We start from the raw sequence: 144,179 nt of genomic DNA, 5'->3' as shown, positions 1-144,179 counted from the left end.
TTTTTAAATCAAGGTCTTTAGAGAGTCAAGGTGTACATTCAATTGTATGACCATTTCTTTTGTGCTTTCTAAATCATTCTGTTCTGTGAAAATATTTTCTATTATCCCAAGCCTGAGAGATTTTTTGGACCTCTTACTTTAAAGAGGTACTATTAAGTCTGGAATGGCTGTTACCAAAACCACCTAAAATGTTAGTTGTGGATTTAGGTGGTCTACAAATCAGAATGCAGAATTAGGCTCATTACATGCTGCATAATCTAAGTCAAGCATGTTTTGATGAAACACTGAAATTTTATTGTTTTATTACGCTTTAATGCCAGAGATCCAAAGGTATTGAGGGGTACAGATGAGGATATCCCAGATTGTTGCATCTTGTGGATGCAGTAACTCAAGAAATAAGTCACCTGAGATTTTCAAATTGATAACATAGGTGCATCTACTAAAACATTTGAATGATTTTGAATCTCAGTTACCTGAATCTCAATGTCAGAGTAAGTTTTCTGAAAATCTTGTGAATGTGATAACTTGAGAACAAGGCAATGTAGGATTTTGAAATTGACACCATAGGTGTGTCTGTTAGGAGTTTGAGGGGCGCACTGGCAGTATTGTTTACATTGTTGTGGAGGAATTTTTGAGTCATTTCTAGCGTTGCTTCAGTTCTTTCAGGTTCACAGGTATTTGTTTATGCATAGCTATCTTAAGGTCCTGCCACAGCATTTCAATCATTTTGAGGTCTGGACTTTGACCACTATTGAATACCTCAATTCTTTTATTTATTCATTTTTTTTAGCTATTGTGCTTTAGATTTGCTGGTATTCTTTTAATCATTGACTTATTGCACAAGGACCAAGGCATCTCATGTTTGGATGTTATGCCTTCTTCTGTAGTAAGCAGGGAGCGAGGAACACTGTCACATGCCACAGAGTGCTGCAGCTATTAGCACTGTTATCTCACAGCAGAAAGGTTCTGGGTTGAACCTTTATGTGGCTTTTCCGATGGTGCTCCCTGTATCTGTGTGAGTTTATATGGGTGCTGTGATGTTTTTCTATAGTTCAAAGACATCAGTGCATATGTAGAAATTGATAAATGTGGCTTGTAGTGAAAAGAAAATATTATCTAGGCAAAGTAGAAAGGTTTGTTTACACCTTATGACCACTGAGACCCAGGTGACTAGGGGCAGATACATTTATTGCATCCAACTCCACTAGCACCCAGCAGGATTTGTCCCTGCAGGAGATAATTGTTTGAGCCTTCAGTTTGTTGGAAATCTTGTATAAAACTGTACAGCATGAATTCCACTGGGTTAAGTGGAGGCATGACTCTGAATAGATAATGCCCTGAAAAAATGTCCATGCCCAAGAAGTCAAGTCCAAAATAACACTGCATAAAATTCCCAGTAAAAGCGTGAGGCAAGCTTATAACCACAAGGCTAAAACAATCCTAACTAAGACAGGTATAGTTCAAAGTTTATTCATGAAATGTATAGTTCAAAAACCAAGCATGCAAATTTCATGTTTGTGCTGAAATTGGACAAATACTGATTTTCAACAGTGCTTTTCAGAGACACAGTCCATGCCAACACATCCTTACATATTGTGTAAAAACATAAGAGCATTAATAATGCAATTTAATAAATTATGAATAACTGATAATAGCAGTATTGCTTGCCCTACAATTGCTTTGCAGAGTCCTTAACAAGATATACAATTAATACTGCATTCACATTGTGGTTTGTTCTTTCTAATATACTTTATTTATTTATAACCTTCATAAACTAGTGTAAAGAAGAGCATGGTCCTGGCACTGAGCCTTCTGAAAAATGTAGTCCTTCATTAGCTGCTTTTTTGATATGAAAAGTCAAAAATGCTTTTAGGAAAAGGGGTCAGTACAGAAAGCTGATAAAATGTTATTTCAAAAACCATGTGTTCAGCCACATTTAATCCACTTGCCTCCAAAACAGTTCAGTTCACATGGGTTATAGGGTGGAAGGCAGGTCAATTTCATGTTTCTGAGGCTGTTCCAGAGGGGTCTTTTGGAGCACTGTGGAAGTGCCCGGGAAAGCTATTACCACCTACTGTTTGCCACCTACCTACATTTAAGAGTAAAATCTACATGAATGTCAGAACCTGGGGTAAAAATCTGTGTTGTAACAAGGTGATAAATATTACTTATATAGGGAGTGTTTTTAACATTATAGTTCTCTGTAATATCAATTCTTAACTAGAGCAGTGAGCTTGACAAAAGTTGCGATAATCAGATTCATGCAGTCTATCTTAAGTTCCACAGATATTTGGAGGACTAGCGAGTGATATTTTGGAAAAACACTCAACTCTGATAATGGTTTTGAGAGCCCACTGTGTATCATTAGTACTGATTTGCATCAAGAGTGCTCAAACACCAGAAGAAAAACACCCCATATTATTTATTTATTTATTTTGGTTCTGGTTTTCATCATGAACACATCCATTGAGCTAAAACATTAGCCCGTTCAGGCACTTGAGCAAAGAGAAGAATAAAGAATGGATGTCTGGACTCACTCACAAATTCCACGTGCTTTGCACAAGACAGGACAAACAGAGTGCAGCACTTCACCTTTGTCAGCATTTTCTTTTGTTGTGTGTTCAACCATTGTTTTATATGTACAAAAAACAGAGAGGCTGCCTATTGCTTTCTTTTAACTGCATGCTGACAGGGCTTTTGCATGTGCATCCTCTTGGGACAGAGCTCTCCAGCTAGGTGGTGTTTTACAGACTTTGCAACTGAACAGCTCTAAACCCCAGGGGCTCTCAAGCAGACACAAATCTCTCTGACATCGTTTGTTTCCTTTTTACATACAGTATAGGATACACGCATTTGGAAACTTGACCGATATCTCATAATGCATCTTGGATTTTAAGCAGTAATTATTTTGAAAATCACAACATTATTCTGCCTGTCATACTGATTTAAATGTTCAGATTGTTGGTTTCCGTTACACAAATTAGACACTGCTTGAAAATGACATGCTGCATTTGCACAGCTTTTGGCTCCCTTGGGTTTACATTAGTTCAGTTTGTATGTCACACAGTCTTCCAATTCCTGCTGCAAATCCAGCACAAAATACTTGATCACAGTGCAGCCAGCACAGTAATATGGGAATTTGTGTCATGATTTCAGCAGGAAAGAGAGAGAGATTAATGTGGAAAAAATCATGCTGGAAGCACGGGAGAGTACACCGCTGAGTGCTCTTTATGTACTCAGTGCCATGCTTAGTTCAGTGGCGTTCTTAATGTCACCACTAGCTTCCTGAAAGAGTTTTAACATAGACGTGCACAGGACTACTGAAACAGCGTTTCGTGAAATATTGTGTTTGAAATATTTCAAGCCCACTTGTAGGTAAAATTTCTCTCATGTTTTCTTTCAATCTCCTTATCTTGGATCGCTTTCCATATGCATGGCGTCGTATCATGCTGTTTGGCTGCCACTGTATAAACATAGCCTATGATCTGCAACACAGCTGTAATGCTTTAGAGGAAAACATGTTTTGGAAAATAGTGAATGCAAAGGTTTTATTTTACACTGAACACCAAATAGAAAACAGGCTTCAGACTTCCGCTTCCCGATAAAAGTATCTTGCAGGATGTATTAAATCATTCTTTCGTTAAATGGTTCACCAAAACATTTTATGAGGAAAAGTGAATGACATGCAGGTTTACAAGACAAGACTTGGAAAAAAAATCCATGACATTTTAAGTAAAACTGACATATCAGACGGGAACCCCGAGAATAACAAGCGCCACTGTTCCTTTTTAAAATCTACAGGTCAACAACTTAGAGTTAGAGTTATACATTAGAGCGATCCTGAATCTCTTTTTATTTTAAATTATGTTCAGTATTCCTTTTCTTCAACTGCTATATAGCAGCCTTTTAGCAAATACTATGAATAGTGCAGACAAATGTTTTACAGTTAATGCAAAAATTAAGAAGCCTTCATGGCAGCTATTCATAGCTGACAAATAAGCGTTCAATGATGATAATAATAACAGTACATATAAAATTAGTTTTAATGAATATAAATTTAACATATCAATACACACTGCTTGTAACCAGAAAAATAAAATATTCAAAAATATTGATCATAAGTTTAATTAAAAAGCTGATTTGTGTAATGTTGTGTAATGTGTCTACTACAATATGTGTGTACATATGTTATACTCACCATAATAATTACACATAGTTTTACAGCAATTTCATTACATTTGTTTAACATTAATTTAGTCCACTCCACAGTGGACAGCATTTAAAAAAAATACTTGAATAATAAATGAAATGAAATAGAAACAAATTTACCTTATTACCCTTACTAAATTTCCTTTCACATTGTACCATAAAGGTACAATGTGAAAGGAATTTTTTTTTTGACAATGGATTTCTTGACAATGAATACTAGAGATGCATCGATTGCCTAGCCAGTGCCCTGACTGGTAACTGGCCACTCAGCCTCACATACAGTGGGGCAAAAAAGTATTTAGTCAACCACCGATTGTGCAAGTTCCCCCACTTAAAATGATGACAGAGGTCAGTAATTTGCACCAGAGGTACACTTCAACTGTGAGAGACAGAATGTGAAAAACAAATCCATGAATCCACATGGTAGGATTTGTAAAGAATTTATTCGTAAATTAGGGTGGAAAATAAGTATTTGGTCTCCTCAAACATGGAAAATCTCTGGCTCTCACAGACCTGTAACGTCTTCTGTAAGAAGATTTCTGTCCCCCACTCGTTACCTGTATGAATGGCACCTGTTTGAACTCATCATCTGTATAAAAGACACCTGTCCACAGCCTCAAACAGTCAGACTCCAAACTCCGCCATGGCCAAGACCAAAGAGCTTTCGAAGGACACCAGGAAAAGTATTGTAGACCTGCACCAGACTGGGAAGAGTGAATCTACAATAGGCAAGCAGCTTGGTGTGAAGAAATCAACTGTGGGAGCAATCATCAGAAAATGGAAGACATACAAGACCACTGATAATCTCCCTCGATCTGGGGCTCCACGCAAGATCTCATCCCGTGGGGTCAAAATGATCATGAGAACGGTGAGCAAAGATCCCAGAACCACACGGGGGGACCTGGTGAATGACCTGCAGAGAGCTGGGACCAAAGTAACAAAGGTCACCATCAGTAACACACTACAACGGCAGGGAATCAAATCCCGCAGTGCCAGACGTGTTCCGCTGCTGAAGCCAGTGCATGTCCAGGCCCGTCTGAAGTTTGCCAGAGAGCACATGGATGATACAGCAGAGTATTGGGAGAATGTCATGTGGTCAGATGAAACCAAAGTAGAACTTTTTGGTATAAACTCAACTCGTCGTGTTTGGAGGAAGAAGAATACTGAGTTGCATCCCAAGAACACCATACCTACTGTGAAGCATGGGGGTGGAAACATCATGCTATGGGGCTGTTTTTCTGCCAAGGGGACAGGACGACTGATCCGTGTTAAGGACAGAATGAATGGGGCCATGTATCGTGAGATTTTGAGCCAAAACCTCCTTCCATCAGTGAGAACTTTGAAGATGAAACGAGGCTGGGTCTTCCAACATGACAATGATCCAAAACACACCGCCCGGGCAACAAAGGAGTGGCTCCGTAAGAAGCATTTGAAAGTCCTGGAGTGGCCTAGCCAGTCTCCAGACCTCAACCCCATAGAAAATCTGTGGCGGGAGTTGAAAGTCCGTGTTGCTCGGCGACAGCCCCAAAACATCACTGCTCTCGAGAAGATCTGCATGGAGGAATGGGCCAAAATACCAGCTACTGTGTGTGCAAACCTGGTAAAGACCTATAGTAAACGTTTGACCTCTGTTATTGCCAACAAAGGTTATGTTACAAAGTATTGAGTTGTATTTTTGTTATTGACCAAATACTTATTTTCCACCCTGATTTACCAATAAATTCTTTACAAATCCTACCATGTGGATTCATGGATTTTTTTTCCACATTCTGTCTCTCACAGTTGAAGTGTACCTCTGGTGCAAATTACTGACCTCTGTCATCATTTTAAGTGGGGGAACTTGCACAATCGGTGGCTGACTAAATACTTTTTTGCCCCACTGTATGATCCAGCTCTTTTCATTCATGTAACCAAATACCCAGTATCATTGCTACTATCAGACCAAGCAGCTGGAAAATGAGCTGATCAGAGGTAACCTATTATTAGATTAGCTCGGGTCAGCTCATTTTAATTTTTTGAAATATAATGCTAAAACTAAAAGCTATGGTAGACTTTTAGCTTTTTTTTTCTTTGCTTGTTTAGTTCCAATCATAAACAATGACAATGTTCCCGCACTAATTGTAACCATTATTTGTTTTTCAACCATATGGTAAAAAATGGTAAATGGCCTGTATTTGTAAAGCGCTTTTCTAGTCCCTAAGGACCCCAAAGCGCTTTACACAACCAGTCATCCACCCATTCACACACACATTCACACACTGGTGATGGCAAGCTATAGTGTAGCCACAGCCACCCTGGGGCGCACTGGCAGAGGCGAGGCTGCCGGACACTGGCGCCACCGGGCCCTCTGACCACCACCAGTAGGCAATGGCTCATTATCTCCATTATAGTCTGGAGATAATGAGCATCTCCAGACTATGCACAAATAATTTAGAAGTGAGAACTAAATGATCCATTAGATAATCTGGCCTGAACACCTGATCTACACACATCTAAAAAGGGAATTGCAGATGAGAAAAACAACAATGAAGTTTTTACCTGGGAATTCAAGACTACAAACTCGTCACATTTAGCAGATAATAAAGTCACTGATTGGTAAGGTTAACTAGCCCAATAGCTAGAGGTTACTTTGAACTGAGAATTGTCAGTTGCTAATTAGTGTACTGGAATTGTCTACTGACACAAGTGCATTGAATTCTTTTTCATGTGTTAATTGCCCTTTTGGTTTTAATAATAACAGCTTTCTCACGTTCTACTGTGCTTTAAGTGGTTAACAGATTTAAAGCATCAAGACGTCTTTCATAGACGGACTAAAACCCAGAGTTATTTATTTGGCTCACTGCATTTCTTTTTCCAAATTTGCCCGGAAAACATCCGATAAGTGACCTGTGAATGCATCTTTGCTAATTCACTATGAGTAGAATGTGTGGTCAAAGATGGACATTACAAAGATGCACACACCACTGCTCTTTTATTCTGCTTGATCTTTCACAATTTCCACCCTGGTTGCTAATTATGCAAAGTGACCCATTTCATCAATATGATTGTGTAGCACATATGACGTGAACTCAGTTATGTTGAAGAGAGAAATTGAAAGCAGTAACTATGACAGCTATAAAAACACCACTAACCAATATGTTTCAGCAATGGATGTGTCATTTTTATTTTAATATTGATGTTAACATTCTCTTATACTGCTCTTCAGTACATTTAAATGATCATCCAACCACAGTCCCTCATTTGCATACTGTGTGAGAGGCGTTTGAGTGGCTTTTCTTTGTCAGATGCTAAAATGCTGTTGCCTTCAGATCGATTTCATCATTAAGTCGTCCTGTATTAAGTGGACGACCTTGATGAAGTATGATGTTTCGTATACTAGAAAAGCAAAATGAATTACTTCTTCAATTTAGGCCTTTCCAACATTTCTCCATTATAAGATGCACAATAACAACACAGCAAATAAGCGCAGACGCGCTGTCAGAGCTTTCATTTTCTTGTCATCTCGGAACCCCTGCAGGGAGCTTCAGGAGGAGATGCAGCAATTAATGACTTTTTTGGTCATTTAGACGAGGATGCAGCTGAATTTATGTTGCTCGGTGGGATGACAAGTGTGTCTCCGTGTGCCATAGTTACTTTAGCCCATTACTTGTGATATGAGAAAATAAAGTGTAATACCACAGTGACAGCAAAGCCCAGTATTATATGTCACAGTCAGTTTAAATTTGGCTGCAGGCTGGGCTTTGACAGAGCGTTGTGTAAGTCGACTGTAACACTTTTGATCCAGGTGGTTGCAGCACAAGCAACTCAGCACATTTACTCAATTCCCACTGTAATAATCTACATGTACTGGTGCTTAACTTATATGTTTGTGCTTTGTGTCATCGTTTTTAATATTATTTGAAAGGGATATACAGCCCTAAAAAAATGAATGTTAGAACGGTTGCAAACATATCCAGCTGGTAAAAAGACAAATGACAATTGCTTTATAGATGTTTCTTGTTGCTTGATGCTCTTCCTAGTGAAAAGCATCCACCACCAAATAAAACTTAGTAGAGCTAGTAGCTAGCGTGTCAGTGCTAATCCTGATGTCAATGCTAGCTAGCTAGCTACTGAGAGTCTTTTCAAGCACTGCACATAAAACCACACTCTGCATATGTTTGGGGCATTGTTCTGTGCTTATGTGTTAAATTTTACATGACATATAAACTTACTACAGGTGTAACAACACTATGATATCCCCCAAGGGAGACATTTTTTGGGCCCTTAGCATCACTTTCTCTCTCCTTCTCTCTTGCTCTCATAGACAAACACACACACACACACACACACACACACACACACACACACACACACACACACACAGTGAGTGCAAAAAATAACAGCACATAGCAATAATCACATAACATAATTCCAGCTTTTGATCAGCACCATGGACAACAGCCACAGTCAGAGGTCTGGGAAATTGACACATTTATCTATGCTATAAATGGTTTGGGCTACCACAAGCCCAAACCATATTTAGCTTTGCTAAAGTAACATAAAGACAACTATAAGGTCTATAAGTATGGCACAAAAGAGAGAAGCCGGTTAACCACAGGTCCTAACATACTGACTGGACAGGGTCAGTGTTTAACAAGCACACTCATTTATAGAATTCATTATTCAACAGATGTTTCCAGTGGACCAGCTTCTATATATATCACACACCCATATTACACAACGAGTGCATATAAGTGGCAACAATGTTTCAATCCTAAAACCCTCAAGTTACCCACATGTCAGAACTTCATCACTGACCACACTGCTCAAATCTAAAGTCCTGGTTGTATCCTCATCCTCCTCTCCTCTTTGCTTCCTATTCTGTGCACCGCTTCTGACTTTGCTCACTAAACATAATTTAAAATGCTGACAACTACTCTATAAGACAGTCGCAGAAGAACAAATTGTTTCATAGGTGAGATTAACAAGACCCCGTGCATTTTGCACAGATGACACGGAGCAAGGTAATAAAGTTCAAATACAATATATTATCCAGCACGACGCTACACCATCAAAGGTTTTCAGGTAAGCAACATATTTTTAATCAATGGGGTGTAAAAACCACTAAGTAAATATTTGAAGCTAAAATTCAATTCATAAGGAAAATGAATATGGCCTAAAACATGATAGGCTTTGGTTCACTTAAACATATAGTGGTACTCTTACAATATGTCCGATACTATAACACTGTGAATATAGGCATCCAATGTAATGTAGAGGAGGGTCTCCTTTAATAATCACGTTGAATGGTCTCCACTTACCTCTGTGTCCCTGGCCCCGTTAGACATTACACCTTTGGAATTTACTATTATTAGTCACAAGTTGTAAACAGTAAAACAATTACAGTAAAATTTTAAAATGTCATCATATTCAATCAGTCCACAACTTACATTACACAACTAAGTATGCAGTTTGCATACTATGCCACAGGAAAGTTTATGGATGGAAGGATGTGAATTCTGATAGACACAATTAGTCAAGCAGCTAAAGGCCACGAGACACATTTATCTATGCTCACAACTTAAGAGTTTTTTCATGCATTAAACATTTTCAATTAACTTTGTTTTTTAAGAACACTTCTTATGTTAAGGCTACATTCACACATACATGGATATTTTTGAAATTGGAACACCCCACTTTTGTTTTGAAAAATGTCTTGGTCCACATGAAAATGGAAAAAAAACCCAAAAAACAAGGAGCATGCCAAGTTAAAAGGTACAGATATATAACCAATACAATATTGACCTTTAGCCTACGAAGATAAACCAAGGCATACACCTTTTACCTTGCAAGACAAACTCTTTATTTTCCTTATCCACATCTAAATATGGAAATAGTTTCAGAAAATCTTCATCCTTGGAGGACTTTTTCTAAAGCTCCGTTTTCAGTGACCTAAAAAACACAGTTTAAATGTGAACGAAAGACCAAGATGCACAGAAAAAGCTATGTATCCGTGCACATGTGGACAAGCCCTGAGTCACCATTATTACTAACTCTGAAGTGGCACCTTGTCAAGTGCATTTAAGCTGTGATACTGTATGTTCACATACTGAATGTTGAATAAATGTGCTCACTACCTACACATAGTGACTTGAATGTTTGAGTAGCTCAAATTGTTTTGCTAGTTTATTTAGAAAACGTTGGCAGGAGAGACAATGATTTAAGAAAAAAAAGTAAAGCATGACCATAAAATCAAAAATTAAGCTCATTACAGATAATTAGGTTTACAAAACCTGATGTACAGAATAATCAAATCAAATCAAATCACTTTTTATTGTCACATCACATGTGCAGGTACATTGGTACAGCACATGTGAGTGAAATTCTTGTGTGCGAGCTTCACAAGCAACAGAGTTGTGCAGAATATAAAATAAACCAGAATATCACTGAAGACTGGAGAGTTGATGTCTTTAAATTTAGAGCATTTAACTAAATCGTGATAATGAAGAATATCCCACCCTGACTGCTGCTCCTCCAATGTCCTGCCAGTAATGGCCAGCAACGTGTATACGAAAGCATCGAGAACACCTGAAGGAGCCAGCAAAGAGACATGAGCTGAGGAAGTAAGATGACAGATGTCTTTTTGATCAAGTAGGTAATCTGACAGCAATAGATAATTCAAGTACCATCTTGCTATTTGAGGAAAAAAGATGAGCTGAAGATGAGCGTGAAATAGTTCCAGTTTACACACTACAGATTAATCCTACCTACATGTAGAACTATTTAACATGGGTGCAGAAGAACTGTAGGTTGATCCAAAATAACCTTTAAATGTAATGTTGAGAAGTCGCCTGTTTTTCTGATGATTTTTTTTATGTTATTGAAATTATATGAGTTTTAATATAAGTGTTGGCTGTCAAACAGGGTATCAGACAAGTAAAATACCATTAGCAATACCATTTTTACAATTTGCTCTCTTGTGTCTTTTTTTCTTCTTCAAACCTATTCCCGTATTTGGTACTCTGAGTTAAACATGTACAGCACTTGAAAGTGGAAGATAAAACACAGTGTTGTGTGAAGGGGTCTCCTCTGCACCAGTTAAACATAACAGATCTATTGCTCCGGATTGTAAATAAAAGAAATACTCAGATGGGAATTTGCTCAGATACTGCAATTAGAGCAGTGTGAACTTCAAATCAGAAAATAAATGGAAAAGTGAGAGGTTTAAAACTACACATTTCAAAACACTACACTCTGTACAATAATTAGACCCCGGAGGACCAATTCTGAGGTTACACAAAGGCCTTGTTAATCTTTTTGTGCAAGGTAATCATAATAAAAATGATAAACTATTCTTACACATCACCTAATTAAAAATGTTGTACACTTTGTTTCATATGTATGTACTCTTGGTGATCAATAGCAGTATATCCATCAAGGTACAGTAGACCAGTACATCTTCTATATTACTGCTCATGCAGCACATATCCATCCATCCATCCATCCATCCATGTCAATCACCTACTCCACTCAAACCTCAGTTGTTAACAAGACCTCAAGATATTTGATCTAATCCCCATCTCCGTTCTCAGGGTGGCTACCTGGGCCTGGCCACAGTCTTTGTCCTATTCCTCCTCTTCCTTCATCTACATCCTCGCCTTTACACACAGCTGCAGACAACTCTGGTGAATGATGGAGGTCAAAAATTCACCACCCTTTGCCCCTTGGCTGCACCTAGAGAATCTGCCAATAAAAGTTGAAAACAGAATAGTGAGGGTTAGGCAAGTCACGTGTTCACCAGGAAAGAGTTATTTCTAAGTAAGCTCTCAGTATGACCTATGAACAGTGGACCTGATGCGCCATACTGCAACCCAGAAGGACAGAAGGATGTACACCCTTGAGATGATAAAGGTGGTCCAATGCTTCACAGCTAGGTGAAACACAAGACTGTTTTCTGGTCCTGCTGTTTTTAAAAAAGCAGACCAGAACCTCGGCCCCAGGGAACCTCGGCCCCAGGGAACCTCGGCCCCAGTTTGCCAAGTCAGAAGCACTGGACGGCTGGTTGACATATCTCTGTCAATCCGGATGCTAGTTGACAGATGCACATCAACCAAAATAGCTTCACAGAGCCCTGAGGAACTCTGAGAGAATCTCATAAATTTCCTGGACCCAGTAACACAACACAAATTAGAATGAAGGGTAAATTTAACTGGGAAAGAATAAGATAAAATATATAAATTAAAGTTGAAAATAAAATAACTGTACAACAAAATACACAATATAGAACTAAATAAGAATGTATGAAGAAATATAAATAAATATATACGCAATAACAGCAGCTGTACAAGTATTAACTGGAAATGAAGAATGTAGTGACCAGTGTTGTGTAATCCACATTATGTCTTGTGCAGTGCAAATATGCTTAAAGTGATTTAAGTGATGAAGTGAAAACAATGTCCAGAATGTCCAGTGTGTGTGTAAGAACTATATGTGTGGGTCAGTACTATGTGGTGGTGTGATTGAGAGACCGTATCGCCTGCAGGAAGAAGCTCCTCCTCAGTCTCTCTGTGTTGGTCTTCAGGGAGCGGAATCGCTTTCCTGACCTCAACAGAGAGAACAGTCTGTTGTTGGGATGGCTGAGGTCCTTCACGATCTTCCTGGCCTTGGTCCAGCACCGCCTGTTGTAGATTGAGTGCAGGTCAGGGAGCTCGGAGCGGATGGTGCGCTCAACTGACCGCACAACCCTCTGTAGAGTTCCTGAGCACCTTGGAGGGCAGTTGGAAGTCTCTCAAGCGTCTGAGGTGGTAGAGACGCTGACGGGCCTTTTTCACCACGGTGTTGATGTGACAGGACCATGACAGGTCCTGCGTGATGTGAACTCCGAGGTATTTGAAGCTGTCCACTCTCTCCACTGGGCACTCGTTGATGACAGGGGTCTGGTAGTTCCTCTCCTGCTTAGTGCTGAAGTCCACTATCAGCTCCTTTGTCTTACTGACGTTTAGAAGGAGGTTGTTCCTCTGGCACCAGTTCTCCAGATTCCTAATCTCCTTCAGGTAGGCCGTCTCGTTGTTATCAGAGATCAGGCCCACCACGACGGTGTCGTCAGCAAACTTGATGATGGTGGTGGAGCTGGTAGTGGCCACACAGTCATATGTGTACAAAGAGTACAGCAGGGGGCTCAGAACACACCCCTGGGGGGCTCCAGTGCTGAGAGTGGTGGAGGCTGAGACATGTCCGCCCATCCTTACTGCCTGTGGTCTGCCAGTTAGGAAGTTGGAGATCCACTGACACATAGATGAGCTGAGTCCCAGATGCTCCAGCTTGGTGGTGAGTGTGGAGGGAATTTTGGTATTAAATGCAGAGCTGTAGTCTATGAAGAGCATTTTAACATAATTCCCCCTTCTAGTGTCCAAGTGAGTGAGTGATGTGTGGAGGAGATGAGAGATGGCATCGTCTGTAGAACGATTTGGACGGTAAGCGAACTGTAGTGGGTCCAGTGTGTCTGGTAGTGAAGAAATGATGAAGTCTCTGACCAGGCGTTCAAAACACTTCATCACTACTGAGGTGAGGGCTACAGGGCGATAGTCATTGAGAGAAGCAGGGTGGGGTTTCTTCGGGACAGGAACAATGATGGACTCTTTGAAGCATGTGGGGCTCACCGACTGAGATAAAGAGATGTTGAATATCTCAGTGAACACAGGAGCTAGCTGGTATGCGCAGTCTCTGAGGATATGACCTGGGATGCCGTCTGGTCCTGCTGCTTTCCTGGTGTTCACTCTCTTGAAGGCTCTCCTTACTTCATGCTCGGAGATGACGAGGACGTTTCCGGTGCTGGCAGTATCTTCCTGTCTGCAGCCGTTAGCGCCGCTAGCACTAGCATTGTTGGAGTCCTTAGCTGCAGCCTCGAAGTGAGCATAGAAAGTATTCAGCTCATCTGCCAGAGTCACGGCCGCGTTTGTCATACCGGTTGTTGGTGCTTTATAGTCCGTTATTGTCCTTAGTCCCCGCCACAGGCTCCTAGAGTCACTTTGTTGGAGTTGTGACTCTAGTTTCCTCCCGTAGCGCTGCTTCGCCTCTTTCACCGCCCTCCGCACGTTATATGACGCGGCTTTGTACAGGTCCATGTCCCCCGTCGTGAGTCCCGTGTTGTAGGCAGCGGTGCGGGATCTCAGAGCGTCGCGGATGGTTTTATCCACCCAAGTTAAAATAAAAATAAACAAGTATGGGTATCCGAGTAAATGGAACTGTATGGGAGAATAACATTTTAAAGGCAGATTAAAAAGAGGTGTACCCATTTTAGTTATTCGACTGTGCTGCACCGTGCCCTAAGATAGCTGGGATAGGCTCCAGCAGGGGGCAATTTTAGCCCATTTTTGGGTTTGTTCCAGCTCGCCTCTCCCCTACTCTGGCTCTAGCGCCGTTGCTGCCAGAGCGCTGGTGGCTGAGACCCAGCGGAGCGGAGGTGTTAGTGCGTGGCTTAAAACAGGACATATTAACTGCATTTAACCTTCAGTTACTCTTTATATAGTTAGGTAGGAGTCAGACCATGTTTCTTTTTAGCTGATAAACATTACACCAGGTAACCTGCAGTATTGGAAACGTGTTTTCCAACGTTTGCTACCCTACAATCCGTCCTACTCTGTAGTAAAATCAGTGACATTTGACCGTCCAGTTGCTCCCATTGAAATTTATACAGCCTATTTAAAATCTAAAACTTAAAATTGTCCGTAGCCTAAAGTTGTTACCACTGTCCTGTTTGAAATGGAATGAGAGAAGCTGGTTATTTTGTCATATGTGCCGGAGCCAGGAGCCACATTCAGGCAAAAGTGTAAGAACAAATGATCCGTCAATAAAGGATAATGTTGGATCAGTGTTTCAATATTTATATCTTTTATTAGATGTACATGTGGTTTGGTTATTTACCTTTTGGTTGAAAATAGACTGAGAGAGTATTTCTTTTTATTAGTGATCTTAATAATATTTTTCTTCATATTAATGTAATTTTTTCATCTAATTGAATACAATCTATTTGTGTATGATTGTCAGTCCAAAGAGGGAGAGAAGAAAGAGGGGAACGTAAGGAGAAAGTGTAAGGTCAGGAAGAAACAGGTAAGAAAACAGGCAGGGAACAGTGACAGGCAAAACGAACTGTTAAACTGCTTGAGAGAGTTGACCACCAAAAAGTGATAGACAGATTTGCCAACTTCAAGGTGAGGCCACATAGGTTAAAATAAAAGAAATAAATCTGCAGAGCCATAGTAGTATCTGCAGTAAAGATAGTTTCATACATTGTACCACAGGCAAAGTTGCCTCCATTTTTATAATTTTATTATCAATATTTTGTACATTTCAATGACTCTCTTTTTAGAGTGTATGTTGTGTATTTTTTGTGTATTGAGTGTATTGTATTATACATACCCATTAAAAGTGAATCTCTGTCCAAAAAATGCACTCAGTTTACTTTTTACTCACTATGATCATCATTAATCATTTTCCCCCAGTAATTAAGGTTAGGATATGAATTTTTTTTTTTATTCCAATCCATTCTTCTTTTGCAGCATTTAAATAACCTTTATCTGATTTGATGGTTTTGTCAAAGACTTTTAAAAAAAGTGTTTTGCTTTTCTTTCACAAATGTGGGGATTAAATTGTGTTAAAATGTACAAAACAATGATGTCATGTTTTGTGACGAGGACCCAGGCACAGAGACACTTGATGAATTTAAGAATCTTTTGATTTAAAATAGAAATTTGCTGACCTGCATAGAGATGGTGAAATTTTGATGACTGATAATGGAGATGAAGACTACAGACGATGAGGACAGGGAGGAACAGGGGTTTAAATGCACCAAGGAGACAGTCAGAGGGAACTTGGGACAACTGGAGACATTTAAGGATGCAGGGACTGACAGAGACAGGGAAGAAGTCTCATCGTGACGAGTAAAGTTTATCTTGCCTGACTGGGCAACTCTCTGGGTGCTCAGCACCCCCAAAGATCTGATCGCCCCTGGGCTCCAGCACCCCCCGTGACTCTGAAAAGGATAAACGGAAGTGGATAGATGAATATTTAGAGAAAGTAGCAGCACACCAAGGACATGAGAAAAAAAACCCCTGAAATAAATGTTTTTAAACAGCTAAGATGTTTTTCCCACTAACTTCTTAAGATGTCACTGATCAATTGATATTATCCATCAGTTTCCATGACAACTAACAGAACATCTGCTTAAAAGAAACAACACATACAAGGTCACTCCAATTACAAATAGTTTGATCTGGCTAAGACAAATACAAATCATGTTAGATTATTATTATTATTATCAAAGTGATTTTTAGTTTTTGGTAGATGACCAGGCCCATCTGGTAAGAACTATATCTTTTGGTAAATGTTTAACAGACCCACGTTTTAACTATGCTGAAAATTATTCAAAGACAATAGCAGACAGTGTTGAAAACTTTATTTATACCTAACTCACCTCCCTCTGTCTCTTTCCGGCTCTTCTTTTATCACAGTCTAGTTTCTCTGTAACGCTGCTGGCTGTAATGTGAACTGTCAGTGAAAAATAGAAAATTGTTGAAGGCCATTACTTCCAAGTCATTAGTTAAAGGTGGGTGGGCTGTGCAGTCTTATGAAATAATATGCGCAGCTCTTCAAGTCATTCTCCTTGCCATGGAATGGGTCACTGCAGCACAATTGTGAGTGATGGCCTTACAAGACAACTGTACTCTAATCTGAATCAGTATGAATGGGAAAGAGAGAGGGCACTTGTAGTGGGTCCAAAATATTATAGTAAATTTTCATTTGTTGCATATAAAAAAAAAAAGAGTTTAAGTGCCTGTTATTCTTATTTTACAATAAGTTAGACCTCAGCGTGTGCCACAAAAAAAAAGTATATGAATCTGTGCTGCTGTATTGCTAAAAAATTCCAATCTTTTTCCATTTGTTCTTACTTTACTGGAACGTGGATTGTTAGCAGTGAAACATTTAGAAATTACTGACCAAATTATGATTATTTTTATTATTTTTTAACCAGAGCAGAAGAGCTGATTGCATCAAAAAATCTTTAGCATGCAAATTTTGCAGGTTTTTTTATTTTAAATCAAAGACCTGCATGTCGAGTTATTGTAATCTTATTGTGCTCTTGAAATGTTTATTCTCGTGGTGACTTGGCTCATTGTCCACAAGGTTGCATGCATTAGCATCAAGTTCACAGGTTTGATAACCACCAAATTAGTGTCACCTGAACTCTATTAACCCCATTCAGTGTGATAGCCTTGCTGGGTGACAGTTGGTATAGGAGTGCTGTTGATGGACCACAGTAAAACACTAAAATCTTAAATGTTTAATGTAAGCTGACCATGAAACTGTGAGGCTAAATAATATTCCTTCTGACTGTGTGCTCCTTTTCAGTTGTAGTTATTCATGCTGGAGGGCCAAGAGGTCCCATGATTGTATGAAATTATGAACCCTGAGGGTCAATTAAACTGTCATTTTGTTGATACTGTACTATAGCAGGAAACTGAACTGCAGTTTCATTTGTATAACACATCTTAAGGATACGCTCATTCATTTTATCCAAGTTTAATTTAATCCATTCAGAGTTTCATTTTATATATTTATGCTTTCTTTTTATGTGTTCATGTTTTACTTTATATTATACAACCTCTGCTTAAAGAAGTGTCTGCATGTTCAAGGATAGAAAAAAGCTGTGGTTATCAAGGTACCATAAGCAAAAAAAACAAAAAAAAACAAAAAAAAAACACGCAGCTGTAATTGATTGATGTCTAATCCACTAATGAGTTGTTTAACGTGACCTGTCAAGCGTGCTTCTGCTGTTGGTGTCTTTCACAATATTTTTGGTAGAGTTCTCTGATAAATATTATCATCACCTGTGTGATACAGAGCATCCAGGAAGTTTGTGCTGCAGTTTTAGTGGGTGACGTGACATATATGTGTGTTTGTGCACTGTGCACATGCAGTTTATAGATACAACTTGTTGACCAAGCCAAGCTTGCTAGTGTCCTAAGCCCCCCCCAAAACAAAAGAAAAATCTCACACCCATATGGGGACCAATCCCGTGGAGGGGAAAGCCAGGTGATCTAAAATCAGAGATGGAGATAAGGCTGGAGAAACAGATTACATTATGAGGTCCTTCTAAAATCATTCTAGTAGTTGATCACATGATCAGCTGCTAATAGCTCCCACTGTGGTTACATAATCTCAAAAAACAAGAAGTAGCTCAGCCATGCTTACACATATGCATGCCATTTATGCACTCTGGTACTTAAAAAAAAGCCCTCCGCTCCTGTTTTCAGTATTGGGTATAACACAGCGAAATACTGCAATTATTTATTTTTTGTGGCAGGTACCATAACCTGTTTTTTTGTGAAATTCAGGTTGTTTACTAATCTTTTATTATTAAAACGTTGCAGCATTTCCTTGTTCCTGTCAGAAATTGTGATGTTTCTGTTAAGACGGAGAGTTTTTCAGAGTTCATCCGATGCTAGTGCTCCAAAACTTTAATTGCTAGCTTTTTGTGTTATCAGTCCAAGGAAATATGAAAAAAAAGAAAGTGCAATAGTATGAGACTGGACAAAATGGGAGAGTTCTAAGGTGAAAACCACTACTGACCAAAAACAACACAAAGAGTCATTTCATATTTGCCAAGACTTATTGGGGGTCACAGAAAACATGATCCCCCTAATAAATTTGAAAATACAAACAAATGTTTTGAAAGGTCCTGTTACATCTGACATAAAACTAACATGAAAAGAACATCATACCAACAGTCAAACAGAGTGATTGTCAGTGGAAGCTTTGCTCCGTCAGGATCTGGATGATTTGCTGGAATTGATGGAACCTTGAATTCTACTGTCTATCAGAAAATCCTGAAGGAGAATATCCAACTAATTTGTACCCTGAAGCTCTAACCTTCTTGTGTTATTCAGCACAACAATACCAAAAATAAATACCAACAAGTCCTCCCTGAATGCTTTAAAAAGAACCATTCAGAGTGGAGTGGTAGAGTGGAAGTACAAAGAAGAGTGGGCCAAAATTCTTCCACAGCGATGTGAAAGACTCATGGCCAGTTATCACAAATGCTTGATTGCAGTTCTGGGTGCCAAAGGTGTCACAACCAGTTATTAGGTTTCAGAGCCAGGTAGGTTTTGTCAAGCATAAAAAAAAAAAATTGATGATTTGAAAATTGTATTTGTGAAAAAAATTCAAAGAAATCAAGAAGGGAGCATTTACCATTTCACAATGGTGTGCGTGTACAGCAAGCTATACAAACTCTGGAGAAGCAGTTTCCATCCAAACTCCTGGGTGCAGATAACCAACATGCACATGCTCAATATAATGTTTTAATTTCTGGTAACACAAAACTATTTGAATGTTGTATCTCTCCAGATAACATTTAAAATGTTTTAGATAAAGTAAAACTGTATGTAATAGGTTATGTTTAAAAGTGTGTTTCCACTGTGGCACTAACTATAGTTTAATAGATAAACATTTACACATCTTCTCACAACCCCCACCTTAACAACACCATGTTACATAAAGAGAAACTTAATATGAGTGCTCATCTAATGTGAATATGATTACATAATACAGACTGCAGTCAGAAACCCTGAGACAGCCAAAATGCACAACTACAATCAAAGGCTACGTAGAAGTTGTATACCACATTGAGCAACAAGAGACTGAATTGTTTGGACAATCTGAAGGAATATTGCTGCCTTTTGTAGAGTTATACATTGTGTGTTCCATAAAGTTTACACGACTCAACAAATTAAGAGAAATCATAAATATTCAGTGTCATCTTGTCTGAACAAATGCTAAACAAAAACACTTTAAGTCACCACAGCAGGATGCAAATCCTCCCCTCCCCAAAGTATTCATTTAAAGATCATAAATTCAGCATTTAGTCAGACGAAAGCAGCCAGCCAGTGGCTCACGCTGTGCATTGTGGTAGGGGGGTGAAGACTGCACAGCGACAGCTTGTCGTTGTTTTTTTCCTGCCTAATTGTGGTTTACTAACTGATATGTAGAACAGACATCTCTTGCTCAGCCCTGCTCTTGTTTTTCGAGGAGATAAAGCAGAGCTGTAAATGCAGCTCTATAAATCAATTGATGGTGGCAAAAAGCTGCTCAGTGTCTCTTAATGGGAAAAAGAAATAAGTGATTTTGAGGTAACGTAATATTAAGAGCCGTATGAAGAAACATGTTCACTTAAAGCAACCATTCTGTTCTCTATACAGCCATTTATAGTTTGGACAGCAGGCTGTGTGATCTGAAGACATGGCACCCAACCTCATGTGCTGTCAATATATTTCACTTGGGATTTCTGTGAAGGTTTTTATTATTATTAACAGCTAACAAGAATGCTATAAAATGTGGAAGGCTATAGAGCTCCAAGGCTTCAGATCTTCCTGGGTCCCCCTCAGGCAAAACAGAATGAAAGTCTGCATAGGCAAGCCAGTGTATGATCGCGGCAGTTTAAGGAACTGTCATCTATGTGATGATTAATCAGACAGGTTTAGCAGGTCTTTGAATATGATCGAGAAGGAGCAAAACACGGCGGTAACAAATGCCAGCCTGCCTTTCCCCATCAGGCAGTGTGTTAAACTGTTTACAGTGAAAAATGCTAAAGGTTTATTTGAGGATGTTTATCTGAGTATGAATTCAACGCTTTAATGAGGTTTATACCGAACCGTCATGTGACAGAGGAACAGAGAAGGATGCAGGCTTGGGCCCTGGGGTTTTACTTCCTTTTGTCATCTCTGTTCCTCTGATCTCTGAAGTCTGTGCCTGCAGAGCTTCCACCTTGTGTTTCGTCTTTGTGGCATTTTCAGCAAGAGGACTGATGGGTGAAGGATTGAATGTAATAATTGGAGCTTTTAGCTTATTTGCAGTAAAAACCTTCATACATGGCCCAATTCAAGACTGATTAGAATAAGTTGTTTCTAAGGCTCACACTTGAAGAAACAATTTCGTGCCTATTGTGAGGAGGTGAGGGGGGTGGGAGTGTGGGTGTGTGCGTGTGTGGGGGGCGGGGGTATTCTTCAAACGCTGTTGCTGAATATGTCAGTATTTGAAAGTTAGCACAGCAGTATTCACTTGGAGAGGGAAATAATTGGCTGCACTGTGCAAAAGCGTACATGTCAGTCTTCCTTGGTGCAGCCGTGGATTTGAAAATGCCTGTGAACTGTGCCTATTTCAACACGGACTTTGTTTAGATGCAGGTGTACTCAATATACAATGAATCTCTTAATGAAAATCTACAACCAGAGAGCAACTTTTCCATCGTTTTTCCTCAGTGGAACTTTCCTTTTAATCGTTACTTGATTTTGTTTATGCGTGCAACTGCTAATACTTGCCCAGCGCTGAGACTTCCATTAGTGCCATTTACATTTCTATGATGATAATTTGCCATGATTTAATGCCCATATGAGGACATTAAAGGATAATGTCAAAAGAGATGCTGATATGGGGAATGACAGGTTGCAGTATTTTGATCCCAGATGGTAAATCACCCTTTGCTGACTTGTCTCACTCACTTCCTCTGATGTTTTTTCACGCTTCCTTGGTGCTTCTCACTGTAGGGGAGAAAAGAAGGGGAATAGCTGATAACATTTTTTATTTATTTTTTTTGCTTTATGCAAAAGCAGAACGAAAACTGTATGAGAGTGAATGTGGACATTCTGTGTGAGCCGCTGGCTCCTGTTTTCCTTTAGAAGAGACAAAAGACAAATGCTTTTGAAGCATACATTAGTTTTGAAAAATGAAACTTTTCTCATTCTTATTATATCAACCTGAAATATGAATTCAACCAGCCTTTTCCTTCTCAGTGGCAAACTGTCAGCGGATACCGTTTTTAATATCCACCTACACATTAATAATACAAATTACAATCACCGCGGGTATTGAAGCATAAATGAAGATATGGCCCCCATAGGTTTCACTGAAAGCAGAATTTATTATTTTTCAACATAGTTCCAATTGCTCCTCAATGGCACTTTCTCACCTAAAAGTGCACGGTGACTTTCCACAGCTTGTCATACTGTCATATAGGGAAAGTACTCACAGCAGCAGCAGCAGGACAGGAAGACACTAATAAGGTGACAAAATACAGAGCCAAGCATTTTCTAGTGTGAAAATGCTGCCACCATGATTTCTTGTGGAAAAGAAAATTAATGTGCCGCACTACTCCAATCCTGAATCTTATCTGTCCCCTCAGAATTTTTCAATAGTTATTGCAAACTAAATTGTTGGATTTCTCCGGGCTTTTTAGCGACAACAACAACAAAAAAAAGTCAATGTGATATGCTCTCTATTTGCAGCTAATGCATAATGATTGGGAAAAAATGCAAGCGCAGTAATATTCATCTTGTTTTGACCAATGGCTTTTTCAGTGGTTTATTTCTGAGAAGCGAATGCTCAGCCGTACGGAAAACTGTGTGCTCATTGTGCTAATGAACCTGTTTTCAGTGGCACCCATAACTGTCACTTTGATTCACAGCTGTCTCTAGCTTGGCACAGAAAATAAACATTCTATACAAAGAAAGGCATAAGAGAGAACTTCTCTAAAGGGCTATATGAAACACCTGTGCAGCCCACTTCACCATCCATTAGATATAAACTACTCTCAGATGGCCTATTCTCAATTGGACAAGATCATTAGTTTTGCTTGAGCCCCTATCACTACATAGACTTAACCGTTACCTCACAAGGGACTCCCACCTGCAGTCGCGTACATTGCTTCTTGTTTCCCGTAGCCTCCTTCGCTTTTTACATTTCTTCCCCCTTTCATCAAACTTTCATCCTTTACCTCTCTTTTTAAAGCATTCTCTTCATTTCCACTATATATCCTGTCATCTCTTACCAAAAACCGACTAATTTGTCTTTCAGTTTCCTCATCCTCATCTTTGTTGTCCTATTTTTTTTCTATGTACAGCTTTCTGCTCTACTCAATCCCCTTTCTCCTCCCCTCATCCTGAATTCACTCTATTTGTTCCCCGCTCCATCATCTCTGCCTCACTGTTTCCTACCTCCCCCCTGTTCCCTTTTCAACCCATCCACTATTTTCTCCTGTCCTCTCCGCCTTGCTAAACAGAGTCCCACATTATCCCCCTCCTGCTTCTATCAGGGGTAGCTAGCCTGTCAGCCCCAAGCCTTAGTTAATCACTCAGGCAGTCGGGCAGCACGCTGCTAGCTCCCTGGACACTAATAGCAAGACAAGCAGAGAGCAAAAGAAGGGAGGGGGGTTGGGCAGACTCATTAGGAATACAGGTATTTAAGGAAATGGTCCATTTCGAATCAAAAGATAATTTGTCTTTTGCTCAAGCAAAGGCTTTTTTTTTGTCATACAGACTGGAGTTATATTAGGTTAGATACAAATGTGTTGTGCTGCTGGCTATGCTGAGTCTGGCTGTTGACATTATCAATTTTAGGCTTGATAAATACTTCCTGTGTTTAGATGGCATATTTTATTCCCAAAAGAGAGGCTGGGTTTGCTACCCGAAAGCGTTTTTTTTGTGCTGACTCCATGTTGCTGCCGGACCGACGGGGCAGGACTCGATAAAGTTGAAATATGACCTCCATTTGCACAATGACATTGCTTCAAATAGAAAAAGGTTGCTGTCAGGTCTCTGAGCTGATCAATGCCTTTCAACAAATCCCTCATCGCCCATTTTGTGTTTGCATGGCCAAATCAATATGAGTACAAATAAAAAATTCATACCCACCAGGCAAATGAAACTAAGAGGTGGATGATAATACTTTAAATGAAATAAGACGAGGTCTACACGATGATATCTCGTCTCACCTTTGATAGATATGTTCCTCAGTTTCAAAGTTTGAAGCCATAACAAAGGATGCATTAAATAAAATCTCGAAGTAAAACACAGCTAGAGTCTTTCTATCAAATTTGCAAGGCCATTTATTGGTCATCTTGCATAAATCTTATTCATTTAAAACTGTAATGTGTGCATGAGCTTTATTTCCATTAACTTTTAGCCATAAATTGATGCAAAGTACTCTGTGTTGCACCATTTGCATTTTAAATCACTGTGTCAAACACATGTCAATTAAGACAAGCAAAACACAGTAAAAATGAAGAGCCCAGCATGTGATGCGGAGCAGTGGAGGAAAAGCAATGTGTCATTTGGTGGTCTTAGTTCTAAAATCATGAAAAGAATTTATTCTGTACCAAAAAAGTAACTGCTAAATTGAAAAATAACAACGCCAATCTATTCGGTAAGGCCAAAGAAAAAGCCCTTGCTGAGATTAAGAATGAGAAAAAATGAAATTGTCAAACTACAAAAGACAAGTAAAAGGAAAACTAGTTCATACAAATAAAAGCCAACCATTATTCTCAATCCCACCTATGGCAATGCCACTAACAATAACACACACACACACACTCATACACACACACACAGAAATATATATTAAAAGGTGTGCTATGAGGGAGGGAGAGGAGGAGTGGACAGTGAAGGACAAAACTGCTGCTCTACTGCCACCCCAAATGCATAAAAAGTGAAGACGAAGGCTGTGAACTGTTCATTTCCCCAGCTTTTTTATATATATACACTTGCCATACACGCTACACCTGTTCAGCTGCTCATTAACACAAATATCTAAACATCCAAGGCAGCAACCTAATGTATTTAGAGATGTAGACATGGTCAAAAAGACCTGTGGAAGATAAGATAAGACAACCTTTATTAGTCCCATATGTGGAAAATTTGTGGGAAGTTCAAACTAAGCATCAGAATGGCCAGCAAAAAAAAATTTAGTGACTTTGAACCTGACGTGGTTGTTGGTGGCAGACGGTGAGGTCGGAGTATTTCAGAAACTGCTGATCTGTTGGCGTTTTCCCACACAACCATCTCTAGGGTCTATAGCAAATGGTCTGAAAAAGAGAAAATATCGAGTGAGCAGCAGTTTTGTGGGTGAAACTGCCGTGTTGATGTCAGAAGTCAGAGGAGAATGACGAGACAGCACTGAGCCCCATAGCAAGGCAACAGTAACTCAAATCACCACCTGTTACAGCCAAGATATACAGAAGAGCATCCGTGAATGTGCAACACATCAAACTCTGAAGCAGCTAAGCTGCAGTAGTAGAAGAGCAGTACTGGGTGCACCTTCTGACAGCCAAGAACAGGAAACCGAGGCTATAATTTTCACAGACTCGCCAAAATTGGACAATAAAAGATTGAATAAAATATTGCCTGGTCTGATGAGTCTTAATTTCTGCTGTGACATTCAGATTGCAGTGTCAGAATTTGGTGTAAACAACATGAAAGCATGAATCCATTTCCTGCCATTTATTATCAATTCAGGCTGCTGCTGGTGGTGATGGTGCAGTAGTGTGGGGGATGTTTTCTTGGCATAATTAAGGTTTCTTATTACTGACTGACTATCACTTAAATGCCACAGCCTACCTGGATATTGCTGCTGATCATGTCCATCCTTCTTCTGACGACTAATTGCGGCAGGACGACCCATCATGTCACAAAACTCTAATCATGTCACATGTGTTTATTGAATATGATAGCGAGTTCACTGTACTCGCATGACATCCACAGTCACCACATCTCAATTGATGCAAACTACTCTACATTTCACTATTTGCATTTTAAATCGCTGTTTGCAACACAAGTTATTATACATACAGCAATTAAGAGAAGCAAAAACAGCAGGAGTGAAGAACACAACATGTGATGCAGTGGAGGAAAGAAAGTCTGAGATCATGAACAGAAAGTGTATATAAATATAATGTATGCAATGCATAATTAGTGTAGTGTATATAGTATGATGTACATAACATATATAATGTTAATGTGAACCAAGCCAGTTTTGACCTCCAATTTCCTCATGACCCAAGAAAGTCAGGGTTTGTTACAATATACGCATTGTAGTAGGCCACTGGTAAGTTACTCAAAGTAAGTTTTTATATCATGACTTAATATTAAACTTTTATTTTTTTTTAAAACTGCCATAAAAATGAAAAACACCATGCAGAGCCATACCACAATATTATGTGTGCAATGTGGAGATCAGCAAGCTCACCCAGAAAAGGACTCTTCATATGCTAGAGCCCTGAAAGCATTGATGCCTGAAGAACTTTTTAAACACAAGGGTCCAGTGCATACCTGTCAGCAGATAGAAAGCAGAGTGTTATATTGGGACATGATGTCCTGTTGTGGTCCCCACTCCACACATGCATTGGTGACCTAATGATGACATCTTTACAGTAACTGACTCAATAAAATCATTGGAGACAAAGAGAATGTTTTGGCAGTATTCTGGTGGGCGCTGTCAGGCTGTATAGTCCCGCTCTCAGCGTGTATAAATTCACACACTGAATAAAAACACTTCTCAAAAATTAAAACTATACTTGTTGCTTTGCTCAGGTGTTCTTGTTATTATGTCCAGCCTATTTACTCTTAAATAGATTAGTCCATTGCAAATTAACAAACAAAGACTTGCTTTAAAAAAAACAAACAAACAAAAAAAACCCCACTGGTACAGTGAGTGCAGAGGAAGTGGACCTGTCACTGTGCTGACATCCTTGCTATTAGAGGAACATTCTCAGGTGCAGTGGCTGGCAGTCTCAAGTGTTTACTGGGGAGCATCATTAGCCTGGCATCTCACAGCCTTAAAATGTCATATATCCACAGTAATGAACTGTGAGAGCACGCACTATTCCCAAACTTCCCCCTCTACAGCACCCACATTAATCCAAATGCTCAAACTCTGTAACTTGAGTCCCTCCACTCATTAACAGTGGCAGATATCAAGATAGGAATAATGAGGAAGTGCCCGCAAGTCAGGACATATATTAAAGAAATAGAAAGTGCAGGAGAGAGAGACAGACAGAGAGAGGGAGAGAAAGAGAAGGAGAGAAAATCCTGTCACAAATGGGAAAATACCCTGGAGAAATGGCCCAGGCTTGGATGACAAACAGCATGTATTCATATTGTTTGGTGATGGTGACAGCGTCTTCTTCCAATACCAGAAACATAATCATAAGAATGTATACAACCCATGTGTACGTCTAGAAAAATGCACAGTTTTAACAATGTTCATAACATTCAGCTGTGGATACAGCAGCATTTCTCGCCCTGGTATTATAGAGAAAAACACATTTATTAAAAACAAATCTAGAAAAAAAGCATTTCCCATTTCCCAGTATGGTGTGGTAGAATAATACTGCTTATGCTATATGTGAGAATTAAGGAGAACAGATACACACATACAATAGATAGAATTTCACCACTGCAGTACTTCTACATTTGAGCTCATTTTTATTTATTTGTATTTATTTTATAAGTGCAGTTCTATTAAGAATGTAACTGTAGTTGCCAAGGACACAAAGCCAGTGCAGCAATGTGTGCACATGAATATAATTTCTAACGTCAAGACGAGAAACTGCAAATAGGTTTTGGGTCTATACCAGAGAATGAAATGTAATGTACATTTTAGCTATTTTCTTTAAGAGCTAATTGTGCTATTATGTGTATAGTTTAAACCTAAGATTCAGTAATTACAGAAATTTTACAGAAATGCAGTTTTATGTTCCTGATCATGAACTGTTGCTATTTTTGACCATTCACGTTTAGTTTAATGGAAGTAATATGATAATTTATTTCTCTTATCTTCTATCTAATTAAGAATTTCCTGTTTTATTTCACATCACTTCTGTTTTTTTGTTTCTGTAGGGGTTTTTTGCCACTCCTGCGTTGAGCCAATTAACCTTCCAGCACTGTGCAAACCTTGCTTACATTGTCTTCACATATCCAGTTGAGCAATCCAGTTCAACTCCACTCCAGCACTCTTTTGTCAGTGACACCTGCATTAAAACAAGGATTACAGACTTTTATCCCGATTTCTGTCTGATTTCTATATGTTACGTGTTGTCCAATTTCTAAATATGTATTCTGCATGTCATCATTGAAGAACGAGATTCTGAAATCAAATTTTTATTTTAGAAAATTCTGCAAATTAACAAAGAAGCTTAAACTTCTTCATGCGTAGACACCAAGTCATACAGCTATTTGTTGTAGTGTAATTTTAGCCATATTTTTCATCTATTGTATAAACATATTTTTTGTTGTCCAAGAACATCAGGACTAAGGTAAACAAAGCATGTTTTAAAATATTTATTTTTAGGATTTTAGCATAGTTCATCACCTTGTTTTACCAAAAAGTAAAAAAAAAAAACAAAAAAGAAAAACAATTTGTCCTTTTTCATGTTCTAGATATTCCCTTTTGATAATCCGGTCTTTAAGACTGACGTCATTAGCCAAATGCCAGGCCTAAACTGCGCTGCAGGTCCTTACATCAAACGAACACTGCAGCATCACTGAGAGTTAAAAACTGTCTAAATTCTTTCATCTGTAATAAAATGATCAGCGTTGCTGCTTTACCAGGTGTAACTATTAAGTTTAACATCCAGGCATCCATGAAAAGAGAATTTATGAAATTTAACAGAGTTAGAAGTTAGCAGCAGTTAGCTCGCTAGTTCCCACGTGTTCTGACAACAAATTAACATGTACAGCTCTGCTATCACTTCTGACATAAATGAAGACAGAAAATTAAACAGTAGTGACGTTTGTAGGGTTACTGAAGTTTGGCTAGCTGTTATATAATGATGTGCTACATGATCACTAGCAACACAGCTATGTTAGCATGACATAAACAGTGAAGCTGAAGGACGAACGCTTTTTCCATTCGATAAAAGTTAGCGTGAGGGTTCCCAGTGGTTAGGGACAAATGCAATCGCATGGCAGGATGCTTTAAATGGACCAAACTTCAGTCAGGAGAACAACTGAGATAATCCATCCTCAATACAAGATTAGTCATTAATATACTGCTGCATGGGCTGGGCTGTAGTTATGGTGTAAGGTTTTGAAAACTGAGCTTTAAAATGATTAGCAGTAATAAAAACCAAGAGAGGCCGGCAGTGATCACTGACTGTTTTTAGGGGCTTGTTGAGATTAAATAGAACAAGATACAAAGCATTAAAACGTGTTAAAAACACAACAGTCTTATTAACAGTAGCACCCCCAGGCTTCTACCTTTCTACCTTTAAAACCCGGAGAGCAGCCAAATGGCTGGTAGGCTTTTAGCTAAGCTTTAGCTTCAGCCAAGTGGAAGCTAAATTGGCTAGTCATTCATATGTATATTAGGTTGTTACCTGGGAATTCTGGAGGGAGGGGAGTGGGGGTTTGAGTGGATTGAGGAATTTCCCTGCGAATCTTGCCCAAAATAGTTTGGGCCCGGAGCGGGGTTCATTACGTCGTCACTTAAAGACCAGATACTGAAAAAATATGGTACTATGGTTGGTTGGTTGTTACCTGGAAGCATTTGTTTCTGTGTAGTGTACATGTAGTTTACAGGTGTGTAAACTACAGACCTCTGCTATATTCAATAGAGATTTTTTGGTAAACCCAAGAACTAAAGAAATATATATACGATATATATTTAATAACTGTGTTGTGTGAGTGTTGTGGCTCTTTTATTAACACTGACACCACTGGAATGTTTTAGATGGTTATATTTAATGGCTCCATACGCACTATGGACACATTCAAAAACTGTATAGCGAAGCAAAAGCAAAGTGTTACCATAGTCTAACATCTTTAACTGTAGCTTAGTTTCTTCTCTCTAATTCACATGTTTTGGATCTTATATTATAAGTCTTTCTAAATAAGGTCATTACTTATACTCTAGTAGTAAACTTCTAATGTGTTCACTCTAATACTAAAATAACTGTTTGCAAAATCATTTGTGGAATGCAGCTTTCAGTCAGTTAATATATGTAGGCTGTAGTTTATACACTTCAGAGCAAGAAAACTCCCAAAACAACTTGTGAATCCTTTTCATAGCATGAATTTCAAAGAACAGGGAATATTTCAATCTTACCCAAAACACACCTTTTTGGTAGCATGATATGGTACCAATTTGAATTTTTAGGAACTTTCATGTGAAATATGAAACTCATAAATATGACTGTATTTTCTTAATCACAATCAATGTTTAATAATTTCATCATCAGCACTTTATCATAATGTTACTTAAATTATTTTTGCCAAGTTCATATTATTATTTTATTTATTACCTTGTTACATGCACTAATATTTAATTAATATTAATCAAATGAACATTACTCTGGCAGACCACTAGGGGACTCAAGTCACACCCAGAGGGAAGGGAAGTGGGAGGAGTAATGTTTTATGGGTTCTAGGAGATGTTTTGGCCTTGTGAAACCAGTTGAGTGAAGCTGAGATTAAAGTTGGAGTAAAATGTGGTAAGCTCTCACGTCGTCCTTACATACCTCCACAATACTGACTTTTTGCATTTGTTATTAATTCTTTTTTTTAAATCTCTTTAACCAGTTTTTGATGATTGCTGTGTTATTTTTCCAAACTGTGATGTACAGTAAACAGCTTCCAGTTTCTCATTATTCAAAAGTGACATTTCCTACTTTCCCATCTTGTAATATAAAAGACATTGATGGAAAATTAATGATAATAAAAATACATTAGAATACAAAAAGTAGTAGAAAACAAAAATATGTTGCTTTATCTACAACATTTTTTTTCTCCAAGAGTCTAAATTTGTCTAAATGTAAAGAGTCCAAAAGAATCTAGGCAGCCAGTTCGACCACACATCAATGCCGATGTATTTAATGCCTTCATGAATAATTGTCTCTGAATTTCAAAGTGTCATCAGTTCCACGGGCTAGTTCTTATTACACATCCATCCATCACCGGAGGAGATTATATCAATATGAAAACTTATGAAACCAATTAATATGCAGGTATTGACTGAATATTGTTTTTAGTTTTGCAGCTTCACAGTATATTGCAGCTCACTACAGTTATCCAGATCACATTTCGTGCTGCTCATTGTTTGACAGACATGAACGTCAAATTGCAAATTGACTCAAACAATAATAATGTATACTTCATTGATCCCCGTGGGGAAATTCCTCTCTGCATTTAACCCATTCACTTAGTGAAGCAGTGGGCAGCCATTGGGCACCAGAGGAACAGTGTGTAGGGACGGTACTTTGAACAGGGGCACTTCAGGGTAGACGTTCAGTGGATTCGAACCTCCGACCTTCCGATCATGGAGCCGCCACTCTACCTGCTGAGCTACCCCCAAATAGTCTTCTATGTGAAATAAATGTAACAATACTGAGTTAAACTTCACTTGTTTTATTGTTACCTATTACAGAACTTTCAATCCTTTTTTGACTAATAACTGTACTCTAAGTTTGCCCTGTCTAGGTGTATCAGAATCATGAGAAGAAAAAGTAGCCTTTTTGAACAATCAGTTGAAGAATCTGAATAGTTTAAAAAAAAAAAGATTCATTAATTTTATGCATTAAGCCATTAATTGCATGTATCTAAATGATGGGAATTTGAGAACAGATGGCAAAACTAACAACAGACTACTGATTACAAGTTAAGGAAAAAAGTACTAATTGGTACATATAATTATACTGTCCAATTTTGAGTGACTGGAGGGAATAAATACAATGTATCGAGCATTACCCTGCCATCCTTACTATTACTTGCTGAATTTCAGTACTAAATCACAGACTTGTGTGAAACTTTGATGGTGAAACACTGTTTTGTTTATAGGAAGTGAAGTGCAAGTTATCCATGATTCAGCAGGAAATGAATGAGCTCTATTCAGGTATTACCAATGCATGAGAGAGCCCATTGTTCAGTAGAGTAACGATAAATGTAATTATACCTGTGAAATCAGTAAGTGCAACTTAGTTTGAATAGGAACAGTGGGACAAAGCAATTTGCATTATTTGGTTCATTTTGTGGGAGGTGTGCGTGTGTTGGGGGTGAGGGGCTAGGTCTAGTAAGTCAGGCTGGGTTTAGATCAAATATGGTCTGATCGTTCAGCATTTAAGTTAGAGCAGTCTTTAAATATGTGGGTTTGAGAATTGAGCTGGTACGAATCCAGGTAACTGGCACAATCCTACCCTGGGGCAAGATATTCATCCAACTGTTTCAGTGGTGATGTACTTCCAGGTTCCTGGAAATCAAGCTGGGAGGCTTGCCATCTGCTGGAAGAGTCGATGGTTGAACCTTCTTCGCTGGATCTTCTCCCGTTAAAATAAAAGACCTGACCTGCATTTAAAGATATAGCCCCCATTCTGCTTTGTCTTCTATTTGATCTCATCTTTCTCTTTTGTTGTGCTGTATTATATTCAATTGTAACATTAAAATCAGTTACTGCTCAGTGTAAATACAAATGCGGTACTTTTTAACTTAGCTACTAATTCCTCAAATTCCTTTATTGCATATTACATACTTGGCATATTGACAAAATAGACATGAGACATTAAAAACGATTTTTAATGAAGCACTTAAGGACATGCAAGATCTTCATATCCATCTCTTTTTGTTAGTAAATGCAAATGTGCTTCTTTAGCTGTTTCATCAGATAAACACAATAATTTTAAAATGATTAATTTGACATTACTTGACTATATTATACAATTTTATTAAATACTGCTTCAGAAAAAAAGAATCCCATCTTTAAAATAGAAAAAGGCCATTCGCCTCATGCAGTGCAACACATCGTCGCATGGAGTCTATCAGATTGTCAATTGTGGCCTGTGGAATGTTGGTCCACTCCACTTCAATGGCTGTGCGAGGTTGTTGGATATTCGTGGGAACTGGTACACGCTGTCGTATACGCCGGTCAAGCACATCCCGAACATGCTCAATGGGTGACATGTCCGGTGAGTATGCTGGCCATGCAAGAACTGGGACATTCTCAGCTGCCATCTGCCCTGAACAATGTGAACCATGATTCATCCGTGAAGCGCACACCTCTCCAACGTGCCAGACGCCATCGAATGTGAGCATTTGCCCACACAAGTCTGTTACGGCGACGAGCTGGAGTCAGGTCAAGACCCCGATGAGGACGACGGGCATGCAGTTGAGCGTCCCTGAGACGGTTTCTGACAGTTTGTGCAGAAATTGTTTGGTTGTGCAAACCAATTGTTCCAGCAGCTGTCTGGGTGGCTGGTCTCAGACGATCTTGGAGGTGAACCTTCTGGATGTGGAGGTCCTGGGCTGGTGTGGTTACACGAGGTCTGCGGTTGTGAGCCCGGTTGGATGTGCTGCCATATTCTCTGAAACGCCTGTGGAGACGGCTTATGGTTGAGAAATGAACATTCAATGCACGGGCGACAGATCTGGTTGACATTCCTGCTGTCAGCATGCCAATTGCACGCTCCCTCATTGCTTGTGGCATCTGTGGCATTTTGCTGTGAGACAAAACTGCACATTCCAGGGTGGCCTTTTGTTGTGGGCAGTCTGAGGTACACCTGTGCACTACTCATGATATCAGATCAGCATCCTGATGTGGCACACCTGTGAGGTGGGATGGATTATCTCAATATAGCAGATGTGCCCACTACCACACATTTGGACTGATTTGTGACCACTGTTTGGGAGGGATGGTTATATTGTGTATCTGGAATGAATTTTAGGTCTCTACGTCCATCCCATGGGGAATGGGAGCAGTAACAAAGGTGTTGCGTTTATATTTTTGTTGAGTGTACAATGTGTATGTTGATTTTTATGGGCATTAATCTGTGAAAGGGCATCTATTCATAGTCTGGACAGACCACACAGCCTTTGCCATCAATTAGTCAGGCAAATAGTTCAATAGCTCATTTTTGAGAAGATCCGGGTTCACAATTACTTGCCCAGAAATAAGAAAACCCAAAACCTGCTCTTTTTCCCAACAATTCTCTTCCACAGAGCACCAGACCCACACTCCCACCTACTTTCCTTACTTAGCAGACTTACATAGAAACTGAATGCCCTTCATCGTGCCCAGCTGGATGAGCCACTTTTTTAACCACTGTTCTCTGCTGTAATTATGTTTCAGCATTTTTAGGTTACATTCTATCCCATTTGATATAGTTTCAGACAAAGGCCCACAGTTCATCTCACAGGTATGGGAGGCTTTCACTTGGCCTTAGGGGCACAAGCAAGCTTGACATCTGATTTTCACCCTCAGCCCATTTGGGCAAACAGAATGTAACCATAAGGAGCTCTCCATCCCTGGACACGTAATGCACTGATTCATTTATCTGCCTTTGAGCCTTCTCTAGGCGATCAGCCTCCTCTTTTCCCTGAGGTGAAATAGCTGGTCCCTCCATGCAGCTACAGCACTGTAACATCTGGAGAACCACTAATGCTGTCCTCCTGAGAAAGACTGAGCAAAGTAAATGTTTGGCTGACTGTCACTGAATCCCAGCCAACCAGTTTACCTATTCTCTAAGGATGCTGCAGTAAAATCTAATCCTAAACAAATGTCCCCAAAATTATTGAGACTTTTGAGGTGGATAGTGCTGTTAACCCTATTTATGTTAATGTGAAGATCCTTAGAACTATGCAGATTCATGATACCGTCCACATGTCTCACTTCAAGCCAGTAACAAGCTTCTGCAAAAAATGTTTACATTTTTGACAGGATGTTTGCAGGGCACAAATATGCTATACACAGAGGCACATATTGTTAATGTAATACATCAGTAAACATAGGATAAGAATGTGGAGAACAGTATCTGCAAGACCACTGCTGTAGTTGACGACAATGGAAAATATAGGGTGTATTTCACCAACTTTCTGAGCCACTGTGGGAAGTGGGTAAATGTCAGAAGTGCATGAGGGCAAGCTTAAAAAAATGCCTTGTTTTATGCCCCCATGCTTATGCCAAGATCTTTGTCGTACACTATTGTCTGAGACAGAATTAATTTGTGGAGTGTTTTTCAAAACACCATAACTCCCATTTGTAACGAAAAAATGTGTCAGCGTGTGCAGCAGCGTGCCATGGTGATGTTTTCTTAATGATTTTTGGATAACAGTGGAGCAGAGAAATAGCTTTAATTAGACTTTAGACACAGCCAAAAGATAAATTCATTATTATCCTTTGTCTTTTCATGGGTTTTGTTGACAAATGTGAAAAAATATCCATGTTTTTTTAAAAGTGTGTGTGTATGTGTTTGTGAGGGAGATTTATCCCAGATTCATTAAAGTCAGTTTCTGATCATCATTATTGAATATGAACTAACTGCCAGTCTTAGAATATCTGTCCTTTGTGAAATCAGGATTAAAGATATTTAGAGGATAACAGATATTATTAAAATACAAAGTCAGTGGGATTTATGGAAGTTAAATCTGAAATGAACAAAATTTTAATTTGCTCGCCAAAGATAATGGTAATTATATTATTCATGCTTTAGTTAGCAAGACCTCTGGTCTGAAATGTGGCTGTCACAATTACATGTCATGCTAAAGGCCACAAGGCTTTCGTGTGTGTGTGTGTGGGGGGGATGGGGGACTTTTGGATCTCTGTTCATGAAGTTGAACTGATTGTAAATGACATGAGCTACTTATGCAGACCATTTTTACACCCTATCTAGACTACAATCAGTTTATCTCCCAGCCGCTCCTCACACTGACAACTTGTTCTCTTATCTCTCCAATACTCAATCTCCTGTGTCTCATGTGGCTGGAGCAAAAAAGACTAACATTAATTTACACCCAGGACATCATTCATCAGTTAACTTACTTCGATCACCAAGCGGCATTATTGTAATGAGCAACAAAACAAAATTAACAATAAGAAAAAAATCTGTGAAAGTGATTTTTTTTTTTTTTAGAATTGCTGGCACGTGTCTTTGATGATGGAAAAGGTACATTTTGATTGTGACACATTGCTTTTTTTTCCTCATCAAAGTATTTACATTCACCATACAGTGATTAACCAGCTGATTAAACCACATGTCATAAAAACATAAATATGTTAGAAATCTGCCAAAAACTTGCTTGTTGGTCAAATAATAAACAGAATTAATATTTTTTTTATATCCAAATTTGAACTGGCTCACCTTACTTCTCTGAGTAATCTAAAATTAATTATCTGTAACATTTAACCACTAAAACTAATTTTCTGTTCAGATATATAGATAAGGGTAACTTAAATTTTTAATTAAAAAAATATATGCTTTACTATTTTTCTGCTTTGGTCTTTGGTCTAATAAATTTGTACTGTATGTTGTCAGTGTAAGTTCCTCATCATCCAGCTAATGACATTCTCAAGTGCTTGAAAAGAAGACAAAAAGCATGTCCTGTGGTCTTGCATTACATCCAAGTGGCTTCATCAATTCTAAACCAACTGATAGAGAGTCAAAGGTTTTTACCCCTAATGGTGGCTGTCCCTTATGTGTTAGCAGCAGGTTTGCTGTCATCTTAAGTTTGTGTTCCATTGTTGGTGGGAGTCAAAGTGGAAGGACTCGTGTCTGGGTTTTTGGTGAAATTTAGTGCTGAGGCTTCTGTCTAGCATCACACAAATCTGATCAAGGATGAAGCCGGTGCAGCTCTATCCACAGCTTCATGCTGTAGTCATTTTCTAACAGTCTCCACTGCAACAGTTATTCAACTCTTAATCAGTTGAGCAGAGAAGAATGGTGCACTTTTCTTTACCAGCTGGTAATAAGATGATCCTTTGGTCAATACTAAGGGACGGATTAGCGTCCTTTTCCTGAATGGTGAGGTTGGAAGTAGGTATTTTTGCACCAGAGAAGAGCATTGATACTTTCATCCTACTTTGTTATACTTCAGACTGTGCCAATTTATTCATTCTTATTGCTGTCTCTGTGCCTGTGATGAGGTACACAATGGGTTGATGATACAAAGATATAGCATAGTTGGATCATTTGGCTAGAATATCCCTATTTGATAAGTTGATAAGTACACGTATTTATCCTGGTGGTCTGTAGTGATGTGTCTGTAATGTCCTTTTGCAGTGATCCAGATGGTATGGTTATTACGCTGAATAGAAAATCCTTGCTTGTGGCATGTTGAACTTGAAGTTTCTTTGCCTTATATATGATGTGCAAACTTTGCACTCTCCATGAAGACAGAAACTTCTTGTAATGGAAGAAGGTTGTCTGTTCGAGCAGGGTTTGGTTGATCTAGTCCTGGAGTACATCTGTAGTAAAAGAGACCTGTCTTCTCCTTTTACTTTTAGAGCTGATTTTGTGCTCATCATAAGATCTGCACAGCTCTATATCTCTTGACTGTGGACTCAAGGCACAAGCTCTTGGAAACCGGTGTGGACTGTCTGTACCTTAGTTTAAACAGAGCTGTTCCTATAGCCAGCTTTCCTGATACCTTTTCATACTTCTATGTGTTTCTCCCAAAGTACAACAGAATATGTCTGAGTAGGTTCTCAGTAATCCAGGGCGAGGTAGTCTTGAGAGCTTGAAAAATGGGCAAATTGACTTCATTTTGGTTCACAATTACATTTCATCTCTTTAAGCTGACATTATGGGATGCTCTGAGTGCACTACATACGGTACAGTAATGGTCCATTTAGAACATTCTAAATGGCAAATAAATAAATAAGATGACAAAGTGTTGAAGAATAAATAATTGAACAATTTTACTGTTGAAGTTTAAATTCATGTAACAATTTATATCTTACCTGTTCTCAATGTGACATTCAACCACATGATTTCATCATCAAACTCTGAGAATCTGAAGGAATGTGTGTACACAAGGTGCAAGGCATAAAATCTCAGATAAGTAGCAGGGTGAAGCAGCAGGTATCACAACAGTGCACGGCTTCCTTTTGTGTTGTTGCCTAGCCACATCAGGGGCGGCAATATTAGAAGCCGAGAGCTAACGGTGGGTTTCCAAGTAACAGAGTCCTCATTAGAAAGCTAGAGGAGTGACTGTGTCTTAAGTCAGTTTCTGATCTCAGGGGCTGAGTGGTTCATGTTTTTGAGTGCTTCATTTTTTCTCCCTCCTTGCTGATTAGTTTTGTTTTCACACTCTTTTTGCGTTCACTTTCACACTATGATTAGTTAGGTTTAGGCACTTAGACTACTTGCTTAGGTTGTTGCAGAAAACAGAGCTGACTTCTCAAGGACTGAGCTCATTTAAGTTGGTCTGAGGCAAAGTGGAAAACTGTCCAGTGGTCTGAGAAATCAAAGAAGCAAGCGTACATTTCAACTTCAAAAGTGCACTGCTTGGTCTCCTCAGCTCCCAAACACTTCCAGCGAGTTATTAAAAGAATAAGCGATGAAAGAAGAAAACAAAACAAAAATAATTTCATATTGGTGTCATCAAATGAAAAATTAGCATGTTTCTGAAAATGATACAATTTCTACATTTTATCGCTGAATCATTTTGGTTTTGACTTTGGAAAAGGGTTCATTTACTCAACAAGAGCTAAAAAGTTTCACCCTAGGTATGCTTTGAGTTTTACAATGTATCAAAATGATTTCCAGCTCATTGTCATTTTTTTTCTCCTAATCTTTCTTCCAAGACAGTGAATGAACTGAAATTGTGTTTTTCTTTGAGCAGTTTTGAGTTTCTCAGAGTTAAGCAGTAGTAGGGCATCAGCTTTGATTGCTTCTCAGCCTGGAGTGGAGCAGCAGATCCATACTCGAGCCTGCAGTGGGCAGGTGCAGGAAAAGGCCCTGATAATTGGCTGGCTAGTGTGGCTAGGCCTCCGGTGGGGCTGGGCTGTGACTCCTGAGGAAGACACACAAAATGAGCTACTGCATCAAAAATTGAGGTTGGCAACCTCCATGCACGTCCGGGCGATTTTTCAAATGAACATTTCTCAGCCCCAGAGGAAACCATGGCGCTCCTGCTATCATAAGCAATTTGAATAAAAATGGACACAAAATACTTTTTTTCCTGACATGCATTAGTAGGTTGGGCAAGAGGGCAAGCTGTGATATTCAAAGAGTTGTGGATAAGAGAGCAGGAACAAAAAGAGACGTGTTTTATTTTCTAAAGAAATGAGGTTAGCATATTTTGGTGACTGTAGTATCTCTTTTAAGCCTCACGTTTCCTTTTCCTCTTCTTTAAAGAATGAAAAGAGATCAGAGAAATGGGCTTTGAGTCCTAATAAGAACTATAAGGGCTGCGAGGAGCATTTTGCTGGCATTGACAAGGAGCTTTGAAAGCCCAGAGCAGAAATAGCTCAGTTTTCACATCAGAGGTTCTAAACCTCTTATTAAAGTTTGATAAATGTTGCACTAGACATGTGTGTTATCAGCTTTCTTTAATCCAAAGCAGCTATAATAACACAAAGGTCTGCATTGTTTTTCTACAGTTGCATATTTAAAAAACAGAGTGAAATGGTAATTTAAGATATGAATATATTTCAGGTGGGAATTCATCACATTCTTCAGAGATTTGATTTAATACCTCAATAGAGCGTGAGTTTTAGCTGACACGGAGTCTATGGAGAAGCACACTTTCACCAACACAACAGTGACACTAAAAAAGCAGGCCAAACAACAAATACTGTGTCTTAGAAATGATGTTTCTGTAGAACTAAATAGCAAAAGCAAAAAGGGAGAAAAAAAATAATTGTGGTCCATTTACAGTAGGGCAACTCAGAAATATATCGATGCATGAGTTATATAATCACTGTTATATGTTTGTATTCCACCAAAAAATATCTGAACTTTTAATACACTTGTATTTTGTATTGAATTGTACTGCTACTTTATTGTACTGTAGTAATGAAAGGATTATTATTCAAAATGTTGTGGCCAGCTTGTGACCTACGTTCATACAACCTGAACCTAAACCATAGATAAAAAGTCTAAATGTGAGCGCTAGCCTCTAGAACGAGAGCTTTCTGTGTCTGCAGTCTGAGTTACCCCTTGCCCACTTTGAATGTGATGCTTGTTGAGTAAACCAATATTTTGCCCACTGATGTGGCCTAACAAGTAATTCATATATTTAGACTCGGCAAGCTAGTATAGCAACCCCTCAGTGGAGTTAGCTGGATGCCACACATCCGCTTGACTTGATTGGCTTGTGTATTTCTTAAAATTTCATCTGAAATTACTGTATTACACATAGACTTCTTAGTAGACTTCTTTGCTCCATCAACTTTTATATGTCAGCTAGAAAATATTTTCCAAGCAAGCAACCCTGAGCAACCTAACAGACATTGGTGGGTGTAATGCATTCTAATGTATTGCATTGCTGTAATTACATTACATTTCTTTTCTTTCTGGAATGGAGTAATCTAAGACACAAGGGTACTTAATTCAGCAACCATACCAATTAAATTATGTATCCTTTAACCCTTGCATGGTGTTCGGGTCTGTGAGACCCGTTTTCAGTTTTTTTCAAAAGAAAAATTAAACAATGAATTATTTTTTCAACCTGAAATTCATTGGCTTTGGCTTATTTTCTGTGAAGAACATAAATCCGGACTAATTTTCAATGACCTCATACTGTACCTCCCCCCACGCATTTACATTACATACAAGGTGTTTGGGTCCACTGGACCCAGGTCTAATAAAAGTGTTGAAAGTGTAGGTCCTGTGTTCCCACACTCTGTCTTCCTCCTTTCTGGTGCTGCTGATAGTGTTTTCTTCCCCTCCTGCTCCCGCACAAAGTTGCAACATTGTTGAAAATTCAACTATCAACACCGTCTGCTCTTACATTCCCACACATTTTACCCTCTTTCTTGAGGGATCCAAATTTTATTTTCTCATACCCTGTCCCACCTGCAAATTAGGGGCATAATACTATAAATAAGACTTTGCCAGTGTGGTTCTTTATCACAACTGATCAAGATGGCAAAAGATTATCTGCTGCGAGGGCCATCCAATTGATTTTGGAAGAGAGAGGAGCTTCGGATGATGATGTTGACAAAGAGGGTTCAGAATATTTCACATTTCTGAAAATTCAGAGTCTGACAGTGACTTTGAAGAAGGGGATGAGGTTGAGCACCATCTAGTAACAAAACGAAGACGAGTACCCCATCTGCAGCCAGCTCCAGGACCAGAACAAGCCCACCAGACAGCAAGTGAAGAAATATGGATGTCAATAACTGGTGAAATTGAATGGTCTTCTTGCCCAAGAAATGAGCCACCCTGCAGAGCTGTTACTGGGATAAGCCAGGGCCAACACGGCTGACAGTTACTCATGTGCAGGACATCAAGTCTTCATTTGAGCTTTTCATCCCAGATTCCATCCAGAAAATTATTCTAGATTGCAGTAATCTAGAAGGAAGGTGTGTTTTTGGAGAGAGGTGGAAGGAGAAGGACCAAATTCATCTAAGAACCCCAAAGGCCTACTTTGGGGTTCTTATCCTTGCAGGAGTTTTCAGGTCCAAAGGGGAATCGACAGAATCCCTGTGGGATGCAGAAACCGGCAAGAACCTTTCCGTGCATCAGTGTCTCTGGAAAACTTCCACAAAATTTCCAGGATTATCCGTTTTGATAACCGAGACGACAGACCAGCTCGACGGCAGAGAGACAAGCTAGCTGGGCTAGTAACAGCTCGACGGCAGAGAGACAAGCTAGCTGCCATCAGGACAGTGTGGGATAAGTGTGTGCACCACCTCCCCCTGTTTTACAACCCTGGGCCTAATGTCACCATTGATGAGCAGCTGATCCCATTTAGTTGTGAAACATATTGCTTCACGTGTAAATGTGTTGTGTCTTTCCACTCACTCCACTTGATTATAACTGATTTATTTTTTTATAACATTTTATAAAAAAAAATAAAAAAAAACGAGAAGCACATTAATTCATAAATGTGATCTAACAAAGGTAAAGGGAAAAAATTAACCATGTTTGCTGTTCATATGGCTTGTAATTGGGATGACGTAAACATCTGTTGAGTAATTTAACATAAAATTGTTTGATAGTGTTAATTTGGAAAGCCAAAACTCTAGCGGGTCCACCAGACCCATGAACACTGGCTGAGCAACAAAAATATGAACACCACACAAGGGTTAAAAAAATGTGCATGCTAGGTGGACAGAATAAAAAAAAAACACCTAAGAAATCAAACATGGAAAAAAAAGTGATGGTCAGTGGCAGGAGGTGATAAATAGTAAAATGATCTACACCTTTTGTAAAGTGGAGTTCTGAACGTTAATTTTTATTGGAAAAAAAGCACAAAAATGTGGTGGTACAGTAGAAACTGCACCTCATTCAGAAACACCTGATTTCTCCTGCTAACTCATAGCATGTGCAAACAATCAACCCAAGGTTGATTTTCATATAAACATTTCTATCTACACCCATTTTTAAAAAAGAATTTTTTTGACTACAACATTTTCTCTGTGAAGTGTTCTTTGAGCTGGTTTTCAACTGTTCTGTCGGCCTTGTGTTGACACTTAATTCAATTCAATTTCATTTCATTTATACAGCGCCAAATCACAACAACAGCCGCCTCAAGGCGCTTTATATTTTAAGGTAGACCTGACAATAATACATACAGAGAAAAATCCAACAAACATATGACCCACTATGAACAAGCACATTGGCGACAGTGGGAAGGAAAAACTCCCTTTTAACAGGAAGAAACCTCCGGCAGAACCAGGCTCAGGAAGGGGCGGGGCCATCTGCCGCGACCGGTTGGGGTGAGAGAAGGAAGACAGGATAGAAGACATGCTGTGGAAGAGAACCAGAGACTTAAACACTAAAAGAAAGATATTGTGTGTTTCCTCAAAATGACTGAGATTTATGTCAGTGAGTGGGACTGTAGCCTAAAGTTTATATTGATAAATGATAAAAGACTGATTTCAACTGGATGATTTTTTTAAAATTGGAAGACAGTGGAAACAATGCAAATGAGAGGATCCTGGCAATAAACCAAACCGAAATAGTGACTTCACCTTTTAGCTAATTTGTTGCTGGATTTATTAAGACTTGTTAGCTCTAAAACCACTAGATTGCTGATATGAAAGCTTGTGAGACAAAACACAAACAGCATCAACAATATAAAGCAATGAGCCAAAAGGGCCAAACTTTTACATAGAAGAGGTGATTAACAATGCTCCGTGTGTCCATACAAGCAAACACTTGTACACATCACATTGATGCAGCTTCTGTGAGGCAGAACAAATACAACTACAGTTTCTCAAAGCTGAAAGTTGAATTTTTCTACCTCATTATCCAAAATATTCTATTCTCCTCCAGGCTACCCTCAAATCTGATGATTTGGGGGAAAAAGTTTGCCTCAGATCGAGTTTGCATGTCACGCCTGGACAGAACTTGGCAGAGCTGATTGAGGAACACATTTGCATTTGGCCGACCAAATCAGTATTTTTATAGACCTCTTTCACAATTACATATTCTCAGTGTTAATGTTACTTTCAGATGGAATTAGTTCTTTATGTGCTCTGATGCTTGTAGTCCATTAATTTAGTTTTATTGCCGCTAAATTAGATTCACTTACTCCCTCTGGCAAGGAAGTGGAATGTGCATAAAAATAACTTATACCCCTAAACATTTGTTCTCAAAATATTCAGCTCAAGTGCAGTGTAGGTAGGCCACCTGCATGTCAATAACCTTCAAAACTCCTTCGTGTTTTTGACGTTTATTATATGAACCGCATTGCCCGCGTTCTCTTTTTTCTTCTTTTTTTCCATTTGCATCTTTAAAGCAGTCACAAGCTGTCTCTTGCCAAGCTAGGACATCATGTCTCACCACCCACTCAACTTTCCGAGGGAATGTTTCCTCTAAGGATCTGGCATCCAGATAATGATAATATTGTCACCTTCACCCACCACAGTCGGTGCAGATGGTGCTCTTTCCTTTTCATCCTTTAACATTATGCTTTAGTGCCACTATTAAGGCATTATGAGTTTGCAGTAGTGTTTTCTTTCTGCTGGAGAAAGGTCTGTGACTCTCAGGGTCACTTTGGGAATTGTTACTGATTGCAGCTTGTGTGGTGAACTATGAAGTACATTTTCAAAGAGCAATGCAGATTATTCTGGAGCCAGAAGTATGCCGAGGAGAAACTACATGACAGCAAGCAACAAGCAAAGGAGAACAAGCTGCTGAGAATATTTTGAGTCTCAAAATCACAGAACACCTGCCTTTGGAGAAGAGAAATGCTGCTGTTTGAAAGTTGAAAGGGCATCATGTAAAGAATTTAATGTAAACCTTTGAGTTTGAATATGCAACAAACTTCATTTGATATGACAAAGAAGCTGTGGACCACAGTTTTGGGAAACAAAGGATGATTTGAATCTTGAAAGTATAATAATGAGTAATAATGTCAGTAATAATATGTAGATACTAGGCTACACTAACGCCAGATAACATCATCTTTGCATAGTCTAAAAGGATGAAAAAATTATAAATAAAATGCATTTTCTTTGTAAACCCCAAACTAAGTGCACTAAACGATGGTAGTGCACAGTATGTAATTCTGTTAATTAGACTATAAATATTAATGTTCAGGGTTTTTGCCAGAAGAGTTGTTAAGCCAGACGGCTACCCATCCACCTACTGTAACACAAACAGTGTTATGTATGTGCAACTCTTGCTACATTTGTAAAAATAAAAATAAACTAGAGACTTCATTTTCTACTCCTGGTTTGAAAACAATGTAGTGTAGTGTATTCCAGCAAAAGCACAGTCAATCCCAATTAACCTCCTTCACATACAGCAATTAATAATCTAATTAGTGGATATGCAGTAAATGAACAGCTATCATTAGTTACCATCACTGTTATATCTATGTATGGAAAAATAAGGATAATTAGGAAGGTTCCATAACCTTATTGGCCATACAATAAAAACCTTGATCTTTACCGTCAATCCTTTTCAAACTATACCACTGAATCGGTGGCTGTTTTTCATGCCAAATCCCTGGCTATTACAGTCTGTGTGTCAAAGTATATACTGAGCCCCAAGTTGGTCCTGATGCATCTGACTGAGTGTGTGTCAAAAAGATGTTGTATGAAAGTCCCAATCCATTTACCACATACTTGGAGGTATTGTAAAGTTGCTATAAGTGGTCAGACATTTGTGTCTAAAAGGCATATCATTAATGGTCTAGCAACGTTAAATAAGTACAAGACAGACAAGACATTGAGCGTGTTTTTCACTAACAAGCATAAACTTAATTTTATATAAGAAAAATGAAAGTGAGTCTTACTGTATTTCGCTAAACTGTTACTCAAGAAAAAAACCCAAGTCTATTTACATGGCATTTTAAACATTCCCCACATGCAGTTGCTTTTCATGAAAAGAATGCTCAGCTCTTTTTTTTTTTCCAACCTTCATTTAAGAAGGCTGGAAAGCTATTTTCTTTGAGGATCTTTACAATATAGCTTTCAGGGCTCTTAAGCTGTGAGTTCATTCAAATGGACAAATTCTGAAGAGCCTTGGAACACCATTGAGCTTCTATACTGGAACTTTTACAATTTTTTATAAAATATCACTGCAGCTCTGTTAGCCCCTCAGAGTTGAGCTGTGGTGGAGCATCAAGTTATTGCTCTCTGAGCCTAGAGGGGAGCACACCTTAATACTTCATACAGTCTGAACAGTTTTGTTCTGAAACAGTTGATTGTCTTATTTGATTATTCATTTCTTCTTTTTTTTAAGTTACAGTTTTTAAAATGATTATTCATTGTAATTGCAAGTTTTGTCATGTCAGTGCTTCCTTAAATATCTGTGGATATCCGTGATAATGGTGTTTGTTCGTGGTCCAAAACACATCACAGCAAAATCTTAATGATCATAATAAAAACATCTAAGTTTAATATAAGATACCAGAACACACTTGTTTACTGACCATCTGCCCTCAGCTCTCATGAACACTTGAAGTTCCTTAAAACTATTTTTTTCAACTGGTTTTACATTTCTCACACTTACACTGATGTGACTTTGTTTCTCTCATTTTTGATAGATTTGGAGATGTTCTGACACAGTCGTCTATCCGTCACAGTTAGGCTCTTTCAAACAAAATCCCTATACTTGCCAGTTTTTCCTGCTGCTAACACATCAACTTGAAGACAAAATCTTCTTAATACATCCCCTACTAGCAGGTGCCATGATGAAGAGATAATCAGTGTTATTCAGTTAACCTCTCAGTAGCCATTATGCCTAATCAGTGTAACTGCTTGAATTAGGTTAATTTACCAATAAAGAAGTTCAGCAAAAGTAATAATGAGTCTGGTGTGACTTATGGGTGTTCAAAGCCTGAGTTAAGGGTTTTATCCGCCTAGATTTGGATGCAGCCATAAATAAACAATAGGTTGGTTTCAGGAAGTAAGCATAACTAAATTTTAAACTGTTTACCAACAAATTAAACTTACATCAATGGTTTCTGTTATTCAAATCAAAAACTCAGTTTACAGCTTGTAAACTGTAAACCATATTTGTGAACAATTTATTTAAATGTATATCTCATTTTGGACTGATTCAATGGCCACTCATGCTACTTTAGAAAAGAAGTTAGATCTAATCATACATTCATGCAATGGTTGATTTTGAACACGTCAAACATTTTATCCGGGTCACATCTAGAGTACAGCCAGTTTAGAATCACCAGTTCATCTAAAATGCATATTTTTGAAATGCGGGAGCAAAACACATTACATTTATAATAAATGCTAAAGGCATTAAACTGTGGGCATGCAAAAGCTTTCCCTTTATTCTTTCTTAGAGATACAGTACAACATTTCCATTTCTTTTCTTTGTTTTTCTTGATAGAAGCATTATAATGATAGTCAGACGCATGAAAAAATTAGATTCATGCTTGGTTCCCTATTGTCTCTTGGAGCTGCTGTTTGTGGAAAACATCACTTTTATGTTAAATGAAATAGAAGTGGCTACATGGCGTAAGAGAACATTACACACAGGGGTTACTTTGATTACTGTAATGCATGGATAATTTCAAGCCAAATAACTATGCAGAAAAATAATGACAAAAGCAAAATACCAGACAGTCTGGTGCATGTTGTGGCTTACGCTATGTTCTATTAAATGTTGGAAAGCATAAATTCCCTGCTGCTATCGTATAATTACAGTATTAGTATGTTACAGGAGTTTAGCTCAGATATGAGAAAACAAATGAGTGAAGCATTTTCTGCTTGTGAGATTTCATCTAACTAGCAAATATGTATTCTTTCCATACAGTGTTACCTTGTGTCAGAGTGTTTTTGCAAGGTCCAATCATCTACTGATCTACTCTTTCTACCAGTGCAATCCATTATATAAGTAAAGCAATGCTAAGATTCATATATTGAGTAATTTATCACACATTATCGTTCGGTTGCATAGCTAAAAGTACTCCATTGTTAATTTTTTAAGCTGCCTTAAGCTTAAAAAGCTTTAAGTGGTGCAAAACATGTGGTTGAATAAAAGTATTTAGTTTTTATCCTTCTGCTGTTCTAGCAGAAAGAAGTAGCTGAGACTTCTAGCATAAAAGCATCACTGCCATCTAAACGTGGGGAAAACTCGTGCTTTCATCATGTGAAACACACAGAGGCATACTACAACGTGTTTGTGTGTTGGGGTCAGAGCTGCAAACTACACTAAGTACAAAGCACCTAAAGGATCTGGAGTTTGAGGCTTATATTTCAGGTTGGAGTAAGACATAAACCCTGCAAATTACAACAGACTACAAACCACGGGGAGAAACACCTGAGATATCAGGCTTTGATGCTGTGTCTTCCCCACTGCATCAAACATCAATGCATGAGAACAAATCTAAAGTCTAGAAGAGATCTTAAATCCAGAAACTTTCTTCTTATCACTACTGACTATTGCACATATTGCTGCATTTCTAAAATAAGTCAAACAATGGCTCATCCTCACAGGAAAAACAATGCTGGACACTGGTTGCTTTTTCACTTATTTTCAAACTAGTCAGTCAGTATCTGACCATTTTATTTGTTAAGCCACTTAACACTGACCTATCAATCATTTCAGCACAATAAAAGACACCTAACTCAAGGTCTTAACCAGTGTGATGTTTACACGTAACAGAAAACCCTCATATTGGCTAAATGAATATTCTGAATTCAGACTCAATACACTGAAGGAATTTTTTAAAAGGTTTAATGGGAAACAACAAGTTATTTACCGAGGACGGGAGCAGAGCTTGAGTTATGGTTAACTCAGTGATGGACTGCTGGAAGCCTCGTGGAAGGAAAGAGAGGGTAATATACAGGGAGTGCAGAATTATTAGGCAAATGAGTATTTTGTCCACATCATCCTCTTCATGCATGTTGTCTTACTCCAAGCTGTATAGGCTCGAAAGCCTACTACCAATTAAGCATATTAGGTGATGTGCATCTCTGTAATGAGAAGGGGTGTGGTCTAATGACATCAACACCCTATATCAGGTGTGCATAATTATTAGGCAACGTCCTTTCCTTTGGCAAAATGGGTCAAAAGAAGGACTTGACAGGCTCAGAAAAGTCAAAAATGGTGAGATATCTTGCAGAGGGATGCAGCAGTCTCAAAATTGCAAAGCTTCTGAAGCGTGATCATCGAACAATCAAGCGTTTCATTCAAAATAGTCAACAGGGTCGCAAGAAGCGTGTGGAAAAACCAAGGCGCAAAATAACTGCCCATGAACTGAGAAAAGTCAAGCGTGCAGCTGCCAAGATGCCACTTGCCACCAGTTTGGCCATATTTCAGAGCTGCAACATCACTGGAGTGCCCAAAAGCACAAGGTGTGCAATACTCAGAGACATGGCCAAGGTAAGAAAGGCTGAAAGACGACCACCACTGAACAAGACACACAAGCTGAAACGTCAAGACTGGGCCAAGAAATATCTCAAGACTGGTTTTTCTAAGGTTTTATGGACTGATGAAATGAGAGTGAGTCTTGATGGGCCAGATGGATGGGCCCGTGGCTGGATTGGTAAAGGGCAGAGAGCTCCAGTCCGACTCAGACGCCAGCAAGGTGGAGGTGGAGTACTGGTTTGGGCTGGTATCATCAAAGATGAGCTTGTGGGGCCTTTTCGGGTTGAGGATGGAGTCAAGCTCAACTCCCAGTCCTACTGCCAGTTTCTGGAAGACACCTTCTTCAAGCAGTGGTACAGGAAGAAGTCTGCATCCTTCAAGAAAAACATGATTTTCATGCAGGACAATGCTCCATCACACGCGTCCAAGTACTCCACAGCGTGGCTGGCAATAAAGGGTATAAAAGAAGAAAAACTAATGACATGGCCTCCTTGTTCACCTGATCTGAACCCCATTGAGAACCTGTGGTCCATCATCAAATGTGAGATTTACAAGGAGGGAAAACAGTACACCTCTCTGAACAGTGTCTGGGAGGCTGTGGTTGCTGCTGCACGCAATGTTGATGGTGAACAGATCAAAACACTGACAGAATCCATGGATGGCAGGCTTTTGAGTGTCCTTGCAAAGAAAGGTGGCTATATTGGTCGCTGATTTGTTTTTGTTTTGTTTTTGAATGTCAGAAATGTATATTTGTGAATGTGGAGATGTTATATTGGTTTCACTGGTAAAAATAAATAATTGAAATGGGTATATATTTGATTTTTGTTAAGTTGCCTAATAATTATGCACAGTAATAGTCACCTGCACACACAGATATCCCCCTAAAATAGCTAAAACTAAAAACAAACTAAAAACTACTTCCAAAAACATTCAGCTTTGATATTAATGAGTTTTTTGGGTTCATTGAGAACATGGTTGTTGTTCAATAATAAAATTATTCCTCAAAAATACAACTTGCCTAATAATTCTGCAATCCCTGTAAGGATGACATTAATGAGAACAATCTTACTTGTGAATGGGACTGGTTGGATCCAGGAAGGGGTTTACTGAAGGCAGGTGGAGTCCAGAGGCTAAGAGTGCCTGTGGTGAGTGTGTAGGTGGGTGAGTGTTCCAGGTGAGTCCTTCTCTTTCAGGTACCAACAGAATTGAAGCTGAAGGCAGTGCAGAAGTCCTCAGAGCAGCAAACAGAGGAGTGGAGTAGGAATCCAAATGAGGGAAGAAAACACTAAAACAGATGGAGCAACAATATTAATTCTCAGGGAATTCAAATTTTTGGTGCAGAGAACCTGATTGCTGCTGCTGAGGTGAAGACGATCTGGTGGAGATCTGCTGTCCATCCAACCTTAAAATACTGCATGGTTGATTGCATAACATAAATGTAAAAGAATGACTCAAGACTTTTGCATAGGATTGTATGTCATTATAAATCTCACAATATTGAAGTTCAGGGATGCAGTAGGTGTAAAAATGTATTTCTTACTCCTCTGATATGGAACTATTCCTGCAATGAGTGTTTCTCATCATGCAGTCATGTTAAAAATGTTGTTGTAATTTTGTTATTATATATTTGTATATATATTCATACAATAGAAATATTCCTAACTGGTAAATTGCAAACAATTTGTGTGTTTTTATTGATTATTTTTTCAATTGATTGAATATTATTATTATTACACGCCATCAAACTGTTTAACTCCTCTCTGGAGGGGAGAGGGAGGGGAAACAGGAGGACAAAGGAGGGGGGAACAACTAAGCTGTAGTGCCTCTTCACCTCACTGTACAATACCTTGTGCAATACTTTTTGTAAATAGTCAACAGTGCAATAGACTCAATACTTGAAATGTGCAATTCACTTGTATTTTTATTTTTTATTCCTATTTATTCTATTTATCCCCCTTGTATATTTTATTTATATTTGTCTCTGTATTTATATATGTGTGTGTGTGTGTGTGTGTATATATATATATATATATATATATATATATATATATATATATATATATATATATATATATATAACAATTCTGTAACTGTAACTTCGGTCGTTGCTGTGCTTTTGGAAGTCGAATTTCCCAGAGGAACCCACCCGAGGGATTAATAAAGTTCTATCTTATCTTATATATATATATATATATATATATATATATATGTATAATATTTCATATTTGATTAATTCTATGCTAAATGTTTTTCAATCCTGCGCTCACGAAGTTGTGAGGGCTTGAAAATACTGGAAAAATAACCCAATTAAATAGACTCAAAATTAATCAGAATTGTTATTAAATAAAAGTATTTGTGGGTGATTGCAGATCATTGTGAGCAGCTCAGGTGGGAGGCGTGGACTGATTTATTTCATGCAATGAAACTGTGGTTTTTGAAATTGGCAGTCAGTTCAATGGCAATAGTTTCTTCAAGTGTTCTCGCGTTATCACTATAGCTGTGTGAATTTAGTTCATTTGCCAGTAAAGAAGTGCTGCAAAAGTAGGAAGGAGACTGGTGTTGATTGTGGGTGTACCGAGTAAGGGTTTTGTCATAGGACAGATTTGGATTTAGACAAATAGATAAATTATTTAAAAAACTTCATAAAGTTAATACTGAGCAATAACTAAACAACAAATGAAACTAGTAATATTATGATTCTACTATTCAAATCAAAAATGTTTTCTTGATAGCAGCACCAAGAGTAGCTGTCAGCATCTTTAATGATATCACTGTCCTGTTTAGGTGACCTTTAAAATGAGTGATCATACATAAAATGAAGTAGTCATAGTGTAACAATATCTAGCTTTGTTTTGGAATGATTCTTTTAAAAAATGAATTGGAAATGTCGCATTTAAGCCCCTTTTCCATTAGTACCTACTTGGATCAACTCACCATGGTTCGCCACGGTTTTCCATTAGGTCCTGATACTACCTGGTATCAGGTACTTCTTTTAGCACCTGCTTGGCTGGGATTCGGAGCAATCTGAGCAGGTAATAAAATGTGACATCGTCACACTGCATGCCACTGACTGGCTGTTCAGTCGCGTCTCTTGAGAGCATCAAAATCAAAAGTGACATTTTTGAAACGTGACAACAGAATAAATAATGTTAGTAATCCCTATCATAAATCTGATAAACTCATTATAAATTTAGAAAAGCATCTATGTACACAAGAACACCATGTACAGACCACACATAAAAATGTATTTTATTTAGTGTATTAACAAATCGTATTATACATTTTATAGACAGTGTTTTTGTAACTTTTGCTTCACAAACAACAGCATTATAAAAATAAGAGCACATGTAACATATATTGTGAACATGATACATTGTTTGTCAGCAAATCTGGAGTAATACAGCATTTATTTATTCACTTTGTTTATGGCAATGACTATTTTCTTACAAAAATGTGAAGTAGAGCTTAAAAAAATGAGTGATTTTATCATGATATGAAAAGCAAAAAGAACACAGTGCCCATAATTTTCCAGCCAAAGAAGGAGGACTGTGATATTAAAACAATTACTTATGGTGGGCTTTTTTTTAGAAAGCAAATGTAGCGAGGAACATGCTGGTGTTGAAATGAAATGAGTGAGGTGACTACATTGCTTGGGTAATATTTTATCAGCAAAAGCCTTTTCTTTACGTATGTGAGCAATTCAGATTTGTGCAATCTACAAACATCAGCACGCTGGCAAAATATCAGTGATGGCAAATATTGAAATTCATATTAATAACTATTAAAGTTATTGTTTTCATCAGGAGAGAAAAAAAAAATCAAACAATGAGGCAAGTATGGTGAAATCCTCCTTATTTCTAAGACGTAATACAAATTTATACCAAAAGCTGACATAAGAATCTCAAATGCACTCTTGAGACCCATGACAACAAATAACATGTCCCCCAAATGTCCCTTGCACTGCTCCAGAATTGCTCTTAACTATCGTCAGAGTTGTGTGGTGACTGCTCTTCCATCTGTGCGCCTGGCCACCTGCCCACTTCTTAGCTACATAATTTGGTTGTTTCGTATTCCATCGAGTTTGGCTGCTTGGCACTGAAAGTCTGCAACGCTGCCTGGATCCTGGCAACATCTGTAGTGGACAGTTTGAGCCGGTGCCGCAGCAGACAGGAGAACAGGTCCAGTGGCTGAGCTCCTGGTGGGGAAAGCCTGTTGACCCGATCCCGGATCTCCAGCAGCTGCAGCAGGGCTGAGTCCTGCGATCCCTGAGTATATGGGTAGTCCAGCTGTAAAATCAAGTCCTGGATCGCTTCCGGGTCAAAGTGCATACTATAGCCGTACACCTGGATGCTGTTGATCTTCATGTAGCCTAGATTTCGTCCCGATTCCAGGTACTCCAAGGGTTCATAATATACAGTTCCATTCCCGTTACTTGAGGTGCCCCTGATCCGGCTCCGTAGATAAAAATGCACTGTCTCAAAAAATGTTTTCCACTTGTTGCCTAAAGTCAGAGTCCAATTATAACAGTCATAAGGAAGGTCTAATTTAGTCCTCTCCCAGTCTGGATAGTTCTTCTGCTCAATGGGCATGATCCAGCTCTCTGAGTGGCTCCCGCCAAACGGATTGATATAAACAGACAGCATGGGGTCCAGAGTAATGTTCTTGGTAAGGCAGATCTGTAGAGACATCCCCAGGAGCATGTGGACATGGTTTGACTTGTATTTGTTACTTTTCAGTGTCAGCAGCATTCTCTTCCTCCACGATGGGTCAAACCAATTATTCAGCCTGACGTCATTGCTTACAAAGATGCCGTGAATGCTGATGCGGTTGTCACGTTTCTGGAGAAGATAGCGCAGCTCCATGTCCTGCAGGTCAGTCTCAAAGCCTATGTAGTGGTCAGTGGAGTCTGGCACTTCGTTGCGGCACACACCCTGGCTCAGCATGTAACCCTGGTTGCAGGTGGCGCAGCGGGAGCGATTCTCATAGGAGCATGACGCACAGGAGGTGCCCTCCCCCACTGTGCATGGAATCAAGCCCTGGCAGGGAGGATGCTCATAAGGGCAGGAGCAGCTCCGGGTTTCCTCCAGGTAAGAGCCGATGTGATTGTTTTCACTGCAGTACATGATGGAGAGGATGTAGTTCAGCCAGTAGCTAAAGGGCCTGCGACAGAGATGGAGCAGTGGGTAAGATTCATTGTTGATGCAGAGTACATAACACAAGAATCACATGGCTTCAAACATTAATCTCATTGTTTCTAAACCAAACAACAAAAAAATCTATATTTTGATTACAAACTCAATGCTCCTCTGTATGGAGAAAACCTGTGAGCCACTTAGTTTGATAGTGATCATCACGTATGCTTTTCATCAATGTGAAGTCTCACAATCCCATTTACTGTCTTCGCTCACATCTCTTTTCCCTTTCGGGTCATTATGCTTACATCAGGTGCTTTCTCTTTTGTTGGGTGTTGAGTTTCTACTTTATTGTCAAATATAATATTTATAAAATGCTCCTGATTGTTCACATTAGGTAAGCTGAGTAATTATTAGATGGTCATATAACTTTGAGTAATTTCAAATTTCATTAAGAATAAACACTGTATTTTAATTTTTAAGAATTATAGTGCATACTTTCTTTCTTTGTGGAAGCTGTTACATTGTAAAATCTATAAACAAAAACAGAGATGACTCAGCATAGAAAAAGCGTTTTTCCTCACACATACTTAAAAAATATAAACAATAAAAAAACACTTGCATGTATTTCTTTTCAGATTTTTGCCTATAAATAAGAGATGCAGTGGATATAGATGGGAAGTTGAACAATAAATATGTGGGCATGAAATGAAAATATGGCTATGGATATAGCAGTTATGCGGCACTTCACAATTATGAAGCCATGAAATGTAAATGTCAAAGTCCCTCTGTCTTCTCCTGCTCTATATGATTCGTTAATGACACATGAAAATATGTTAAATGTAATTTAGAGCAACCAACTCTTGCACTGTAAGGAGTAAAACTGAGTCATTACTTTAACTAACAGATTGAAACTATGAGTTTCATATGCATGGTTAAGTGCTTTCTGAAGAAACACAGCTAAGTTAAATTTTGCCTGCTTCCTGACTAGACCCTGTAGGGGAGGGAAGGTGCATTATGGGGGAGATCAACAGTCATTGCTTGTTCTGTATCACATCATAATCTCAAGAGACCAATGCCTGCTACGCAAGTCCCACATTTAAGCGATTCATTCAAATCCTTCAATGTTTTCATGAAATCCCTGTAGAAAAGATTTCCTGTCCACTTATCCAGTCTAAAACGCATCCTAATATAGATGGATCACTTGTCGTTTCACTACAAATATGCAAGGTCAAAAAAGATGATGAGTTAGAAATACACCCATTTTATATTTAGTGCTAAGAAAACGAGCTAATTGGGTAATTGGAAAGTCTCCCTCTGTAAAATAAGCTAATGCTAATTACGTTACAATTTTTATGTTGTTTACTTTGGGCAGAGCTGAAAATACTAAAAAGATACACTCTTGTTAAAAGCATAAACAACCAAAGCAACCACAAATGGTAATCAAAACATAGCTTCGGCTTTGGCATCACACAAAATTTCCTATAAAACAATATTAGGTTTAATAAGAGGCTGATAAAGATCACATTAGGAAAATACATCATTTATTTAAGTTGGAAACGTGCAGAGTCTAGTCTAGCCCTATGTACATGTAGAACCATACATATAGTATATGATTAGCAAAATGCTCTATTTATTCCAAGCCACAAACTATATCGGTGAAGCAATATACCGAAATTGTTTCTGAATGAAAGAGCAGATGGAATGCATGACAGGAACATAATGTGGTAAATTAGTCTGTCGCTTGCTATGTTCCACATCTGTCAGATTTTTTAATCCACTTTTGTTCTTTAGCAGAGTGGCTGTTCTGTTGCTGTAGCCGTGTGCAGCTGGTAAATTAGTTTAAGGGAAACAAAAGTGCATGTATAAGTAATTTACATCTAAAAAACATAATTTTGAAGGGAAAAGTACCATTTGTTCAAACAGTTGTTAGACTAAAGAAATTAAACTGCACTGTGTGTGTGCTGGTGAGTGTGTGTATCACTGGGAATTTGATCCCATGATAAACAGTAGCGTTAGCCCTGCATCAGACTGGCCAGGGTGTAGCCCGCCTCTCGCCCTGGGATAGCTGGGATAGGCTCTAGACCCCTGCGACAATGATAAGGATAAGCAGAAGAGGATGGACAGATAGATGAATAAATGTTAGATGTAATTCTTAAATCAGGCTTTTTTACCCTTTTCCACAAATTATTTTAGCTTCTCAATGTTTAATACATTGACTGGAAAAGCATTTGATATATTCCTATATCGACACAAATACTATGAAAGTATAGTATTTGTGTCATATATTTACTGCAACAAATAAATGCAGTAAATATATGCAAAACATTTTTGAAGAACATTTTGATATTTTGGATATGAAGCAATTGATTATAAAGAAGATGCTATAATACATGTAATATTCTACTGAGTCAATTTTTAAACCAGCTATCAAACTGGATACGATCGAGTTGTGTTTGAACTTACACAACATATTTAAATGGATTTCGTCTACACAGTCCTGCGTCTCTAGATTCTAGTTGGGCTGGAAAAATACACACAAATGGTGAAGCTAAGCAAAGTGATGATAAGGGTGAAACTGTGTACTAAACAGCTGGATAAACTAACATACTGCTGCTGCAGACTTCACAGTTACAGGAAAAAAATGGAAATAAATGATTGTGAGTTCACTTGTATTGTCAGTTCTGTGCAAAAAGCAATATATTCAAATGTGTTTTTTCCACTTTAATTGAGAAAACAATTATTTAAAAAGAAACATGGCTTAGAACACCTTCCAGTGGTAAAAATAACTAAATATATAAACTTGTGATTGCGTTTTCTTTTCTTTTCCTTTCTTTTTGTTTTCCAGCTCTATAATTTGTTCCCTCCAGTGTACTGTACTTTTACTCACTAATGATGCATATCTTAGGAAAAAATAATTATCATGCAGAGCTAAAGTCTATAGAAGGCTTCTGGTGTTTCGAGACCATTTTTTTGTTCTTCTTTTATAAGTGCTTTGAACCGGCAAGCCCCCTCTAGTATTCCAGCATCACAGTGAGTGCAGTCAGTGTGATGTGGAGAAAAACAGAAAGGAGCAAAAGACTTTTTCTTTTTCCTCAAATCAAATTTTAAATCTGGTGACATTTTGTCAAAAGATAGTCGATGTAATGCGTTAACAGTGTTAACGGCACCCAGCTTGTCTGAAACTCATCAGCGAGAGTCAGTTGTGCATATCTCACCTCCAGAGTGGAGACTGTGCACAGCAAGAGAGAGGAAGCTGTCTCGCCATCATAAGCACATTTTGTCAGCAGGACATGTAAACTGTCATGGAGACGCAGTGTGCAGTATGGGCAAAAGAGAAGCCGGGTGTTCACTCTGCAATCTGTTCATTGTCTGTCAGTTCATTTCACACAGATCAATGCCACAAACGAACTTTCTCCTTCTGCCACAGCGTACATTTTGACTAGTGAAGAAAACTTCTCCTCTGCACTAGATACACTTCATTTTTTCCATTACAAGCCACATTTATTTACTTTGGAAGAAGAGAAAAAGCCGCCTATCAGTTGTTTTTGTGCAGCTCCATCACGGCTGCCCTGACACCTCTTGTATTCATGGAAAAAAATAAAAGGAAAAAAAATACTGTACATAGTTCCAAAGACTGCACTAGAAAGTTACAAAAGAAACTCCAAATGGATTTACAATGTAACAGCCTACATTTTTTTTTTTATGTTTGCGTTGTCTTCATCTCACAAAGACTGTGAAGCTTTGGAACATGAATAATGGCTACAGAGATGTACAAATATTCCATATGAAAAACAAATCCTCTGTGAGCTGGGCCATTATGTACAGGGCGGTATGATATGTAAGGTAAATGAGGATAAAATCTTTGTATATTCTTGCTATATATATATATATATATATATATATGTATATATATATATATATATATATGTAACTATTCACTATTACATTGACAAAGGGCAGTACATTCTTCTGCTGTCTGAAGATTCATCTCAGCTCAAAACACTGCAAGTCGCCTATTTCATCATTGTAATTTAGCTGTTTGCAAGCTTTTATACACAGATGGGAACATTTACTAAACCTGTCACCATTTTCCATCAGGGATGAACATTTTGCATCTTTTTAATTTTTTTGCACAGCACAGATATTACTAAGAATATAGCTGTAAATGACCTCGGTCGCACCTAATTTGCATAAATTGCTACTAAGGAACATCTGATTCTGCAGCATTATGATGCTATATGAGGAAACGGTGCTTAGGACTGGAGCTGAAAGCCATTAAGAATCAAGTTAATATGATATGAGGGACCATCTGGAAACAGAAATGCAAAATCATGCGAAAAAATAACCATTTGTCGTTGTATTGAATCTTTTGTAGTATGACTAGTGCAGGACTGAGAGCTCAGCCACAATGATTTTGACCAATCTTTTAATCTGCCTTTATCGCTCTTATACATTTCCCCTTAAATATCAGAAATACACTTTTCCCTGTGGTCAATCTATAATGGTAATAACCTGAATACATTTCTATTCCCTTATAAGATCTTTGCAAATAAGTGTCAGTATAGCTCATTTGGTTGTATAGAAAACCCATATACTAAAGTGGTGCAGTACCTTGAGTTTGAGTCTGCAAATAAAAATTTGGATTCCCTAAATATACTACTTCAGGTGAACTAAACAATTTTTGTGTTCTATTTTTAGGAAATAAAACCTTTTCTTTACCTTGCTTAAAAATGTAAGCAAACACAACTGTGCTTGCAGCAACTCCGAATTTAACACTGCATATATGTACAGTGCTGTGAAAAGGTATTTGCCCTCTTCTTGATCTCTTAGTTTTTTGCATATTTGTTACACTTCAATGTAAAATAGTAATTGCCCCCTAAACCTAATAGCTGCTTGCGTCACCCTTTGTAGCAAGAACTATATCCAAGCTTTTGCAATAACTGGCAATGAGTCTTTCACATCACCACTTTGCTTTGTAGAATTGCTTTAATTCAGGCTCATTGGAGAGCTGAATTAAACAGCCTGTCTAAGGTGATGCTAAAGCAGCTCAATCTGATTTAAGCACAGACCTTAACAGGCCACTGCAAAATATTCATTTGGGGTTTTTTTAACCATCCAGGTGGAGTTGCTGGAGTCTTTCGGCTCATTGTCCATAACCCAAGTGTCCCTGAGCTTAAGGTCATGAACTGACAGACGGGCATTCTTTTTTTAGATTTTTCTAGTAGAATTCATGGTTGCATCCATTTCAGCCATCAAGCCATCCATTTCAAGTTGTCCAGCTGCTGAAACCGCAAAGCAGCCCAGACCATCATACTACCACAACCATGTTTGACTGATGGTGTGATCTTTCTATGATGCTATGTTTGTTTTGCCAGATGTAACAGGACTCAAACCTTGCAAAGTTTCACTCTTGCCTTGTCACTCCATAGAATATTGTCCTAAAACTCTTGGGGATCATTGATATGGTTTTTGACAAATGTGAGATGAGCCTTTGTGTCCTTTAAGGTCAGCAGTGGTCTTTGGAAATCTCCCATGGTTGCACTCCTGGAGTAATTTTAGTAGCCACTCCTGGGAATGTTCACCAATTTTCAGTTTTCTCCATTTTCTCAATGGCTCTCCATTGTGGTTCACTGGAATCTCAAAACCTTAGAAATGGTTTTGTAACCCTATTCGTAGATGTCAATGACTTTGTTTTTCATCTGTTCTTGAGCTTCTTCAGACGCCAGTATAACGTATTTCTACAGGTTGATTTTTTAGGGATTTCTTGATTTAGTGTGTCTGGCAGTAATCAGGTCTGCATGTGGCTAATAAAATAGAACCCAGCTTTCCAAAAAATGTGATTAATTCAGGTGGGTTTGGAAAGCATTTTCTCCTTAATAAATGAAATCTCCATTTAAAAAAACTGCAAGTAAGAAATCAGGTATGAGCCAAATACATGACTTACAACACTGTATGTTCCCATAGATTTTATAGGTAAATATGTACAGTTTGAATGAACAGAGATATATTCCCTCATTATAGAGGAAATGAAGGTGGGGGCAATTGGAGATTCGAGCTCTATATTTATTTTAAAAAAAAATCACATTGCAGAGGATGAATATTTGGTTTCTCACCTGAAATAGCTCCTAAAATAAACCTGGATACTTCAGCTACACTGACATAATTACATTTCTTTTTCATAAGCTTTTGTTGCAGACTATAGCTAAACTTTGTGGAGAAAAACACAAAAATAGATGGAATGATCAACAGAAGATCCACGGCAGATTTTCTTTAGTATATGATTTCATTGCAGTCAAGTTAACCAACAGGAAAAATGGCCCAAACTTTGCATATTCCTTTGAAACACTGCAAACTTTAATTTCACAGGAGGATAACTTTGATTTCCTGAATGTAAAGGAGACCCGGACTGGGAGTGCAGCCAAGTCATCAGGTGTGACACTATAGCTCACTTCAGTGAGACCTCGGTTGAATATCAAAGTGCTAATGTATTGTGTGTATTATTAGCATAATGCCTAGTTCAGGGGATAACAAAGCACTGCGCACAGAGCGGGCTGAGGAAAATAAATGAGCACTGCCGTTTGCAACGTGCTTGAAAGGACTTGCAATGTGGCTGCAGGCTTTGGAATTTTTGCTTATTTTTTCACACTCATGCGCGCAAACACACGGCCTAACACATCTGTATCCACAGAAAGGTCAGCAGGAATACTTATATTTCTCACCTCTCTCTCAGCATAATAATTTTGGGCTGAGTTTGACACCTTTTGCTGAGGGTGAAGAGCTTGTTGATAATGCGTCGTGCTTTGCTCAGGAGCTGCTGGGTGCTGAGCTCCAGCTGTTTGTAGCGCTGGAGAATAGTCGGCTCCGTTTTCCAGAAATATTGAATAGCCGATGCGTTCATAGCATAGAATGTAGGAAGCCTTCGAACAAAGTTCTGGAACTCATCTGAAAGACAGAGGACAGGCAAGATAGTTTAGTCTGTGTTGGAAAGAAGTGGATTGTTCCTGTCTGACTTTGCCTAACTGACCTGAATGCTTTCTCACTATATTTGGCTAATTTAGTCAAGCCAAAATGAGAAAATCAGTTTGCAGAGTCCATGTAGACTGAAGAGCTGTGGGGCAAACTGGAAGTGATATTGTTTGAAGCATAGGCTAATAGAAAAAGGCAGAGCTAAATACGGTGATGGGGTAAGATTCATTAATGAATAGCATACAGATTTTCTGCAGCAAGTCTGTCAGGGGGAAATCAGGATGGGCCTGGAGCACAGAGGATAACATCTGTCAGCCCTTCAGAAATGCTGTTTGCCTCGTGTGCTAACAGATTACATTTCAATAACAATATCATCACAATCATGATTGGATGTATGGAAAATCGAAAACATGCTCACTTCTGATTAGAAAAAGACCGTGCTGTTTGTCTGGATAATAAAGCATCAATTTGGGAAAGCAATTAAGCCCCAACGCCTTCCCTGCTGATTATGCAAAAAGCTTTACATGTTCCTGTGAAATTCATAAGCTGAGTGTTTTCTATGACCTGTATTTTGAAAACTAAAGAAAAATCACATGGTGCTGCCGCCACCACTATTTTTTTTCTTTCTTCTAATCACAGATTTAGCAGATTGTGTGATATATTAATTTGTCTTAACTAAAATTAGTTTAAAAGATAAGACTATTACTGGCGTCCAATGAGATGGCATAATCCAAGAACGAGTCTGTCTTTTAAAACATCCCATCCGTGTCTTCATCGTAATAACCATCACTGTGATTTACATTTTGAATAACAACAGGATTATGCGTCAAAGAAGAATAAGAATATATCTCAGCTTATATAAATATTTTAGCATTGCGCTTAACTTATTGAAACATTAAAACATCAGTCATGCAAACCTGCAATAAAAACAAGCTTAGTAGCAAAATGCAAATCTGACAAGACAAAGCAAGTTTAAGTGACACTGGCTGTTAAAGGATATTGTCAGATCATTGTCCAGTTATAGAAAAAAAGGAGAAAAAAAACCATAATCCATAAAAGTAGCATAAGAAAATAATTTTTCATTCAGGAGAATATTGTTTGTTACATGTTTCAGTATGTGTGAAATATATACAACAGTGCTGTCAGCGTTAACGCGGCAAATCTCCGTTAGCGAGTTAACACGGATCGCCCCGTGCATGGGGCTGCACGGCACTAACGCTTTAACGAGCTAACCGCGCTAACACATTGACACATTGTGCAGCCCCACGCACAGGTCGATCCGCGTTAATTCTCTAACAGAGATTTGCTGCGTTATTGCGGTTATGGTGTTAACATCATTTTAACTAGATTAACGCTGACAGCACTAATATATAATATTAATGTAGACTGGCTATGCACACACTGTATAGAAGGATTACTATAAATATTATATTTCCCAATAAATTTAAATTTCCCAACTATTTTAACTAGTACGATTTATTATTCTGGAAGACAAAAGGGGTTTAAGTGGTTGACTATGAAAATTAAAAACCAGGGTAATATAAATGTGTTCAGTCTGAAAAAAATAACTGTGGGAGTGGCTCAATAGCCACGTGTTTAGCTATTACATTGATACAAATGCCTCTAGCATTGAGTGGCTGGTTCTTTACTGCATCTGATTCCCCCTCCTCACATTTCCTGCCTCCTTCCACTGTCTAATAAAATGCCCAAAAGTGATTTTAAAAAAAGGAGCAGTAAATTTCTGATCCTTCAGCCACATTATCAAGATTACACATCGTGCAGCTGGAATCTTTTTTGTCTCTAGCATCCAACTAAAGTCTAACCTTTCCAATAAAGAGTTAATATTACTCACTTTTATTAAGGCCTACAAGTACCTGTGTTATAGATATATTGTGAGGATACAATAAGTAATCAATACTCAGACTATCATTCTTGCTTTTATTTTCTCTTCGTTCCAATATTGCAATGGCATTTTATGGGAACCGAGAAAAGTGAACCTATTACTCCATTTTATAGAGTTCATGACCCTATACAGGTTGCCCATTACCCATAGAGCTGATTTTAACATTTTACTTATTAGTTTTTAAGTCCTTCATGCCCTGGCCCCATAATAAACAGTACTATAAGTATTGAGCCATTCCTCCTTTCTCTATTTCTTGCTAGAAATGTAGTGAAATGTGCAACCATACATGAAGATACAATATATCCGGTAAAAAAATATTATTTCTTTAAGTAGTCCTCAGAGATAGCTGTAGAGGATTCTTGAAGAACATTCCAAAGCTCTTCTCTGAATGTTGGCTTCCTCCTGCTCACATGATAACAACAGTTTGAACCAAAGACTTCAAACTTGGATTCAAGTTTGAAATCTTTTTCAAGATACTCTGCAAGACTTGGCCACTGATTCTCAGTCCATGTTCTTGTGTAATCTGGGATACCTCAGACCCCTTTTCCCCATTTCCCTTCCTTCAAAATGGCTTCTTGTGAAATCATCTAAGTTGCCCAACAAGAAAACTGAAGGGGAGGCTGGAATGGCACCAAAACCTCTGAACAGGTGGATGTAATTGTCAGGTATATTGCCCTGACAGTGTGAGCAGCTGTTAGACAGCACAAAACCCAACGTGAACATCCGTTGACCCATTTGGTGCACTCTATGCAGGATTGTATTAATTGTAGATTGGGGTTTCTAGTCATTTTAACAGAGAGTTTTCCTGCATATTTTAGTTTGCAGTATTCAGTAATTTGGGGGGTTTGAGATTGAGGAATTGTACCACACTTAATGGTGTTTGTAATTTGACTTGATAAGGCTTGAATTTCTTTTTTTATTATAGATTTAATTTGTTGATATTCTAAAAATCTATTCTCGTTAATCCCATGTTGTAAAACTAATCTGTCAAATAGAATAGTCTAGTCTTTCAAATAGATGTACCAAGTATTTAATTGCTTTGAAGTTTATCATATTGTTGTTTTGTAGGATATTAGGGTTGTTCCAGATGGGTGTACATTTACATGGGATTAGTGAAGACTCATTTTTAGAAATTCTTGACAGCCATCCTTCCATTGATGGAAACAATTTATGGTACCTAATGTACCTGATGATGTAGTTTTAAAATTTGTTCTCTATCTTGCATCTATCTGTTGGCACAACATTGGTTTATCCCTTGAGTTAAATTTTTAAATGATTAATCGGTCTGTGTCATGTGAGTTAATAATTTAAAAAAACAAAATGGTCAGGTACAAGGACTAGTCTTGAAAATGAGTGAAAAAGCAGCAAATATCCAAAGAAAAACTTTGAAAGACCTTCAGAAAGCTTGAAGAACTATGTCTCACTATGTCAAAATTAAAAGAAGTCCTTGGAAGCAAATGATAGGCCGTGAGCTCACAGTACTACACACTGTACTACTTGCACAGTAATAGCTCAGCCTCAAATCCTCAGGCAGAAACCTGTTAAAAATTTCTATGTCAGTCTTAAACACAAAATGCAATCGAGCATTTGCTCTAAGGACTCCTTGTTAGTGGAATGGTCTGGCTCGCTTTGTCAGTGTCTTCTTTTAAATCACAGATCAAGACTCACTTCTGTTGCAGTGCTTTTTGTATTTTTTTTTTATTTTTGACATTACTAGCATACTTCCATCTTATTTCTATTCATGTTCATTCCTTACAATGGATTCACATTGTATCTTGTTCTTATTTTGACATTGAACGTTGAGTTTTGAGCTGTTTCAGTGGATATGTAAATTGTTTTTGTATTTTCTTTCCAGTAAGTTTGCTGACCCTGTGTTTCTGGGAGGAGTAGCAGATTTGACTTCAAAATGGGCAAAACAATAGGTACATTCACTTCTTCTTATTATTATTGATTATTTTATACTGTCATTTGGCTCATTAAGTAGGAAACATATAGAATATAGGTGTACTTTCAGGCTAAAAAACAATACTGATTAATTTAATATAGTTAACATCATGGCAAAATCATAATGTTGAATAACCATGAGAAGGTGGGAATGGCAAGTAACTTCTTAACTAAACTATTATTTTATCACCAAGACAACAATACCTCATCCCTGGAAACTTGCGCTCTAATGACCATTATTATCTTGTCAGCTGCTGAACCCAGGAAGGTAACGGCATTTTCCTTTTGTACAATTTTAAAAATAGAAAACACTGTCAGATTTTCAGGAACACAAGTACAGACACAGCGTGGGTCTTATCAAAAATAACACAAGGAGGCTGAAGGGTAACGACGCGTGTAAGGAGGCTTATTTGGAAGGGTTTTCTTAAATTACTTAATTATGAGGTTATAATTAATAACTTATGCGTCTTAGTAGTCCGGCAACTTTAAGCATGTATTTGACTTACTGCAACATATTGCAGTTTATTTAGACTAAAGCCTCTTGGATCTCTCTTGGATATGAAGTGCACTCTCTTATTTATGCTCCCCTGAGTCTAGTTTTTCACACTGTTTCAATGCTCTGTTATGACTATGGTTTGTCTTAGCCAAACACTGAGATAGGATACTGATCCAGGTATAAAAAATATGATGTCTTAATTATTAAACAGTTACCACTCAGTGGGTGGTGGGACTTAAAACAAATCATGTCCACCATCCTCTGATGGTAGGAAGCTCATTTAACAATAAGAGTTATGATTATTAATCTCTCTGCTGCTGGTGCGAGTTGTCCTCTATTAGATTGACTATACAAGTAGATCCTCAGGGGTTTCAAGGAAACTTATTTTTCATTATTTAATACAGCAGTGTAACTGCAGTTCTCTGGGCACCTTGCTGCTTAAGTCATTGCCAACTGCGCACTAATCAAGTTGCCCTTAGTACAGAAGCATGTAGCCGGTAATAACACACAGCCAGCTAGGTGCACTGAAAACAGCTTAAGGCAGAGCTGGAAATGAGTGAAACAGCAAGATGCCCTTAGAGCCTGTGGATGCAGCACAGTTTTAATAATGACAGGGGAACATGGATGCAGAGCTATGCTGCAAGATACAGTAAAATTCAAGACTGAGGAAGAAGAGTTTGACATAACGGTCAACGGGTACATTAGTGGAAAAAAATGCAAAAGCTAATGAGACATTGGTTAAAACAACTGCAACATCATTGCTAGTGCTATTACAAAGCTATTAAATTGTATTCTGCAAACAGATTAGAGCAACTGTATTGTGTTTCAAAAGGCATGAAAGCTCCTACCGCAGTGAAGAGCTTACTTCTGACTGAATCACTGTTGACCCAGTAATACTGCTGTAATTGCTCCTCTTTCATGTACTGGACTTTGTAAATCATCCATGCATTTTTTTCCTAAAGACGGGTTCAAAGGTCACAAAAGTGTTATTAATCTGAATGCTCGAAAAGTGGTTCGATTTTCACCAGAGAAATTTTATTAATTTCATTATTTTGCTGTTTCTACTACGTCAGCTATTTACTTAATACCTCTTGCTGTATTAGGCCACTAAGACAAGTGTTACTGATCAATAATCAGTGCTGCTTTACGGCAGGATTGGATTTATAAGATTTTTACATCAACACAATGAAGTAAGGTACCTTCATTTCATTCATTTGTTAAGAGCCTTAACGTAGCTGATATTTAATTGTTTTAGAATACCTCCTCAAAACATCCTTTGTTTTACAGAAATCACACATCTTTTAATATTAATGATCCTCATACTTTGTAAGTCACAGAAAATTGAACATATCATTAAATCATCGAGGCCATGAAGTCAAGCTCAACCGCAATCCAGGAAGATCAGCTGCTCTAATAGAAGTCCACATCAGCTGATGAATGGATAGCTTTTACTCTTTTACACATCCATCTCGCAAATCTTATACAGTGATTGCCATTTGTGTACCCATGTTCATCCATAGAAAGGCAGGGAGGTTCCACCCATGCTGCTAGATAGATATTACTGCAGACAATAGTTATCTGCAGATAATGCAAATAATCTTCTTACTGAATGTAAATCAAAGACAATTAATGTAAGCTGTTGCATGCAAGAATTCCAAATAATACTAAATAAAAGGTGTGTGCTGATATGTACAACTGACAATTTGTTATGATCAGGAAATGGTTTAATAGTTTATTTCCCTCAAAAACCCTGAAAACAGATAAAAACAATAAAATTAAAACATGTGCAGAACAGGGAAAAAATCTGTTGTGTCTAAGTAAGTTAAATGAACAGGGCTTCTTAGTTGTTTTCATAACCATGTGTGTTTGCAAGAAGCTGCAAACACATGGGTCCAAAAAGTATTACACTGTGTAATGTTGAATTGCTATTGCATAGATTGGATGTAATAGTCCCTTTTTCAAAGATCGTCAGTTTGATTTTTCCATCAGTGCCTCCAACAACAGGGTGCTATTTGCAGTCAGTGAGAGGGTCATTTAAAATGGCATAAATAAATAAATAAATACAAATAATAAAACACTGACCTGACTCTTCAAATTCTTGGTTAGCCATGTTCCAGGAATCTCGGATTTGCAGAAAACTAGCTTCCATAGCCCTCAGATCCACCTCGGGGCAATTACACTGTGGATAGTCGACGGCACACTGGCACCAGCAGTCGTTGTTTCGGCACACAAACTGGCCCTCTTCATTACAGCCAATGTAGCTAAGAGCTGCTTGCACAAACCTGGCCCTCAGATACTCTGGCAGAATGGCCTGGAGGCCTAAGGCAAGGACAAAAACAGGGCACAAACATGGAAATGTCACATGGATGAATGAAGTGGGAGCTGTAAGCACTTTAGCTACTGCAAAAATTGTGTTTAGATAGCTTTTCTATGGTAGATCTGTAAATCACCGAAGACCAGCTCTCATTTTCTTTCTTTTTTTTGTCTCCTATGCTTGACATACACTTGGCGTCAGATGCAATATGCTGTGATTCACTTTAAGTTTTAGTTTTACTGTGTAGTTCTGCTACTTTTGTTCTGAATCATTACTGCCCAGGATTCACTTCAGAAGTCTGCAAGCAATGCATGGCTAAAAAAGAAAAAAAAAAAAAGCAAAAGAGTGATTGAAGCTAAATTCATTCTGACACTCTCGTGTTGCAGTTATAGGCCTGCCAGAGAACAGACACTGTGACAATTCCATCAGAAATTGGGGGAGTTCAATTATGGATGGCCAACCTTGCAAATGAATCTTGTTTTCAGGGCTCTGAACCAAAACGGAGCTGACAGAGTCGAGGTTGTCATAGTTACTGCATCCAAGAGGACCCGTCCTTGTTTCGGTCACCTAAAGGGAGGAAAACAGAGGGGCATAACAGCAATTCATACTGTGAAAGTAACTCTCTAATGGCATTAAATATACAAACACATACAGAGAGTGAGCTATGACAAAGGAGGATGGAAGCGAACGCAGATCATGCAGAATAAGATTAACAGTCATTCCCTCTACATCTCCTCTTCTGAGAAACACTAAATATATTACAGATTATTTAGACTTCTCCATTGAGCAAATCATATTTAGGATAATGACTCTGTGAGCCAGTGAGCTGGAAATTGAGTTGTGATCGGGTCCGCAGCGTAAGGCGTAATGAGTAAGTTGGGGTGTCATCTGTCAAATTCATCTCTACATTATGTTTACCCAGTATAATACCCACTGACACCAATAACATGCTAAAATGCATTGTAAGCCCGTGTAAGCATGTCATCTTCAATTATACACCTGAGGGTTTGTGTAATTGCTTTGTTCAAACTTTTACAGGAGGCATGCAATATTGTTCCAAGACTACGTAGGTTGAAATATGATGAGAGGATTGGCAGCATACTCATCGCGGTAAACAGTGAAGCCATTTTTCAGACTCGATGATGACAGATTCATCTTTACATGTTAATGTTTTACTGCAAAATGACGGATACAAATACACATTAGATCAGATGCAGTCGGAGGAATGATTTGGTAATCCCATAAATCCTCACAACAGTTCTATTTCTGACGAAACTAAGCAGCACACCAGAGGCTCTGTGCGACTGCAGGAACACAGGAGCACCTTGAAGTGAATCAGCTTCCTCGCATGTTCGTGCTAACACGCTTGCCAGGTATAATGTTCAACCGTTTCATTTTTGCATGCTAACAGTTGCTAATTAGCGCTAAAAACAAAAGATCATTAGCTTTCCAGATATATGATTCATGGTGTAGTCACATAATAACATCCTGTGGTGTACCTCACCATAGAACAGACAGTATTTAACATAGACAAACACACAATAAATAAATATAAGCAACAGAGCATTTTTTTATACAATAAGATATGTAACAGGCAAACAATTTTAAAAAAATGTTGTAAAGTGCAGTTGTCTGCGGCATGTCCGCAGCTCTTTTAAGGCATGACTGGTGGTTTTTGTTTTTAAACTCCTTTACCTTCTTCCAGATGGCAGAGAGACAAACGGAGCCCCGCAAGAGACATGGGAGAAAAAAAATTACAATGAACTTTTGCGACATCCCGAGTTTGTTTTGCGAGATCTCGCAAAACAAACTCGAGATCTCGCAAAACAAACTCCAGATCTCGCAAAACTAACTCCAGATCTCGCAAAACTAACTCGGGATCTCGCAAAACTTTTGCGAGGTCTCACAAAAGTTGAATTCCAACAATGGCGGCAGCTACTTAGTTGTAATATTACTCTTTCTGGGTCACAAAATAAACTTGTAAGATATTTTGAGGCGTGAATGTAGTGGTGTAAATGTCAAATATCTGCTCGGTTTACAAGACATCACATATTTGCAAAAGTGCTGCGACGTTTTTGGAGATCTGACACCCACCATCTCGAAGCTAACAGGAGGTCGAGACCTACTACAGGAGGAGGAACACCGCTCTCCCGGCACATCGTGCCTCGACCCCCTGGTCGGCTTCGAGCTGGCGGCCTCCGAAGAATGCGGCTAAAAGTTTTGCGAGATCCCAAGTTTGTTTTGCGAGATCTCGCAAAAGTCCGTCTTAATTTTTTTTCCTCCCATGTCCCTTCCGGGGCTCCGTAACAAACAGTTAATTTACTGGAAGGGTTAAGTCTGCAGCAATGCAGCTGGCCTTCTCCTGAACACGGTCAGTCTAGGTTTAAGAGAGAACTACCCACAATCCCATGTGCTGTTTTTCACTCCCTGGTCCAAGTCCTTCTTGTCCTATTTTGTGTAGCTGTCATTTGCTTAGTGTCATAATGGTGGTAAATTAATACATATCTGGGATCAAAATATATTTACTTTGTATGTGTATTTCATCATCAACATGAACATTAAAATGGCGTGACAAAATGATGAGGCAATTAGAACTAAGAGCAAGTGTGACTGACTGAATATAAACGCATAGTATAAAGCCATATTGGACTGGCTTCATTTTACACTGGCTCTTATGGTAGGCTCTTAGTCTAAATGATGTTCTATATGACTGTTTGTCATTATGTCCCAGAAGGTGATGGAATTATAGTTCTAAAGAAATCTCATTTGTGACAGGCACATCTGTGACATACATTTTAAAGATACAGTTAAGGAACTGACTAACTACCGTACAACCTGGGAAAAAGCACTGAATTTGTACAAAATCTGCACAATTTTGGAAAACTAACCAGGGTGAGAGCCATAATCTTTTCCAAAGATATTGCTGCTTGCTTGTTTGGCTGAACCATCTAGATTTTCCACTAATTTAGCATTTGTCTATATCTAAAATCATTAATTATTTTAGTCATTAGTGCTCAAAACCCAGTGGCATGTCACGGCAAATCCCTTGTTTTCGATGTTTTCTGTGGTGACAAACAGCTTTCGAGCTGTGTGGTGTTTCTAAATTTTCTGTCTTTGAGGCAAACAGATAACACAAAGAAGAAACAGAAACATGGAAACCGTAAACCACTGAAACGTTAATCAAACTAGTTATTCTTATTTAGGTTTCTTTTAAAATCAGTGACACACAAGACAATACTTGGTCATAGGTATATAATGTGAGATTAACACAGTGTAACAAGCTTATTTTTGGCAACTTTTAGTCCACCTGTGGAGGTGCAGAAAACATAACTATACTTCTGGCAGTGAGTGTGTTTGCTTCAATCATGAGCAATCAAGCACCCCATTTTTCAGTCGCTCGAAACAAGCGCAGTTGGCTGTGATGGTAGTCTGACAATTTGGTGACTGAGAGAAGAGAGTGGGGCAGGCTTCACAACGAAAAACTTTACCCAGAGGAAATTGATGTGGCTGTGTGGGAGGTGTAAAGTCTTGATGAAAGAATAAATTACAACTCGAGCAGGCTACTGACAGTTTGAGGAGATTACATTACTGCAGCTTGAGGGAAGTAACAGACTCGGTTTGCACAAGTTTCTCTTTCCCTGAGAGAACTCTTAGATAAGTCATGGAAACAGTTCAGTGACATGAAGCGAGACGCCAAACAAGTTGGCAGAAGTTGTTGATTTGGCACGGACAGCAGGTCATTTACCAGCTCGTTTATAGAGGAAACGGCAGCCTTACCCACATGCCATGCTTCATTATGCGATTATTATTTCTGTACATCTGACAATCTGTTATGTTATTTTCGCATATCTGACAATGTCCCACAGTTATAAAGATTACAAAAAGCTAGTGCAAGAAATTCAAGTGAAGTTAATATTAAAAAGCTACGGCAGACAAACATCACTGGAAACAAGATATGTTCATGAATTGTGAGCGTGGGAAGCGCCAGCTGGAGGAGTTTGTTTTACACACCTGCTCCAAGTCAGGTTAATTGACTCAACAGAAAAGGTCCAAGCAAGTGGGAGTAGGAAAGGAAAAAGCTATGAAAATTCACTAACATATAGACAAGTATGTGCAGGCTTTTCCTCGAAAATCGAGCGTCTATTGGAGAAGAGATGTGTGCATGACAAATGTGCTGCATGCAGTCACTATTGGTTTTCACACAATGTTAAACAGTGAGTCCTGTGTGTAAGTATTGTCCAGATTTTCTGAAATCTCCTGTTTGTTTGAATAAACAGTATGTGTTGTAATCATCACCGCATGCTTTTGTCCGAGCTGCAGACCCAACTCAAGTGATCTTACAGTTTCCTTGGTAAATTCACAAAAACAGCACCTGTTATTTGTACTCGAAGCTTTTCGCTTATCGCATCAAATCGGCGGTATAGGGGGAAAAAAAAGAAAAAGCAAAGCTGATTCTATAACAGATGTGAAACTGATGAATGTGCGATGCTAATGCAGCATTTAGGAAAACTAGAACCAAGAAATAAATGACAACAAATCTAACAGAGTGTAGAAGATTAGATAATGTTTCTTGCGCTGCATCTGTTGCTTGCTTGTATGAACAAGTCGGGTGAACCTGTCTTTGCCCTGTTTCTTCATTAATCTCCTCCTGTGTGTCAGGAGGAAATGACTCTCTGGGACAAATGAAGCTTTTGAAGTCATTTAGGCAGATAACTGATCCACAGCTCCACTCGAGCTGAATGTGTTTATTTCTATTACCGGTTGGGTGATCTATTAAAACTCTGCTTATTCTCTACTTTACAACAAATTCTCCATTTCTTTGTCACTCTAAATTAAAATGTTGTAATTTAATGAATGCTTCACTGAATATCATAAGAAAAAGAGAGCAAGACAAAAAGCAAACAATTTATACAGCGACTGCTTCAATTTTCTAGCACCATTAGGCCATTCCTTGCTGTTAATCATAAATTGATGCATTAAGGTGCGTTGAAGAGAAATTGGTTTTAAAATACAGTGACTGAGTGCAAGAATGTGTGGCAGAGTGATTACACTAATAGTATTCCTCTTTTTTTTTTTTTTTTTTTTTTTTTTTTTTTTTTTTAAATGACATCAGAAACAGCAGTATGCGACATTACGTGATGGCAGAGCTTCAGTTCATCCTTTGTCATTTATTTTTTTATTTTATTTTATTTTTTTTTAATAAATAGGACAGGGGGAATGAATGAGAGAAAGAGGGGGAGAGAAAGAAAGAAAAGGGGAGAAGAGACGGTGAGAAGGGGGGGGGGGAAGAGAGAGAAAAAAAAAAAAAAAAAAACTCCTGGGTCACCTGTATGGAGAAAAAAAAAACAAACAAAAAAAAAACAAACAAACAGAGGAGACAGCAAACAACAAAGAGCAACATAATAATAGAGAAAACAAAGCACCATCACAATAAACTAGCTAGTCATAGATATCAATATTTACTAAATAATAAACGATATTGTGCAGCACGCAAGATAGACAGCGCACAGTGTGCTTTGAGGCAGCAGCCAAGAAAGCTTTAGTCCGCGTCTGTGAATACCCATGTGTGCATACCTGTGTGGATCAGCATGCTTGCATTCCAAAGGTTTCTCCATGTAATGATCTGCTAGGGAGTGTGGGGGGGCCACAGCCCCGTCCTCCAGGGTGTGAAGTGGGTATGGAGGAGATCAAAACTCCAGACATCCAGAGGGCCCCAGAACACAAGAGACCATGGAAGACCAACAGAGGGGCAGCCGCGCCACTGTTCCAGTAAGAGCTGAGGAGAGTCCCAGATGAGGGCTCGCCCAGCAGCCGCGGAGCAGAAGTCAGGGGGAGTTGCAGTGACGCGCCCGTGAGCTCCGCCGGCCCCCAGCTGTGCCTGAGTGACCGAGCCCCAGGCCGAGAGGCCGGGGGCACCCCACCTCCAAAGGGGCCCGAGCGAGCCCCAGGCCCCAGGCCCCGACAAGCGGCCGCCAAGGAGTGAGCCGGTGTGTACCCGGACGCCCACCCCCAGACACAAAGAACCACCAACGCACCGACACCTGAGGGAGTCCGCCACCGGCAGGGGAAGTGGTGGTGGGTGGAGATAGGCCTCCAAACCTTGGAGGGCCTGAGGTGTCCCCAGAGAGGTGGCGTCTGATACCCAACCTGACATATAGACACAGACATACAGGCACACACAGACACAAACATCCATTCCCACCCTCATGCTCTCATATGCACTCACTCCACACTCAACCAACGTGGAGACAGACATAAAGAGACGCTGTACACACAATCACACTCCCCAAGCGTACTCTACAAACCGGGTCTAGGTACCCTTGCCCCTGGAGGGGGGAATTGCACCCAGACCCAGGTGGTGTTACCCTTTTCCCTGCGGTGGGGAGAGGCAGACCACCCCGACTCCGCAGCAGCAGGGAGGCCCCACACCCCAGACCGCAGTCGGACGGCCAACTCCTCCTACTAGCCCCCCCCGCTCCAGCAGGCCGCAGAGAATGGGGGTGGGAGAAGACTCCAAACCTCCCTCCACCCGCTCATTGTAGTGTTGATGCATATGTGTTCTAAGGTGCAATTAAAACCCAGGAGGGCATGGAGCTACCTGCCAAGGAGCAGCAGGTAAGCGCATAGTCCCTCCTGCTAGCCCTCAATGACTAAGTGTATTTAAAATTGAGAGGTGGGCAACGATAGTATTCCTCTTTGTGCACTGAACAGGGTGACCATCCAAAGCGAGTGTAGTCACTGCTGGCTTTCTCACCGTCCATTTGAAGAAGGTTGTCTTGACATTTTGGCTTAAAACCTTTTCTGTCCTTTGGAAATAAAAGGTTATTTTTAAAAATGGGTTTTGACTCAATTAATCATTTGCACTGTAACGCACCACTCCACAGTTGGAATGTAAATCTTTTCAGAGGCTTTCTTCTTATGTGCTCAGTCCATTATAATGAAAATTGCAATACAAATTGGTGAAAACAGGGAGAAGCTGTTGCTATTCAGCGTAAAAAGCCAGAAAATGGCATAGGTCAGCATGCAGCGAAAGCAAACTTACATGACCTACAACCTTACATTTGACTCAAAAGAGTCAAGTACACAACTTAATAAATGTCTCAAGCCAGCTAAATTAAGCACAAAATCTGAACAAACTGAGAGGTGTTACAGTTCAGAGATTTTTACACAAGATGTGATCCAATGTGGAACTCTGCATAAATAGAACATCACTTCAGGCACATGTCAATGCTTTTTAAGGTTATAGTATGTCCTTTCAGGCAGTAAAATGACACATGGAAAGGTTAGGTTCTACGTCAGGGTTAGGGCATCATTCTTGGAGGTGAAATAACAACATTATAAAAATGTGCAGTAAAAAGCCACAAAACGGCTTGCAGTGTTATTCATAATACTAGGTTGTGTGGTGATAAAGACACGCTGAACTCTAAACAGATTCTTTCTCGAAAAGCCCATTTTTATGGAGTGAATGTTAAATCTGCTGAAGAAGATGTGTTAAAAATTGGGCGTGAGAAAAGTTGGGGAACGAGAGAACAACTTTTGATAGGGGTGTAAAAAAAACTATTCCAAGGAGCCTTGAAACATGCAAACTATATCCAAGTCCCTCCAAAACACCAGATTTGTGCTGACAAAACAGTCACCCATTTCTCCTGTCCTTTTGAGCTTATATAGTTTGTGAGCAATCTCAGCTCAATCATTGTTGACAAAAGCTTAATTTAGCGCATGTGTATATGCATGCAGGATCCACAGGCACCAAAGATAAGCTGACAACCTGAAGGGAAATCCATCTCTGTCGCTGTCACTCGTGAATTATTGCCAAAAACCATGACGCTGTCTTCTTTTAATAATTTCCCAAGAGTCCAATAAAAGTAACTCCATCTCCTTGCCAGATTAATGACGGCAACTGTGGTATCCAGCCAGGAGGAAAAGGAAGACTTTTGCCGCTGTGGGCAGAAAAGTTGTCTCTTTTGACATCTGCTTTTGACAACTACAAGGTCAATGAATAACACAGAGTGCAAAGAGACGTGCAGAGGAATAATGGCTGGGAGCTCTATATCTGCTGTATGCATGCACACATTGTATCAATACCCCATAAAATAAAAACCTTACTGAGCAAGTATTTTTCAATTTACAAAAAATATAGTCTATTGCTTATTAAAAAAATCACAATTTTCATTGTGACAGGACAGGGAGACAGCAGTAAAGCATTGGAGAGAGATGGACTTCCATTCTTCTTTTTGTTATGGATGCCTTAATGCTATTAATTAAAATCCAAGCAGCCTATATAGTGACATACAAATTAATTTCTAACACAGACAGATGTCCAACTTAAAGTGGAAAATTGACCAAATGCAAATCTAAAGATGGCTTTTCTATGCATAGCAATGAGGCCATCTGCAAAAGGAACCCAGTGGAGCAGAGCATGTGTGCACAGTCAGCCTTCCCTATTAGAAAGCAACCCAAAAATGAAAAAAAAAAAGTTTTTTGCTAAAGGAGTCAAGACTTTTTTTTTTAAACTGTGATCAGTAAAAGCCACGGATCCGTTGGCGGGGGAATTATTAATGCACCATAATTGTATACAAGATAACTGTGCTGACTATGTTTGAATAACTAACAGCTGCATTTAATGGAACATTTAATTGCGCTTAAAGGCTTTTGTAGAATAAGCGCTTTGTGACGCTCATACATGCTGTGGACGTGACACTTTTCACTATACCCTCCAGGCTTACCTTTTGATTAACTTATTACAAGCCTAGTACTCATTTAGAATTCACTAAACCTAAAACCATATTTAAAAAAATATTGGTTCATAAGACAAGTATTTTTAATCACAATTTTTAAAAGATCAAGATCTAAACTTTGCTGAAACAGGCATCACCATAACACGATCATTGTAACAAAGTCCCATAGATTTCCGATAAAGATTTGATAACTGAAATGAAAGCCTTTTGTATTCTCTGGATGGCAACAATGAACAATACAAATATAATGAGCATGAAAATTAAAAAACAAACAAAAAAAACCCCACAAAAATGCCTTCTATAATAAAACCTGAAAAAATATATTGGCTAAAATAATCAACCTACTGTTAAAGCAAATATGGCACATGAAAATATTCCACTCTAGAATTAATAGATAAATCCTGTTAAAATGATCCATTAAGTTGTTATTACTGAATATTTAAATTACTGTCTCCCTCCCACATTACATTCCTCTTTCTACCGCTTTGCACATAGTACATGAACTATCAACCTTTTTTGAGCTGGTTGGTGAAAAACAATGGTCCAATTTTTGCTGAATACGAATCTACAAAAAGGGGTTTAAAAGCTAGGAATACCATGACGATAACCTCAGCATAATTTACCATGAACAATTAACTGACCTCAAGCTAAAACTCTGCCAGTGAACCTGACACTTCCCCATGCCAACGTCAAGATTGCTCTGCCTATTTCCTTTTGAGTTAACCTACAAGCAAATATAAGTGGGCTACTTAAAATACTTTAGCCAGCAGACAGTCTTGTTGCTACACACCACTCTGCAACCCTCTTCCAGTCTAAGTTTCCACCATTCATTTTTGTTTCTTTCTCCCCTTGACTTTACTGGCTTTAAAAAAAAATATTTCATGTTCTTTGACATGGAAGAGCAGGGTTGTGTTCTCCAATCATAGGCTATACAAGTGGCTGGCAGGTGTGGGAACAGAAACATTCTGGCAAATATGAATTAGTAGAGATGAAATAACAATCCTACTTTGACTAAAGAGGTTCTAAAAGAAGTGTTACTAGTACAGTGCTATGTGGCTACTATAAGCTGCATCTATGCAGAGGTGCTCTTATTTCCACCCACAGTCCAGCTGGGTATATGTTGGGTTAATTTTGGCTTCTAATTTAGCTTTAGGTGTTGATTGAACATGAACGGTTGTCTGTCTTTCTGAGTTGGTCATGTAATAGACTCTAGTTTAACGCTGAAACCTAGCTGGATGAGCGACTGAGAAAAATTGAGTGCTCTGGAAGTCTACTAAAAGAATGAATACCTCTTTTTCCAAAGATAATCTCATATTTAGAGTCTCTAAAATTTCCAACAGGCATTTAACAAAACTGAGATCTGAAATGCTGTTTTTAACTCATTTTATTTTTATCATTCAGTGAGCTTTTTTACCCACACATTTGTTGTGGTACCTCACTTGTTTGTTTGCGTTTTTCCTTTAATTTGTCTCTATAGTCAAGCAAAGCAGGCATTCCCCAGTGACCCCTGAAGGCATCCTCCTCAGCTTCTTCTTACACTCTTGTCTGTAAAATATGTAGGTCTGCTGCTGCCACACACATTCGTTCAGGGGAAACACTGCTGCTTGTAAAGTTAACATTGCTCCCCTCTGAGATGGCACAGTGGCCCAACACACAAGTGTGCCATTTTGACTTTTGGAGCAGGTGAGAGCCAGAGCCAGGATTTGGCATCGTAACTGGACTAAGCACAGCACAGCTGCTTGTTTTCCTCAGTTTTCACAGTGGAAGAAGATAGATGGTGAATCTCACGTCTCCCACTGGAAAGGTTGTGTACACACAGAGTAAAGGACACCTCAATTTCTCCCTCTAGTTCAAATCTGTTTTATTTGGTAGAGCAGCAGTGAAGCTGTTTCACTGCAACCAGATAAACATGATAACAGAAAAGAAGAAAACAGAGCAAATTCAATAAGATTATTCAACAGGAAGCACATGAAATCAAACAAATCTGACCAACCTCAAAATCAGCTCTCTTTTTTGTTAACGTAAAAAAACATAAAAGTATAATCAATAAAGGCACTCAAAATGTTACCACAATAAAATGAATATAATCCTTATCACCTTTTGTGACGCTGACCCTGCAAGCATCACAAATGGAAGCTGTTTGATTAGTGTGATACTTTCAAAGTATTATCTAAAATGTGTGAACATCAGTATTATCTCTCTATTTCACACTCTCTGACAAGTAAAATGGAAACTTATTGACTGAGAATAATGACTATAAAAGCCTGGGACTAAAATACTAATAATCAGAACACTGAAGGGCACCAATGCTTATTTCTATTATGCTCCATCACAGATATTAAACTGATGCAGTTTCCAATAATAAATATGCTCAAAATCAGTTATAGAAAACCAAATGCATAGAACAAATTTACATTTTGTTTTTTTGCAACACCTCGAGTGGAATTAAATTTTTAGCTCCAGGTATTTTTTTTGCAGCACTTTATTGATTTAAACACAAACTCACAGTCTTATGTAGATATTTGATGCACTTACATTACTTACGCTTTTATTTTAATATTCTGGAAAAACACTTTTTAACCCACCCATATGTTCATACATACGGAGCCCCGCAAGGGACATGGGAGGAAAAAAAATTAAGACGACTTAATTTTTTTAAATATTTTAATATTTTTTTTATATTTATATATATATATATATATATATATATATATATATATATATATATATATATATATATATATATATATATATATATATATAGTTAAAAAAAACAGTTCATCCTAACTGGAATGCACTTGATTTTTCACAGACTTACTAAGAAATATTTTCTTTCTGACAACTGACTGACAAGAAATCATTAGAGATACAGTTTTGTTTGATTTAATTGTAGATGAACTGAAGCTAACAAATTAAATAAAATTTAATTTGTAATTACCTTGATAAAAGGTAATTACGCCACAAGCTGGCTGTTAAGATACCTGTCTTCTCTGAATCAGATTATGAAGTGTCTTGCCAGGCAAGTAAATGGATGATAGCCTGTGTGTTACTAGTGTGAAGCCTTGGCAGGGCAAAATATCACTTAGCCCTTTAACATGTTCCACTGATACAGATGGCTCTGAGGCACATTCATTATTTAAAAATGTGGCTTTAATATTATTATAATACAAGTTAGGAGCATTTTACTGATGAACATTCATCACTGCTGCAAATCTCTCATATGAATAATTCCACAAAACAGCATAAAATGTCACTTAGTGAGCTTGTGTTGTCAGATGTTTGAGCAACAATGGACTTTGAATGGCTGCACTTTCTGCTTGATGGAGAAAAAAAGTACAAGATGACATTAATGTTTCATGTTTAAAAAAAAATTCATCGCTCGTCTCAAAATTGCCTCATTCTCTGCACCTTCAAGAATTGCTGTTCCCTTAATCACCACGGCGTAGTGGATGTGCAAATCCACATTTGCATCTGAGATACGTTTCCGCCTGTTTATTCAGTCTTTGAGGATTTCCGTGCATGTTTAAGACCACTTTGTTGCACTGGCTTACACTCTAATGTCAACCAAAGGGGGGGATAAGCTTATAAAGTATAAGCAAGAAAAAAGAGGAGGAGGAAGCAAATAGCATCAGAATGTGATTATTGTGTGGCTTTTGGAATGGGGGGAAAAAGGCACGGGGGGACAGAGGGGGACCTCTGGTAGCAGAAAGTGCAATTTAATACTCAATGTGCTTTTATGTTCACTAAGGGAAACTAAGCTATGCTTTTTTACTGCAAGTAGTGGAAGAGGGGCGAGGGAGCGAATTTGACTCTGTGTTGTTTTAGCTCCTCGGGCCTCACCTCTGTTAACCTACAGCACATGAAAAAGAGGAAGCTGGGAGAAGAGATCTCCCAGCTTCTTCTTGACATCTAAAGTCAGATTTCAGCTTTGCCATAATCAGCTTCTTTGTCTACAACATATCAAGGAAGGGAACTTGTGTTAAAATTTGGTGAAGAACATGGTTAAGAGCTAAAAAGAAGAGCATTTATCTTCCTTTCTGAATAATGGCCATGAAAAAAAAGATCTGTCCATAATGAATTATTCATCCATGCTCACGATGACAAAGTACTTTGTCTTTTTTCATTTGGTTTTCTTTATCATCGCATCAAAACAGCCTCAAACTTTGGAAGCCCTGTGCTCTGAAATTGTTGCTCAGCAGCAGTTATCTGCTAATCTTCAGATGCTCAAACTTTATTTGTGCGCTCCTTAACTTGGACAAACTGAGTGTAATGGCTGAACAGCTAAGGCAGGCACAGCAGATTGGGTCAAGCAATTCTTATCACTTCTCCTTCCTGTCAGTGATATTCCCCTCACAAGCTTAGTTTAATGAATCTTCAATGTGGACGAGCTGGTGCAGCAAATAAAAGGTAAGTAGGATGACTATTGCAACTTTTCCTGTGTACTTGGATCCTGGGCTAAAAGGCCCTCTAAATAAGGCTTTTCTGTCCTCGTCTCATCTCTTCCACTCACCCGCATATGACACCTTAACTCGTACCGCAAAATGTTTGACAAATGACGGCAGCTCTCAAAGGAAATTACTGAAATGGAAGGGCTGATTCATCACACTATGTAACAGCAGAGCCATTTTTTTCTTTTTTGCACTCCTATCTCATTTTTCCCGTCTTTGATTATTTTCCAGAGCTGCTTCGCTCAGTCCTACAGGCCTTCAGGCCAAGCGTTTCCACCATTTAAATATGTTATCTCTTAAAACCAGGGGACCAATGCTCTTCTTAAAGGCAGCTTTGTTTTGGCATTCGTCTTCATTTGGGTGAGGTAAAAATCCATGTTTGAAATTAAAGGCTGGTGATGCTGTGAATATTTTACATCAGTCACCTGAAAATGCCTCACAAACAAACGTACCCTAGAGGGCTTTTTCTCTATTCATCTCAGTCAGAGGGGTTTTTAGCAGCACTTTGGTTCAGTGGTGGCTGCCAAATCAGCTCAACGTCCTCTTGCCAATTCACTTTAGAGAATGTACAGTTTTATCTCTGATGGACTGCGTAGTGGGGCATCACTAAGGACAAGTCAATGAAGAATAGGCTGCATCTGAGGAAAAAAAGCAGGCAGTTTGGCTTTTTTTTTTCTTTGTTACTGCAGCTACACAAGGAAACAGACCGGACAGTCAAGTTCTATTTTTTTTTTTTTCCAAAGTGAACAAAGCCCTGACCATGTTTGCTCAAACCTGTTTAATATTAGTTTATAGATGCTGTTTATTTGTGATTTGGACGGTATTCAGTTTTCAATGTAGGAATTTAGATAATAATTTGATGTTTAATATGAAAAATTTCAGCAATTTCAACTGGGGCACAATACATCTTGCTCACGCTCAGCAGTGATCATTACGCTTCCGTTCACCTCATTGTTGTGCTAATTAGCAACTTTGTCTTCCAGAATTATCTCTTTCATACTCAGTGAAAAATCTATAGCTGATGTAGCTTCTGCTCTCTCTTTCTCTCTCACAGCAGCTGCACCCACACAGAGGCTGTGAACTGTTTGAGAGAACAAAGTAAGACAACTGCTGTTGCTTCTTTCTCTCTCAGTGATAACTTTCAATGTAAAGACACAGCACACCCATTAACATTTGTATATGGTGATCTTTTCAGACATGTCACAGTTCTAAAATCACCCATCCACCAAGGGTTTTTATTCACACTAACTACATGCTTATCCACTTCACCTAACATTCCTTTTATAAGAGGGTTAATAATGGTTTGGTTTTTCCTACAAACACTGTTGCCTCATTTAGCAATGCATGTGGATGACTTCGTAACTTTGTGAAGTTACAGTTAAAAAAAAACAAACTTGCACACATAATTACTACTTATTTTTTCGAACAGGCCCTGTTTACCCTGTCTAGTAATTTTGGATTGTTCATGCTTGGCTTCTTCAAAAAGGGCTGTCTTTATCATAATAGATTATTTCAGTAGGTAAAAAAGTGGGCTGCAATGATTCAGATTCCACCACAATCGGTTCATAAATTTTTTTTTAAAAAGGCAGTTTAATACAAAATACTGTGAAGTGACATCGTTTTTTATATGTTGCAGTCTGGCAGTCCTTTCCATTGAAGACATGGACATAGTTAAATTACCACATAATTACCACCTGCACATTCTGTAAATCTTTTTTCCTACTGATCCCTAACATGTGTCCATGCTGTAAATGCCAATAAAGTTGTGGTCAGAGGACGTTAGTATCTAAAAAGCTCTTATGAAGGCAAACGACCACAGATAGGGTAACACTTTCTAAGATTATGAAATTCATTATTAATTACCAAACAAATAAGCTAGTACTAACTCTGGAACCTTCAGTGTGTAGGGTTGGGGAACTCCAGGCCTCAAGTGCTGGTGTCCTGCAGGTTTTAGATCTCACCCTGGGACAACCAGTGTTGGGACTAACGCGTTATTAAGTAACGCGTTACAGTAACTACGTTATTATTGTGGTAACGAGCACGGTAACTAGTTATTATGCCAAAACCGGGAACGCGTTATTCGTTACTGGGATTTAGATAGGCTCGTTATTCGTTACTTCGTGAGGTGGCTATCGCGGAGCTTCCACAGATTCAATAACATTAGCAAGTGGTGGAAGTCAGCAGGTGGATGAAGGAAAAGGGAGGCAAGAGGAGAGACCCGAAGCGGCCGCTGGTCCGAGAGTGTCAGGTGAACTGATCTTCAGGTAAGTTATAACCTGCAGTCCATCTGGGTCAGATATGAACCAAGTTTAGGTGGAGTTTATTTTTGTTATGCTGACTTTTTCGTACTGCGTGCTAGCTAGCATGACGGAGTTTCTATACAGCTGGGTGGGTGCTATGTTACTGATGTTGAACTTTATTTTGTTCATAAGGTTAATTATTAGAGTTGCCAACCGTCCCGTAAAAAACTGAATCGTCTCGTATTCAGAGAAAATATCACGCGTTTCGTATTGAGGTGAAAAGGAACACAGTTTGTCCCAGACTTCAGCTACAATGAAAAAGACACAAAGTTATTCTGTGTCTTTGCTGCACAGCTGCCTCTTCTTCTCTCATCCTCTCACCCTCCCTCTCCTGTTTCTACTTCAATCATGAAACTGATCAATGATCAGCTGATCGGCTTTTCTCTCTTGTTTATTTATCGCCCACTTTGCGCCAGAAAGAGGAAACCAGCAGATGTCACGGTAAACAACAGCAGCACGTTTACGCTTGATCAGCTGCTGTTAGAATTTATTTAATATTAATTTCTAGTATCAGCTGATGTTGGCTGGAGCCACAGCTGTAAACCTGCTGGTCATGATATGGTTTGGTTGTGTGGTGAGAGGGAAACATGAAGATGAAACCAGGAGATGTCCTTACTGGATCATCAGAGCTGTGATGGAGAAACAGGTTTACCTTTTAGGTGACATGAATGAGTTGAAGGGAAGTTATGAACTGTTTCTGAGAGACAAATAACACCAGGACAGCTGGTAACTGTGCAGGGGCGGATCTAGCAAAGTGTTGCCAAGGGTCCATGTAGGGCATTAAAAGGGAAAGGGGGGCACAAGGAAATACTTTCTTATTCTCATTTAAAATGTCTCACTTTTAAAAAAAATAATTATCTGAGTCTTGCAACAAACAATTGATAGATTGATACATATATACCATCAGAACAGTGTACATCACTGTCACAACAGTGTTTATTTTCATTCAAAGGCTTTATGATTTTTCCTATAATGGTGGGCCGGTCTCTAGTCAAAACGCCCGGGATGATTTTTTTGTCCCAGTCCAGCCCTGTAAGCAGCTCATCTGCAGTCTGGTGTTACCTACATCTTCCTGTTCAGAAGGCAGAATTTCCGAGTTCTGAGTACAATCGAAAGCACCACGACTGCAGTTTTTGTGTTGGATGTAAAAAGCAGGCTAGGATAGAAGAGATTTCTCTCGTGGAAATGTGCACATTATTTTTTCCTTACTATTGGTAGGTGGCACAGTGCACTTGTGGCAAGTAAGCAAGCTAGAAGACTGGCAATCTTGCTGGGTATCCAGTTACGGAAGCAACACATTAACAAGAGAATTCTGGGTAAAACCAAAGTTACTTTCCCTAGTAACTAGTTACTCTGAAACTAACGAGTAACTTGAAGTAACTGAGTTACTTTTGATAGAAGTATCTAGTAATGTAACTAAGTTACTAATTTAAAGTAACTTACCCAACACTGGGGACAACACACCTGAATCAAACGATTAGTTCATTACCAGGCCTCTGGAGAACTTCAAGACATATGGAAGAAGTTATTTAGCCATTTAAATCAGCTGTGTTGATTCAAAGACACATCCAAAACCTGCAAGACACCAGCTCTCACTTCGGTCTTAGACAGTAGTTACAAAGACACCAATTCGGACACATCACAACCCAATATTGTGCCAAAATGTGTAATGGACACACATGCAGAAGCTGCATTACCATAAAATATTTAAAGGCAAGTGAACAAGAAAACCTATAGGATACATTTCAGTCATTTCACATTCAGCCCTTAATCGTCAGAAATGATGTATGTAAACGTGTTAATAATGTCTGTTTAAATGCTTTTCTGCTGTTACTGCAGCTTCTGCATGTGTCTTTTCACACTTTGGAGGAGTGAAGTGTGACATAGATACGGTGAACAGGCGTGCCTTTTACATGTTTTGTCGTGATACTGGGTTGCACATCAGGCTTGTATGTATTCTTAAATTAAACAGAATTTTTATAACAACTACATTTCCACATGTTTTTGTAAAACTGGTACTTTTTCAGTAGGTTTGTAATGCGCTCTTATATTTTATGACACCACAATCAGATCCATTTACTGATGAATATCATTTTGTAAAGTTACCTTGCAATAGTTTTTACTATTTATTTTGATTCACATATTTTACTGTGTACTAATTCTCAATTTGGCGTCGTTCCTTATATGTCCTCTGTTATCTAATGTGATCTCATTTTAAATAATATCAGGTAATTTTAGATTGCCTCCTCATTTTCAGCTCAACACATCTTCAAAACATTCAATACATGCTCTCACATAAAGCTCATTTCTTAGTCAGTGGCACTGCAGGAAAACATCAAAGATCTATAAGCGGCAAACACTGATTTGTTAGTCAGGTCAGGTATCTCTGTTTTTTAGCAGATCCAATCTCAAAACTATCACTGCAGAAGCAGGTGTAATCACATGACAAACAGAATGAAGAAGCTGACCGTGTCTCAGACTGGTGTTTTTACACATTGTTATTGTTACCCACATTCTTAGATGCTAATCTGTGGTTTACCAAAGGTAGGCGTAAACACATTAAAGCCACGTGAAGTAACAGATTCCTCTGAAAACAGAGAATTTTAAGTGAAGGACAAACCCAGCCTATTCAATTCATTCTGCTTGATAACAACTGACAGAGTGATGTATGAACACACCCTGGAGGTATTAAGCTGTAAAAGATGTAGGTTGATAAGCCTACATAAGCCTATCTAGATATGCTCAGAATGCCGCCTCATATGTAAGCTTGTGAATACACACATTAAAGTGAGAAGGGAAGTAAACAGTATTGCTCGCTTCATGTCTTCTCTTGGTTGCTCATTGAATGTGCATGTTTACTCAAATGTCACATCAAAGCCAACACAACAATGCAATACTTGCAAGGAAACTGATATTTTTTTTCTAATTTCTCAGCTAAATAATATTAAGAAGATTATTCAGTTTGTCAGCTTTCAAACATTATAGTTTCTTTTAATAAAATAAATATTGTGTTTGATGTTTCAGAGTTATTTTTTTCTACAAACAACTTTTTAAATACCAGAGACTATATATAAAAGATGTAATCACATAACACAACATTCAGTGCTACAGATGCCACATTGGCTTTGTGGAGCCCAATGTAACATGTTTGGAAGAGAAGGTGGAGTACTGAGTTCTCAGCTAGCACCACCTAGCTTAGTAAACAAGTTGCCTATAAATGCGTATAGGTGTATTACAGACTTAATTGCTAATTAGTGATAATAAGTAACATATGAAAATAGTAGAAGTTTGAAGACCAAAACTTGAGTATTAAAAATGCCTATATCCAGAAGCTACAGCTACATGCGTCAGTAATTAGCTACCATTATAAGTATGAGACAAACTATCATTTTTTATACCAATTTTTCAATTCAATTTTATTTATATAGCGCCAAATCACAACAACAGTTGCCTCAAGGCGCTTTATATTGTAAGGTAGACCCTACAATAATACATACAGAGAAAAACCCACCAATCATATGACCCACTATGAGCAAGCACTTTGGCAACAGTGAGAAGGAAAAACTCCCTTTTAACAGGAAGAAACTTCCAGCAGAACCAGGCTCAGGGAGGGGCGGGGCCATCTGCTGTGACCAGTTGGGGTGAGAGAAGGAAGACGGGATCTCAAATTAGGGTTATAAACTTTAACAGACTGTAAACATTTTTTTCCTCTTGTAAAGCCATTTTAATATGGACGTCCACGGGGATTGACTCACTTTTGAAAGTAGCCTCAAGTGATTATTTAAGGAATTACAGTATTTGAATCTTTATAGTGGCTTCATTTTCAGCCCCAGGTCGTTGGGTTTTTAATTACATTTTTACAAGCCATTCAAGATTTAACATGTATTATCATTGGTGTGACACAGGGTTGTAGGAATAGTCTCCTACATTACTAAATAAAAAATAAAATCATTTATAAGAATTAAAGATTATTCTTTAATTATTTAACGACGGTAAGCCAATATAATTTGTGCTTGGCTTACAATCACAAAAAATGAATACTTCAAGGAAAAAAAGGCAAATGGAAAAAAAAAGTATCTAAAATATTCTGGTACAATTGTGCCTTCTATAGAGAAGAAGAAAAATAAATATATTAAATACACTCAACCTGACATAATAGAGCAGGTCTATTATGGCTTATATATAATAATTATACTTATAAGCCCTGAGGAAGCTTATGTTAGTATACAAAATAATAATTATAAAATGAATTCCATAAAATAAAATGAAAGCTTGGCAACCACTGTTATAATACACATTTTGCCCAACAGTTTTGTAAGTAAAACTATTAAGCAATAAAGAGGTTGCCTCACTAATGGCTGCCGGTGGATTTTTGGCAAGAACATTAGGTAAGGTCTTAAGTGCATTTAGTCCTAATGGTTCATTAATTAAAAATGGTAAGAAAAATAGCTGTCATTTAACACGGAGGTTCCCTGTCCTTACATAGTTCTAATTCCCTCAACTAAGGGCTTAAAAATATTTTAATATTTCTATTTTGCATTTGAAGCAGTGCACAGTTGCTCATCAAGGTCCTTTCACAGACTGTAAACTGCATAAAGTAAGTGGTAGTAAGTGGTTAGGACTTGGCAAGTACTGACTACTGGATGGGCTTTTCTTGATTTAGTCCAATAGCTACTCTCTAAAAGGAGAGCAAGAATAATTATGCTTGCAACATCATGAGTACACACACAGCCAAATCAGTGACGCTATCTTTTAATAAGAAAGTAACGTTTGGAAATAAAAACCTTTTTTGTAATAATGTGTATTATTAAAGAAAACATATACAGCATTTGATGGGGTAGTTGGACTCCCTTTATAGTTCACCTGAATGAATAAATGTAAAAAGGTAACAATCCCACGATGACCTCTTATCAATTTGCGTACTATTCAACCAGTGGAAAGCATATCAATGGGCTCTTAATATGCAGGTACAAATATAGTTGTTGAACGTGTGCATACTAAATAAATTTGGAGAATAAAATAAAACAATAAAAAAAGCAAAAGCAATCACTGATTGTTGACACAAGCTCCACTTGTTAAAATTAGCCAAATCTGCTGATTGTATGGTTACCACTGAAATACACCATACTGGCTGTGATTGAATTAATTCTTTAGTGAGGGGGCTAATCAAGACCACTTTGCTATGTTTTGAAAAATACAATAATTATGTTTATCCAGTGAAGCAGCATCCAAGCAAATTGGAACAATGACTCAATGAATGGCTGCGTTCATAGATAGAATGCTATAACAATGGGAGCCATTTAAACGATTGGCAAATAATGTGATTCCGTTATTATGTGTGACTCAAGCCCAAAGAGAAGCTGACTTTACCTTGATGGCGGTGGAGGCGATCTGGATGTGGTGCAGCTTGTGCAGGGTGCTCTCCCTGTCAATGAAGTAGGAGGCGGCCAGCTGGTGCAGAGCTTCCAGCGTCACAGCTGTGCCATTCGATTCACTCGCTTCTGATGTTCGACTCAACTTTCGCTTGTCCACAAATATCATTAATGACTCTTCCCCTGCAAAAACGCAGACGCAGTGACACATACAGATTGATTATTTATGACTCCTCCGTGCGAACATCATCATACTCTTTACATTAAACTCATAAAGATGGAAACCTGCTAAGAGAACAAACAGCCCTTGTTACTACACCCTAATTTAGTGATGACTCTATTGCTGTGTTGCACAAATTGAGATTTGTAGAAGTCTTATTAGTTATTATTTTTTCAGATAAAAGCTACATAAGTTTTCCACAATTGATCCTGCTAAAAAAAATTCCCCACCATTGCGCTGATCTAAAAGTGGTGGGAATGTGCCAGGAAACAAACAAACAGGGAAATTAAGAAGACTTCGATGCAATAAAAACTGGACATAGGCACTGAAGGACGTGCAGTTCAAAAATCAGCATTGCAAATTTTTTTGTACAGAGGTTGCAAAACACAATACTTTTTGTTAGCCAGCATAACTTTATATATTACAATATTTTTACAGAGCACTACTAGCACAGGCTAAAGGTAATGCTGCGTGTTATCTTTGGCGTGCAGCTGTATTTTCTTTCCTTTTGTTTGCAACCAATAATGTGCAAGATTGTCTCTCCGATCTATTTGAATACTGTTGGTATTCAGAGTTTATGCACAAGAGACAAAAGATGAAAAGAGCCAAACAGAGCAGCTGGGAGGTGATTGAACACCAGATAGCTGGGGGCTTTGCTGCACATTACAGCACTCAGGCTAACTTAGATCTATTGTTATGGAAACAGATGATCTACTGACATTTTCAAAGACAGATTTTACATGTTGAGTCAGAAAATCTGCGTTTAAAAAACATACAAATGATTCCACATTCTTGGCCAAAATTAACTTAAATATTTAGAGTAGTTGAACGTGTGCAAAACAAAAAGCTTTTGAGCATTAAACATGTTTAACTGACAGACTCCCTGCTGCTAGAGGTTTACTCTTATTCTGAAGATTACCCTTGATGGCAATTTACTTATTTGACAGACTAAAGTCAAAAGCAACAAGAATAGGCAGACAGAGACACTGTGCCTGCATATGTACTTGGTTCTTTTCAATAGAATAGTAGTTGGAACACAAGTTACAGCAATAAAACTGTGAAACTAAATTAAAAAATGAAAGTCCCTTTAGCATTTTTTATTTGGGTTTTGAAGTAGAGAAGAGAATTTTAAAGATGAAAGGGAAGTGAAAACGCTCCAAAGTCTCAACAGACAAGCAAAACATGAGGCTTTTTTCCCACTCTGTCAAATTCACTCTGGGTCTCAAGCTGAAATACTTGTAAAGATCCTGAAAAAGTTTCTTTAACTCTCTGTGGTCCAAGTCATCACCAGTGGTGACTGGGCTAAGATTAGTGTTAGGGTAGGGACAGAATTATGGTTGACACCTGTGATGACTTTGACATCAGAGGGTTAAAATTTCTTGTTGTGTAAAAAAGGCTGTGTTCATCTGGCTTCCTAAAACATCACCTTGTTATTCACGTTTTAAGACAAGTCAGTAAAAGCAAAGATAACCACAAGCTGTGTTCTTTATTTACCTCCCAGTGTAGCAGAGAGCAGGAAGTGGGTCCCGTATTTCCTGATAATGTTGTCTGTGATGGCGCTAAGACTGGGCCTCCTGCCCAGCTGCCTAATGGTCTGGAGGAACTCGGGGTCCAGAGGCAAGGAAAAGCCATTGTTCTCTTGTCTCTCCAGGGCCAAGCTGTTCACCTTCCATCGGCCAAACTCCCTGCAATTTCACACAAACACATGCTCACTGTAAGCAAAGGAAAACAACAACATGAATGTTGCATTCAAGCTCGCTTGAAAACAGTCCAGCTGAAGCCAAATGTTATATGGACTCCTCCATAATAAGGTCTTGATTAGTCTTTCCTTTGCCTTCAATATGTGAGAAGAATCTCTGTTTTGGCTGTTTTGGGACATTTCCTCTAGACACACAATGCAAAGACTAAATCTACCACATTGATCTGAACAGTAGTTGCAAAGAAATGAAAATAGGGTCCCTTGCCGTTTTAAAGCAGGCAGGACACAGCTTACTCCTCACAATGAGGCCCATATTCAGAACTGTTCCTTGCTGGGCATAAAATGTGATGTATGCATAACCTCTAAGTGAATCATGTGTGCCACTCTTTAAAAGATGAATGATCTCATGCTGTTCCTACCTCCGGCTCACAGAATTGCTTTGCACCATGGTGTAAAAAATATTGTGTTTTTCCACCAATTTTAAATAATAGAGCAATCTTTTCACATCTCCAGTCACTGTTTGAGGAGCTGTCGCTGGACAGTCTGTAATCATGCGTGGAGTCTTGCTGCTTTTAGGACCTCTTTTGGAGAGAACAGGCTTCATCTGTAGCCGATTGATATTCAGCCTCGCCTTGGAGTATGCCAGCTGCCTTTATCTACCAAGTGCAGACTGAGTGCTGCGGCTTGATGCATAGATTAGTGCTATTCAAATACAGCTGGTAATAAATAAGGTTCTTCCCGCAAACTAGCAGGGGAGAAATCTAAGACCTTTCAGTCATATTGGGTAGTTGACTTGGCTTTTGGGAAATTTGCTCGAGGCGTTAGGGTAAAATATAACCTGTTATATCAAAGAATGGCTGCAACACAAGCATAACATGTCTCCTCAAAGATGTATTACAAAACCAAATGAACTTTAACCTTCTGAGATCTGATTTCTCCATTTGCAACAACCCCAACCTAAACCCTTGCTTTAATCGTAGGCAATCAGAATATGAATATATTGTTTTATTGAATATATCTCCAAAGTGTTAGCAATCAGGGAACAAAAACATTAAATGTTCTCACTGGAAGACATCAAAAACTATCTAAATGTTTCCAGATAGGTCTTTTTTGCCTTTTTCCAAAACATATGTTTAGGGATTCGTTTATTACTTACGAGGAGTTGATTAAAGTAAATCAAGTTCTGGGAAATAATTTTAAAACAATGAACCTTTATTGCTTGTCCTTCTTTTATGCATAAACTGTTACAATTGTTATTACTCATAATGTCCAAAGTTTCAAAAAGTAAGTCAGCATAGGCTTTGCGAGGCAAAAGTCCACACCATCGGTTACACACCATCGGTTACACACCATCGGTTACACACCATCGGTTACACACCATCGGTTGCACACCATCGGTTCAAAAAACTGAGCATTTTGTTTTTGTTTTCATTTTAAATTTGAACTTTTAAATTCACTGCAGAGCCTGGTCAACTTTTACACCTATAAATATGTATGTATAGATATATATTACATGAAACCCAGACAGATCATCTAAGATTTAAATCGTCAACAAATATTACCAGAAATTTTGATTTTGATTTGATTTGATTTTTTATTGATTAGCATTCAAATATCTCAGTGAAAACAGAACAAAGATCTACCACAAAGCAAGAAAGCATGAGACAAGGCTAATCAAAAGGTATTGGCTGAAGCATTTGCTTATTATCCCAACCCTTTTCACAAAATATATTTTTGTATGCAGCTCCTGTACACAGGGCTCGAAGCAAATAATAAAACAAAGCAAAAACCAAACAAACAAACAAACAAACAAACAAGAAAAAAACCCAAAAAACTTTCCACCTTAGATAAGTAACTACATCAAAGCAAAAGAATCAAGAGGGTTTTTTTTTTTTTTTTTTTTGGGGGGGGGGGGGGGGGGGGTTGCTCTTTTCATTCTTGGTTTATATATTTTTCTAATACTCTATTTTTAAACATATTTTTAAATACCAGAATGATGAGAAAAAGCTAACTATTTATTTTCATTTGTTGCTGTTACTCAGCAGAGAATACTGAAAAACATCTCTACAGTATTTAATTGTGTCCAACATTATCCCTTTTTATAAATTGATTGTGTAATGGTTCACTGTGCAAGATGCTCTAACACAGCAGCACCTCATGTCAGTTCTTTCGCATTATATATTATTTTAAATTACAATTTCCACAAAACCTTAACCACTGAAAAGGTGCCCACCAGTTTCCATGCTTACCTTCAATTAAGTGGGGACCATAATTGCATACTATATTGCATTTTAAGTCTTTATCAATATGACAATATCTGAAAACCTAAATGCTGTAGGTCACCAGACTAATATACCACTGTCATTAAACAAACACTCATAAACTCCAGAAGATTTTTAATTAGTAAATGAACAAATAAGTATATGAATAAACAAACAAACAAATAAATGCAGTCTACCAGTGGTGACCTAACTTATAAAGCTTCATATTGTTTTACTACTATTCTGAGATGCAGAAGCCTTCTTTATTGCCCACAATATTAAAGCCAATGTTGAGATGTAGGTCATGTACTGCAGTCTTTTTTTGTTACAAACTCTACTTCATATGTTTCCCTAACTGTCATTTTCACAAATGTGTCCATGCCCTGGTTTGTGTGTTGATTAGATCCAATATTCACAAAACTGTACATGCACTTAATAACAAAATAATGTACTTCGATGTACCTGTTCACTGATCTGCACACTGTTGATTTTCACACCTTTTTAATTTTGATTTATTTTATACTTGTATCTGGTCGGAAATTGCACAGCGTTAAGCATTTCACTGCATGTTGTACTCTGTATGATTGTGTATGTGGCAAATAAAAGTTGAATTTGAGATTTGAATATTCCTGAAAACTGAAAACAATATTCCTGTATCTTTATCATTTTCTTCTTTTCAGGCACATAAAACATAAACATATGTAGTTATTTTTTTACTCAGCTCTGCTGGGATTAGCTGATTGTCGTCTTTGTAGCTTGCCAGTACGTGTGTTGCCAACAGGAAAGTTGTAGCGTGCCCTCTGATTGGGAAACTATGCACCACTCACATGGTTGAAGGTTGAAGGGTGTTTCTCCCATCTCTTCCTTATCTGCCTTTATAAATGTGGATACTGACAGAATGACAAATAGCTAATAATAAATGATAATACTGACCTGCTGATAAATCTGTCGGGCTCTAGTGTCTGTTCTTTGTAGGTCTCTGTTGAAGGTTAAATAGCATTCTGTTGTTATACACTGCTTTGCTAGGTATTTCTTTCAGGAAGATGTAATCTGTGTTGTAACTGAAGCTTTAGTATCTTTCAGAGGATTTCACAAGAGATAAAAGATAACAGGATAATACTGACAACTTCCACATGCCTGAGCTACCATCTTATGTGATATATATAAGAAGTAATCTATCAATCATTCAAAAAACTATTTTTGCTGTAGATTTCTTCACAGCTTGAAATGTCCTTACAAAGAACCCAGTGAAAACTGGGATTTATCACCTCCCTCTCGAGTACTCGAGTACATACTCCCTACATTCCACAGACACATGCCAGCTTCAAAATGCAAAGATAAATGCACGTGCATTCACACACCCTGCAGCTTCAAACATCTGAACAAAGCTGCCCTTGCTGCAACAACTTTGCTATCGCCCAGAACATCGCATAGTCCCCATGGGTGCGGGCTTGCTGCCAATCAATTTTCCACCAATAACAATGACCCCCTGAGAAAAATACAAAACAGAAAACAGCTCATTAAGTCCTGTTTCATGTTGGTGTTTCTCTATAACGAGCGGCCATTAGTGTTTCTTTCCATCCGCTGGGGCCATCTGAAGGAGGGAGCAATGGAGAGAGAAAGAAGGAGAGCGGTGCCGTGATCGGCACACTGCCTCGCTATCCTGCTCGCTGATGGACATTTTCGAACGGTGTCACAGCTAAGCTGCAGAATAACAGTGTCTGCACACACATGCACACGTTTGTTGACGAAGACTGCAAATCAATCTCACCGTTTTGCACGTAGACGCACAAAGAGATCTTGCATTTCATGGAAGAGTGCAAGTTTATTTCACCCCTTACTCTTCTCAGTGAGACTGGAGTTGAGTAACTGGAATACCCTATCACACACACACACACACACACACACACACATAATAGGTAGGCTTATTTTACCCACAGCTCTGTGCAGCAGGGGCTTCCTGCGCTTCTACCTGTCACACCCCCCTCTGAGCAAGCTGGAGTGCTGTGTGAACCAATAGGTGGAGAGCGACACAGGTCATGATCAGAGCCATCACCAGATGTCTCAGATACATCACTCAGTATGGACTGCCTGAGGGCGTCTTATTGTCCAATAGAACAAACCACAGAATGAATCGAGCGTGCTGATACAGTTGAAATATGGCAACAAGCAAAGCAATGCACACTTCAGTCGGTTCACTATGTCACTGAGCACACCAAGGGAGTGTCTGCTTCTTCTGATCTTCCCCCAATGTGGGAATTACTGCAAGGAAATTAAATATTTTAAAATATTCATTAAAAAATATGCAGTTTAAAAACATGAAAGTGTACTTTGTTGTGAATCAGTTTAAAGCAGCAGTAGGATTGGAGGATTTTCCTTTTTTCGATCTCTTTGTTGTTTTTATTCAATCTGAAAATTACTGGCCCTCAAGATATCTATCTGTCCTTTTCATGTGCCAAAAATGCTACATCTATATATGAAATGTATATGTATATATAATCACACCATCTGCTTCAGATTTTAAGCTGCGGTATCAGGAGACAGTCTATGTTTAGAAATATTTTTTAAAAATAGTAAAATGTTAATTATATTCTTAGATTTTTAAGGTTTTTCTGCTTCTTTTAAGTGAATTTAAATGCATCTAAGTCATTTTTGGCTTCAGGTTTCATTCTGTATTTGTCGTGTAAATCTCAAGCAAGGTGGTGCAATGTTAGCACAATCACCTCACAGCACGAAAGTTCTGGGTTTAAACCTGCTGATGTTCTACTTGTGCCTAGGTGCAGATGTGAGATAAGCAAAGCTCTAAGTAGCCAGTAGTAGAGTAGTAGATGAGAGAAGAACCATATTACTGCCAGGCCGTTTCTAAGTGTATGACTGAAGAAGATGTAGAAACAACAACATACACACAAGTTTTTCTTTTTATATTAAGGTACAAATTTGTTCCCAGAGATTCTGGTCTTTGTAAAAACCAGTACAGCCTGTTTAGAATAAAACTGTAGTAAAAGGCACGTCCCTAAAGACAGGTAGAAAAGACTACATCATTTAAAAATGTATTACGTTAAGGATTCAGACCTCGAGTCAAAATCCTCATACACATTTTATTTAAAAAAATGCATAAGAAATATATCATGGTGATGATACATCAGTAATCATACAAAACCAAGTCGGAATAATGCACATCAGCTGATGTTGATCAATTAGGCTGAACGTGTCTTTGGCTCATTTACAAACTGCAACACAGTCACACTTGATCAGCATTGTGTGAATGCATCATGTAATTGATTAATAACACAAACCTCTGCCCTTGATCTGTATACAGTACTGAGACTAATGACACTTGAATCTGAACCACTGCCATTTACGCACATGTGCACATTTTGCAAAAACAGATTTATTATACAGGGGTTTATTTTTTCCTTTGGCTGTTTGTTTTTATAATATAATTTATTTAAAATTATTCTGTGTCTGTAAGTTAGGTTGGCATGAATAATCCTCACAGCTTCTACAGGTCTACGGCTCTTTTGGTGTCTCTTTCAAGTTAATTCTAGTGCGCTATAGTGCATTTTCATTTCCACCCACCAGAAGAACAATTAAATGTCACAAAGAAAGAAAAATAAGCTTGACTTGTCTTTGCAGGTGTTCTGCTTGTATTCGTACACTCTTTCCGGCAGCGAGGCAATTACTGTTAAAGACAGTTTTCCTCCATCTCTCATTTCTTTGCTGTTTTACTCAGATACTCTGTAATGACTTTACAGCAGTTAGGTCCTCATCATTGCGCTACGAAACTCTGGATTCAAACTGTGATTCATGAAGAAAAAAAATAAGAAAAGAAATTCCAATATTTAAACACTGGAGAAAACTTTGACCTACATGATAATTAATGCACATTTGCCAGTGGAATAAAGGGGATGACATTAATTAAATACTTTTCTTTCCCGATTGCTTCAGAAAAGTCTAATTTCACCTTTGACATCAGGCAGTACTGTACCTTTCTTTAATGATATACTTGTCTTTCCTTTCACATATGATTTTCCTCTCATACAGCTTATGTTTACTGTTTATATGATGGTGTATTCCAAATGCCAATTAGATCCTGTTCACACTGGTAAATGAGAGCCTGTCTTGCACAATTTTGTCATTGGTTAAGTTTGTTACTTTTTTCACTCTTGCTAAAATAATCAAATTGCTGCAAGAAATGAAACTGAAATTCTTGACTGAGCTTGAGCAAATGGCCCTCACATGGCAGGTGTGTTGCAAGAGGAAGCAATAACTGATTCATTATGTAGAGCCTGTGTTCACTATTGGCATTTTATGGATGAACATGAAAATTTCGTAGATATCTTCACTTTATTTGTTATATCTGTGCAGCAGTACAATCCATTAATAAGGTAAAGCTCTGTGCAAAAGTCTTGAGCCACACCTCATTTCTTGATCTTTTGCTTCCAAAGAACCAGATTTGTATTGTTTTAAAAGTATTCTTGTGCAACAGTATTGACCTACGAATGAATCAAACATGAATAACACACCTAAATTAAGAGGTGTGTTTAATACACAACTTAGGAAAGAATCAGTTTTAAATTACTATCCTTGAGAGCTTTATTACCGGCAGCCAGTGGCAAAAACACATAATTTGTGCCCATTTCTTTAGTTGAATCTATAAAATTCCAAAAATAATGCAGTATGACAGCCATAAATATATCTATATTTGCACCAAAAGTGATTCCAAAAGAGCTATTAGCCGAAAACGCGGCATATCTCAGCATGGGGCATAGGGTGTCCTTAAAATATCAGAGGAAACTACACAACTGGAGGACAAAACAAGAAGTGACAGGTCTAAAAACTATCAACCGCGGATGAACTGTATCTGAGAGTCAAGGCCTTATGAAACATAAAAAAATCCAGTAAAGACCTCACACAGGACATGATAGATGCATCGTGGTTCATCTATTGTTCACTGTTCAGAAATTGTACCCATATCCCAAATGGTCTCAGTGGGAGAATGGTTGTTCCTGTGTTCCTTCCTTCAGGGAAACAAAGAGAAAGGGCTGAGGGAGGCCAAACTCCTCCACGACGATTGCCTGGAGAACTACTCCTGAAGGTTACTTAAAGAAATTAAAGAAAGCCTGCCTAACAGCATTCAGGATATGTTGAAGAATAAAGGGGGTCATACTAAATATTGACTTTCGAACTCGTTAGAAATGTGCAAACTCTGTTTTTACCTCATGTGCTGTATTTCTATGTACAGGATCTTTGCTGCTTTCAATAAATTGCTGCAATGAATCCCAGCAAAACCACAAATAAATAAGGAGAGGCTTAAGACTTTTGCACAGTTCTGTATTTGTGACCTGGAACATAGCCATGACAACATTAATCTGTAATTTCTTTTAAAAAAGACATAAAAAGGACCTTTAATTCATAGTGATTAAAGCCACTACAGGAATGTATTCAATTAAAAGAAAACAGGGCAAGACACAAATAGTACTGCTAATAAATTTTGATGAATAGTAAATTGAAAACACATTTTCATTTCACTATTTAAAACATTACTTAAAGAAGAAGTAAAAACTTGCTAGCAGCACTTCATCATTATTATTTTATCATGATTTACAAACACATGCATCTCATCAATAAAGGCTAAGTAAGAACATATTGTTGTGTTTTGTAGCTGGGTTACCCCAGATACCAAAATAACCCACTGTGCAAAACAGTTGCTTGATGTAGACTCAAAGTTATTTCAAGGACCTCCCTAAAGAGAATAGAGCAAAATGAGAGAAATGTCCTTCATGCTCCGTTCAGTAAGATAAACCAAATGTACATGCATTTAGAAAACCTTGCGAGCAAACCGCGGACACTCCGCCGCTTTCGATGTCACATTTTCTTTTCCTTTACTGCGGTTTGCTTCTCCCTCCTCATTTAATCTGATGTGACGTTGATCCTTCTCAATATGCATGCATCATTAGCAACAGGGAAATGGTTTTTAGAAATTAAGAATTACAAACAAAGAGGCTTTTCTTTTGAGTGACATCAAAAGAAATTCTACTCGTGCCAGTTGCGTAATGAGCATATCCCAGAAAGACACCTTCATAGTGGCTCCCATCAACTTTGTTAATTGAGCTACTTATGATGCCGTCTTTAAAAAATGAGTTGGAGAGTGAAATGAGAGTGGGAGTGGGATGGGAGAGGAGAAAACAGACTCTCACCCTCCCCGTTTCTTTTCGTCATTGACGCGCCAGATAAACAAACTAGGGAAGAAAGGAAGATCAAGACGGGGAAAGTGAGTGTAATGATGTAGTTAATAGCTGCTGGTTGTGAACGCTTTGCAGAATTGCCACCAACAGTTTGTCCAACAACATCAAACAAACATTAGACCATTAATTTGTGAGAATCCTATTAAACCCGCTGAGAGGTCCTATAAACAAGGCAACATACTGCTTCCTGTTCATTCGGATTTTTCATGCCTTTGATATAACTAAGTGATACTCGAGTACACGTTCCCAACACTCGACTACCACCTAAGAGTGTGACCTGTGTCGGTGGGAATCTAAAACTCCTGTAGACCAAATATATGAATTGTGAATGCAAAATTATGCAGTGTAAGCTATAATAATACTGCATGTATAATACTTTAATACTGTTTTGTCTAATTATGGAATAATGATGAAACATTTTATACACAAACACTAAATACTAAAAACAATTAGAATAAAATTATGACAAACTTAAAAAGATGAATGACATTAAAAAAACAAGGAAATTATTTCCCTGTTGTTTTTCTTCCCACCTTCGGATTGTCAGGCAGTAATAAAAGAAATGAGCTGTCGTGCTGATGTGTATCATTACTGTGTTATTAAAATTATTGCTAGTGACACTGCACCAGCTGCTGGACGCTAGTAGGGATATTTTCCAATATTGTGCACCCTTGAAATCGAGAGTTCACATTACATACTTTTAAAGGCATTTAGCTGTATAATGTATTCAGTTAGGTAGACTTGTTCAAGTTGGATACCCTTTAGTCAAAACATGGCTTTAAATATAATGTTAACCAAAGTGAGTTCAGATTTTTGCACCAGTTTTACTCTTCTCTTTCTTTTCTCTTTTTTCCAGGACCATCAACAAAGGACCAAGTGAGGGCACATCTTTCCCTCCATCAGTTAGGCTTTAAAAATCCTATCAATCCACTGAGTTAACTAATGATGTGGCGTGACATGAAAACATTCTCTTGGTTATACCAAAAAAACCACACTTTCTAATGAGGAGGACAAATGATTCACCAGAGGAAAGAGCAGAAGGAGAAAATAAACCCCTCACAAAAATCATGTAAGTCGACTGCAATGAGTTGACAGTTTTTTCTGATTTTAGACAATTTCTACAATAGTTTTCAAAAAAAAAAACTTGCAGAATCCATGCAAAGCTGTGCATATAGCATCTCAGCTCGTTACCAAGACACTTTCTGTTGTTATTTCCTTTAATTTGACGCTTGTCTGTACTTTTGTTTTGTGGCTTCTCAGAGACAGCTGTCACTTCTAGCACACAAACAGGCCTAAAAGCAGAGCTGTAACCCATACTGGCAATCCTCATTTTCGCAGCCTTCATCAGAAAACAACCAATTGCTGTCTTTTTTTTTTCTCGGTTTTCTTCTAAAAGAATGTGTTATGGCCTTAGTGCCGAATGTTGTGCTTTGTTTCGCTCGTTCTGTCTCCTGTGTCTCAGGTACCGCCTTTCCCCCGTGGAGCAGGTAATTGCGCACGGCTGTCTCCATTCGGCTGTCGGGGACAGAGTACAAAGGCTGGGAGAAAAGGTGCAGCGTGGTGCCTGTGGACTCATTCTGTGGAATCGTGTTGCGCTTACACCTTAGGAGAGTCTTTAGCTTACTTTTTTGTTCAGCTTTTATCCCAGTTCATTGCTTGTTTTGGTGGAAGCTACTTTTCTTTTCCCTTTTAAAAATTAGTAACTTGTGATGAATGGTTAATTTCATCACTCACGTTTCAACTTCCCTGATTATTTATGCCCAGAAAACTTTTAAACTTTTAAAATTTGTCAGAAAACCTGACAGCAGAATGAAACAAATATTTGTATAGCTTTAAAAGAGCGGCCTACCTTTTTGTTTAAAAATCAAAGCATTTATTAAGGGCAGTAATAAAACATTGTGTTAGAACAGTTTGGGCAGAGCATGAAAAAATTACCTTCGGCTCATTTTAAAGTTTCACAGCAAACAGCTGAATAGTAATAACCGGTGTTGGTCAAGTTACTTGAAAAAAGTAATCAGTAACTAATTACTGATTACTTCCCCAAAAAAGTAATCCCGTTACTTTACTGATTACTTATTTTCAAAAGTAATTAATTACTTAGTTAAAAACACGATTTACAACCTGAATAGGTGATAAAGAAATAGATCTTTAAACCCAATTGTACTTTTTCTGCATAATCCATCATACAAAATGTAATCAAATGGAAAAGTCCCTTTTTAAAACTTGTTTTATTAGTTTTAATCTTTTAACTTTATGCATCAAGCAAAAATTTAATTATATGCAACATTCTCTGACTGGAAGGAACTTGTTTAATATTTAAACCTATTTTCTGCACATTCCAGCACATAAAATATTTTTTTTGTGTGTGTTTACACTCAGTCTTTCAAATAGATGCAAGTAAAACACAGCAGAAAATAAATAAAGTCAAAGACTACACTGTAATCCCTAACAGTTGTCCTAGCTCATAACTAATAAGCTCATAACACTCAAATGTCGTTTTGTAGTTGAGCAAACTATAAAGTATTGAGCTCTGTTGGCTTTTATGCAGCTTTAATTGAATAGGGCTCAATATTTTTTAGCTAATTTTTTTTGGAACGCTCAGAAAGTTTAAGAAGCATATATTAGTGACGTTCTGGTGGGTGGAGTCTTGTCGCTCCCTCAGGAAAGCTGAGTCAGCCATCTTGAATTTACCTTGATGCAGGGAAGATTTGGCCAGCCCTGTGGATTAAGAGTCCCCAACTTCAACCCACCACGACCACCACCTTATTTTTTTTCATCAACTGCCCTAAATTTGGTAAGTCTAACGTGTTTTTGTTTTGTTTAAATTTAATTTCGATAAACATTCTTTTTTTATTTTTTACTGGAAATATATTCGTACTTTGTGCACAGTGAATGTTTGTTATAAATGAATTCGAATCCAAGTAATTGTAATTTTTGAAGTTTTCGAATGTGACAAATACGTAATGTTATTTCAAATTAGAATGGTGTAACGTTTTGGCGGTTTTCCGTGGGGGACAACATTTCCCATAATGCATTGTATTCTTGCCCGGGAGGTTGACGGTGGCAGTTCTAGCTCCATGCGTTTGAACTTTCTACTAAAACGTTCTACTGTCCGTTTTTACCGGTTGTCGTATTCGCCGGTAATGCACGTGCGTATTGTGAGTATACTTATTTCAATAATTGTCCGTGTTACACAGTCAGTAGTTTACGCTGTTGAGCTGTGTGTGTGTGTGTGTGTGTGTGTGTGTGTGTGTGTGTGTGTGTGCTAGCATGAAGCGAACAATAATAAACAACATGAGTGTGTTATCATTATGGTAATTAGACACATGTTTGTATTTTTTCGTAGTCTCAAATGTGTGGTTGTGAGATAATCTCGAAATCCTTTTAACAGTTTAGAGGGGTATTCCACTAAGCGAGCTCTACAAGTCAAGGCTTGCGGAAAAATGCATCGCCTGATTCAGCCTAACATTATACACTGGTCGAACTCTGTGCTACGAACGAAGTTCAGCTAAATTGTTCGCGCTAATTCGACAAGGCTCAACCAGCCAGACTGAGGCGCCTCCTTGACACCTTTAAGCCAGACCCTATCGATCTTTGATAGATAAATTGAAATGAAATGAAAATAAAGAGCCACGTTCTGCTCCCAGGCTAAGAAAGAATCATTGATGCAGACTGTGCGGATCACAAATACTCCCTAACCTGTAAGGCTGGGGTGTCCAAACTTTTTTCACTGAGGGCCACTTACTAGAAATTAGGTAAATAACCTTAACTTTAGTGTATTAAAGATCACAAAATCACTTAAAAGTGGTCGAATATGTTATATTGTTGAATATAATTAAAGACAAAACTGCCTTCATCACAGCTTTCCATAAATGGATCTTTATTGATTCAGTCAGAAAAAGCTTTGGTAGCTTATTTTCAGAACAGCAGCCTCAGATTTCTTCTTAGACAGAAGATTTACAGCACAGAGAAAAAACAATAAAGGGGAAAATAGGACGGGTAAATTTCAAGTTTGATATTTAAGTTATTAAGCTTAGCAACACACCTATCAACATTAGTTTGAAACAGTTAACATTAACAGACTGAACTGGACTTAATAACAGGAGTGCATATAATCTTAGTAAATTATTGTGGTGAGTATCAGCTGCGCTGGGTATGTAAATCGGGCCATCCAGCTGCGGTGCTGATTTGACGTCACACAAATGTCACTTGATCAAGGAGCAGATCTGCATCAGATGAGATCAGCTGACTACGTGTGTGTGTGCTGTGCAAAAAATGTTTTTGAATATTAATAAGTCGTCTTTGTGCACATATTGTTTACAGATATCAGACTGCAAAGAGTACTACAGAGAGTCAACATTTCACCAGTTGTCAGTGGGTGAGTTTTATAATTTGTCCTAATTTAAATAAAAAATAAATACAAAGAAACTAGAGAATTTTGCCCTGAATTATTCAAAATTTTTAGATTTTTTTGGGTTACCCTTCTAGATTGACAAGTTTAGCCCGTTACACAAAAAGTTTGGACACCCCTGATCTGTAACAATGACAATCAGAACATGGCTATCCAACACTTTGTTTTTACTCTGCATTTGTGTAAATACTATTCTAATAGATATTGTATGTTCATCTAGGAACAGCATGATGTAAATACAAGACGGGCCCTCGTCCTTCGTGCACTTCCTGTGTACACCTGCGTGAAGATGCCTCCACGTTATTCAGGACTTGTGATGTAAGTGTACTGGCCTCAGCATCAACCATATGACATCACTCAGAACTCAAGGAGAACCAGGGTGTATATCAGGAAGGAGGTTCAACACAGTCCTCATCTGACTTGTTTTCTCCCATATATCAACTATTGTTGAATAAGATTGCAAGAAGATTGTTACGCATAAACCAGAAAACATGAAAATAGTTTTAAAGATTATTAAACAAAAACAAATCCACAGATAAAAACTCTCCCTTTTAAAATTCAAGTGTTCTATTTTTTTGGAGGTGCCATGTTGTGGTCAGAGAAATGTTTGGTAAATAACAAAAACAAATATCTTGGCATATATTTATTATTGAAAACATTTATTTAAACATATGTTTTGAAACCAAACCCAAATTAAGATTATTGTAATGCATCATGATGTATCGCAATATCAAATTAAATCGTTGACATTATAATCCTAAAAGAAACGTGTGACTTATGAAGATTCACACCTCTAATCAGTAGCATGATTTGTGTCCTTGTGGGGCTGAACTCATTCTTGTATAATTTTTGTTTTGCAGTCAGCAGATGGTCCAGACCTCACTGACACTCCTGTGGCTCTGCTGACAGTTGTCACGGATGACACTACTGATTCGGCCCTCTTCAGTCCCGAAAGCATCTGCATTGTCGTTGAGGATGAAATACTTGTGAATGGTCCCACAAATCTGGCTGAGTCATTTCTCCTGCTCTTTGGGTACATCTATGCACTAGACCTACAATACCCAAAGAAACTTGAGCTTACATTCACATTTATCCAGAAGGTTGTGATGTGCCTTGAGGACAACAAACCACTGAAAGGGCGTCTACTGATGCTGAAGAATGATTTGTTCAATGAGTGAATCACTCAGAATGGACTACTTGTTGAGCTGAGTATTGAGGAAGCTTTTTTTTGTTTGTTTTTTTCCTAATCATTTGCCTCTCCTACCTCACATTTAAGATGAATGACTGTTCAGTTCATGCACTATTCATGTTTAATGTTCTGTTGCCTAATACGTAAATGCACTGCCTTGATGTTTGTTCCCTATAAGTACAGCAGTGGAAACAGTACTGTTTTTTTTATGTATTTTTAAAAAAAGAAAGTGAGCTGCAGCTGTCAAGGTACAGTAAGTGTTAAATGCCTCAATGTTCTAATAGCTGCAATTGCTGTTAATACTGAAAATGTTATTGAATTTTAGAATTGAGATGGAGACCCTTGGAGTCTTTTTCTCTTGTTTTATTTATTAAGCACTTTTTTATGAGTGAGCTCTGTTGTTTGTGCCTTTTTAAAAGCACATTGTGTTTAATAAAAAGTTGTTAAATTGTTAGTGTTGTTACTTTCATGTTTTCTAACACTTTTAGCTGATTATAATTTACTGGGCAAACAGTTTAGAATTATTTGTAAGTGTATTTCCCACAGTATTTTAAAAATATTGAAGATTTTAAGTGTTATTTCCCATATTATAAGTGAGAAAATATGAAAAAGTTTGAGTTTATTTCCCACATCGTATGAGTTGCAATATGTAAAATATTTTGAGTGTATTTCCCACCTTAATTAAGTTGAAAAATATTGAACATTTTGAGTTTATTACTCCCTAATTATAAGTTGAGGAATATCAACATTTATGAGTTAACATTGAGGTAATTTAAGGCAACTGCAACTATAATTTTTATTGTAGTTAAACTTAAAACTTTTAAAAACATCACTAAAAAATTGTTGTGTAATCTGTTACACAACAATTTTTGAGTTCTGTGAACTTATTAGGTTTTACAGTGTAGCGGTCCTTTTGCTCTATTTTCACCTGTAAAGCAGGAGTAGGGCAGGCGGAGGTTTACCCTGGTGCAGGTGTGCTGAAGCGGTCAGTGGAAGAATCCGCGGGTTTCTCTGTGAATTTCCCATTACGTCGTAGCGCACTCGGTGCTTGCTTGGAAGTTTAGGGGGTTTACCGTTAATTACCATTTTTGCAATAGTAATCCCTTACTCCCTTACTCGTTACTTGAAAAAAGTAATCAGATTACAGTAACGCGTTACTGCCCATCTCTGGTAATAACCAACAGTGAATCCCACTCAGGGCGGCTGCATCGTAATAGATTGCACCCACTCAAGCAATTGCTTATCGTTCCTCCACAGCACGTTTCAGAAGAATCCCATAGGATGCTCAAAATTATGCACTGAGTCTATTTTTGTAGGAAGTCATTTGAAGCTGCACAGAGCTTGTGAGGAAGTCAGGAAGTCAAGCACGGGAATGGCATAAAGCATCCGATCAAATTCTAAAATAGCAGATGCTGAGCAGAGAAAAAGCTCCACTTCTTAAAAGCTGTTAGTTTGATTTGAAACCACGTAGGACAGAAAAGACACAGTAACGCAAATGTGCACCTTGTGTACTTCTGGAGTCACTAGTACATTGATGCCATGTCAGTTTGCATTTACAGTCCACAAATGTGCATATGTGTGCATGCATGCGCGTGAAGGTGTGTCTGTGTGTTCTTGTTGCTCTGATTCCTTGAGAAGTCCCTAAAAGAACCAGAGAACAATATTTGAAAAAATGGTCACGTCCTTGACGTAAATGTATCTGACTAAACTTATTACTTGCTTTTATTACCAAAGAAAAACCATTTTTACAGCTCCACACAATTTTAAATGAACAATTTGGATAAAATAGGCACTGTCAGTTTCATTTTTCATGTTCCCTTTTTAGCAAGGCTTTAACACTTAAAGTTTTCTTGGAAGAAAGAGGAAGCATTCATTTTAACTTTTAATTTTTTAAAGACCAGTTTTGAGAAACTGTGAAATACTGCATATTGTAAGAAGCAAAAGCTTTCCCAAATAGGCAGCTGCCATTAATGATTTGTGGCTTCCATGAATACAACTACACCTCTGATAATAGAAAGCAAGGGCAGCTCGAGAGAGCAAGATCATGACTGGCAGCAGGGTTTGCTGATATGGAAGCTGCTTATCCCTTTTGTGCTGCAGTTTGTCATAACATTGTTGACAAGGGACTACATGTCTCTCTCTCTCTCTCCCTCTCGCTCTCTCTCTCACACACAAAGACGCACACACACAAAATGCGGACTCACAGAGGAATGTCTGGACTCACACTGTCTACATAATGAGGTATGCACATACTGTTAATAGGCCAATACACTGTGTATACACACTTAACCTCACAAATTCATACACAAATAAATCAAAGAGCTCGTTGAAGAGCGACCAGCTACAGTAAATCCTGCTCTTTGTGACAGTTTTGTCCACAGCATGCACGCAGCAGCTTTTACAAAGTATGACATACTGTAGCTCTGCACAATACATCTTCAGAACACAAGATTCAAACCCAAAACAAGTTGCACATTCTGTTTTCTGGTCCCTTCTTTACTGTGCAAGTAAAAACCTTTTTTAACAGCTAATTCTGTTACAGCACGAACATCAGCCCGCTTGACAGGCAAGCTGGAAGCAATCGAAGCTGGGGACTACAAACAATTAACAGTAACAGCCTGATTAAAAACATCATCAATTTTAAATATATTATCAAAGTCTTTCCATGTGGCACTGTCAACCCAACAGTTATTTCTGGGTTTCCATGACAATCGTGTAGATCAGACAAGATTCAAAGCCAGTCAAGCCATCAAAGTCAGTATTTATAACAGGCAGCAAAGACATTTTTTCCCTTCTTGTAACTGCTCATAACCATAATTTTCTTACAGTTTTAAAGGTTTATTAGTCACATTCTTACAGTGACAGGTCCATATTTAGAACTTAAGAGAGGACACGTAAAATTCTGCAAAATCACAAATTAAATGTCATTTTTTATTCTAAATAGCATCCGACTGAGTTTTAATGTCACTGACTGCAATCATTACATCTGAATTTTACAATACAGTGCCCTGAAAAAGTTTGATTTTTGGCGTATTTATCACATTTACATCATCAAAAAATAAATAAAAATACGCAAAGACAACCGAATAAATACAAAATGCAATAATTTATTAAGGTGAAAAAGCTATCCAATCCAAAAAGTAACTGCCCCCCAAACCTAATAACTGGTTATGGCATCCTTGGTAGCAAGAAGTGCAATCAAGCGTTTTTGAGACCTGAGAATGAGCCTTTCACATCAGTGTGGAGGAATTTTGGCCCACTGCTTTGCAGAGTCATATACAGTCATATTGGAGGGGTTTTGACCATGAACGGCCTGTTAAAGGTCATGCAAAATAATCTTAATCTGATAAGTCTTTGTCTAAGTCATTGTCCTGCTGCATAACCCTGACATACTGACACAAACTGATGACCAAAAATTCTCTTTTTTTGGTAGGGAGCAGAATTAATGAATCTATTACAATACTGCCACCATTTTTGACTGTTGGTATGATGTATTTTTTATGTAACACTGTATTAGTTTTAAGCCAGATATAATGGTCCTTAAACCTTCCAAAAAACTTGTCAATTGTATTATGTCAGTCCACGGAATATTTTCCCAAAATTCATCAAATGTGAGACAAGCCTTTGTGTTCTTTTGATCAGCAGTGGTTTTCACCTTCAAGCTCTGCATATATGCCCACTCTCTTTCTAAATCATGAACACTGACCTTACCCAACCATGATGTCTTGCTTTTTAAAATCTTTTAATCTTTTTCACTTTGTCACACAGGTTCAATCTAAGTGATTTGTTAATTCAAGGTGTCTGGCAGTATTCATCTGAAGAACATGAACACCCATGCTCTTTCCAAAAATGTGGTTAATTCGTGATGTAACAAGGGGGAAAATTGCTTTTTCACATAGATCTGGTAGGTTTGGAAAGATCTTATAACTTAAATGAAATTGTCTTTTCAAACTGCAGTGTGAGTTTGGTTCTTACTTGGGTCATTTTTGTCTAAAATTTGTGTGACGATTTGAAACCTAAGTGTGACAAATATGCTAACAAATTAACAAATCACGAAGGGGAAAATACTTTTTCACACCACTGTACGTCACCCAGGTGACCCTTGGGTAATTTTGCCATGATGACTGTCTGTCAGATTCCCCTTTTTCTAATTTAAAAAATATCCAAGATGGCTGAGGAGACTGAAAACAGTAAATAGCTACAGATACTTGTGTATTCACCTGAATGACAGAAAGGACTGGAGGACTGACATTGATGCTGTGTAGGAGAAGGAGATGAGGAGTGTTTGTAAAGCTCAGATACTGCACTGTGTAAAGTAAGATCTTAGAAATCTTCGACAAAACAGTGTTAATGAGTAGCAGCAGCAATGCCAGATATGTCAGCTAGATCAGCAAACTAGCTGGAACCATTCTGGGCCAAAATCTGGAGGCGCGTGAGTCAGTGAGGGACATGAGGTCACTTAACAAAACTGCTCTCCATCACGGACAATCCATCACACTTCCTTCCTTCCACTCTACAGGGCCAGCAGGGATCATTCTCCCTTAGACTTAAACCAAATTAATCAATTACCATAAAGAATGGTTCAGGAAATCATTCCTATAATTCTCTATGAAACTGTACAATAGGTCTCCTTTTTTATGGCAGGTGAACAAACCTGTCAGGAGAAGATTAGAACTTTTTCTTCACATTTTTTGATTAATTAATTTATTATTTATGTATTGCTCTATCTTATCTCCACAGTACAGTGGTCCCTCGCTATAACGCGGCTCACCCTTCAAGGCTTCACTGTTTTGCAGATTTTTTGTGCAATTTTGCATGCTTTTTTTTTTTCTTACAGCGCATTGTGTTCTGCGTCCTGATTGGCTGTAGACCACTGTCAATCAATCTGCCATGTCTCCTGTCAGATTTACGTAAATCTTCGATCGATAGCAATGTGACTCTGAAGTGCTGTACTCTGTAAGTTTTCTCCCCGACAAACACAACAATGTCAACGAAAAGTTTTACGCCGTCAAAGGCAACCGTGGGTTCCTTTGGTTTTATTCTGTAATACTGGACGTATTTTTCTACGCAGGTTTGAACTTTGAGAGTGTTTAAACAAGAGAGAAAAGTGTGAAAATGTTCATGCCTCTCTGAGAAAAGTGTATAAAGTGTGTAGTGAGGTGTTTTACAGCCTTAAAACATCTATAATAATTGTAAAAAATAACATTGGCTACTTTACGGATTTCACCTATTGCGGGTTATTTTTAGAATATAACTCCCGCGATAAACGAGGAACCACTGTATATGAGATTTTGCTGCCTTCACGGCCATATAACACTTTTACTATTGCTAATATTACAATTCTATCTATTGAGTTATCTGTGCAACTTAGCATAAGGATGGTGTGTGCATCCTGACAGCAACTTCAGCAACTGTTTTCTTCTACACCGGTCAGCTGATATACATGAATTCCAAGTGTATGCAGTGGACTTCCCTGATCTTGGCAGATCAATGAACTGAAGTGAAATGAATTGACTGTGTTGGTGCTTTTAAGTACTTTAATCACAAAATGAAAATCATTTACCCTGCTTACTAAATCTGTAGTTCATAGTTTGTATCTAAGCACACGAGGAGAGAGACATGGCTTTAGTTTAAAATTCTAACTTTGAATATTAAAAAAAATATTTTAAAAAAGTTTAGGTTTAATTAACTAAAACTAATCTTTAAAATTAAATTTAGGAGTGAAAAAAGTCTAAAACTAGGCTTAAGCCACATCTGGAAACGTTGTGCATGTGCTGAGGTATGACATTAGTTGGACATTTAGGAAAACTGACTTTTCTGCTTTCAATCTAATAGTTTGTTTTTCCTAATACGAAAGTCTAGCTCACTGTTAGGAGGCCCAATAGTGCCTACGGTATGTTCAAGCAGGTTTATAAATCGTAAATTAGTGTTCAAAGCAATTCATAAGTTTTGGCCTCAAATACTAATACAGAGACATTTTCATAAAACCTGTTTCCATAGACTTCTAACCAATAAATCTCTGTTCTGTCCTTTATAACTCCCCAATCCCACACTTGTCAGAAGCCATAAGCTCTAGTTGAAGGAAGTACTTGTCACTATCATTGCCACTGGTGATTAAGAAGGGGGTGCTCCACCTCTTTCCTGAGGATGTATTTGAAACTGAAGGATAATGAACATACTTCAATTCACCGGAATGAATAGAGGAAAAATGGAAGGAAATTTGAAGAACATGAACACCCGTTATCTCCCTGGATATGTCCTGTAATGGTTTTAAAATAAAGAAAGAAAAATAAAATGCAATGAAGTCAAATAAAATATACAAAAAAGAAACTACTCCATACAATAATATATTGATTATAAACAAACAAGACCCTTGCAGTTAGGAGCCTCTGCGCGTAAATGCATTCTGCGCTCACCAGCACAAGGTCAGATTTGATTAGGCTGTGTATGTCAGGCAAGCGGAGAGGCAGAAGAGAAGCACAGGAATGTGTTCTGAATTTAAAGAAATGGCAACATAAATGAAGCATGAAATGAACCAACTGTATTCATTCAGTTTTTGTTTTTTTTATATCTAGAAGACATAACAGGCAAAAGCTTGGATTTTTTAATGTCCTGAAATTGCTCGAAATTATCTGTCGCTGTGATTTCATGACATCGAATGTCTTTGTTAGCAAAGTGCAATGATAGAGTATTGGTTTGGGTGTATGAAACACATTACATCAAACCTGAGTGCTTCTAATTTTGGTCGGTCCTGCAATCCTAAAGGACAAAAATAGGTTATAGAAAAATGACGCATTTGAACACTTTCTCACTTCGCACCAGTTTTTAACATGATACTGCAACTACTAATCATTTCTTTCTGATCTGCATGATGGCCCTGATCCCCCTAAAAAGGGAACTGGGCTCATGCTGTAAAGAAACCAAGGCTGAACTCCCACCTTTGACCTACACATCAGGGTTATCATTTTGCATGGCTAATAGGGATACGTGGAAAATACACTTTTTCTGTTTAGAATAATATTTAACAGTCCACTCTTTTGTTGGGGAGAAAAATACATATTACCACATAAACTTACTCAATGTCCTCCAATCTGTAAACAAAGACAGTGGTTATATTGCCCCAAGCATCAGTAACTAAGTACAGCACATTATTTATACCTGTCAAAGCATCAAGTTCAACTTTTGACATTTATTTTTTTTACACAGTAACGTTCAATTCTAATTTGCAAACAATAAGTTTTAAATTTATACATCTAACTGAAAAACTGAATAAAAAGTTCTATAATTATCAAAATTGAAAACGTAGTTTAAAGCAGGTTAATTCATTGTGGATGCTCTATGAAATGTAAAAGCGAGTAAACATGCTTAAATGTAGAAATGAATCAACAGCATCAGTAAACAACCTGACTACATTCCACAGACGATGGGTTTTATATGGTTATTGAAATGAAGTGTTGGCTTCTGATGGCTGACAAGCTGACACAACTGAGCCAAGAGTGCAAACTTCCACCAAGGCAGCTCACTCTCTGGGCTAGTGGGAGTATCCCCCCACAGAGAGACAAAAGGACCCCCTGATGATCCTCTAATCGCCTGAGCCAAGGTGTGAAACTGGGTGTGGGTCCCAATCAGCCAGAGTTTTGGGTGAGTTCATTGTGAAACCTGGCCCCACCTTATCAAGCGAATTCCTGAGGTCAGATGGCCCAGGATGTGAGTGGGCGTTAAGGCGTCTGGGGCGGGAACTCAAAACTGGATTATAGATGGCAGAGAGTTGGTGTCGTAAACCACCGCCTCTGTTCAAAGATGGTCGCTCACAGTGGACATAGATGGCTTCTTTCACTCCTCTTTCAAACCATCTGTCCTCTCTGTCCAAAATGTGAACATTGGCATCCTCGAAAGAGTGTCCTTTATCCTTAAGATGCAGATGGACTGCTGAGTCTTGTCCTGTGGAGGTGGCTCTTCTGTGTTGTGCCATGCGCTTGTGAAGTGGCTGTTTGGTCTCTCCAATGTAGAGGTCTGGGCATTCCTCGCTGCACTGTACAGCATACACCACATTGTTAAGTCTGTGTTTTGGCGTTTTGTCTTTTGGGTGAACCAGTTTTTGTCTGAGCGTGTTGCTGGGTCTGAAGTGCACCGGGATGTCGTGCTTGGAGAAAACCCTCCTGAGTTTTTCTGATACACCAGCTACATAGGGGATGACAATGTTGTTGCGTCTGTCCTTCTTATCCTCCCTCGCTGGTGTCTGATCTTCTTTTCTGTGCATCTTTGCTGACTTTAAGAACGCCCATTTAGGATAGCCGCACGTTTTGAGTGCTTCCTTTACATGTGTGTGTTCCTTCTTTTTTCCTTCAGGCTTAGAGGGAACATGTTCTGCCCGGTGGTGTAGGGTCCTAATTACTCCAAGTTTGTGTTCCAGAGGGTGATGGGAGTCAAAGAGGAGGTACTGGTCCGTGTGTGTGGGCTTCCAGTAAACTTCGATGTTGAGGTTGCCGTTCTCTTCAATGTGTACAGCGCAGTCCAGGAAAGGCAAACAGTTGTCCTTTGTGTCTTCCCTGGTGAACTTGATGTTTTTATCCACAGCGCTAATGTGCGCAGTGAAGGATTCCACTTCTTGTGTTTCGATATTGACCCAGGTGTCGTCTACATATCTGTACCAGTGGCTGGGTACTCTTCCTTTGAAAGAGCCAAGAGCCTCCCTTTCCACTTCCTCCATGTGAAGGTTGGCTACAATAGGTGACACGGGGGAGCCCATGGCACAGCCATGTTTTTGTCTGTAGAAGCCTTCGTTGTATTTGAAATATGTAGTGGTGAGGCAGAGGTCTAACAGTGTGCAGATCTGATCGGGTGTGAAGTTGGCCCTGTCCTCCAAGGACAAGATATGCTCAGAGGTTCTTACTCTGGCAGATTCTAAATCTTGATGCCGTTTCGTTTCATAGCAGATTCCACCATGCAGAGTATGAAGCCCACAAAAGGGGAAGCATTTTAATGCCTTATCACTGATCAGGGGAAAATGACCAGACTCAAATAACCACTCAATACAACTACGGTATATAGAAGAGAATCTGTGAACATACAACACACCCAACCTTTAAATAGGATAACAGAAGCAGAAGACTCTGGGTGCCACCCTTCTCAGCTAAGAACAAGAAACTGAGGCTACAATTCACACAAGCTCACCAAAACTGGACAACAGCAGAATGAAAAGACATTGTTTGGTCTGAAGAATCTCGATTTCTACTGCAAAACTGGAATGGGTGTGCATAGAGATATTAGTTTCTGGAAAAGTTATTGCGCTTTCTATGATTATAGGATATTTGGTTCTATGGATGAGTCATTAAACATTATTAAGATTTCTAACTGATTGCAGAACATACAGACTGATAGATCAATCAAAAGAGCAAATATGATTAAAAGACAAAGTGCTTGGATATGGACTGCCGTATGAGTCAGTAACAGAAAAGAAAGCAGTAATAGATTCATAACAGTCCTTTTGTCCTCTGTAAGAGCTTTTTTATTTCCTCCAGTCTTTTTGGAGATGTCCCCAATAAGCACCTACATTCCAGGCAAAGGGAAATTGTTTATGCTTCCTTTTAATTCTTAAGGTCAAACTTCTTCAAGATGATGGCTTAGAAATGGGTTTTGTTAAAGTGGGCATTATGGAGAGTCCCTTAAAATGCAGTTCTGACATTATGCATCCCGGTTCTTCATAGATTTTTAGTCCTGATATACGACCTGTGGAATGTAAGTTGCCCTAATGCACATTTTGATACTTTTATATTAACGTGTGATGCAATTTAAAGCTACATGTGTCACTGTTCTGACAACTGATCTGTGTTTTACCTTTCAAAAGGAATCCAGGGTCACATCTGACATCTTGTCTTTATAAAAGAGAAGGTCTTAAGTTTGAAGACCTGGGTGACAGCTGATCAAAGGGTGCTCTGGAGCTGGCTGTCTCACTTTTGGTTGTAATTTGCATGTTCACTGTTTCTGATGTGCAACAGTGAACATAAATCATATAGCAGCTGGTCTATATTTTCTTCATAGGATTCCAGAGTCTGTGCAGTGTTGTGTGTGTGTGAGGGGGTAAAAATTTTTGAAGCATTGGCATCTAACCCTCAAAAATTAAAAAACATAAAACAAAAACGGTTTGATAAATGGACAGCAGATACCTTGCAATAAATCATTATAGAAATGTTACAGCGTGTCTGAAAAACTGTCTTGTTTATTTATTGAGTTGATTAAGTCCTAAAACTACTTGTTGAATTATTTTGCATTTAAATGTACTTTGAACATTGCACACAACCATCTAGACTTTTAATGTATCTCCATTTTGAAGTGTATTGAGGTGACTGTGCATGTTCTTGATATGACATTTACAGTATTTGTGACTGTCATGCTAGCTGTTGTGAACATTTCTCTTACAAAGTTTAACAGTATAACTTAAACAAACACATAACAGCACCAGAACAGATGCATATGTCTGATTTTGCCTGAAATGGTAAAAAGAAAACCCAAAAACCAAACATCTGAGACCGTTAGCAAGATAGCTAGCTACAAAGCCACTTTCTATCCTTTTTCTACTGGCAGAAAAAATTGTGATGGTCTCTTTTCCATTGCAGAGTCAAGATGGTTACCACTGAGGGTTCGAGGGGTACAGAATTTAATATTTAAGTTTCTCACTGCCATCTGGTTCTTTGCAGCAGACTTCATCCGGCTGTATTTGACAGTGTGAAAACACTTACATACTAAAAATAGAAAGGGTAATTATCAAAGTATATGGAGACACAGCATTTACTACGGTACACTCTTCCACATCTTTGTTATAAAGTTAAATTGGTTACTTCCTGAATGCAAGCATAAAAAACTGTTAATTTGACTAATTAAATAGTAATTCTTGCCATCTAACGTGCCCTCACATTGTATGGAAACAAGATTTTCTTAAAAAAAAGGCAACTTGACAATTTAGTCTTTATCAGAGGCTTTAGGAGAGTTTTTGTTTGTTTGTTTGTTTGTTTTCAATTAGATAATCTTCTCAGGAGCACTGATAGTATTTAATGGCATTGTTTACTATGTATCATGATGCATTGCACTGTGATATTACATTGCTTTGCTCTTTCTTCCTTTTGTTCTTCTGTTTTGTTCTCTTCTGTTCATTGCTTTTCCATTGCAGTTGTAAACCCATTTATTCCGTCCCATTTCATAATCTCTTTTAAATGTGCTTTCCCATCTAAAACATTCAGAACACAATAGCAAAGTCATAAACACGACAATAGGCTAAGTCAAATGACAGGTATTGTGAACATCATGCCTTGGCAGCCTATCCTCTCCACAAACATGTCTGCATATAATTGAAACACTAATCACTCCATAATTACAAGAGACGACTCCTTATATCAAATGAAGTCAGTGTAATAGCTACTAGGCTGACAGGAGAAAAGAGAGGAGAAAACACAGGAGATGAGGCGTGATATAAAAGTTATGGCCCATGAAGAAGAAGAAGGGAGGAGGTGACATTTTGACTAATATGCTACTGTCTGTGGATATGGCTCGACTGCACTCAAGAAATCATGGCGCAAGAGCTTCTCACATGTGCAGAGATGATTTCTCAACACCGAGAGCTGCTCAATAATTAATCTGAAGCATACTTTTGTTAATTTTACAGCCTCCCCTCCAGCAATGATGCACATGTATTCAGCAACTGCACAGAAATATCTTAAAATCTCATCTCGCACTATCAGTGTGAACAAGGAGCAGTGAAAAGAAATGCTGTTTATTGCTTCACTTGCTTTTCAAATAAACCAAGATTTACAAGCCGGACAAGGAAAGTTGGAATCATCCAACTACCATCAGTAATAAAATAAAAGCCACAAAGCTGTTGCGAGATTTGCGACGCACGCCGGGAGAAGAGAAAGAGCGAGTGAATAAACGGGCATTTTAAAACCCCCATTATGCCTGACATAACAGGTGTATTTTTTTCTCCAATCACATTGCAAGTAATATCGTTAAGTGCCTCTATGCCTGTTTTTCACTGCTTTTGAATTCACTGAATCCATTATATTATTGCGTTTGATCAGACCTTGAAAAGAGAGAACTTCTTTCTTTCACTCAGAGGATTTGCAGTCTGAAAATCACATTTGTTACAATGTTTCACATTTACACTGCTGCGACATAAAGCTGTAAATCTCCAAGCTTTTTAATCTGCTTTTTAATGCACTCCTGGCAGGCGATGGGGAAAAAAGGAAAAGAAAAACCTTACAACTTTTACTCGGAATAATACTCAACTAAATTGTTAATTTTTGGAGGAAAAAAAAAAGGATATAATTGGAAAAGACTACAAGCTGTTCTGGTGCAATGACCTGCCGGCAGGGGGGGATAAAGCTGTGTTTCCTCTCTTCTCTCTCTCTTACTCTCGCTCTCTCCTTTTGTACTCCATCTCCTACAGCCCTCTCCCTCATTCCCTGACTCCCTCTCCCCTGCCCCCTGACGGGAAAGGCCAACTGAGCTCTGGAGAATATTTATGAGCAAGGGAGAGCAATTGGTTTGAGATCATTCGACAAGGGAGGAAGAAAAGGAGTAAGGGAGGTAGGGAGAGGGGGCAGGAAAAAAAAAAGAACTTGACAGAGACATGGAGATAAAGGAAGAGACGGGGTTTACATTTTAATGTTTAAATTTAACCTCCCTCATACCCGGTGAATACTGAGACTGAGTTCATATTGCTATGTCTCATCTGTCTTTAGGTGTGCATGCCAGTATTGTACATATACTTTATACTTAGGAGGTGTGGAATCCACACCAGCACTAAGGAAAGCTCTCCAAATTGAGGCCAGCTTCAGTTTGGGACTGACACACAGTGTTGGTGCTTCAAGAGGCAATAAAGGGACTTTTACTGACCCATAATAGTGTCTGCAAGGAGCGGGACGCTGTTGTCGGTCAATACGAAAGATTATTTTTGCCTAGATTTTTCTTTTTTTAAATAAAAAAGATTTAAAATTCACGAGTCTTTTATGAGCCACGCAACCCAAACAAACAGCACATCCCACTGCAGTTTGAAGGCACTTCTGATCTCTTCATTCCTCAGCATCCTCAGCTGCTCAGTGAAGGATGACAGTGCCAGGAGTGCAAGATATTTAAAGCTTCGAAAGAGTTGTGCTTTTTTCTTTTTCAGCTCAGGAAACTAAATGACAATGCAGGAACTCTATTCAACATGGTGATATTTCACCTTTTTCACTTGAGTTTCTATTAGATTTCTGCTCTAATTAGGTATCGTACTGTTCTAGAGCAAAACTGAAAAGGCCATTGTAGCCTGAGGGGAAAAGACGGTTATAGACCTGTCAAGTTTGCATTATCAGATATTCAATTGATGGTCAAAAAAAAGTCATACTGTCTGTAAGAAAATGTTGTTTAGAAGTTGGCCAAAAATCTGAGCGCATGTTTTAGCTGTGTGCAAATGTTAGATTTGCAGCACTTGGGTGGGGTGCAGAAAGGGCAGGAGGGCACAAGAGCAAGCAAGGAGAAAAGCAGATATGAAGACGTCCTGAGAAATGGAAAGACGATGCCAACAGAGAGGCAGTGAAGGAGGAAATGATGGATGTTGGGGAGCCAGCAGCGCTACATTCTCTGTCTTTGCCTGGCATTGTCGCCCCTGTCAGCTGCTAAATGCCAGTGTCAGTCAAACCTCTGTTCAGCTGGCAACAGCTCCTCTGCCACACGGCTGAGGACAGCCCGGCATTACTCTCATCTATGACTATCAAAGCACTTACCTGGCACACACCGGCGCAAATACAGACACTCAAGTAAGCACACCTAGTTGCACTCTCACATATCGTGGAGCATCTTCAGCCATTGTTGTTGGAACATCAGTTTTTCACAAAAGATGTGTAGTCAAGAATGCGCTTTTAAAAAAAATTGTTTACGTTTACGTACATCAAAAACAAGGATTTTTTTTATTCCAACCTCCAGAGGACATTCACACCCTGAAGTCAAAACAGGAATGCTCACACAGTCTACTTTGGATGGTGATTTATAGACTGCATAAGATGATACAGCCATCAAACAAACATACACCAGACTTTGCCCTTTCAGTCTGTGCTAAGTCACGCTGACTGAACCCACAGCCTAACAGAATTTCATCAGTCTCGGTTTCAGTGCACACTCTGAATGTTGGAGGTACGTTTCTATTCCGAAGACAGCAAAGCTTAGGGAAATATGACAGCTCGTACACTCACTTGTGTAAAAGACTTTTTAAAAAATCTGCTAAATGTGTTAACTCTGGTGACAGTGGCAAAATCGCCTTCCTTTCCTTTGTAACGCAAGCTGTGGAAATGGAGAAAAAAAACCCAATGGGTGTTGTACACCATTTTATGCCATATATCCAAACCAAGAGACCGCTGAGTAATATTTTTAGTTTTCATCTCTGAAATTCTCAGTGTTTTCTACTCCTGTCGGGAAATAAAATAAAAACAACTAAAGAAAAATTACATCACAGCAAGCTTTCAAACAATACCCCGCTGCTTCGAAAGCACACACCCACTACACTTCACACCGCACACTTTTTGAATCCATCCTGTCACACATCAGCGAGCTCAGCCAGATATCTCTTATGTCCCACTGCTTTGCCCAAACCCCCCTGCAGTATCTTCACTTCGAGTTCCCACTGATATGCAGCATTTTGAGAGTTTGTATCATACTCAAACCATATGTCGTTGCTACCATCAAAAAAGGCAAACAGTCGCACCCAAAGATGCTTGCATGTGTGCAAACTGCACGCAGTGCTTTTATTTGTATGCAAAGTAATCTTTTCAATACATCATCCCCCAGTTCACCACCCACTAAATCTGCATCTTTTATAGACTAAAGAAAAGTATACCCTAATCTCTTGTTTTGTATACCCTTAGGCTGAGTATACTCTTTTCTAAAGAAGAAGGAGAAAGGGGGAAACTCCAAGCAAGACCACATGAATCAGAATAATTACATTTAGCCTATTTGACTTGACAAAAACAGCCTTGATTTCAGGTATGTAAGCTCTGCAGCAGTCAGCTGGCACAACCACTGCCGTCTCTCACCTGTATATCTTGTACTTGGTGGTGAATCCCTGCTGGTAGCGCTCTGTGAAATCAACAAACTCCTGCGAGTTGTGAAAAGGACCTTTGTCTGAAAGGAGCCAGCCCAGGGGCCCAGTGGAGCCGCTGAAGCCTGACCCGGCAGGGTCCGCAGCACTGGCCCCTGCTACCAACCAGCTCTGGAGCAGGCTTAGTGATAACCACTTCCATAGAAACATGAGGGCCGTCAGTCTAATGGAGATGCACGGGCCACTCATGCTGTTTCCCCCGGCCCCGGTGACTCCTCATTCTCCCTGCACTGCTGACGAGTCCCGCTGGAAGGAGGAGAAAGAGGCAGACGGAGAGCAATTGAGACAACGTGGACACAGAGGGCACTAATTAGTAATTTTGGTTTGGGATGAGGGGAACAAAGGTGAACTGAGAGGGCTCATTTGTCAAGTAGCGCCAGACCAGAACAAATATTTTAGAGGTTGCATTGTGGAAAGTAAAGCTAATGAAAAAGGTGAGTTTAGAATTTATTTTGGACGACGTAACCTACAAAAAAAAAATCTAAATATTTCATTTCTCTACCTTAGGTCGGTTATTATTAAAAGGTTTAATGTTGTTGTTTTATTTGTTTGTTTGTTTTTTACCTGATTCTGCAAGTACTGGAGTCCGTGACTGGTTGGAATTAGTCTCCGCAAAATCCCCTGATAGGACCGTGAAGTTGGGCTCAGCTGGGCGTGCAGACTGGGCGGCATTTGAAAAAAATAAATAAGATTTTTGTTGTTTTTGTTGTTGTAGAAAAAATTTCGCTCACAAATTCAAACTCGCGAACAATCTGGGGAACAAAACATCCAACCTCCTCAGAGCGCGCTCCTCTCTCTCTCTCAGCGGTATCTCCAGCGGTGTGCGCTCCGCACTGTAGGTCCACTCCAGCGACCGCAACGCGTTTAAGATGACGGGGTCAAAAAACTCACAGACAGACTGGTCACTTCAACACACCGCTGTGACTTGGATTCGGTGAATGCGCGGGTGGGAGAAGCGTGGCGAGCCTCCGTCCTCTTAACTCATTTCTGCTCTCTGCTAGAGGGGCGCGCTCGGGGCGCATGCAGGGCGCAGGGAGAGCTGATGATGATGCTGACAGTGCCTGGACTCCCAGCGAACGGAATGTGTGAATGGCATTAGGGGTGCTCTCGCTCTCCTCTCTCTCTCTCTCTCCCTCCCTCCTGTACCATAGCGTCGCAATGTAATTTATTCCAGCATCTAGCACACACCCGGTTGGTTGGGACGTAACTGGAGGAAGTGAAAGTAGGAGGTGTTCAGGAGGGTTAGGGGGTGGAGGGGGAGGCTGGATGAGGGGATGGTCAGAGAAGGCTAGTGTGCTTGAGACAGATGCCTCATTTCAGAAAAAGCGATAGAAGTCACCTGCAGTTCGGATCAATACAAATTAGAGTGGAGGCGAAAAGAACAAAACAGGAGGAAATCCGGATAAAATGCCAGCTTTAAAAAGTCGAGTGGCCTCACGTTTATGGTCTGATTCTGGCTGATGTATGGCAGGAGCAGTTTTTCAGTCAAAACTGGGAAAATAATAACAACAGCTACGTTTCAGAAAAGTTGGGTTATGAAAGTAAAATTAGCTCAGTTTGAACTAAGATTTCATGAGTATTTTAGAGTAAAACAGAGCCAATACACTAAATGTAAAATGCTCAAATAGGTATAATCATCACACTCCGGAAGCGAATGGAGGGGGTGGGTGGTATTATTTTAGTAGCAAATGACTCCCGAAAATATTTGAATTATTTGAATAATGTCTTTAATGATGGTGTCGGTGATCATCATCATGACGAAGAGGAAGGGGGAGATGAGGAGGAGAAGCGGGGAGGGTGTATTCACCCCCCAACGCCACCCCTCAGTTATTCTCGTTATCTTCTCTGCCCTCTTCCTCACTCTCCCCCCTTTTTTCCTGCAGAGTAATCATCACTTTCACCATCAGCAAACTTAATTAGATCTGCTCTATCCCCGCTCTATCCAAGCGCTTGTGCGTCGGACACTGAGCGCGGATCAGAGAGCGGGCGAAAGGAGGGAGGGATATGTGCTGCCTTTCAGATTTTCTGTAGACGTTCAAAGGGAGGTTTTATGCAGGGATTGGATTAGAGAAATGAACACCATTGAGTCGCGAGATTCGCTGGCTCCTAAACTCAAAGGGAAACTGAAATCCCGTGGCACAGAGACTCGCAGAATCTGGAGTGGAAGAATGAGTTGATTTGTCACAGTTTCATCATCATGTCTCGGGATTGGGTGCCTTTTCTTCTGACCCTGCCTTGCAGCCACGAAGACTTGTGAAGGACAACTACCTAATAGGAACAGACAGTCTTTTTGGTGTTTCTGGAAAGAGGGATTTTTCTGCTTGCCTGTTATAAGCAGCATTGTAGCTAACCATTTAAAGTTTGTGTGGAAGCACAGATTCAACTTTTCCTTTTATGCAAGTTTTGAATAAAAGATGATTTTTTTTTTTAGTGGAGAGTGTCATTGCTTATTACCTCCGTGGGTTCAAACAGCATTTTAGGTTGTTTTTAGAACACGTGTTTCAATGCTCCAAAACTCACAGGCAGAGTGGAGTGTAAGTCACCAAAGCTTATATTTACAATTTCAAATAAATCATTCATCAATCTGAGTACAGTTCTCTACAAGAGCAGGTGTGGCTATGAGTACTGCGGCGTGTACAATAAGTTAGTTTGCAACACATGTTTGTTGCTTTTTAGAAGACATGTGAAAGAAACAGAATTGATTGCCAATTGATGCAGTGTAAAGACGTCCATGTGGACCAGATCTAAACCAGGCACACAAAGGAGGGGGGGATCAAAGACAATGTCACAGTAAAGTGCTCATTAAAGCTAAAGGAAGATACATCAAATGTGTAGGTCACAGAGGCAGAGCACTGACCTGTAACAAGAAGTGATCGCTATGCTTTTCAAGGCTACAGTAACCAAAGACGGTAAAAGCAGAACCGTAGCAAGTGCACACAGCCAGACACCCTTGAGTGTTAGTTTTGAAATGTGGAAATTGTGATAAAATTACTTGAAAATCTTCAGTTTGTCCTGCAAGAAGTGTTCTATTCAAAGCAAACACACTGCAGCTAGAGATGGGATGAAAAAGAAACATCATAAACATCGATTTTAATTGAAATGCATCACAAAGAAATCCACAAGGTGGAGAGTAACCATCTGCTCAAACATAATACTTAAACATTCATTATGATATTTAAAAAAAAAAAATCCAAAACAATCAATTCTCTGCTAAGTATTTTGATCTCTTGCAGCTCATTAATTTGGTTTAACATCCCACAACCTTACTGAGATATTTCCCTGGTGGAGACCAGACCCAAAACAGTTCCACGGTGGTTCCTGAAACAATTCCGCATTGTGACGCTTATTTTGTGTTGCCGTAAGTGTAATGAACCAACAAGTAATTTGCCCCAACACAACATGTAAATTTTTGAATCTTCACTTTGTTTTCACTGTTTTAATTAACATGAAATAGAGCTTTTAAATCGCATCGTGAATGGCAGGGTCATGTTTCAGTTGTTAACAAATACTCTTAATCAGTAGGACTAATATTACTACTAATACTAATAATCCCTGCCTTGGAGGTGATTGATCGATTGACATGTTTGGGGGAGTTTTCAAAATTTTAAGCAAGACATCAGCAAAACATTCTGTAATAATACTCTAAACTATGTTATATTACCCAAAGTATTCACTTATCTGCCTTCACACACATATGAACTTGAGCAACATCCCATTCTTAATCAATCAGGTTTAATATGATGTTGCCCCACCCTTTGCAGCTGCAAGAGCCTCAACACCTAAAGACTTCCATAAGGTGTGTTTATGGGACTTTTTAACCATTCTTCCAGAAGTGCATTTATGAGGTCAGACACTTATGTTGCACGAGCAGCTCTGGCTCGCAGTTTCTGCTGTAATCCATTCCCAAGATGTTCTATTGGGTTGAGTGCAGGATTTTGTGCTAGGCACAAAAAAACTAAGAAAATCTGTCTGGATTGGAACTCGGAATTGTGGTTCCCCACTTTGATAAGGAGGACCAGAGAGTTTGTTAATTTTATTTTAGGGTGCGTGGGAATTTGTTCAACCAGGCAGAACCAAAGTATCTGATTCAGTAGCCATACAGCACCTCAACAAGTCCAAGGTCAGAGTCCTTAGTTGGTAAAGGATAGAGTGACTACTTAGAGTCAGGAATGAGTTACTGCCCCAAGTAAATGAATCCCTGGGGTCTTATCCACGAGTGAAGGAAGAGTTGAGCGGGAGACTATCAGATAGATTGGTGCAGCGTCAGCAGTGATACAGACTCTCGTGGTCTCTTGTGACGAAGAAAGAGCTGAGCATGAAAGCAAAGCTGTCGATTTACTGGTTGATCTTTGTTGCATGAGTTCTGGGTAGTGACAGAATGAACAAGATTGCAGATAAAAGTGGCAAAAATGAGTTTTCTCCCAAGGGTGGATCGCAAATGAGGAGACTGGCCATTTGTCTCAGAGTGACAATGCTTCTCCTTCACATTGAAACAATCTAGTTGAGGTGGTTTGGACAGCTGACAATGATGCCTCCTTGGTGAAATGTTCTGGGCATGTCCCAACAGGAGGAGGCCCTGGGGCCGAACCAGGACATGTTGGAGAGACACCTCAGTTTCCTGCATGAGGTGGACAGAGAGAGTGGGTTTGGGTGACCTACTGATCTTGCAACCTGAACCTAGATAAGCAGCACAAAATGGATGGATGGATATTCATTTTAATTGAGTACTAATGTCAAACGTTCGACTATGCTGTTATGCCCGAATAACAATTTCACTTGTAAACAATTTTTAAATAATATTTTGGGTGAATGTAGCCCATTGAAGCATGGTCTAAGTTAGTAAACGAGAATAGACACTAAGCAGGAAAATCACAGTGCAATCAGAAAAGAGACATCTGCTTTTACATTCTCAAACTCTTGTAGTTGAGATTCCTACATCCATCTGAATTGACTTTTTTTATGTTGGAAATAACATGCAACTCAAAATAGAAAAAGGAGAAATGTGAAGCCCTAATATATTTATTCCTTGCGAACAATGTGCTACTGAGCCTTCATCGTGTCCAGCAAATCATTACACACAGCAAAATAATAACAACCTGCAAATAGTCTTGTGTCGTCAAACAGCCGGTACACAGACCTGGAGATGAGGTCTCATCTCTGCATGACTCAGTGTAACCCCTACGAGTTGTGGAAAGAACTGAGGCAGTTGTGGTGGAAAGAACTGAGGCAGTCGCATTTACTCAGCACTGAGACAGATAGTCATTAGGGGAGGTAAACATTCACTTAAGCCTGAACGTGCTCATTGATGCCACTCAAGGGTCTTTGTGAGGAGTGATCAGGGAACAGAGTGAAACTGAGGTTTTAATCAGCCTGAGAACCTGACAGCTTTTGTCAGTGCTTTGTCTGAGCACTGTTGGCTTTAGCTTCATTTCAATTTTGGGCAATATAGGGTAGGAAAAGTAATACAGGCACGTCCTTACACCTGACATGTCTAGAACATCTTCAATGCCTCTATGTCTCTATTAGGTCTAGTTTGTAACTTGGTGCTGTATACAAAACATAACTTAGTTGGATCACAGACACACAAATGTGGTCATTAAAGATTCAAACAGTCTGACAAAGCTTTAATCAGAGTCTGGATTACTTATTGGTCATTTGGACCTCGATTTCACAATTAATCAAGAAAATCTCCCTCCTGCCTGCTCTACTGGCTTTATCATGATCATCATGGTTTTGTTACTCTGGAGTTTTCAAGCTTGACTGCAGTATTCAGGATTTTCCTCTTTTTTTTGTGCTTGAGTGCAATATACACACTGTTTCTAATTAAGCGCCTGGTTCACAGTGAGGTCTTGTGGTGTCTGCTCACTGTGTGAAAAACATTGTGCTATTGTGTACAAAAAGGAGAGCAGTAGAAGACAGTGGAAGTAGATAGTAGCTATGGCTTTGGTGCATTTTTGAAGTCTTTTCTAGACTCATCTAAAAAACTTTCTTTAATAAGTCTTCATCAAACCCAATCATCCAGTATTCTTATCCATTTTATATTTTAGCATTTAGACTTATTATTCTCTTTGTATGTTTTTTTAAAATTATTTTTTAAAGACTTCTGGTTTTCACATATTTTTATAATAGTGTTTGGCCAAGTTGTTTCTTTCAGGCTACAGCATGTGCATACTACTCTGATGTAGTTCATTAAGGAAAAGCTTCTGTCAATTAAATTGTTAAGAATAAGCTACTTCCTGCTGTGTGAAAATACATAAAAATATCACCAGATGCCATCCTCACCTGCCATCAGCTCAGAGAAAAAGCATTTAACAGTTTGATAAGATAATGCAAACCCACTGTGCAGAATACAACTGTACAACAGGTATGAACGTGTCTGCAGTCACATTACACATTAAATATATATGCATCGTTGTGTGATTCATTTCCAACACGAAGACAGATTTTATGTTGTTAGAACTGTTTTGCTTTGCTATATAATGAATACTGTGCATATGTCTGTACTGTATATCAACCACCTGACACCATCTTCAACATATGGGTGCTATAAGGGTGTTAAAGGGTGCAAATTACTTCGACATATGAAACCATTTATAGGGCGATTGCTCAGAGATAAAGCATATCTAATATTATTGTAGATTGTAAAAACCATTTAAGAATGCATTAATAGTATATTTATAGTTTATATTCAAATAAATTATTTATATATTTTTTATTTATATAATATATTAATAAATGGAAATTTGTGTATTAATTTATACAGTATTTAATGAATGTGATAAAATGTTTACGCTGACCTTGCAAGTAGATTTATTATGTAAGTATCTTGTGTTCTTTTTTTAATTATTATTTTCTAATTTGCTACCTTAAAATTGCCTCATGCTAATGCACTTTTTTTTTTGTAGCAAGAGAGAGGCAGACAGAAAGAAACAGGCAGAGAAATAATAAACTGTGTCAGTCTAGCCAACGAAGGAGAAGCTCTTACCTCTCCTTACAGCCTCCCCAGATGCTCAGCATCTCCCTGTTGTTTCTTCTCTCATTGAACGATTCTGACATTCACATATTCAGTCATGAGTGCAGTGACAGCCGGTGTGTTTATGTGTGCTTGTGTTGGAGTGTGTATAAGATATGATAAGGAGCCTGTGCAAAATCATTCCCTACTGTCAAGGCTGGTAGACTTTTCACCTCATCAGGGAGTTGAGTTCATTTGCAGGAGCAAAATTGTTATTTGCAAATGTGGCCACTTCACTTGAAAAACCATTAACTCGAGAGATTGAAATATATACTGTGTTGAATAGCAAAGAGTAAACATTGTTGTATTTTTATTGAGTGGCAAAACACAGGCCTAACAAGCAGATGGTGAACTCCAGTATATGCAGCCCTCAAGATGTTGTGCTTCCAGCAATTATACCATATTTCGGCTTTCTTGTCAGTGAAACTTGGTATAATGGAGACACATGTATGTACACAGTCAGCCAAATTGTTGAAATGATGTTGTGCAGCCAGCTAACAATTCACAAAGCAAAGGGGACTTAGGTGCGTGTCCACCATGAGCATGCCATAACAAATACAGTACACATGCAGAAAAATGCCGACATCATCCTACAGAAGGTCAAGTTCATGTATATATAAAACCTCAAAACAGTGAGCTAAAGATCTATTAACTAATGCTGCTTTACAGAAATGTAAAAGACAAAAAATATTCCCAAATCATTCCTATCACAGACTGCAAGAATATATAGCAGCAAGTGATTGATTAATTAAAAGTCTGTCTTGTGCATTTTGTTGGTTGTTAATAAATAACTCTTTTTTTTTTTTTTTTAGCTTAAAATAGAGTCGTGGCTTTAAAATGTCTTCTTATGCTGAATCTCATCATGGCAGTCTTTCTACTTAATGACCATGAAGAATTTAGACTGTAATTGTATTTAGTCATGGTGTAATTATTGCCATGGGAATTGTCATTAATATTATTACATAGACAGGAGCTGGCGGTGGGAGTGGAAGGTGCTTTTATTAATACAAATACAAAAAGATGATGTAATCGAAATATATCAGTTACTTCACATTCACCTGGGTAAATGCTGATACATTTATATCTTTTTACATGTGCATAAAAACACATAATGAGTATACATATTTATGAATATACATATACGTAGGATATATATATATATATATATGTACTGGGACATTAGCTCTCCTTACCAACTATTTCCATTCTGTTCTGTTCAGCTGGGTTTAACGTGTTTAAGGATCGCATAAAAAATGGTAAGAATGCTTATCTGACCAAACAGATTTCTTGGCTTGCACTACCTATTGTATAAACCTTGTTAGCATTATGTTTTCCTCTTTCTGTTTTTACATCTTTAGAGTTATTTCTCCTTGGTGCTGGTCTGAATTTGCAGGCTGGCCAAGGACAATTCATTCCCTCCAGGGAAAGAAAAGCAAACAATTCAGCAGTGATAGAGAGACTTTTTTTAGTGGAATAAAACCCAGCGTTAGTAGGACATTGTCTCAGTTTATAGAGAACATAGGTCAGGGATAGAAAGTGCCCAGCCTCCGCTTGTGGTAACTGGCTGCTGATAAATGACCTCAGCTAACAGTCCTCTGGCTGCAGCGTCCAGCTGAAATACCAAGAGCTCAGCTATAATCATGCAGTTCACACACGTAAAAGAAGTCAGATTCTTACACTTTGTTTGTAATTGTCATCACAATATGCAAATCCCCCAAATAATAAGGACTATGCCTCTGTTTTGACTGAACTTCCTATTACAAATGAGACTGAATGAAACAAATGTACAATACAGTGACAAAGATTTATGCTTTTGCACACATCCCAGAATGACCTTGCATTAGTCACCGGCTTACAAATTGCAGCAACAGTAATCAGCCATTTGTAAGTCAGCTATCAAATAAAGCAAGAACACTATGAATCTACAAATATACCTCAAAAGGAGGTAAACTGTTTCTGCTAACAGAAAATATTTGGACTCTTTTGTCTTGGTGTTTGGTCAAGAGGTGGCAGTTTAAGTGAATGTTTACCTCTCCTAATGACATGGATACTAAAAGTGAAAGCCTCAGCACAACATTTATTCTATTATTAGACTCAATTGGCTTCTCTTGTTCTAACATATGGTAACAGTATTCCCCATTAATCCCCTATTGTCATCATTCTTATCATTATTTCCTAATAGCACTTACATTTTAAATTTACAGTAATGGATTACACAGAAATGGGAATACATTTTATTACAGTAGATGTATTTCTGAAAGTGCTGTAACTAAGTTATAGTTATAGATATAATTCCTCCACTGTTATTATCTTCAATGCCATGTCCCAACACAGTGCATAGAAGCTACCTGAACTTTAATCCCACAGATGTCTCTGATCTTCTTAATACTTTTGCACCTTCTTATGACTCTGAATACTGTAGCTCCAATTAGAAGTACTTGACTCCCTGGTATAATTCTCAAATGTGCACCTTAAATCAGATGACTTGTAAGCTGGAAAGGAAATGACACCTCACAAATTTTTATCACCATTTAGAAATAACTAAAAAGTAACTAGCTGAATTTAAAAAAAAAAAAGCCCTCTGTAAAGCTACAACATCTTACTATTAATTGAAGAACAACCCTAGTGTTCTCTCCTGCACTGTAGCCAGGCTGACTAAAGTTCAGAGATCTGTTGAGCCAAGTATTCCTTTAACCTTAATTAGTAATGACTTCATTCATTTCTTTACAAATAGCATTTTTAACCATTAGAGAAGAAATATGCATAATCATCTCAATGGCATTACATTATCTACCGCTACTTTCAATACCACTGATATTTATTTAGACTCTTTTTGTCGAATTGATCTTTCTGAGTTAACTTCCTTTATTTCCTACAAACCATCAGTGTGTCTTTTAGAACCCACTCCTATAAGACTGCTCAAAGACGTCCTAGTAATTAATGCTTCATTCTTAAATATGACTAACCAATAATAATTGAGTCTATAACACAGGCCTTCAAACTGACGGTAGGTTAACTATCCTGTCTCAGAGTGATTCTGAAAAACCAGTTAATGCATTTATTACTTAGGCTGGACTAGTGTAAGTCATTATTATCAGGATGGGCTAAAAACTCCCTGAAAAGTTTTGTCTTCCCACTGTCGCTTCCTCATATATAGGGGGTTATCTGATTTTTGGAGTTTCTCTGTTCTATCTGTATTTTGGTCTTTTCCTTACAATATACAGCGCGGTGAAGCAATTGTTCTTGTGATTTTCATGCTACATAAAAAGAAAAATTAGTGGAATTGAATTAGTTTTATTACTATTGTTATTTAGTGCCACAAGCATGTCAGATTTTTTCAGTGATTTAAAGAAAATGCTGATTTCTGTGGAACAGAAAACTCCAAAAAGATTTGTTCTTTCCAAAGGATGCTGATGATCCTCACAGGTTTTCCTCAAACCCCATCATCAAGGCCACAGTTTACTTTGTTCTGGATTTAGGTTTAAGACCACGTCTAATAAAACAATGTTATTCAATCCGGATCTACTGTAAACGTTAAGTCTTAATTAGCAAATTATAGAATTCTTGGCTCAAACTGATGACAGTTGCAGGCTGGTGTTCAGATAGTGGACCACAACATACTTTTCTAGATATTACTCATTGGGGGATGGGGAGGGTGGTCTCAATATGTTACCTGGTTTCACGAAATAGTGCATGGATAAGGCACCTGTTTTATTTTATTATGTTCTACATCATGATACTTTGTTTACTTTGGAAATGTGGACTGGACTAACAACTAGCTGTGTAAAGTTAAAATTGATAATTGTTTATAATACTTTTTTCAGAGAGCATACAAGTAGGCAGGTGGGGTGGCAGTGATGTAAGTCACTAGGCTGTGAACATGGATACATGGTTTGTATCCTATGTCACCCGTTATTTATTTTTACTTTTACTAGTCGTTTGGTTAGGTTTAGACCCCTAAAGCGTGTGACATCGTTTTGTGGTGGTTTTGATTAAGATGCAAAGAGTTGGTAGCTTAGGACCAACACTGAATGGCACCTTGTGTGCTTGCTGAAGGTCAGTGAGTCTTGTGCATCTGGGATGTTGGGTGGAGAACTGGCCAGGTGTTAGGGTTGGGGTCAGGGTTAGGTTGTGGGTGGTTGGCTTGGGATTAGGACACACTGGGCCATGTAGATAGTCCATGTTAGCTGCAAGCACAACTGTCTCACAGGAAGAAGGTCCTGGGTTCGAATCTGACAGGGGCCTCTCTGTGGAGTTTGCATGTTCTCACCGTGTTTGTGTGGGCAATTAGTGGGGTTAGCTAATTCTAAATTGCCCATAGGTGTGGATGTGAGTGCAAATGGTTGTCTGTCTGTCTGTGTTAGACAGATAGATGATCATTTTAGAGCATCTATAAACAAAACAATTATTAAATCATTTCCAATTATAATTACAGCTATAATTATAGCTCCTATTTTTATTCCAATGAGCATTTAATGCTGTTTGAATGAAATGGGGCTCACTGATCAGTAATAACACCTTTCATTATGTATTTTTTTAATAATGACTAAATGAGCCAGTTTAGAGTGTTAAGCACTGCATTGGTAACGTGTGCCGCCTCAGTTTGGAATACTGGAAGGACTCCCATACTCCTACGTTCAAAATGTGGAAACAACGAATGATTGGGAACATTGCTTGCAAAGAGATGTTGGGAAGGTTACATCACATAACTGACTCTTCGGTGGAACAATGGGACAGTTTTTCCACCTACATGTTGACCTGACTTGGATATTCGAGCTTAATGCAACAGACATTAAAACCTCACTGTTTTATGTTCTGGTTGTTTTTTTGTTTGTTTTCTTCTTTTCTTTTTTTGTTCCTTGGCTTGTTGTATTTTTGTATTTGTTGTTATAAAATGTAAAATATAATAAATACTTGAATTTTAAAAAATGACTAAATAACACTGTGATTTCCCAATGTAGTATATTCTGTAAAATATTGCTGTTTTAACAGAATATATAACTCGTGAGCAATACTTAGGTTTTATAACAGAAAAAAAATGCACTTCATTTGCAACATGACAGCTGCACACTAGAGCAATGACACTATACTTTCATCTGAACTGTCCCATAATGATGGATTTGTCAAAATCACTGGGCAAATTAAAGTGAAGGAATTTTATTGATTTATTATTATTGTTATTATTATGATTTATTTTCTGTGGTTCATAGAATCAAATTTCTGATGTGTGTTGTGTTAGCTGTAATACCAGCACAGGCTGACTTACTTTTGCCTTAGGGTTTCATTATTTTGTAATAATGAGAATTTTGTGTTTATGACCCTGAAATTGTGGAAATATATGCCTAGAAAGGAGGGATGAAGACAGCATCAGCACTTTTTTGTGTTCAGCAGGGCCATGAGAGCACAGCGAGTGCAGAAAATCTACGATATAATTAGGTAAATATTGGACTTTTGAATAGTTGGATTGTGCAGCACAAGATGTTTGCAGTAATTTTATGGTCATTGTTTGCCCACAATAGATCTCAAATAACCTTGTTAAGGGTTACCGCTATTTTGTGGGAGAAAAGGCACCAGCAAACTTGTTAGGTTATAATGATATGCAGACTTCTTCTGTGTTGAAAAGAGGATTTTTATTTGTGGATAAACTGATAACTTCACAGCTTTTAACCTTCTCTTCTCTTCTCTTCTCGTTTCTTCGCTCACTAGTAAGATAAATTAAATAACAACATGAAATAATAATTTAAAAATTCCAGAGACTATTAACTTAATAAATTGTGGGTATAGCTCAGCCATTTGCTGCAGGCTGTATTTGAGGTAATATGGTAGCTGAGGTAGAGAATCCATTAGCATCTCTACAGAATGGAAACTTGGGCTTAAAAGCTGAGTGCTGCACAAAAATCTCATCACAAATCTTGCATTCTGCTCCAGCTTGTCTCATGCAGTGCTAATCGTTTGCAGTTCTGTATATTTCACTGTTCTCATGTTGTGTGTATCTCTTTAGAAAGACAAATTCTTCACCGAGCGATATTTATGAATTGGTTTGGATTCCCCCTCTTGTGTGGCACAACATAATATCGTTTTATCAGAGACCATATGTCCCCGCAATACTGAAATTACACGGCAGTGAGATTTTAAGCAGCAGACAACAGACTGCAGTGAAATTTAATGGAATGACTGCAGATGGATGAAGACTTGGAGCAAATGCTGCAGTGAGAAGAACTGAACTAGTTAAATATGGTATATTCGGCGTGCATGTGGCAGTTTGTGTGACAGACTGTGAGTGTGTGTGTGCATGTGTGTTTGGCTGTGAGGCATGGCCAGATGCTGTTTTGGGACATGATCTCAGGAGAATAAAAGGCTTGGCTCTCTAAGACCTCATCAGCTGCCATCAACACTGGGACAGTGCAGAGAAAACCAAATTACATGTGATCACAAACACTTACCGAATAAATGGAATGTTGTGATCTGAGGGTGTTTCTGGAAAATGACTGACATGCAGGGGGGACTGCAGGGACCTGAGCTGTCACAACTCAGGGCTGCGAGACATGAAAAAAAGAGAGAGAGAAAGTCTCAAGAACTATGAGAAGTCAGAAAACGGGTTTGGTTATTTGGAAAAACACACACTTTGATTTAGAGGATTATGAATGCACCTCAAGCCATTTTTATGAAATGGAATCTAATTTAAGGTTAATTCAAAGTATTCATCATTTTAAATGGTATCGTGTTGACGTGCAAAGGGTATTTTAAGAAGAAAAGCAATGCTTTTCTTAAAATGGAATGCTTTTTTCTCACTGGTGTTTGTTTACCTTATGATATTCACTGACTCAAGGTCAGAATTTCTACACCTTTTTTTGAAATTTATTCTGCATCATTACCCAGAGAGCAAGGCAATGGCCATATCCTTGCACTGGGTGATTATTCATGTTTTAAAAAGCATAACAAATGTGCACTTTAAATATTTTGGGATTAACCACATTCACCTTCCCAGCGTTAGGCTTTATCGCAGTAAGAAATTTTATTTATGAATACTAAAAGTGCCCAAATCTCTTATTAATGTAATTAATATTTTCTTTACTTTTCCTTTATACGAATATCTAAAAGTTTTTGTTTGACCCACATTAATCAATAATCAACAAGGCCAATTCATGCATGCACAGCATTTGAGATTCAACTGTTGTTCCTCAAGTAGGAAACGTGTTTAATCACTAAAATGACAAAGTGAAAGCAGAAAAAAAACACTATATCTACTGCTACTAGATGCCCATAAACTAACATTTTCTGTTTTTGAATATTCCTCTGAAGTGTACCAAGCAGATGTTTTGACACCCTTCAAACTCCTTCCTCTGCCTGCATATTCTCACTTGGGTCCTCTCCTGGTTTTATTTTTAACTGTCTTGAATAAATTAATTACTTCAGAAGGAGCAACAAATGAAGCTCTTCTGTGAAAATAATGGCATCTCACACACACTGTACTATGTTACCCAGGAGTAGCACACGCACACGCACACGCACACACACACACACACCTGCTCACAAATCTCTGTCCCAGAGGGATCTACTGTTTCTAATTGCGGTCATGTAAGTGTGTGTAGCTATGTTGTTTAGCCTGAAAATAATCTTTGCAAATCATGCAACAATGTCAAGAGTACTGCTTTCACACTTAAGATCCAGAGGCATCTACTACTTCAACATTTGAACTTAGTTTAAGGGCTAGCCCATCTGACACAGTTCAGTCAGTTCAGTCTACAACCTTGGTAACTCCTCCTCTTCCTTATATCAAAATGCTGTATGCTTTCTGTTTATGCAAATCATTTCTGAAAAAATAATAAAATGCTTTGTATCATTTATATGCTGATGACATTGTCTTTTGTTCTCGACATTGATTATATGGCCACTACATTTTCTGTATTTTTTTTTTTTTACTTAGTTGCTTTTCATTCCATGGTCAGATAAATCAACAGTAAAACTATTCCCCAGAAGGCTACAGAGAGAGATTGTTTGGAGCGACAGGCTCTTTTCTAGCAGCAGTCCACCAACTGGAATTTTCAGATTTGAACAAGTTGTACATAACCACACAAAAGGCAGTATAAGTCACAAAGAACAAATGTACATCAAAAACAAACGATATATTTTGCATTTTGTGGCCTTTAATTTATGAATCAAAAAACTTTTTTTGTGCTGTTTCATGTATCCTGACATCTTCCTACAGTTTGCTGCAATCTTCCAGGGTGTTTTTACCTAAGTGGCTGAATGTCTTCCTAGCTCAAGAACTGTAAAATATTATTACTTCCATAGTGAATAAATAACTACAGAAGTCATTATAATTCATTATTTTCCACTTATTCTCTTATCTTAAAATGAGGGGTCCTAGAGGAATTTTTTTTAGAACCAGTTCCTTTGCAAAAGTTATGATCAACTGCTATGAAAACACCTCACTACAAATAAAACTGTACTACTGACAAATTGTACATAGACTGTCAAAAGTAGAAACTGAAGAGATAACATATAATGGCTTTATTTTGCCATTTGAACACAAACAATAATCTGGGAAATCCTTATGCTGAGTTCAGTCAGAGATAAATAAATGTGCACATGTACCATTTAAATGTTTTTTTTCTTTTTTAAAAAAAACAGTTAAACAAAAGGAAAAGACTCATTTACTAATAAATAACAAAAATAAACCTAATAATAAAATGTACGTGTGCTCACAATAAGTCTGCTCTCCATCATCAACACTTTCTTTGCCAACATGCTAAAAGAGTGTGATGAATTTCTTTCATCAAGCATGTTTTCCTGGGTGGTTAGTAATAGGAATCTGCTCTGTTAAGACGATAAACCACAGAACTATGTTTACTGAGCTAATGCTAAAGACAGTAACTGATCTTAGAGAAGTGAACGTAGAGCCACTGGCATCTTGTCTCATGGGAGACTCAGGTTTCACTACAATGCCGATGTGCTAACAACCAGAAAAAAGTGGATGGCCTTTCAGCTTGACAAGCTCAATCTACTGTTACAGCTATATGCCCATGAAATCAAGATGAACTGCAAATTTTAGTGGAGTCAAAACCAAGCAGAGTTAAACCGGCTTCCAGAGACTGTGACCACAAGATGCAATTTGCAAAGAAGATGCAAACAGGCATGACGGTTTATGACACGATGAAGTTTGAGATGAAAGTAGATTACTTTCATTTTCTTACATTTTAACTGATGTCTTTTCTTGTCTAATTTTAAGCTTTCACTAGATAAGCACCACTTTCCTTGGTCCTCCTGATGGAACACTGCTGGTTAGGTAATTTCTTAAGGTTTCCATCCAAAATTGATCTTTGCACTTCATTGTTTAGAGTTTCATCAGTGCAAAAGCATCTATACTATTGTGTGCAAACGAAACGGAGAAAAAAGACATTCGCTTAATCTTACCATAGCCTTAATCTAAACTGCTTGAAACCATTCCCCTGACTTTCAACACAGAAACTGCATGGATCTATCATCATATCCACACAGGCTTTACTGCACTGATAAGATGTAAAGCGAGACATCTGTAAAAGCTGTTTTCTTTGTCTCTTTGTATTTCTTTAAACCCTTGCTGTTTTATTCTTAAAGGTGCTCTCCGGTCTATCACTTCCCCCCATATCAGTACAGTACTTATTGGTCCTATTTCAAAAGCACAATACTAACAATTGCTATTGATTTCTAAATAGATATCTGGTGCTTGGCATCTGTGCGACAATCCACATCTCCCAATAATTTGTGGCGATCTGTTATTTATGCTTTTCCAGCTACCAATCTGTTATATTTATTGTAGCAGAAAATGTTTGTAAATGCTTTACCTCTGAGGTTACTCTGAAATTACACATCAGCCATTTTCTCGGTCTCATTTCTACCCAACAATGAAATACAATACATACCAAGCTGCTCCAGCATTTATCTGTTCCCTGATCAGTTCAGCAGGTGAATGATTTGTTGAGATGAGAAATCATTTATATGTATGGGTAAGGATAGCTTGTGTTAGTGTAAAGACAAACATTTGTCTTTGCAGTTCATTCATGTCTTTGTATTCGCTTCATTGACTATACTGTATAGCTGTTCATACATATGCACAAAGCTTTAACGTCTGAAAAGGATTGACTCTCATGTAGTCCAGAAAACGTAATAAGCTGGTTATCAGAGATGGTACGTTGAAACAAACCTATTTCAGAAGCTTGTTTATAATGTTACCGAGTAATGTATTTTGCCTTTTGAGATTTTTAAAAACTCATTTGTATACTCAAGATTGGTGTACTCGCTTACGGCATTTTGTGTAGTTTATGTCATACTGTATACCTGTACTGTTGATGTGACGTTATTTAAAAGGGTTAACAATTTTTCAGCAGCCTTGGCCTAATTTCTCTTGTGAAATATAGTTTAACCTCAAGTAGACTTTGAGAAATGAAAATAAAATGTACAATAGGATTTTATATCATTTTGAGCCATTGTATCAGAAGTTCTCATGAAGTCAGAATAGGATGAAGTATGAACTGAGCACATTGGACCCATTTTTTTTAAAGCATACACAGTGCAAGGCATTGCTGTTTGAAGCCACAGCTAATGCTTTAAAGCAAGATAAGATATGCCTCTGTCAGCACCATCTTCTACAGTGCAAAAACACTTTTAAGCAGATTTGATTGTGTTTCATTATTAAGGAGTGCATTGCGAATTCATCCTCTATCACTCAAAGGCACTTTGTCACCCTTGACATAAAAATCTAAGACACAGTCCATTCACTGAAGGATTGTTCAGTAAATTAACCAAATCCCCCACTGCAGAAGTGTCAGGTAATGATTTCCCTAATTACACTTTAATTCAATTTTGTACTATATTGACACCCTTCAGTGCATCTCTGATTCTCAGCCTGTCTCCCAGCATTGCTCACTACTCCCTAAAGAGGCAGGAAGCAGCTCCGTACTGATGTCTTCCATTCACTCTTGCTTTGTGACTGCTGCAGTCAGCTTTGGTTTTGAATGAGAACTCCCTTAAAGGAATTGATTTTTGAAGCATTGTAAGATTGTATGCAGCAACTGTGTCCCAGCTCAATTTGTCTCTTTAGTACTCCACCCAAAACACTAAAAACATTTATTACCACAACTTCCACCTTTGTTCCAAGCCTGGAGCTTATGCGGTTGTCGCAGCTTGTAAATGCTGATTCTTTTTCTCTTTTTTGTCATTACTTGTTATTATTGAACATGTTGGCAATTGCTGAAGTTACATGCACACGCATTTTCAAAGTCTGCTTGAAATTTTCATACTAGTTTTTTTTACATATAATATGATTTAACATTGTCTGGCTGTTACACGAATGTAATCATGACAGTGCAAAAGTTATCCTGTCCTCTTCATTAGGAATTTTCATCAAAAAATCCTCCAAAATGTTTTGAAAGGTTAGAAATTTACATCTTTATGGATATATGCCAACATGGCAGGTATGCACTAAAAGAAAGCAAGGCACTGAACATGTACAACCACCAGTGATGGGAATAATGGCGTTACAAGTAACGGTGTTACTTTTTTCAGTAACGAGTAATCTAACTAATTACTATTTCTATTGTTACAACGCCGTTACAGTTAATAACAAGAAAATACTATTTTTCAACAAACAGACGGTTGAAGCTGTGTTCAGCTTACCGCATCTTATATCAGTTGCATGCAAATAGCTGTAAGTAATCTGGGCGCTACAGCTTTAAGCAGCTGCACTTTTTGGCACAACACCTGTAGCTCGGGGGCAATTGCGTGAGTGCTGATATTTGACTGAGGAAGAATAAAGTAGCCATAGTAAGCCAATCATATGACCACTTCAAGGTGACAAAGCAACAAGGTGATATATACCAGTTTTTAAATTGTGTTGATAGGCAGTGTTGGTCAAGTTACTTGAAAAAAGTAATCAGCCCCATTCTCTGCGACCTGCTGGAGCGGGGGGGCTAGGAGGAGGAGTTGGCCGTCCGACTGCGGTCTGGAGTGTGGGGCCTCCCTGCTGCTGCGGAGCCGGGGCGGTCTGCCTCCCCCCACCGCAGGGAAAAGGGTAACACCACCTGGGTCTGGGTGCAGTGCCCCCCTCCAGGGGCAAGGGTACCTAGACCCGGTTTGTAGAGTACACTTGGGGAGTGTGATCGTGTGTACAGCGTCTCTTTATGTCTGTCTCCACGTTGGTTGAGTGTGGAGTAAGTGCATATGAGAGCATGAGGGTGGGAATGGATGTTTGTATATGTGTGTGCCTGTATTTCTGTGTCTATATGTCAGGTTGGGTGTCAGGCGCCACCTCTCTGGGGACATCTTAGGCCCTCCAAGGTTTGGAGGCCTATCTTCCCCTACCACCACTTCCCCTGCCAGTGGCGGACTCCCTCAGACATCGGTGCGTTGGTGGTTCTTTGTGTCCGGGGATGGGCGTCCAGGTACACACTGGCTCACTCCTTGGCGGCCGCTTATCGGGGCCTGGAGCCTGGGGCTCGCTCGGGCCACTTCGGAGGTGGGGTGCCCCCGGCCTCTCGGCCTGGGGCTCGGTCACTCAGGCACGGCTGGCTGCCGGCGGAGCTCACGGGCGCGTCACTGCAACCCCCCCTGGCTTCTGCTCCACGGCTGCTGAGTGAGCCCTCATCTGGGACTCTCCTCAGCTCTTTCTGGGACAGTGGCGCGGCTGCCCCTCTGTTGGTCTTCCTTGGTCTCTTGTGTTCTGGGGCCCTCTGGATGTCTGGAGTTTTGATCTCCTCCATACCTGCTTCATGCCCTGGAGGACGGGGCTGTGGCCCCCCCACACCCTCTAGCAGATCATTACATGAAGGAACCTTTAAAAAAAAACAAAAAACAAGCGCGTCCATGCTCACAGGTGTACACACGGGTGATCACACCCACAAACTACACCCTTTTTGGCTCCTACCTCAAAGCACACTGTGTTCTGTTGATCTTATGTGCTGCACAATAATGTTTAATATTTAGTATTTACTGTCATATTCCCATATATCATTGTGATGTTGTTTATTCTATTACTCTTGTTCTCTTCTGCTTGTTTTCTTTTTTCTTTCTCAGCAGGTGACCCAGGTGATCGATATATGCATTTTTTTTTCTTCTTTTTTTTTTCTGCTCATTCTGTTGGTTTTTGTCTTTTGCCCTTCTCCCCCGTCCCTCTTCTCAGCTGTTTCTCTTTCCCTCTTTCTTTCTCCCCTTCTTCCCCCAGTCAAGTCTGTCCCATATTCAGCAAGTGAAAATAAAATAAACAATAAAAGGTGAATCAAATGGACCATTATGGCAAGGCTGGGATGGTCAATTTGGTAAAGTAAATCCGTTGGGCATCTTTGTTTGCCTTTAGACAACAATTCTGATGGCAAAAGAGCCAAACGGGACAGGCAAAAAAAAAAAGAAAAAAAAGAAAAAAAGAAAAAAGTAATCAGTAACTAATTACCGATTACTTCCCCAAAAAAGTAATCCCGTTACTTTCCTGGTTATTTATTTTCAAAAGTAATTAATTACTTAGTTACTTAGTTACTTTTTAAAAACACGATTTACAACCTGAATAGGTGATAAAGCAATAGATCTTTCAGCCCAGTTCTACTTTTTCTGCATAATCCATCATACAAAATGTAATCAAATAGAAAAGTATCTTTTTAAAACTTGTTTTATTAGTTTTAATCTTTTAACTTTATGCATCAAGCAAAAATGTAATTATATGCAACATTCTCTGACTTGAATAAATTAGTTTAACATTTAAACCTATTTTCTGCACATTCCAGCACATAAAATATATATTTTTTGTGTTTACACTCACTCTTTCAAATAGATGCAAGTAAAACACAGCAGAAAATAAATAAAGTCAAAGACTAGCAGTCCTTTGGCTCTATTTTCACCTGTAAAGCAGGAGCGGGGTAGGCGGAGGTTTACCCTGGTGCAGGTGTGCCGCAGCGGTCAGTTGAAGAATCCGCGAGTTTCTCTGTGAATTTCCCATTACGTCGTAGCGCACTCGGTGCTTGCTTGGAAGTTTAGGGGGTTTTTTTCGCTGTAAAAAGAAGTTTTCTTCCCACGCACAACGGACACTAATGTTTTTGTCACTTTTTATGGAATCAAACTTAAAATAAGGTCAGTACTTCCACGCTTTAAACGCTGCACGCTCATACTCTCTCCCGCACTCGATATATGATCCACTGTTGATCTGCACACAGCTGTTGTCACGAACGTCGCACTTGCTTACGTCACTGTCATGAGACATTCTCGCAAAAAAATCACGGTTTTAGTAACGCAGCGTTCCTACCATTTTTGCAATAGTAATCCCTTACTTTACTCGTTACTTGAAAAAAGTAATCGGATTACAGTAACGCGTTACTTGTAACTCTGTTGATAGGCCACGTAAAACCAGAGTCATAATAAACAATATATACGCTGCGTTTTTTCCTCAATAGTTTCATCACGTTTACTGTCTAAGGACAGCGCTAGCAAGCACTCTCTGCTTATGAGCAAAAAATAAAAAAAACTAAACAAAAAACAGCCAGTTCATGTTGGTGTAAAAGTGCATTTGGTTGTTTAGAAAGGGGGGGGGGGGGGGGGGAGTTTTAGGAGTGACGGCGAGAGAGAGAGAGAGAGAGAGAGCAGAAAAAGGGAGAGAGCGAGTTTTGAGATGTGAGAGATTTGTGACGTTTAGCGTGTTTGGAGTGTGTAGTTACTGTGTTGTCTTGTGTAGTTAGTGTGTAGTGTTGTGTATAGTTTTGTGTTGTGTGTCAGAACAATGAGGCGACTGCTGTCTCCAGGTAAAAAAACAGGAGGAGTGATACACCTGCTGCTGTCAGACCTGCAGGTTTCAGGCTGTGATGTTCTCCTTTATAGTGGACAGAAATTTTTGGAGTGGCACAAATAATTTGTGTGGCATCTTATTGAATGCAGAACAGCTGATTGTTATGTTTGAAATGGTTATTAAGATGGCGCCGGTGTGCATGGCTGACCGTCCTCGACCCCATCTGCGCCTCGGCGTAGTACTCCTTGTTGTTTTATCTTTGGTTTTATGTTCTCTAGGTGATTGTACGCTAATAACTTATGATAGAGACACGCTCCTGAATCTTCGGTTCTCCTGTTCTCAACGACTGGACAGCCTTGGGACCGCGGGTGCTGCTATCCCCCTGATGCCTGTCTCCCCCACCAATGTGACCCACTTACCCCTTCCCATGCTCCGCAGGAAACGTTTCAGGAAACGGGGTAGAAGGAGTGGTGTCCGTGTCCGCTTCAAGGCTTATATCAGAGCCATGGCTACGGATTACCCTTCTACAAGCCGTGAGCTATCTCGTTTCATCCACTATCTCAGTAGCCGCTTTGCGGCTAGATTGCTAACCCACCGTTGGATATGCTCCGTCGGCCTTCAAACCTACTCTGCCTGCCCAGTGGCTTACCACTCTGCTCGATCTTGGATAACACCGCCTGGCCGTGGTGTTCAACATAACAACCTTAGCACCTTGCGACGGGCTACTACTAAGGACTTGGCTCCTCGGACTCGGATGGCCTTATTTAATGTTAGGTCTCTTTCAAATAAGGCCTTCCTCCTAAATGACTTTTTTCTCACCACGGGACTGGATGTTCTATTCCTGACGGAGACATGGACTTCTCCGGGTGAGTTCATCCCCTTCTCTGAGCTTCTCCCTCCTGACTGTGCCTTCTTTAGCTCACCTAGGCTAAATGGTAGAGGTGGTGGCTTAGCCTCGGTTTTTAAAAATAAACATGAAGCACGGCTGCTACCCTCCCCAACCTATTCCAGCTTTGAAGCTCAGCTATTGGAATTGACTGGCTCTCGGACTACTCTGTGTGTTGTGGCTTATCGTCCGCCTAAATATCATAAGATGTTTATCTCTGAATTTGCTGACTTTTTGGGATCCATTCTTTTTAAATATGGTTCTGTTATTATTTCTGGTGATTTTAACATTCATGTCTGCTGTATGGATGACCAATTGGCTAAAGATTTTCTTGCACTGACTGACTCTTTTAACCTTATTCAGTGGGTGAATGAGCCTACCCATGTTCAAGGCCACACCCTTGATTTGGTTTTTTCATTTAATGTGGATATTTGCATTAAGGAAATTAGAAATACTGGACTTTCTGATCATTCCCCGGTTATCTTCGATGTTGACCTGGGCAACACTGGACAATACTTAGAGGCTCCTCTTTACCCTACGCGTACTATTAATGCTGATACTGTGGTCAACTTTTCTACGTCTTTTGTGAACTCCCCATTTATTATGCTGGATTGTTTTACTCCACACACGCTTGAGAATTTTACTAATACTCTTTTAACTACCTGTTCCTCGATTCTTAGCATTGTTGCACCTATCAAAATGAAACGCCCCAGGACTTACTCACAATGTTGGTTAAATGATTCTGTTCGTGCTTTACGACGTATTTGTCGGCGGGATGAGAGGAAGTGGAGGAATGATAGACTCCAGTCATCATATGACATTTTACGTATTAGCCGCTCGAAGTTCCAAACTGCTGCCAGAATGGCTAAAGCAGCTTTTCTCTCTAAAATTATTACCACTAATGGTGATAACCCTCGAATTCTATTTAAAAATTTTAACTCTGTGGTGAACCCCTGCCCCTCTATGCCACTGCCGTGCTCCCCGGGTCTTTGTGAAAAATTTTCAAACTACTTTTTAGATAAAGTTTTATCTCTTAAATCTACTCTTCCTTTGGTGACTGATAGTATGTCTATTCCTGATTGTTCTGCTACCCTTTATCAATTTGAACCCGTTTCACTCTCTACCCTGAAGCGTCTAATTGATAAACTGAACAATACTAATTCTGTACATGATGCTCTTCCATCCCGTATAGTCAAGGATTGTTTTAATGCAATTGGACCTTGTTTATTGTCCATATTGAACTTTTCCTTGCTTTCTGGCTATGTACCTGCAGCTCTCAAACATGCTATAATTCAACCTGTTCTAAAAAAAAGGAACCTTGATCATAGTGATTTTGCCAACTATAGACCGATTTCTAAGCTTCCCTTCCTGGCTAAAATTCTTGAGAAGGTGGTTCTGCTTCAATTGCAGACCTTCCTGGATGAGAATAATATAAATGATAAATTTCAATCGGCCTTCAAACAACATCACAGCACTGAATCAGCGCTGCTTCGTGTTTTCAATGATCTTTTACTAATGGCTGACAATGGACGCCCCTCTGTCCTAGTGCTATTGGATCTTTCATCGGCATTTGACATGGTTGACCACAACATCCTATTGGCGAGACTAGAGCACACTGTAGGCATTAAGGGCACTGCCTTGGATTGGTTTAAATCTTACCTCTCCAATCGGCTCTCTTCGGTACATTTGGCCACATCCTCTTCTTCGGCTGTACCTGTTTGCTGTGGTGTCCCCCAGGGATCTGTGTTAGGCCCTACCCTTTTCTCATTGTACATGCTTCCCTTAAGTGCTATCTTTGAGAAATACCACATTGCTTTTCACTATTATGCGGATTATATCCAGATCTATTTTGAGTTAAACGATGATCTTGCTCTGTCTTTGAATAGCTTTCGAGAATGCATGTGTGAGGTCAAGAAATGGCTTTTGGCAAATACTCTTATCCTCAATGATAAGAAAACTGAAATTATGATTTTTGGTAGTAATGCCCTTCGTGCCAAACTTCGGGATGCCCTTGGTTTTCTCACTAGTTCTTTCTCT

The 144,179-nt window shown here is 38.6% G+C and overlaps 1 protein-coding gene and 1 long non-coding RNA gene across 4 annotated transcripts; one reads left to right on the top strand and one right to left on the bottom strand.

The window, feature by feature from the left end:
• Window positions 1-51,958: 51,958 nt before the first annotated feature.
• Window positions 51,959-120,665, bottom strand: LOC146555126 (BMP/retinoic acid-inducible neural-specific protein 3-like). Of its 2 annotated transcripts, XM_085251828.1 has the most exons (9): window positions 120,272-120,665; window positions 120,063-120,159; window positions 119,434-119,744; window positions 90,061-90,251; window positions 88,345-88,529; window positions 67,950-68,055; window positions 67,257-67,493; window positions 60,585-60,807; window positions 51,959-53,890 (listed from the first exon to the last, which is right to left on the bottom strand). In XM_085251828.1, exons 3-9 carry the CDS (start codon window positions 119,685-119,687, stop codon window positions 52,774-52,776), a joined length of 2,313 nt encoding a protein of 770 aa, XP_085107954.1. In that variant the 5' UTR covers window positions 119,688-119,744; window positions 120,063-120,159; window positions 120,272-120,665; the 3' UTR covers window positions 51,959-52,773. The 2 variants fall into 2 exon arrangements, with proteins under 2 accessions (XP_085107954.1, XP_085107953.1); XM_085251827.1 differs by having other exon boundaries at window positions 120,063-120,664.
• On the top strand, window positions 101,409-104,828 carry LOC146555127 (uncharacterized). 2 transcript variants are annotated; one of them, XR_014889165.1, is made up of 4 exons: window positions 101,409-101,568; window positions 103,098-103,148; window positions 103,406-103,503; window positions 104,046-104,828. It is a non-coding gene; the product is annotated as an uncharacterized LOC146555127 (long non-coding RNA). The 2 variants fall into 2 exon arrangements; XR_014889166.1 differs by having other exon boundaries at window positions 101,409-101,932; window positions 103,098-103,152.
• Window positions 120,666-144,179: the final 23,514 nt, after the last annotated feature.

Source organism: Mchenga conophoros, linkage group LG17, assembly GCF_057382185.1.
Source record: "Mchenga conophoros isolate Kocher_MC1m ecotype Shallow Benthic linkage group LG17, M_conophoros_male_GT1.1, whole genome shotgun sequence".
Classification (NCBI taxonomy): domain Eukaryota; kingdom Metazoa; phylum Chordata; class Actinopteri; order Cichliformes; family Cichlidae; genus Mchenga; species Mchenga conophoros.
Note: the sequence above shows the minus strand (reverse complement) of the source record. Positions and strands in the feature narration are given on the sequence as shown.

Excerpts from the sequence above, each read along its gene's own strand:
- LOC146555126 (XM_085251828.1), bottom strand. The coding sequence starts at position 119,687 with ATGAGTGGCCCGTGCATCTCCATTAGACTGACGGCCCTCATGTTTCTA. Across the intron at positions 90,252-119,433 it reads ACCAAGTACAAGATATACAG|GGAGTTTGGCCGATGGAAGG; the intron begins GTGAGAGACGGC and ends GTGAAATTGCAG. Across the intron at positions 88,530-90,060 it reads GCTCTCTGCTACACTGGGAG|GGGAAGAGTCATTAATGATA; the intron begins GTAAATAAAGAA and ends GCGTTTTTGCAG.